At 43.2% G+C, this 130839-nt stretch overlaps 1 protein-coding gene across 1 annotated transcript; it reads right to left on the bottom strand.

The window, feature by feature from the left end:
• Positions 1-2730: 2730 nt before the first annotated feature.
• On the bottom strand, positions 2731-117581 carry LOC140202013 (pleckstrin homology domain-containing family G member 1-like). Its single transcript, XM_072266879.1, has 4 exons — positions 117500-117581; positions 75796-75870; positions 2937-3472; positions 2731-2769 (listed from the first exon to the last, which is right to left on the bottom strand). Exons 1-4 carry the CDS (start codon positions 117579-117581, stop codon positions 2731-2733), a joined length of 732 nt encoding a protein of 243 aa, XP_072122980.1.
• Between the last annotated feature and the right edge of the window lie 13258 nt (positions 117582-130839).

The raw sequence follows: 130839 nt of genomic DNA on the forward strand, positions 1-130839 counted from the left end.
TTACCTTTACGAACTGCAGCCACAATATGAAGACCAAGCAAAAACATGACAAGGTTCCTCAGAAAGACATAGCCTGACAAATTAAAATCAATAAGTTGCCGTGCTTTTAACTACCCCCCCAAAAAATATCTGTGAATCTGACCATCCTTTTACTGGGAGGCAGGGGAAGGAAAGGAGGGAGAGGAGGAGGGAGAGGAGGAGGGAGTGAACGTTGCCGCAGAAATTGAGCTCAGTTCGGTGGATCTGTGCTCGCCTTCTCAGTAATGTGATAGTCCTGCAAACAGAACTGAATCCCAAATTAGCAGTGAGGGATGCAGCATGCCCAGTATTACTATGGAGTGGGGAAAGAGCAGTGTATGGGATAGGACACCAGAAGTCACAAGATGCTCATGGAATTAGAAAACACTTTGCATCATTTGTCTTGCATCAAAGCCTCAATTACCAAGTTCCCATTTCAAAAGCATGTTCTACCAGCCCAAAGTCTGATTAATAATCAATTCAGCACCAAAATAAAAGCCCTTTGGGTTCCTGATGGGATTCTGGAAATTGTACTATGAGAATCAGGCTGGCAATTTTTCACTTCAACACTGATCACAGTTAATTCTACTTGAAGCTATCACAAGGGAGTTAAATGTACCAGGTCATGACACAATTACCGACTGCATTTCACTAGAATGGCAACTCCAGTGAATTTGATATCAGGAAACCACTTGCATTGCATATGAGATTAATTTTGTGAGTTTGTGCTGTGAATTGACCTGGTCTCACAGAGACATTCCCTCCAGAGACATGACCTAGTGTCTCAGGGACATTCCCTCCAGAGACTTGATCCAGAGTCTCAGGGACATTCCCTCCAGAGACTTGACCCAGTGTCTCAGGGACATTCCCTCCAGAGGCTTGACCCAGAGTCTCAGAGACATTCCCTCCAGAGACTTGACCCAGTGTCACAGGGACATTCCCTCCAGAGACTTGACCTAGTGTCTCAGGGACATTCCCTCCAGAGACTTGACCTAGTGCATCAGGGACATTCCCCCCAGAGACTTGATCCAGAGTCTCAAGGACATTCCCTCCAGAGACTTGACCTAGTGCATCAAGGACATTCCCCCCAGAGACTTGACCCAGTGTGTCAAGGACATTCCCTCCAGAGACATGACCTAGTGTGTCAAGGACATTCCCTCCAGAAACTTGACCTAGTGTGTCAGGAACATTCCATCCAGAGACTTGACCCAGTGTCTCAGAGACATTCCATCCAGAGAGTTAGGCACTTATCCAGGCTTAGACATGGACTGTACTGAGGAACAGCTGCATTTTTTGAGGTTTTGCATTTTGGACGGAACGTTAAGCTGATGTCTCATTTGTTCTCTAAAATAGGCACTCACTATTTCAAACTTGCAAGGAGGGCCATTCAAGATTCAAAGTGAATTTGTCATCAACAAATGTATAAATTAGACAACCTTAAGATTTGTTTGCTTAACAGGCAGTCGCAAAGCGTGGAACCCAAAAGAACCCAATTTTTTTTAAAAAGGCCAACCACGACTGCCCAAAGCCTTGGTATTCAGTTCATCATATTAGCGGGGCAAGTCGCCACATAGTTTGCAGACACAAAGCACAGCAGCTGGAGGCATTCTCACAGCTTTTACATCACAGAGAGACAAATCTCCAGGCTATCTGGGCTGGTGTATAAATTGTCCAAACCTCACACTAGGAACCAGGCCCCACCATGGTGAACTGCTTGGGGTCTAGATTTCACTACTGAAGGAGCTGTTCTCGACCTCTCCAAATCAGCTTGGCACTTAGACCAATCTAATCTTACCCTACTCTTGACACACTGCCTTTCCAGTCTATCTGGCTGGCATTTAGATTGTCCAACAGCATATTGTACCTCGTATTAGGACCCGGGCCTTGCTGCGGCTAATCACTCCAGGTCTAAAACTTGAGCCCAGCGATTCACTTTGGACCTGGATTTTGCTGCTGAAGAAGCCATTCTCAATCTCTCTAATTCAGCTCGATGCAAAGAGCAATCCACCCTTATACCCAGGTGAGCTGGGCAGGCATCTGAACTCCTCCCATCCCATCTTCTCCCCTCCGAATTGTCCACTCCAACCAGCACGGCTCCAACTCTAAGTGCATTGATTTTGTAGCACACATCACTCGACTTCGCTTTGCCCTCACTTGCCCCTTTATTGTTTGCGGTGATAGCTTACCATAATTTACTTCAAAAAAGTGTTAATAATATCCTTTTGAGTCAAATTCATTTGTTTTCAAACCACAACTAAGCTGCTGCACATCTTTGGGAGCGCCGTCTTAAACCAGATCCAAAATCCCAATCAATAGTAGACCTGAAATTAACTGATTTTCACTCAGGCCTTGCAATGCACAAATTGCTGCTGAATTACCCAACCATAACTGAACTTCAAATACTGGCACCAAAATGCTTTGGGGCAATTTGCGGATTGGACAAGGAAGAGCATGCTAGTAGGAGCATGAAACAGCAGCATCAGAACTACGTAATGGTACTGACTGTTCAGCTATTACTTCGCCTACAAGATTATCATGGGGGAGAGAAACAGAAGGTACTCTCATCAAGGCAATGGGGAAATTCAACAAATGGACAAAATTACCAATATTCTCACCACTTTACTGAAATCTCTCCCCATCTGTAAACTCCCACAGCCCAGCAACCATCAGACCAATCTTCCTCCGTTTACAGTTTATTGCTCATGCTTAAAATTAGAGAGCCAGCAGCAGCTGCATCCTCAGCTGAGTCAACTGTGTGAGTTAACAGAGGCTTAATAATGATAAGGAGAACAGCACTAATGACAGTGTATTTTGGGATACAAGTGCATGGATGACAACAACCATTGACTGCAATCAGCCAGGGAAGAACTGGAACTGTTCAACATATTTCCATTTGTATTCACCGAATAGTTAAATACCTTCACAATGCTCTGTAGATCTTGAACATAGGCCCGCTCTGTCTCCAGGATTTCCTGCACTACTCTATCTACGTAAAGGAGCTTGGAACTTCCAGATGCTGGCCCTGGCGAGGTGGCACGGATCTTGCTGGTCACCCTGGAGTCAACTCTCTTAATCCCACCAAATGCCATTCTCTTCTCTACGACCTCTCCAGAATTTGCACAACCCAGCTTGCTCCTTCCGTGCAGCTCCTCCCCAGATAATTGCCTTGTCGGAATCAACTCCAACCTGATGGCCCCAGCTTCCTTCTCCTGGCCGGCAGGACCCAAGTGGCTATTGGAGACCAGAGTCATTCCACTGCTCAAGGAACAGCGGCTATCCCTGGAGGAGGCAGAAGAGGATGTGGAACTGTAGCTGATGGGACGGTCGTGATCATAGGAATCCATGTTTCTCATTCCCCTGTAGTGTCTATTATCTCTGGATCCAGTCAAGGTTGCTCTTTGGGAGGGAGTCTCTCGAACAGACAGGAGGATATCTGGGAACACATGATACTCATCTGCAAGAGCAAAAAGAAAGGAAAGATCATAACGTTTGCTGAATAATTAAAGAAGTCAACTACTATTATTCAGAATGAAGGCAAAGCAAATTTCAGATCTGCACCACTTAATTCAAACAGTTCACCATGTGCTTAGGGCCAGCCAATAAATCATGTTTGAGACAACTTAAAATCTACATCTATTAGTAACAAAATTAAGGGCTTATGTTGCATGTGGCAGACAATTATTAGCAATCAGTGGAAAAGTTCTCACATCACATTCAGGCAGAAATGAGTCACCATGGCTTCTTCCGAGAGCGACCCATTACAGAAGTTAGTTTTCAATAACTTCTGATTAACTTTGTCTATTATCAGGTGACCGGACGCAGCAAAAGGCCAGTAGTTCATCTCCAGGTCCAGCGACAGCGCTGAAGAACCAGCTGTGCCTCTGGCTAAGCTGTCCAAACAACTGCCATGCCAACATCCACCTGACAAAACAGAAAATTGCCCAGATATGCCTCGCTCACAAAAAGCAGGACAAAACCAGTTTGGTTCATTATTACCCCATCCACTGCCAGTCCAAGTGATGAAAGTTGCCTTAATCATCACTTTCAACAAGCAGATTAGGTTTCATCAGGACTATGTTCTTCATCACAGCCTTGCTCCAAACGTGGATTTAAATCCAGGTGAGGAGGGAGTTGCTGCTCAGGGCTACAGAATTATTTGACCAAGTGTGGTATTGAGAGGTCCCCTTGTAAAACTGAGGTTCATAGGAATCTGAGGGAGAACAAGCCAGCAATCTGAATTGTACTCAACAAATAAAGCAGCCTCTGTGTGAGGCACTGAGACCTAGACAAGATCCCGGCATGGGCATGAGCTCATAAATGGCACCTAACAGTCTCTCCATGAAGTGTCAGGCTCCGACCATCACTAATTGCCACAGCAAGTCCCTGAACAAAACTACTGTCCACAAATGCTGCTACAGCAGTACACAACCATCCTAGCTGCAAAGCAGGTCATGGGCAAGGAACCCGATCAGCTAGTAACTTACCTTCTGACACCTGGAGGTCTTTCCACCATCTACTAAAACAAGTCAGGAGCAAAATTCCATAAATCTAGACTAGAGAAACTACAACTACTCACAATGACTTCAGTTGCAAGGGACCACCAGCTGTATATGGCTGCCCTCCAAAGTTGCATACCATCTAGAATTGGAAGCGTATCCCTGGTCCTTCATTACTCCTCTCCAGATCCTGTAACTCCCTACCCAATAGGACGGTGGGGGTGGGGACTTGATCAGCATCACATTGGAGGTAAGCAAGGGTAGGTAATAAATACTGCCTTGCCAGGACAACCCTGCTCCCAGTAACTGAAGTTGCACCAGAGGGGCAAAAATGTTGCTTTCCCAATTAAAATTATACTTTCAACATAATTTTACTTATACTTTAGAATACACTTTCAGAATAGCTGGAAGGCATTCACAAAGTGAAATGATAGATGCTGTACAAAAGCTATTAATCAGAGCAGTGGGGAAGTGGCAAGAGAAAAATAAATTATTATTCAGACTTAAAGTTAGCCAAAGAGCCAAACAACCTCAGCTAGCTTTGCTAAACCCTCATCTTCTGCTGGAGATCACCTGTGGGAGTTCATCACATCTGTCCTTTGGAAAACAATAACTTTCTTGGCTTGCATGGGGATAGAACAAGAGCAAGCCTTCAGGGGCATCACTTCCTCCATTTATTCTAGTGTTTAAACAAAACCTTGTTCATAAGGGCTTCGAATCCCTGTTTAAGTATCTTTGTCCTATAGTACTTTATACCATTCCCTTTATCTACTTGTGCATCTCATCAGCCAGCACCAGCTATCCACTGAACTACAACAGACTCTGCATTCAGATCCAATTCTACACACCCATCTGGAGTTCACTGATGCTTCATATCCAGACTGTTCAAAAGAAAACAAGAAACAAAAAAAGCAGACAATTTGTCCTCTCAGAAACACTGCATTCAATAAAAAAACATTCCTGTTCTTTTACCTGGGCCCACATTCCTGAAATGATCCAATATTGCTTTAATTTCTAAATGATCAATCCATTTTCACCTTAAATATACTCAATGAACAGAAAGTCCTGGAGATTGCATCCTCTGGATAAAAAGAAACCCTCGGCTCAGTCCTCTATATCTGGCTATTTATGTTTCATACTGCAAACCCTGGTTGTAAACACTCCTGCCAAGGAAAACATTATTTCTACTTGTACTATCAAGCCTTGTAAGAAAACCGAATACTTCAATGGGATCATCTCTCATTCATATAAACTCAACAGCAGAGACCTTGTCTGTGAGGGTCACAGCAAGCTTCTTGGTCCAGCTGGTTGATTTTTGTTGCACCCTCTGATCATTTCTCCTTCCTTGAGAGACCAGACCTGGATAGAATATTATAGAACAGAGAAAACCTCAAAGTTGTGCCGAACATGTCCCTATCTTAGCAGTTACTAGGCTTACCCATAGCTCATGGTGCCAGCTCAGCTGCCAAGCTTCAGTAAGTTAATTGTCAATCCAGTCACGAATGCCACAAACTGCAAACTGGGTCACAGAACACGACCAGAAAGTCCCTGGCAGTCTCTCCCACCCTCCCTTCCTCAGTGGATTGACATAGTCATTCTCAGGTCACAGAGGGCGAGGAGTATGAGGAACGAGCTGCCCAAAGACGTGGTAGAGGCAAGTACAATTACAGGGTTTAAAAACGTATGGGATAAGGAAGATCTACAGAGATATGGACCAGACAGGATTTATTTAGATCGGCACCTTAGCCAGCATGGACAAGTTGGGCTTGAAGGGTTAACTTAGACACTGTACCTCCAATTCCAGTCAATTGAATAAAGTCCACGATTTGAACCTGCTCCAACTATCTGCTACTGAAGGAAAGGTGTCCTCCCTCAACAGCTTCAGTAGCAATACCTCTACATTCACCAGTCTCCAAGTTCCTCCTGCATTTCTTACTGGATTCATTAGCAACTACCAGAGCCCTGGCAATGTGGGAGGGATGCTGACCTCTGATGCTATTCACAGGGAGCTTGCAAATTCTCACACATTCCAAAGATGTACGAGTTAGGGCTAGTGAGATGTGGGCATGCTATGCTGGTGTTGGAAGTGTGGCAACACTTCAGGCCACCAGCACATCCCTGATGCATTTCACCATATATTTCGACATACATTTGACAATAAAGATAATCTTTTTAAAAAATCTTCTATCATCTTCTGCTGTGACCTTTAATTGCCACATGTTGGTGTAGAGGAAGGGATTCATTAGAGATGGATAGGGTGCTCAAAACAAATATACCATCGTAACTATTAACCCTGGCAAGTGGAGACTATGCAAATCGTTATCGCAGATCATAGAAAGGCTTTGAATATACAAATAAAAGAAAGATCAAGTACCAACATTTTATTATTCAAGCAACATTTAAGTAAATTACACTGTTATTTTTGAGACTTGCTTTGTGCACAAAATTAATTCATCTTTGCACTATCCCAAGGACGTGAAAAATCACTGCACAAAATGCACTTGACTGAGAGTGGCTTCCCTGGGAAGTCCCATAAAATTAAGCTCTTTAGGCATCAGATTTGTACATCGTATATGGGATGATGACCCAGCACATTAAGTGTTGGGTCTCATGAGTTACAGAGAAAGGTTGAACAAGTTGGGTCTTTATTCTTTGGAGCGTAGAAGGTTGAGGGGGGACTTGATAGAGGTGTTTAAAATTATGAGGAGGATAGACAGAGTTGACGTGGATAGGCTTTTTCCATTGAGAGTGGGGGAGATTCAAACAAAAGGACATGAGTTGAGAGTTAAAGGGCAAAAGTTTAGGGCTAACATGAAGGGGAACTTCTGTACTCAGAGAGTGGTAGATGTGTGGAACGAGCTTCCAGCAAAAGTGGTTGAGGCAGGTTCGATGTTGTCATTTAAAGTCAAATTGGGTAGTTATATGGACAGGAAAGGAATGGAGGGTTATGGGCCAAGTGCAGGTCGGTGGGACTAGGTGAGAGTAAGAGTTCAGCACGGACTAGAAGGGCCGAGATGGCCTGTTTCCATGCTGTGATTGTTGTATGGTTATTACCGCACAAGTTCTACAAGGGATGCCACAGGGCCAACCATCTGCTTCTGCTTCAATAACATTCCTACCAAAGATCAGAAGTAGGAACGCTCACTGATGATTGGGCGACGTTCAATTCTATTTGCAACTCCTTAGCAAATGAAGCAGCCCATGGCTGCAAGCAGCATCGCCTAGACAGCACACAGGCCTGGTGTAGAAAGTGACCGTCAACCACACAATTGCCAGGCAGCAACCATTGACCAGAAACCCCACTGGGTCAGTCACAAAATTACAGCAGGTTAGACACATGTGACTCTGCTCCTGAGATCCCAGAACATTTTCCATCATCCATAGAACACTTCACTTATCTTGGTAGGTGAACTACCAACAGCTCAAGGATCACAATGCCCATTCAGGGCAAAACAGCCCTTGAGTGAACCCCATACACCAATATATTCACCTTCCCCTCCACAAGCCCACAGTACATACCATCTACAAAATGAACTGTGGTCACTCAGCTGGACTGCTGCTCAGTACATCACAAACCCTCAACCACAAAGGGAAAAAGCATTCATGGGGAAAGCATCAGAATCCATAGGTTTCTTTCCAAGTGGAGGATTTATAAACATACCACCTGATCTATAAACGTACCACCACATTCTCACTCTGACCTTACAAAAGGAGCTGGATACAGCCCAATCCGTCACAGGCAAAGCCCTCCCTCCCACTGAGCACATCTAACAAGGAGCTGTACCCCCTTGTTGAGGTACGTAAGAAAGCAGGATCCATCATCAAAAATCTGCCATCCAAGCCACAATCGCTTCTCACAACTGCCATCAGGAGGGAGGTACGGGACCCTTGGGACCCACACCACCAGGTTCAAGAACTGTTATAACCCTTCAACCATCAGGCTCCTGAACCAGTGTGAATAACCTCAACTCTGAACTGATTCCACAACCTATGGAATTACTTTCGAGGACTCATTTCTTAGTACTATTAATTTTTGTATTTTGAGCAGCTAAAGTCAGGTGTATCAGTATTACAGTGGAGTAAAGAAAATTCCAAAGACACGAGAGAGGAGTTGGCAAGAACTAATTGGAAAAGAACACTGGCAAGGTTGACACCAGGACAGCAAAGGCTGGAATTTCTGGAAGTAATTTGAAAGGCACAGGATATATACATCCCAAAGAGGAAGAAGTCTTAAGGCAAGATGACACAACCATGGCTAACAAAGAAGGTCAAAAACCAACATAAAAGCCAAAGAGAGGGCATATAATAGAGCAAAAATTAGTGGGAAGTTAGATAATTAGGAAGCTTTTCAATACCAAGAGAAGGCATCTAATCAAGTCATTAAAAAGGTAAAGGAATACGAAAGCAAGCTAGCCAATAATATTAAAGAGAATACCATGTTTCTTCAGATACATAAAGTACAAAAGAGATGAGATTGGATATTGGACTGCTAGAAAATGATGCTGGGGAGGTAGTAAAGGAGGACAAAGAAATAGTGGATGAACTGAACAAGTATTTTGCATCAGCCTTCACTGTGGAAGGCACTGGCAGTATGCTGGAAGTTCCAGGTGTCAGGAGTCATGAAGTGAGTGAAGTTACCATTACTAGGGAGAAAGTTCTTGGGAAACTGAAAGGTCTGAAGCTAAATACTGTGAATCACCTGGACCAAATGATGTGCACCCCAGATTCTGAAAAAGGTGGCTGAAGAGACAGTGGAGGCATTAGTAATGATCTTTCAAGAATCACTAGATTCTGGAATGGTTCTAGAAGACTGAAAAAAATTGCAAATGTCCCTCTACTCAGGGAGTTGGGAAGATGTTGGGAGTCGATTGCTAAGGATGTGATTTCGGGGTACTTGGAAGCACATGGTAAAATAGGATATAGTCAGCTTGGTTTCCTCAAGGGAAAATCTTGCCTGATAAATCTGTTGGAATTCTTTGAAGAAATAACAAGCAGGATAGGTGGACAAAGGAGAATCAGTTGATGCTGTGCACTTGGATTTTCAGAAGGCCTTTGATAAGGTGCCACACGAGGCTACTCAACAAGCTATGAGCCCATGGTTTACAGGAAAGATTCTAGCATGGATAAAGCAGTGACTCATTAGCAGAAGGCAAAGAGTGAGAATAAAGGGAGCCTTTTCTGGCTGGCTGTCAATAACTAGTGGTGTTCCACAGGTGTCTGTTTTGAGACCCACTCCTTTTACATTATATGTCAATGATTTGGATAACAGAATTGATGGTTTTTGTTGCAAAGTTTGCAGACAATATGAAAATAGGTGGAGAGGCATGTAGTTTTGAGGAAATAGAGAGGCTACAGAAGGACAGATTAGGAAAATGGGCAAAGAAATAGCAGAGAGAATACTGTGTCGGGAAGCGTATGGATATGCACTTCCGTAGAAGAAATGAAACAGTTGGCTATTTTCTAAATAGAGAAAAAAATACAAAAAAAATCTGATGTGCAAAGGCATTTGGGAGTCCTTGTGCAGGATCCCTAAAAGTTAATTTGCAGATGGAGTCTGTGGTGAGGAAGACAAATGCAATGCTATCATTCATTTCAAGAGAACTAGATTATAAAAGCAAGGATGCAATGTTGAGACTTCATAAAGCACTGGCAAGGCCTCACTTGGAGTGTTGTGAGCAGCTTTGGGCCTGTTTTCTCAGAAAGGATGTGCTAACTGGAGGGGGTTCAAAGGAAGTTCATGAAAATGATTCCAGGATTGAACGGCCTGTCATATGAAGAGCGTTTGATGGCTCTGGGCCTGAATCTAGAATTCAGAAGAATGAGAGGTGACCTAATTGAAACTTATCAAATGGTGAAAGGCCTTGATAGAGTGGATGTGGAGGGAATGCTTCCTATGGCAGGAGCATCTAAGACCAGAGGACATAGCCTCAGAATAGTGGGGCATCCTTTTAGAATGGAGATGAGGAATTTCTTTAGCCAGAGAGTGGTGAATCTGTGGAATTCTTTGCCACAGGCAGCTGTAGGAGCCAAATCTTTATGTATAGAGGCTGATAGATTGTTGAATGATCAGGGCATGAGGGATACAGGGGATGAGGCAGCAGAGGATTGGGGCTGAGAGAGAAAATGGATCAGCCATGTTGAAATGGCAGAGCAGATTTGATGGGCCAGGTGGCCTAATTTTGCTCCTATATTTTATGGTCTTATTTGCACTGTTTGTCATCTTGCGCACATTGGTTATTTGTCAGCCTTTGTGTGTAGTTTTCTGTGGATTCTATTGTATTTCTCCGTTCTACTGTGAATGCCTGCAAGAAAATGAATGATGATATATACATACTTTGTTAAGAATTTTACTTTTCATCATTGCGTCTAAACCAGAGAACTGTGTCCCCAATCATTTTCCAGAAGGATTGCAGCAGGACGTCAACAGCATAAAGGCACTTGGCATGAAAGCAATAAGCAGCAGCCTTTCCAGTGATGATTTCCGAGAAACAAAACGCATTTACAAACAAAATCCCTACATTCAAAAAAGTGTTTGATGTAAAAGACACCCTTTGCTTCTTTATTGTTATTGTTTTAACTTATTCTGGCTCAGTGTACTGTGTAATGATCTGATCTGTGTAAACAGCATGCAAGGCAGGCTTTTCACTGTATCTTGGTATATATGACAATAATATGGTACATGTGCTAATGACAAATGACTTCAAATTCCTGTCTGATAGAAGCAATGCTTATAGAGCCACAGCTGTATTGCACCAACCATCATGTCTAAACATATTGCCAGTTATTAGGAAACCCATCAACTTTTGAAATTCTTTAGGTATAGGTTATGAAAAAAAAGACCTGGACACGTTAAGACTTCACTTTTCCAATTAGACATCGGTTAACAATGGATCAGGAGGCAGACAAGTAGCAACTTTCAGGGGAATGGTTCCTTCAGCATTTTAACTTTATGTGACAGAAAGGAGCTACTACAGTTTTTTTTTATTAAGGTGCAGGTCCCACCTTATAATCAGAACAATCATCAAGGAAACGTTGGCAAATTGGGGTTTTACTTAACATGAAGCTACCAGGCGGCCAGCCTTTTCCTGGAGCAAGGAATGGAGACCCACTGTTATATTCAGAAAAATTAAACACGCAGTGATGGCTTTCCAACCCCTTCGGCATGAATGAAGCCCAGATTTTTCACAACGCAATCACACACACACACACACACACCCACCCCAAAATGCTGGTGGAAATGCTGAGGGGGAAAAAGAGTTGCTGTTTCGGTCCAAGACCTGGGTGTCGAGATCGAAATGTCATCTCTTTATTCCTCTCCATAGATGCTGCTTGACCTGCTGAGTTCCTCCAGCATTTCGTGTGTTACTTTAGATTTCCAGTATCTGCAGAATCTCATGCTTATGAATTCATACAAGCTTCCAGGATGGAGCTTCCCACATCAAAAGCCCCCAGCTCATCATTAACAGTACCACCCTAAGAATATTTACATGGCCTCCCACAGAGATCCACTTGATAAATAGCCAAGTCTTTCCTTAACCTCTTATAAATTGCTACCCTATAAAAACAGATTTCTTTGTTAGTAGAGATCAAATTTGAAGTCACAGGACATCCTTTTCTGCTGATAAAGGCTGTGCGAAGCAGCCCTGCACAACCCTGCAATGCAGACTCCCAACACAACACCTCAGCACTGTCCCAGCTCTATAGAAAGGACAGCAGTACTGTGCGGACAAACCTCAAGAGCACAGAGGTATTTTCTGTAAAATGCTAAGTCAATGGGGTGAATTGCCTGAATAATTAAATACTTAACAAGATTGAAAGGAGAAATTGATTGCCTTTCAGTTTGCCCTCGTAATCCAGAAAGTTGAACATTTACAGATTACACAACTGATCAAATCCAACTGCTAGTCCACATACCTAGTCACAGAGGCTTCTTCCACTTTTATTTCTACCCAACTTTGTTCATTTCTGGACTTTACCTTATTCCCAATGAAGAACTTTGGTGCAGTCAATGTTATATATAGGGATACAAGACAGCTAATTAGCACACCAAAGCTTCCACAAACACAACAACAGCCATGCCGTCTGAATTGGAATTGTTTTTATTATGTCACATGTACCAAGGTATAGTGAAAAGCTTATCTTGCATATTGTTCATACAGATCAAATCATTGCATTGGTGATGTTAACTAAGAGATAAATACTGAATGGGACACAGGATTACTCCTCATTTTCCTGGGAAAAAAACAATGGACAATCATTTCAGTCTGGGTCCAAAGTATAGCATCTCATCCAAAGTTAATGCACATGGCAAATCTTCAATGTATCCATATTTTTGAAGGTGAGAGATAATCTTGTTTCATCTTGGGGAAAGATAGGGCCTGGTGGCAAGCAATTGATCAGAAGAGGCCCAAGTGGGCTTTTGCGAAGTGCGACACAATTTCCTGAATTTGAACTCAATGCTGCAAGCATGCCACATGACTGTACCCTATCAACGTGTGTAGCCACTTTCAGAGAGCTATGAACCTGAACCCCAAGCTCCCCGTTCATCAATGCTGCTGAGGGTCATTCCATTCCAACAGTACATTCAGAAAGTACAAGTTAAAACAATGACACAGTGCACGTTTGTTCCAGTTACAGAGAAAATACAATGCAGGGAGACAATAAAGTTCAAGGCCATAATGCGGTAGATTGAGAGTTCAAGGGTACCAGGGAACTGCTCAGCCTTCAAACAGCAGGACAGAAACTGTCCTTGACCCTGATGATACATGCTTTCAGACTTTTGTACCTTCTGCCCGATGGGAGGTGCAGGAAGAGAGGATGTCTGAGGTGGGTGGGATCTTTAATTATGCTGACTACTTTAGCAAGGCAACGAGAAGAGTAGATCGAGCCCATGGACGGGAGGCCGGTTTCCATGATGTGTTTACTATTCTCTGCAGTTTCTTGCCGTCACAGGCAGAGCAGTTGTCAAACCAAGCAGTGATGCATCCAGATAGGACGCTTTCTACGCCGCATCGATAAAAATTAGCGAGGGCATGCCAAATTTCTAATTGGTGATGCTCACTCATAGGAAACAATCTTTCGGAAACTATCTTACCAATTTTTCCCCCAAAATAAATCATTACTGTTGTCAGCTGCTACCAGCAACAGAATTGCTCAATGCCACCAGATACATTCCTTACTTATACAATGTATAAAACTGCTCTTCAAATTAGATACATCAAACAAGAGCATTTGAAACTGAAGAGCCCCAGTTCCCACACCCTCGCCAGACTGCTGCAAGGCAACAGTCTCTGATTTCTACCCTCCAAAGAAAAACCTACAGCTCTAAAAAACCAATTCATGGCGAGATATGCTGCAGGTACGAAGCAGAGTCCCGGAGATGATGCGTGCGCGCTTGTGGGCTCCAAGATTCCCCTTGAACGCCTAATGCAGTTAAGAAGTAGATGCCAAATTTCTCGACCTCCCACCTAGCTGATCAAACCACGTTTCACTCTTGCCCTCTTCAACCCCCCTCTATTCCTGGAGCTGCAATCGGGTAGAAAGCTTGTCTGGACTCACTGTCCAACTACTAATACCCAGACAAGCATCGTTAACTTGGTTCTGGGCGAGCAAACATGTCGATTTCCTTCCTTTCCCCAACTTTCTTGCACTCAGTTAAAGGAAACGTATTTCACTAGAAGCAGAGTCGGAGGACATGAGAAACAACTGGAAACGTAATAATAAACTGGAATGCACTGCCCGTAACAATGCGTCGCAGGCGGCCACTTTTTTTTCTAAACAAAAAGAGGAGAGGCACAGAACAATAAGAAATTTTCGCAGTGCTGTGGGGAAAGTGCAGGAAGAACTGGGGTCGCTTGAAAAGCAAGCACGGAACAGCGCAACCTCCCGCCGTGCTGTCCCATACCATGATCCGCTGTTTAAGACTTGCTCCTGAGCAAAGAAATGCACCAGACCAGCAAGAACCATTCGCTCGAGATGCCTTTGCCCCAATTGGACCGTCTGTCAACGAGCACACTGACATACCTCACTCCTCAACCTCTCCAGGAAAACTTCGCCTTGTCCGAGGACACAAAGCAACTTTTAGAGATGGCAAAAACAAGAAACCCTAATCGACAAAGGCATCTGTTGACCACAGCGCTCTTCTCCCGAGCACTCACCCCACGTGGTGCTTTCATGCATCCCCGCCAATGAGCAGCAGGCGCCGATCATCTCCCAAACAAAAACACCCATCCCATTGGATACGGACGCTTTGTTCAGCGGTCTGCGGGGCTCGAACAGGAGGGCATCGGGCTGGCCCGAAGTTGCGATGCAGTCGTTGCCGTGGCGACAGGACTGCGCCGGCTATGCCGCAGTGGTCGAATGTTTTGGATGGGGCCGAAGGTCACCGAGTGAAGCCGCTCCGATATACCGCAGCTGCGGGCTCACTGGAGGAACAATCACTCCCGGCTGTAGAGCATAATAGGAAATCGGAGAGCACCTTTCCCCACTCTTTATCTCGTCCAGAGGAAAAAAAAACAAAATCAGTGACTGTCTTTGCTATCTGGAAGGTCATTTTTGGAAGGAAGTTTAGGTTTCCGGTAAGGAAGTTATGGAACAGAGAAGCAGGGTGTTGCTCTCACCCCACCCGATTGTATGTAAAGTCTAAAGGCTTCGTTATGCCATATTTCCACGTTCTCTCATTTTCAAAGATGATTTTGGGAGGGTGCAGTAGCCAATTGGAAAAATCCATTACAATTTATCTTTTGCCCTCAATGTAACTCCAGGAAAGGCAACACGCACATTTTCTCTAAGGAACCAGTAAACCGTACACGAAAGCGTTTTGGATAAAATGTTGCCAGGTTAAAAGAAAATCGCTTCCTTTTATTGCACAATTGCGTGATATAGGGACAATATAGTTTTATATCACATCAGTTCAGTCTGCAAACACAAGCAGGAAAAAAAACAGCAAATCAATATCTACTTTTTTAAAGCAATTTCGTGTTGCCAAGGTGACCATGTCCCACCATTTTATAAGATAGCAAATGAGAAAGCTGCTCACAGCTGAGAAATTAATACCCAATTGTCGGTACAAAACCAAAAGGTAAATTAGCTACATCTGAAAAGACAATCCATTGGGTCTTTTTTGTCGCAAATCCCAGAAGGGAAATGGCGTCATGAATATATTTTTAGACTATGGAAGTACAGCTATCCCAGCATCCACTGCAAACGCGAAAGCCCTCTATCAGTTTAACAGTCCAGTTTTCAATTGGGCTTCTGCTGTTCCCATGAATTTTGGAATGTCTTCCAGTCATATAAGAAACCCAAACGGAGCAACTGAATACAAATCATCGTACGGCCCTACATAGGCACAGCATTAAAAAATACTACTTCAGCAAAAGTGTTTGGATATGACCATAAGTTTGCAGTCAGGAGCTTAGGACCCAGATGGTTGTAAGGCACAAGCGGAGATGGGGGTTGTGTAAGAGACCAGATTTGGAACGCTGAGATTGTACAACATGAAGGCAGCAAGAAAAGTGATGGAGCCATAAGGTATTTGAAGTGTGTGTATATATGATTAATGGCAGATGTCTTAATGAATTTGTTGGTCAATCTCAAACCAACATATCAACTAGAAGGTTGCACTGCTTGTTCACCTAATATTTTAGGACTTCTTGTAATCATTGATGAGTGATGAATTACTGAAATACTTCTTTCAACGGGAAAGCTATTTAGATTGGATTTAAAACTCTTGGAACGCTTCAATTTTTGACAGCCAATTTGATGCATTTATTGACATTTTGGGAGCAGACTTCAATTTGGAATGTCCACAGTACTAACGAATTGGGAAGAATACAGCACCTGGCAATCATTCGGAATGAGATCATCAAATTAGAAGTGAGTTCATCCATCTGAAATATTTCAAAAATAGCTGCATATGACATTAGAAGAATTAGCACCTTCAATTTAATATAAAACATGCACTTTCAGAGACCTAACAATGAGGAAAATAGATCTTAGTTCAGCAGCTACATTTTAGCACCTGGGTTCTATCCAACTTCTTTTGGGAGCAAGCATAAACCAGGATCTCACTGTATGGAATAAGGAGAGAAATAGCCACATTTGACAGACAAGACCAAAATGACCAAATGGTGTAGTCTCCATCACCCACCACTGCTAAAACTCAAGTGCACTAAAAAACCCTCATCTTATTATGACCCACAGCTCAATTGGCCCATTGGTTTTAGGCCATCCTCAGTAGACCAATACCATCAGTTTCAACCCCCTTATTATTTCACTGTAGATTTGAAACTTTTTCTCTCGCATAACCCCTTGCCTCTGAGGGCTAAATTACAGTCACCAATTAGTTATCTGCACCTCTTTGCCACGTGGAAAGAAGCCAGCACACCCAGAGGAAACTAACATGGAGAATGTATGAACTCCACACAGACGGCACGCCCAAGGTCGTGATCAAACCCCAGCCCCTGGAGAAATGAAGCATAATACTAACTGCTGTGAGATAAAGCCACTCTTGACCACAGTCAGCAAGCAGCCTGCACAACAGAAAGACCAGAGAACAGCAACAGTTTCAACAGCACATCCTCAAACCAACAACTTCCACCACGTTTAAGTTAAAAAAAAAATCACCTCCAGTTCACAGAGCATTGGCTAGAGAGATGAACAGCACCATCTTCTATTGCTTGGTCAGTATCCTGTCTATATTCTTCTTAGTAGCACTTAGATGGGCAATCAAAATGCAAAGGCTCCAAGTTATATTGACGTGGGAGATTCACAATTTGATCATGACTTAAGAGTCAGCAGTGGTTCAATTGGTAGCACTTGCCAACCTACCACCCTCTGTCTGAAGCAGGTCCTGTTCCAGCACCTCATGCATAAAACCTAAGCTGAGTTTTCCTGTTGAATGCCAAGGCTGGTTGAAGATGCTCCCTTTTAGGTGAAACATTTGGTCAATGCTCTGCTTGCTTCTCCAACTTCCGGCCCCCAAAGAGCCTTGTATGTGATCCTACTACTTTATTTTAAGAATAGAGGTGTTATTCCTCATTCCTTGGCCACTATTCCAATGAAACTGATTAGATCATTATCACCTCACTTTGTCAGATCTTGTGATCTGGCTGCGATATTTTCTTCGACTAAATACATGCACTTAATTGGTTATGATACTTCGGAACTTCCCAGGAAAGGAAAAGTTACTTTCTTTCTTATCCTCTCCATTCCACTTGCAGTGAAAAGAGTCAGAAAGCCAACACCGAAGCATCCAGCATCATTACTAGTTTATTCTTTCTTTGATTCACAAAGAAATGGTCACACATTTACCAAAAAAAAACCTTGAGTAACAGGCAATTCTTTTTAAAAAAAATATTGCAGCAGCAGTTGGTTAAATCGGGAGCTAATTTTACTGGCGAGACCAGAGATTGCAGATGTTAGGAAATGGAGCAACAAACACTAGAGGAGCACGGCAGGTCAGGCAGCATCTGCAGAGGGAAGTTTACTTCAATTTCCACCCAAGGATTCTGGATTCCATTTGCTGAATGATTGCAATATATCAGTTTAAACTTTTAATGTTTTATTGGAAAAATCAGACTATTGATTTGCTTGTTTAGAACAATCCAAGAATGATCATTCTCAATATGGCTGGAAGAGTTACATCATTCCTTCCGCACCATGACTAGCAATAGGAATGAGACCACTGTGCAAAGCTGAACTTTCTTTTCCTGGATACCTCTCCCTTCAAAAATGAAGAAATCTGGATACTCCCTCACATTGTCGAGTACCCAAATTGGGTTGGCATTAAATGCCAAAAGAATATTTAAGCCTTGGGACTCAGGACATGAACTTCCCACCTTCAAAGCAAAGGCAGTGGTCCTGCCTACTGAACCAAGTTTGATGTCCATGTTGGGCACCTTCCTAGCTTCTTTGGGGCCCACAAAAATAAATCTAGACAAACACAAGGATGCTACAATTAACAAAATCAATGACAGCTTAATCCAAAAAAAAACCCTAGTCTGTCCTTTGAGAAGATCTTGCAGGGAGCTTCGTGTCTGTTAAGGTTCGACAAAGTTTGGTCTCCTTTTCCCCTTTCCTGCATGTTTGCAATGCACTTCACCAGCAAGTTCTTGAACTAATGGCATACTAATGTATTGCGGCAGAGTAAAGCCACTGAGGCTGATCACCAATCTGGGAATCAGCGTATGTGTAAATTCCTTCTGACAATACATCAGAAGGCAGGAGTGGTGCATTTCCTTATAGGTCAGCGGCTTCCTTTCCCACCCTCTTTGGCAAGTCTCCAGCCTGCAGCCCCTTTTCCTCCCGGTCACGAGGTTGTGACTTCTGCAGTGAGTCAACTCCTTGCCATCAATGTACCATGGACGGAACTCACATTAAATGAAACTCCAACATTTCAAGGCAAATCGAAGGACCAGACCTCTCCAAACAAAAAGGCAAGATCCCCCCCCCCACACACACACACCGTATTAAAACAATGTAGGATGCGTGGGTTGTAAAAATAGGAGAGGTTAACATCAGGTTGTAATCAAACGTGTAAACCGCTTGCAACCACCCGGGAAGGGTTCTAGAGGCAGGTGACTGGAAATAAAACAAAGTTCAGCGTTCCTTTAATGTGTCCCCATTTTCAAGTAAGCTGGAACAATCAGGATGTCTGTACTATTGTGCTTTCAGTCCGACTGCCAATGCAGTGTGCAGTAAGCGGATGAAAATTCCTCCTTCAACCTACACAAACAAAAACTCCGAAGGAAGAAAAAAAAATAGCACCCCCGTGCATCATTCCTCTTAATTATTCATCCGTATCAGGTCTCGCTGGATAATGGACCCCAAATAAGGGGCAATTATTCAGGCTGGGTGCGAGTCTAGGGCAGTTAATGCTACTTTGACAAGTATTAAAGGAATCAGATTTGAGAATACTCAACAGAACAATTAAATGCGCGAAATACAGACATAGGTCGGCTTACCCCATGAACTGGCATCCTTGTAACCAGTTTACACGTACTTAGACTTCGAGATGTGGGGTGCTGCGTTACGTTTATTTTGTCGCTTCAATTCAAAGCACATCTTCTGCGCTCGGGGATTCAAAGCGAAAGAAAAGGCGCCCTGTCCAACACCAACCAGCAGCAGGAAAGCTAAAGATGTTTTCTTAGCCGACTGTGCGAGAGAGACGGGGAGAGAGAGAGAGACTTGCGAGTGATCGCGGGCCGCGCTCGGTCCTCGCTCGCACGCACACACACACAGCCAAATGGTACCGCTAGCCGCTGGTGAACGAGGAGCCCACAACCATCGGACAGCGTTTTAGATTTGGACAAGAGGCTCCAGTTTGAGCTGATAACACAAGGTGGCAGTATGCCGCACTGCAGACAGTATTTCTATGCGGGACACATTCAATGCAAGAGTATTTAAATAGCCCCGCCCCCAGAATATTTTAGGAAGAGACTCCTAACCCCCTCCTCCTACAAAACTGTCCTAAATCCACTCTACCCAGAAACGCGGTCACCGCCAGCTCTAACTATTGGAAGCAAAGGGAACCTGCCGAACCTAGCAGTTCACCGCTCAGAGACAGGCCAGGGAAGGTCCGAAGGCAGCAGCGAGCTGTCCAGCGACTGTTCGACCAACCCAAGGTAGATACCATCCTAAAATGTGCAACGCCGTGCTGGCCCGGGACATCCTCTGTCAAATTACTTCCCGCCAGCTTCAGTTTAGATATAGGAATCCTATCCAGCACAAGAAAGTGGGCCCTGATCCCTGCCTACTGCGCTGGTAGCTTGTGTGAAGCTGATGGTGGAGCCAGCCATCGACCAAAGCCAAAGTCTTTGTACTTTACTTCTGTTGGAAAGTTCTGGTCAGACCCCGTCGTCCCCAGGAAGGCTCATTCCCAGAGACCCTTGGGTGCTCCCCGTGCACGGATGTACACTAGTGTTTGTAAATCCGGTAAAGTGTAAATTAGGTCCAGATGAAGAACCTGGAATGGATATTTTGACTATTCATTTCCCTCCACAGATGCTGCCTGACCCTCTGAGTTCCTCCACCAGTTTGGTTTATTGCTCCAGATTCAGGCATCTTCCAAGAGTAAATCTGAGCTCAGCAGACAACATTTTGGCAGTCAATAGCAAAATACTGTCAAATGCCACCCCCACCCCACCCCACCCCATCCCAGAGTGGTCTACCCAAAAGGTTTGGCATGCTTGTTAGGAAAAAGTAGGTCACCCATGCTGACCAATCTCCCACTGAAATACTGGTCATCCCATTCGATACAGGGCACCCAGCACTGGCTGTTACCTCCGAGTAATACAACCTGTGCCAGTGATCCGTGGCCACGGCCCTCCTGACTTGGTAGGTGGGGGAAGGGTGGAATGGTGGATCACTAAACAGACCACAAATGGAACTCCAAGGGCTGGAGCAGCAAATCCCCAGAGGAAACGGACAGTACGTTTCACCAGACCGAAAGAGGGGAAGGGAGAGGAATGAAATGGAGTCACAACAGATAACTTGGGAAGGTTGGACAGCCAAGGATCAGACTAGACAGGGCAACCACCACCAATATGCTAAAGGACATTACCAGTTTGAAGAAGGAAATGTTCATCAAATCTGTAGTACAGGGAATGTAATGTGGGCGGGGGGGGGGGAGAACAGAAAATATATAAAGGCTCTTTTCCCCCTTTATATTCCTACATGCTTTCCTTGTATGATGCTATGAACCAATGCAGGGGTTCAGAGACAAATTTAACTGTCTAGTCAGCCCATTACAAAAAAAACCTCTGTTGCCATAACTACACTCCAGCCAATAAGAATGGTTTGGCTATTGCACCACATTCACTGTTGTGTTTTGTACCTCAGTTCCAACATTTTATACCACCTCCAGACAATTAAGCTGCACTTTAAAATCCACCTACCACTCACCCCCTTGTTCCTCCACCACCGCCCAGCCCGCAACACCCGTGAGCTGTCATTCATTTAGTTTCCAACCTATCAGAGGTTCTATTTGTTCTCTCCAGCCCTCCCTCCCTCTTCTCTGTAACTAAAGCACCCTTTTTGATCTGTCATCTTGATTAAAAAAAAGACCATTGACCCAAAATGTCAACTGTGTTTCTCTCACCACAGATGCTGCCCAACCTGCAGATAATACCCAGCATTTTGTTTTAAACAAGATGTCATGGCTGGATCCCCAGATTGTACAAGTCTGGAGGTTCCAAACTGGGAAACTTTTTGATTATAAGAATGGCTACAAGTGAGATTCGTTCCAAAGGCACAGGCAAGGCTATTTTCCAGTTCCTTGCCCCTGGTCAAGGAAAAGCAAAGGAGGCTCCCTATTAAGAAGCCTCTGTAATTATTTCATGACAAGACTCGTGGTAAATATAATTAAATGCAAATTTGTGGTTCGTGAAGATTAACCCGCATACAAAAAAATTATACAAACATGTTCAGAAAATTATTCTACATCCGTTTCTTAGCCTTGCAATTAAATTTAGCTACACACCATCTGTTACACATTACCTGCTCACATTTCATACAATTAAATAGTGATGGCTTAGGGTGCATTCCCCTTCCAAAGGAATGCCTTAGTCCAGAGTAAAATATACTTCCAGAGTTTGAGAAGGACTATAAATAGATGCCAAAAAAACCTCAATAAAATTGCCAAGTTAAATTCAGATGGAGACTGACTGGTTGTTGAATGTAAGTGGAAGGGGAGGAAACATTAATCTAAGCAACACTCACAACGCGCTGGAGGAACTCAGCAGGTCGGGCAACATCTGTGGAAAAGATCGGTCGACGTTTCGAGTCGGAACTCTTCGTCAGGACTGTAGAGGGAAGGGGCAGAGGCCCTATAAAGAAGGTGGGAAGAGGGTGGGAAGGAAAAGGCTGGTAGGTTCCAGGTGAAAAACCAGTAAGGGGAAAGACAAAGGGGTGGGGGAAGGGGAAGCAGGGAGGTGATAGGCAGGAAAGGTGAAGAAAGAATAGGGGAAAACACAATGGGTAGTAGAAGGAGGCGGAACCATGAGGGAGGTGATAGGCAGCTGGGGGAGGGGCAGAGTGAAATAAGGATAGGGGAAGGGAGGGGGAGGGAATTACCGGAAGTTGGAGAATTCAATGTTTATACCAAGGGGCTGGAGACTACCTAGACGGTATATTCCCTCCCCCTCCCTTCCTCTATCCCTATGTCACTCTGCCCCCTCCCCCAGCTGCTATCACCTCCCTCATGGTTCTGCCTCCTTCTACTACCCATTGTGTTTTCCCCTATTCTTTCTTCACCTTTCCTGCCTATCACCTCCCTGCTTCCCCTTCCCCCACCCCTTTGTCTTTCCCCTTACTGGTTTTTCACCTGGAACCTACCAGCCTTCTCCTTCCCACCCTCCCCCCACCTTCTTTATAGGGCCTCTGCCCCTTCCCTCTTCAGTCCTGACAAAGGGTTCTGGCCCGAAATGTCGACCGATCTTTTCCACAGATGCTGCCCGACCTGCTGAGTTCCTCCAGCGTGTTGTGAGTGTTGCTTTGATCTGCAGAGTATTTTGTGTTTACGAGACATTAATCTACTACTCCAGAAACACATGCAGGTTCAACTAATTAAAATATCAAGAATTAGATTAAATAGATATTAATTTAGTAAAAATGAATATGAAGCTACTCAAATACCATTAAATGCATCTGATTCAGGCTTCCAAGGAAAAGATTCTGCCATCTTGGTCTGGCCAATCTGCAACCTGAGAGTCTTTGTAGGATCATCGACTCCTATCCACTCCCACAAACAGCCTTGTAAGCCCCGAAAGGAGACCAACCGCTTAACACCACCCTTTGAAGGCTGATCAAGTACATTTTACTCCAGAGTAAGTCCTCCCCACTGGCACCAACATCATGGAAGACGAACAAGGGTAGCACCTTGGAAGAAAGTGGTGCTGATAATGGGAAGGAGCCTAAATTTGAGCAGAGACTCAGAATGAGAGAGGGACATAAAATGGTACAAGGGATGTCATGTTTCCCAAATTCTCGGGGGAATGAACAACTGGTTGAAAGTACATTTATTATCAAAGTATGTATACATTATACAACCTTGGGATTCATCTCCTTACAGGCAACCACAGAACAAAGAAACCTAGAAGAACCTATATCAAAAAAGACTGTCAAACACCCATTGTGCAGAGGGGGAAAAAACTGAATGGAAACAATCGAAGTATGCAAGTAGCATTCAGGACAAAAGTGAGTCCACAGATATGAAGCTTGGAGCAGCCGAGCAGACCTCAGCCTCAACCTCAGTTCAGCACAGAGCCGAGTAAACACCGTGGAGTGGCGAGCAGAACTGGCCGGACACTCACCTCCGGTCCCGACACCCTGCCTTTTCAATCTGGCCTGGCGCTTAAATCATCCAAACATTGGGCCATTCCTTGCACCAGTACCCAGACCTATCACTTTGATAGACTCTGGGCCTGCACCCCGCCGCCACATTTCAGCCCATCCCCAACCTTCCCAAATCAGCATGGTGCTTATATCGATCAAACCACAGGACTTTCCTGGCTCTCGGTTTAGGCAGACGGGCCTCAACTTTTCCTCGCCTCCACTTTGCCTTGGTGGGCTTCAACAGCACCACCTTAAAACTAGGACAGACAGCAAGCTTCTCACACATTGAGCCTGAATCAAGTCTGTTTGGGTTTTGTGACTTTTATTGACTGTATCACAAATTCCATTCCAGAACATAGAGGTGGGGAGGGAGGGAAAAAAATAGTTTCAGGCCCTCATAATTGGGTCTGTTTTAAAGATGTGTGGGTGTACAAAGTAATGTCCACTGATATTCATACTGCCCTGATCAGTTAGCTCTCCCTGTCCTGGGGTGTCCACGTATGATTTCTTATCCAGAAAGAAGTTAAGAATCAAATAATTTAGAAAAATATTTTCATCTTTATTGCTGACCTAGATAAATGGACCACTGCTAAAAATAAAACCCATCACATCTCCCTCCTCACCAGGCCCCATTTTTTAGCTGTCTGACTTCAAGCAGTTTACAGAATTCGATTAAGATGACTCTTCACTGTGCAAACATGTACAATTAAACTGAGTGGATTATCAGCAGGAAATCACTAGAGTTCAATTTGGAGTGCTCAGTCGCTGGAGGAATAAAACTAAGTTCTCAAAGATGTGGATGAAAAGTTATTTGTTGTAAAAACAGGCGGGGTTTGTTTTCTCCAGAAAAATAGAAGTTGAGGGACAACCAGTCAAAACATTAAAATTACAAATGGGTTCAAAAGAGTAGGTGAATCTAAACTAGTCGCTATAAATAGAAGCGTAGAATGTAGCGTGACACTGTTACAGCCTGGGGCATTGGAGCTCAGTTCAATTCTGCTGCCGTCTGGAAGGAGTTTGTACACCTTCCCAGTGAATGTCCGGGTTTCCTCTGGGTGCTCCGGTTTCCTCCCACATTGCAAAGGCGTACCAGTTAGTTGGTCACTGTCAATTGTGCTGCGATTAGGCTGGGGTTGAATAGGTGGGTTGTTGGACCTGAAGGGCCGGTTCTGAGCCGTATTTCTGAATGCATTAAATAAACCCTCAAGGAAATTCTAGAGAAAAAGTTAGTTTTCTTCCATTTTGCTCTGACCCCATGTTGTGCTGGCAGTTACACTTGCTGATGAAGTCCAAGTAGATAGAGTAATTCCTGGCAAGTAAAGGATTGTGGGAAGTTTAGCTCCCATTTTTGACAAGTTATCTTGTAGCAGATAGGGATATATTGGCTGAGAGCTACAAAAGCTTTCTGACTGGCAGCCACACTTCATCCCCCTCTGCATTGTGATTAATTCTTACAAAGGCAATTAGAGAGGGTTAACAAATGACTCAACACTCACAACATGCTGGAGGAACTCAGAAGGTCAGGCAGCATCTGTGGAAAAGATCGGTCAACGTTTCAGGCCAGAACCCTTCGTCAGGACTGTAGAGGGAAGGGGCAGAGGCCCTATAAAGAAGGTGGGGGGAGGGTGGGAAAGAGAAAGCTGGTAGGTTCCAGGTGAAAAACCAGTAAGGGGAAAGATAAAGGGGTGGGGGAGTGGAAGCAGGGAGGTGATAGGCAGGAAAGATGAAAAAGGAATAGGGGAAAACACAATGGGTAGTAGAAGGAGGCGGAACCATGAGGGAGGTGATAGGCAGCTGGGGGAGGGGGCAGAGTGAAATGGGGATGGAGGAAGGGAGGGGGAGGGAATTACCGGAAGTTGGAGAATTCTATGTTCATACCAAGGGGCTGGAGACTACCTAGACGGTATATGAGGTGTTGCTCCTCCAATCTGAGTTTAGCCTCATCATGGCAGTAGAGGAGGCCATGTATGGACATATCTGAATGGGAATGGGAAGCAGTGTTGAAGTGGGTGGCTACCGGGAGATCCTGTCTGTTGTGGCGGACGGAGTGGAGGTGCTCGACGAAGCGGTCCCCCAATCTGCGTCGGGTTTCACCAATGTAGAGGAGGCCACACTGGGAGCACCGGATGCAATATATGACCCCAACAGACTCACATGTGAAGTGCTGCCTCACCTGGAAGGACTGTTTGGGGCCCTGAATGGTGGCAAGAGAGGAGGTGTAGGGACAGGTGTAGCACTTACGCTGTCACCTCCCTGCTTCCCCTCCCCCACCCCTTTATCTTTCCCCTTACTGTTTTTCACCTGGCACCTGCCAGCCTTCTCCTTCCCACCCTCCCCCCCACCTTCTTTATAGGGCCTCTGCCCTTTCCCTCTACAGGGTTCCGGCCCGAAACGTCGACTCATCGTTTCCACGGATGCTGCCTGACCTGCTGAGTTCCTCCAGCGTGTTGTGAGTGTTGCTTTGACCCCAGCATCTGCAGAGTATTTTGTGTAATAAATGACTCACTTCCCCAGAATTAAGTCTCCAAAGTAACACACCACTGAATGGCCAACAAACAAAAAGGGTCTTGCACCCCCTCAGTAAACAAGGGGCAGCAATGGTGGTTAAGGAATCTCCCCTGCATTAAATCTGTTTCCTTGCCATTCCCAAATTGCTGTTCTCATTTCTGCTTGAGAAACTAAATTTAACAAGGTGAAGTTGGCCAAAATTGAAAGTGAGAGAAGGGAAAAGAAACTTGAACTTGCCTTTAATGGCTTCAAACAGAACACACCCAAAAATCTCCCTCTCTTCAACTGCCCACATTAATCTACAAACCAGATGGCTTAATTTATAGATTATTCCTACAGAGGCACTGAATTCACCATCAGATATTTACTCGTTGTATTCCCTCTCCCTACTATTTAAGACTAACGTTTTCTTTCCCAATTCTGAGGAAGGTTCACTGTTCTGAAATGTTAATGGTCTTTCTTCCACAGATGCTGCCCAACCATTTTCAGCACTTTGTTTTCCCACCCAAGTGTAGACATTTCAGAACTATTTCCATGAATACAACTATTCCTCCTGCCTCTTCAAGCAGTTGCTCCTAAGGACACAGGCAAACAACTTCCAGCATTTCCCCAAATCATCAGAATCAGGTTTATTATCACCGACCATTGTCAGGAAGCTTGTTTTTAGCTAAAAACCTCTTTATAATACTATGCTATAAATTTCAATACATGGGATCTTAAAAAGCCAAATTAGATTATCCCTTTGTCAGGCACACAAGGGGATAGCCCAGGTCTGTGACCTCCTCAAAGATTTTAACTACAGCCTTCGTACCTGTAGTGAACCTGTAACACTTCCACTCCAATATTTTTACCCTGAAATACAGTGCTGTGAGAAGGGAAGGAAGTATGAAAGAAATGGAGCCATGTCAGATGCCCACTGCAGATCTTTCTAACCTTTGCCCCAGGATCAGTCAAGAGTCATCTAGAAGCATTGTCCTTTATCTACGTCTGCTAAACTAGCTTAAAACAATAGTCCCAAGTACTTATAGTTTAACTTTTCCTCCAAACAGCAATTTTACAATTATAATTTCTCAGATCAATACTAAACACCTCACAGTCTGAAAGTCAACTGTGACATTGGTGGCCGCATTCTCTACTCCAAGTCCAAACTTTGAGCATTTTAGTCCCACTCTGAAGACTATCCATTATAATCTAGGCTGAGGTTATAAACAGAGATGGCAGTGAACTGGTTTTTCCAGATAGGACATTCATCCAAATTCATGATTCAGGTGAATGTAAAATGATTGTTTGCCACCATTTTGAAGGACAAGTTAATCGGGAATTTATCCTTCGAATAACACTGTTTAAAGACCACCTCATCTCAAATTCGTGTTTGTGGGAGCTTCCCATACCCAAATTGACACTGGCATTTCCTAAATCACATTTCAAAGGTGTTCATACTTCGGGCATCTGGAAATGCACAAAAATAGAAAGGCTTGTTGTTTTTGAATCTAGAAGGAAAATAGTTCTTCAGTTGGACCTTAAAAATAGACGACTGCTTTTACAAACAGAAACAATTGTGGCAGCTGACTAATTGTTTTGCAAGTACCATTGTACTCCAAATTGTAAAGGAGGAATGTTTGATTTAGATATTACAATCAATAGAGAGCATTAAAATGAGGGAATGTTATGCAAATACAGTTAGTTGAAGAACATCTGATTAGAAATGGCAGGAAACTTAGATCTCAATATACTGTATGTGATGCTCAAAGCACAAAGTGGCTCGAGGTGTATCCATTTTGTACTTTCACATCTAACAAACTAAGTCATTAACAAACAACTGCATTCACCAAGTCTCTGTCAATAATTGAGAGATTTTGCATTCACAGTGCTCCTTCCACAACCTCCACCTGTTTCAACAGCCAATGAGGTGTTCAAGTACCAACATTGCCAAAGTTCCAGAATAACAGGTATTTAATCCTCAGAATTTCAAACTCTCCTGGAAATACAGATCTTGTAGGGAGCCAGTTACCCCTTTGGTTTGCCATGTAACTGGCCCACATGGACAAAGCGCATTGTGCTCAACAGGGCAGTGGGCACTAATGGCCAAGGTCATCCAGCCCCTCATATTTGGGCAATATTCCCATCTTGGTCACAGTGGTCTGAATAGAGATGGGAGCTCCTTTCAAAAGCACAGCTCAGTGCTGCACCTGATAACATGTTTGAGTCACTGGAACAAAGCTGTGGCAAGAGTACTGACCACCGAATCACTGCTGATGTCTAATGATGTACTTTTACACATGACCAAGTAGTCACCAAGCCTCTTGGGAAGGTCAAAGTTAATTTGCTTCCAGTTCCTTTGAAGACTGAATCTTTCAGCTCAATTCCCAGATCACACCCACTGCTGCATAAACAACCATGTGGCAAAGGGGCCACTGAGATAATCAGGAGATTTCTATCAGAGTGCTGCAATGGAAGTTATTCTTGAGGTTAGAATTTTTGACCCGACGGAGACCAAGACGCTGATATGAAGCCACTTGCAGTTGTACATTCTGAACAGACCAAAACTCGAAGTCTTGTGGTACAAGGGAAGGGGGACGTCGACTCAGACCATGAGAGGCCTGCGTCGGGCATTTTCATGCCTTACAAGGCGCAGATTGGAAGTCTGTGTGGGGCGCCACTCCTCACACAGACTAGAGCAATGTGTGGTTAAGTGCCTTGCTCAAGGGCACAAACACGCTGCCACAGCTGAGGCTCGAACTAGTGACCTTGAGATAACTAGACGAATGCCTTAACCACTTGGCCACATGCCCAACACAAGGGAAAGTGCCAACCAAGTCAAGAGGTGAAGCCAATCAGAAGGACCTAAGATGGTAGGTTTTGAGAGACGAGGTAGCTAAGGAAATTAGGAAGGTGGGTGCCAATATGACTGAAGATATAGTGGGACGAGGCCCTGCAGATCTGGAAGTGTCACCAAGACAGAGGGCCTGTGGCTTCAAGCCATTCCATGAATGTTTGAGAAGCCTAGCTGTATGATAGTCAATCATAAATAAGAGAAAATTTGCAGTTGCCAGAAATCCAAAGCAACATACACTAAATACTGGAGGAACTCAGCAGGTCAGGCAGCATCTATGGAAAAAAATAAACAGCCGATGTTTTGGGTTAAGACCCTTCTTGAGGACTGTATAGTAGCATTGTTGAAAGGTCAAAAACCTGACAGATTAATCCCTTCCCTCTCCACAGATGCTGGCAACATCAATGTTTTTGTCTTTGATACAATCCTTGGGAAGTGATGCATCCACACTAAGAAGAACTTCAAAACCTTTTTATCGTAGTGTCCGCAGCAGCAAGCTGCCAAGGTTCCTACAGTGCAACAATGCTTCTGCAAAGCTTATTACAGATGGAAAAACATTCACTCCGGGTGAAGTATCAATATTGCACGCAGACCTCAAACACCTCATAATTCATCATCATGTGCCACGTCAATTGACGTGGGCGATCCTTGTCTATCCTTGACCATGACTATTCTTGGCAAATCTTTTTCTACCGAAGTGGACTGGCATTGCCTTCTTCTGGGCAGTGTCTGGGCTGGTGATCCCAGCCATTATCAGTACTCTTCAGAGATTGTCTGCCTGGCGTCAGTGGTCACAGAACCAGGACTTGTGATACCATCCACCACCTGCTCCCACGGCTTCAAGTAATCATGACTGGGGGGTGGGAGGAGCTAAGCAGGTGCTATGCCTTGCCCATGGTTGACCTGCAGGCTAACGGAGGGAAGGAGCACCTTACACCTCCTTTGGTAGAGACGCATCTCCACTTCGCCACCCAACTTCACAGTTACTGCACAGAGAAAGAGATACTATCTGCACTTAAGCAGGTTGTTAGAGCCTACTTACAAGATTGAAGTACTGTACTGCAGCATTAGGGTTGCCAACTTTCTCACTCCCAAATAAGGGACAAAAGTAACAGTCAAATACAGGACACTTGTGTTTACCCCGAGAAAGACTACCATGACCATGAAGCCTTGCGCGGGCACCTGTGTGCGCAGGCGTGTACGTGCCGATTTTTTTTCCACAAATCGGTTTTGGCTTAATCTTCCCAATTCTGCTTTTACTATAGGTTAGTGTTATTTTAAGTTTTATGTGTTATTTGGTATGATTTGGTAGGTTATTTTTTGGGTCTGGGAATACTCAAAAATTTTTCCCATATAAATTAATGGTAATTGCTCCTTCACTTTACGTCATTTTGGCTTACAAACGGTTTCATAGGAACGCTCTACCTTAGCGGGGGAAGTAAGGGACAAGGGCGGTCCTGTATGAGACAAACCAATTTAGCCCAATATATGGGATGTCCCGGCTAATAGGGGACAGTTAGCATATAAGAGAGACTTACTCCATTGGCATAGTTGACCTAATTAACTGCACCACTTTGACACGGACATTAGTCAGGCAAAGATGCATGAGTGAAATATACCTTGGATGAACACAAGACAATGAAAGAAAACAAAAATAAGCAAACTAAACACCAAGCAGTGCTTTAAAGGCTGTAGGATAGTGGACAAGGGAAAGGACCACTGGTGTGTTGGGGGAAGGAGGTGCGGTTGATTCAAGAAATCAAGCACACGTGATCCAGCAGGTGAAATAAAAAGGGATATTGGAAGCTGAGTGCAGAATCCAGATCACACAACAGTGAGAGAGACCGGGGGCACTAAAGCAAGGCATTAGTATAGATCAGTCAGGCCTCTGGAGTAAGTGGCCAATCAGATGATGAGCTTTCTCTACTTGCACCTGCCCACAAGGGCAAGGTTTAAGAACACCCTCCCTCAACAGGGGAGGACATTGTACAAATGCTGATCCAGTGCTCAGGAGGGTCTATGTAAACACCAGTCTCCAGGATATTAGCCTCGAGTAAATCCCAGGCCCAAGGATGTAAGGGGCCCTGTTTAAACACAAGACTACTTTTTCTCTTTTATAAAAAATAAATTGCTCTAACAGCACACCCCTTGGGGAGAAGCAATTGAATCTCTTCAGAGTGAGCCATTTGCCAAGTTAAAGAATTCCACCACTTATGAAAGGGATCCAGCCCAGACATTCATGTAGTTTAGATTAAAGAGCAACTAAAAACAGGCCATATAAAAGGTTTATCCTCAGAACTCAAACACACAGTCCGATAAATATCAAACTTCCTTTCTGTGACCCTTGCATTATATATCTAATTAACTCATCTTTTTGTACTCATTCCTTTTGAACTGATTATTTCTTACTTTGGAATGTTGAAGTCCAGAGGCCCAGTATCCTTAAAACAGGAAAACATTCAGTTCAAATTATTCCTTTCCTTTCTCACAAACCACAACAGGAAACAAATGAACAAGGTTTGGAACCTGAAGCATATGAGCAATGAACATATTTTTTGAAAGGCCTCATCAAAACCCCATTGTGATAAACAAGGTTTGAGATCTGTCCCCAATATCCCAATTTAATGGAAAATCAAGACAGCGCTGACTAAAAATTTCATTCCCATTATTTTGGGATAAGTGAAAATTATAATATCTGAAAAGTATCCGAATGTAGGAAATTTGCTTTACAAATGTTCATTTGTGTGACTTCTATTTAAAACAGTAGCACAAATTCCCAAACTATAACTGACAATCTGTTGAGAGAGTAACATTCAACATAACCAGCCTGGGGAATTGCAGAAGTAACACACTTGGCAAACAACTAACCTTTCCAGAACGTTTTACACCCACTTCACCAAATTCATTATAGTCTCGTTATAGCTTTGGTTATCTCTTATTTCTCCATGAAGCAGGGCAATAATTAGAACTGGGAACTGTAACTGACTTACCTGCAAAGTTCACAGACAAGCAACAGTGACTGAAATTCTCAGCCCTTGCATGAAATGACCTGAACTCAGATCAGTGGAAAAGTGTATCTGATGATTAGAACAATGGATAAAAGGAAGGAGAGAAGAATTGAAAGGCAGAGACAGAGTGGATGTGGAGAGGATGTCTCCTATAGTGGGAGAGTCCAGGACCAGAGAGCACAGCCTCAGAGTAGACAGAAGTCCCCTTAGAACAGAGATGAAGGGGAAATTCTTTAACTGGGGTTGAATCTGTGGAATTCATTGCCACTGATGGCTGTGCAGGCCAAGTCATTGGGTATATTTAAAGTGGAAGTTGAGAAGAATAATAAGTCGGCCATGAAGGAATGGCAAAACAGACCAGATGGGCCAAGTGGCCTAATTCTGCTCCTATGTCCTGGGGTCTAAATATTATTTATACTGACGTGTGTTGCACACAGGCAGATAAAATGGAGAGATTTAGCAAGACTCATTCTGATGCTGGTTACAAGACAGAGTACCATGGAGAAAGGATACAAAAGATAACTGCCTGGTAAAGATCAAAATCCGCCCAGCTTGTTTCTGCCACTGCACGATTATCAGAGCAATCCAGTAGACCACAATAGATCCTAGCACAAGGCAAGGGAAGCCCCACAGCCAGAGATCTTTGAAAATCAAAAGGTACGTGCTCATGTTCAAGTTCAGCACCTCCCCCTTGTTGCTTCTCAAACTGCTCATCAGTGCACAAAGATACAGTACATACATTGTCAATGGAGTGTCTTCGATCTATGCATTGGGGAAATTTTACATCAGCTTCTGTGACAGCTAGAACGCGAGCATCAGTGAGGACAAAAGATTCACAGGCTTCCTTCAAAATGTTTTCTTGGAAAGGATCTTAGCTAGCTTTGTTAATGTTTCAATCCAAAGTGTCAGAGAGTTCAGCCTCAAGTAGTTTCAGTGCACACTTCTCCAATGTCCATGCCTGAGACTTCCTGAAAAATGAATGGCACCTCATCTGTCACTTGGTTCCCTCACTGAAATCCGTGGAATCCCAGTATTATATAATTCCTGGCTTAATCATAGATCAGAGGATTCAGCACAGGAGTTGGGATGTTCAAGTTGTATGAGGAATTGGTTGTGCTTAATCTCAAGTATTCTGTGGTCCCCTACCTACCTATCAATAAGATTGAAAGAGTACAGAGAACATTTACAAGGATGGTGCTGGAACTTGAGGACCCAAGTTGTGGGGAAAGGTTGACAAGGTTAAGACATCTTTCCCACTGGCATATAGGAGAATGAGGGGAGATTTGATAGAAGTATACAAAATGAGGGGTAAAGATCGGGTAAATGCAAGCAGGTGTTTGAGACTAGAACTAGAGGTTTATAGGTTAAGGGTGAAAAGTGAGGTATCGAAAGGGAACCTGAGCGGGATAATCTTCACTCAGAGGGTGGTGAGAGTGCGGAATGAGCTACCAGCAGAAGTGGTGGATGAAGGTTCGATTTCAATGTTTAAGAGAAATTTGGATAAGTACGTGGATGGGAGGAGTATGGAGGGCAATGGTCCAGGTGTGGAATTGATGGGACCAGGCAGAATAACAGTTCAGCACATCCTAGATGGGCTGAAAGGCCTGTTTCTCTTCTGTGTCTCTATGGCTATGAGTGGGCAGGAATAAAGGAAAACCAAAGAAAGGCCTCAGGGTCCTGTGCCTGTTAAATCCAAGATGCTATCAAATTCTCAGGGCACCTTGTCCTGCAGATTAGGCAAAGGACAAGGCATTTTTCATGATCTTGCCTCCATATTTTTAAATAAAGGCAGGTGGTTGAAGGTTGTTTCCTGGAATGGAGACCGCTGACACAGGGGTTGGTGTTGGGACCTGATATTTACTGTATGTAAATTACTTGTATGCAAATGTACAAGGCTTGATCAGTGAATTTGTGGGCGACACAAATATAGGTGTTGTTACTAGTGAAGAGGGTTACCATAATATACAAGCGTTCTTGAGCAATTAGGGAAGTGGGCTGAGGAGTGGCAATAAGATTTCAGTACAGATCATATTGCGAGGTGACGCATTTCGGGAAGTCAAACCAGCGTAGGGTTTGCACTACGAATAGGCGGGCGCTAGGGAGTACAATGGAACAGAGGGACCAAGGAGTACTCGTGCATAGTTCGATGAAAACAGCATCCCAGGTAGACAGTGATACAGGTTAGCAGGCTAAACACCTTCATCAGTTAGCATAGGGAGTACTAGAGTTGGGAAATGACATTGCGGTCGTACAAGTCATTGGTGAAGCTCCTCTTGGAATGCCATGTACAGCTTTGGTCGCTGTTATAGGTAAATCTTTGTTAAGCTGGAGAGAGTGCAGAAAAGATGACAATTTTGTTAGGACCAGAGGGCCAGGTTGGATCTTCATTCCTTGGAATTTAGTAGAATGAGAGACAACCTTGTGGAAGCAAGAGGAGTAGATAAGGTGGACAATAACAGTCTTTTCCCCGGGGTAGGGGAGTCCAAAACTAGGAGGTATAGGTCAAGGGCAAGAGGGGAAAGATTTCAAAGGGACCTGAGGGGTACTTCTCCAATACAGAGAGTGGTAAGTGTATAGAGCAAGTTGCCCAAAGAAATGTTTGAGGCAGGAACAAAAGTATCATTTCAGAAGCACATGAAGGAGAGGGCTGGTGGGGGGGTGGTTTTGGTCCAAACAGAGGTTATAGGGACGTGCTGATTGGGCACTGTGGTCAGCATGGACTTATTGGGCTGAAGGGCTGTGCTGTATTGCTCGATGCCTCTAGAAACACTTAAAATTTTCTAAAAATATAAATATACTTCCATTTTAGTGGTTTCTAAGACTGCTTGACTGCCAGCTTTGATCATCAATCATGCCCTTCCTGCTCCTGGGGGGACGCTGTTTAACACTTACACAGGCACTTTGCTTCATGCTGCTCTGCAACTTTCTGCACCACAATGCTCATTTCCAGGGAGCGGAGGTCCAGTGTGATCAAACTCTGCATCCAGTCCAGCACAAAATGGGTCTGATTCAGCAAAATGTACCTCAGGACCCGATGCACCATTCATTCCCTCCACAATTGCCACCACTGTGGCCACAAGAAACACATCAGATGCTTTATGTGACTTCTCTCCAACCCACACCCTGAAGAATCAGAATCAGGTTTAATATCACTGGCATATGTCGTGAAACTTGTTAACTTTACGGCAGTAGTACAATGAAATACATGATAAACAAATATGGAGAAAAAATGAGTTACATTAAGTATATTAAATCTATTAAATAGTTAAGTTAAATTAAGTAGTGCAAAAAATAGAAATAAAAAAATAGTGAGGTAGTTAGTATTCATGGGTTTAATATTCACTTAGAAATCGGATAGCAGAGGGGAAGAAGCTGTTCCTGAATCTTCAGACTGAGGGAAGGAGAATAGAAGGACTTCAGACCGAGGGAAACAGCACCACCACAAGATCCTTTCCAAGTTGTACACATTTCAGACTTGGAAATATACTGTTGGGTCTTCCTTTGCATGGGGTGAAATCCTGGCACTCTCTGCCGAGTAGCATTGTGGAAGTGTCCTAGCAGGACTCCAGCAGCTCACCAACACCACATGGCCATTATGGATGGGCAATGAACGCTGGCCTTGACAGCAATCAATTCCCACAGTCCTCCACCCATGCCCCCTAGTTTTTCCACCAACCTTCTATGTATTTGCCAGATTATAATCACATTATTTCAAAAGGTATGGTTAAAGGAGCACTGAAAAATAAAATATCAACTGGCCACCCCATGCAAGACCAATCTCAACTCATTCATGTGACGACCTACATCCTAAACATCTCTACTTCCCTCACCATACTGATGCACTCAGATCCTGCAGCCTTTTGCGCAGGTCACTATCGCACACCCCTCCCACAACGGGGCTCCACTGCTTCCTCTGTTGAGACAGTACAGGAGCTGTAGTGGTTGGACTGCAGGAACAATTAGTCTGGTACAGACAGACATTATCCACTCATCACACTCTTTATCATTTCAATGGAAAAATGGGCAAAGTGTGTGACTGGATAACATCTTCAATTCTTATCTACAGGAATGTTTACCTATGTGGGCATGATAAGACCATGTCTACCGATTCTTTATGTTCTTATCCTCCTACATCCCCTGCAACAGGAGCATGGAGGCCAAGCACAAAGAAGGAGCAAATGACACCTCAAAAGTAAACCCACCCTTTGCACCACACCCTTTCCCCCCCAACTCCCAAGTGACAAATCCTGCAGATTCCACAAAGGAACACACATCAAAGTTGCTGGTGAATGCAGCAGGCCAGGCAGCATCTCTAGGAAGAGGTACAGTTGACGTTTCAGGCCGAGACCCTTCGTCAGGACTAAGGATTCCACAAAGGATTCAGTCAGCACAGAACCCACACAACCAGAGTGGAAGGAAGTCCCTGATGAGCAAGCTGCCCGCACCCCCCCCCCACCAATAGGGGCACCAGACGGAAGTGTGTAATTATAACCTAACTAGCAGAGGATGGAAATTCCTACCAAGACAGGAACGAGGGACCCAGTGGAGATGGAGGCAAAGAAAGAGGAAAGAAGTTTACTCATTGATTAGAAAGGTGTTGCTTTTACTGCATTGTTCTTGCAGTCCCCCGCTGTAGGTGACGGTGCAGCCCCTCGAATGCCAGGGAAAGGGGTGAGGTGTTGGCGTGGCTATCTCTCCTTATACTTGGCATAGTAATTTATCAAAAGGTGTTACAGATAATGTAATCTGTGCTTGCAGAGTCTGAGTACGTGGGGCTGGAGAGCTGGGGATAAAAACAAGACCCCTGAGTGAAGTAAGCTGACGGGCAAACTTAGAGGCTTATAAAATCATGAGGGGCACAGATAAAATGGATTGTCACAGGTTTTTGTTCCATAGGGTTGGGGAGTATAAAACTAGAAGGCATAGGAAAGACTGAAAGGGGATCTAAGGTGGCAATTTTTCCACACAGGGGATGGTGTGTGTGTGGAACAAGCTGCCAGAGGAGGTGGGTACGGCAGTTACAAGTTCAAGATTTAAAAGACATTTGGACAGGTAATGGACTGGAAAGGTGCAGAAGGTTATGGGTCAATTACAGGCAGATGAAACAAGCTCAGGAAGACGCCCTACGCAAGTTGCACCAAAGAGCTGCTTCCCTACTGCACAACTCCATGACGGTCAGTTCTTTAACTGGATCTTCAGGAAGACAGGAATGTTTGTAATGTAACGTATTATGCTAGTGAACCGTCAACACCTAATTGGGTGGTCTACTGAGGTTTTCTCTTTCCTCAGTTAAACCACATCTTTGGTGTAATTTGCTGCAATGCTAACCATGGGAACGTGCTCATTACAGGATAATCTCACAGGGATTCCCAGCTGAACCTGGCAACGGATGAAGTTACTTTTGATCTCTTGAAGGGAAACTAAAGCTCCAACCTCTCTTGCAGCATTTCCAAGGTCTCATTCAAGACTGAAGGCAAACTTTTCCTGATCATCACCAGTCAAACATAAAGGGGAACACTCATTTACTATTTCAGCCTACCAGCTATCCTGTGCTGGGTGGCAGTCTGGAGTCTAATCATCCTCCAGCCCCAGAAATACATGGACAAGGGGCATCAGTGATCTGAGAAATGGGACCAATGGTCACCTTGGGTTAAAGAAAGTGCAAAAATCTGATGAATTAGTGCTATCGTTAATTGACAAAAAAATCAGAGGAGAACTTTGAAACATCCTAGAATCATTATCTTTTGTCAACACTGAACACTGGAATCAAATGGTTTCCTTTGGTATCAGGTTCCAGATGACACAGGAGCAGAATTTGGATATTTGGCCCATTTAGTCTGCTCTGCAATTCAATCATGACTAATGTTTTAAACATTTCCCCACCTTTGCCAGGTAACCCTTAACAGCAATCAAGACCCCCCCCCCCCCACCCATCCTTCTGAATTCCATTAATTGCAGGCCTGCCATCATCAATGTTCCTCTTATGTTAAATCTTTCTTTTGTGGGGTTATTCGAGTGTTATCCCTGCTGGTGCCCTCTCCAGAATCAGCACATCTTTCATCCGTGTAAGAACACAAATTGCTTGGCTCATGAAATACCGGAGAGTTTGTTCTGATCTTCAGGGGCGAGAATAATTTCTAGAAGCGCCCAAGGAGGGTGACAGCAAGGTCATTTCTGTAAACAGTGGCTCTTCACAAAACAGCAACTCCCAACTGCCTCACCACAAAACACAAAGGATTTAAAAAAAATAACATCTACTCAATAACATGTCTTTAACTTGCCATTATTTTGTCTGAAAATTCTTGCCCCAGACCTATTGCTTAATTTTTTTAAATCCTTCTGTAGATACTGTGAAAATATTTGCTTTGTACTTAATTCAGGATGATTTCAAGATGTCTTGGATTGCAAACCACAAACTGACAGAGCTACAAGGGCTTGCCTGCATAGAATCTCTCAATCATAGGCTGCCTATATTTTCCAAACCAGTTACAAGCTCTTAAATCATAAAAGTTTTGAAGAGAAGAAAATTAAGAAACTTTTTTTAAAAAAGCACAAGGCTTACCAAAAAAAGTTGTCCTTTCACTGAGACAGGCAGACAGAAAACTATTCTAGAACAGTGTGCACCAGCTTTCCATTGTGTAATGTGAAAATTGTTACACCCAAGAAATGATGCTAATACTAATACAAGCACATTGAACTTTTGAGCTACTTACATCAGCAGCTCAGAAGAATGATTTAAACGTTATAAGTTAGGACCAGGAGCAATCAATTCCAGTTTTGGCTGCTGGAGGTTACATCAAGGTCAAGGTTGGGTGAAGCTGGGGAGCAGGTTGAGCCAAACTCTGTTCCATCTTCCCACACTGCGACTGGATACACACAGGCAATTAATTAAAAACGTGAATTGTCGTTAATGCGGACCCGAATCCAAGAAAGGAGTCGATAATACTGAGTTACAAAATGTTGGAGAAAATTGCCCTTCAGCAAGAACGAGTCGTGGTGGAGTCGCATCACGAGTGTTGCTTGTTGCTTTCGGCCCAAAATCTCAGACATCTATTGGCCTTGGAGCAGGAACAACATGGTCAAATGAATTGAGGATGTTTACATCAAACGTGTACTGCAAGCCTTTGAGTAAGTAAATAGGAAAGAAAATTGAAGTATCTGAAACATTTGTTTAGTAGAAGTTCTCTTTCTCTACACAAGGAAGTTGGAACAAGAGGGAACAATCTTGGAAATATAATTTAGAATTATTCTTCTAAACAAAGGCTGAGGCAAATTAAGGGACTCTTCCCTGAAAAGGCACAAAAGCTGGGAACTATTTCGGATTCAGACATCACACCAAAGGATACAATGAAATGCGACATTTGCGTTAACAACAAACACAACCAAAGGATGTGCTGGGGCAGCCTGCAAGCATCACCACACACTCCAGCACCATCTTAGCATGCCCACTGTATCAAGCTCCAGTTGGATTTGTTTTGAGGTACACGAGATGTTAGGAGAAGGAATAGACCGTGGTAATGTGAAAGGCAGGTAAATGGGATTGAGATACAGGTCAGTTGTTATTAGTACAAAAGCAAAGCAGGTAAAACAGTTGAATTTTTTTCCACAAGGAGCAATTTTTTAAAAATAAAAATAACCTGAAGCAAAAAAAAATCATCAGCTATATATTTTAAAAATCATTTCAAGACTCAATCTTTATTTATTTCTATTCATCCAAAGAGTAAAAGCATGAATCATTTCTCACTGATTATAATCATGGATATCTATGATTTTGCTACTCAAGTCTCTATGACACATGCATTGTTATTTAAAGGAACTGACTCTGTTCATTTGGAACCAACCATGCTAAACACGTGGGATGAATGACTTTCCTTAGAACCAGACACAAATGCTCATCAAACCCACGTAAATATTGCTCCAAATCATATCTGGGTGGGGACCAATTGCCATCAGAGGGAAAAAAAAATCCTCACTATTTACCCAGTCTCATACACTAGCTTGGATTGCTCAAACTTACTGCATTTGCAACAAACAATAATCAGGAGACTGCTGTTCATTGAATGGCATCTTTAAGAATTATAGATTGCTCAGTCCCTTTCCTCCAAGCGTCGTTAACCCATTTGTCTCTCTCCACAGATGGTACCTGACCTTCTGAGTATTGTACTTCCAGAATCTGTTTTTAATTTCAGATTTCCAGCATCTGCAGTACTGTGCTTCAAAACTAGCCCCACTTGAACTCATGACATAGTCCAACTCTTTCCACTAAGTTCAAAGTAATTATCGAAGTATGTATACCATATGCAACCCTGAGATACGTTTTCTTGCAGACACCCACGGGAAAACAAAAGAAATACAACAGAATTCATGAAAAACCTCAAACAAGGACCAACAAACATCCAACATGCAAAAGAGGACAATCATGCAAATAATTAAAAAGCAAACAAATATTACAGAGAATACAGGCTGCAGAGTCTCCAAAAGAGAGTCCAGAGCCGTGGAGTCAGCTGAGCACTGAGGCGAGTGAGCCAGTCTGGGAGCCCAGTAGTTACAGGGGAACAACTGCTCCTGAACCCAAGGCTTCTGCACCTCCTGCCCAATGGTAGGAGTGAGAAGAGGGAGGCAGGTCAAACACAGGTAGATGGAATGGGCTGAGGTGGGAGATCTTGGCTGGCACCAAGTAGTAAGGTGGAAGTCCGGTTTGTTTTCCGCTCTTGGGCCTGAACACCTTAACCCGGCCTCACGTCCCGCCACCCGATGACCGACCTTTGTCTTCAAGGAACTGTACCTGCAGTCCCAAGAGTCAAGTTCACCTAATCCTTCAGGAGATTGTAAAAAAAACACTAGTTTGTTTAGGTGGCTCAAAATGCACTTCTTAAAGGGAGATTACAGGATGCAGACTGCAGCGATCGTAGTTAAGAAGTGCATCTAGTAGAAGATCTAGCAGTATCTGGAGTTGCCTTCAAAACATCACCGCATATCACCAGCACCATCTTGGCATTTGCCTTGCTAACTTGTTGCACGTATTTTTATCATCATCCTTGGAATGAAGCATCCTGACAGAGTCTGGTGTTAAATAAACTATGCTAACGGTTTGCTCAGTATATAGCCCAGCACCTTAGACATCCTAATCCAAAATAGCATAACTTACTTTTATATCCAGTAAGAACACTTTCCCAATGCCAATAGTTTTTCCGATTGTTTTCCAGTGGGAATCTAAAAAGGTTAAATTCCTGGAACCTTTAGAACAATTCCAAAGGATTGGCAATCCAAGGAAATTCCTATCAATTTGGATCTTTTGATCACCAGCCAACATCATAAAAGTTGCCTATATGTAGAGATATATTCAATGTGCAGCCCACACTTCAGAACATACAATTACTGGCAAGTGTTTTCGAGGAGAATAGATTCGATGGCACCTATTACTGACTCAGCAGATGCCTATACCTACAATATTCTCAGAATACAGGAAATGAAAGTGATTAGTTGGGAAAGCACACTGAATGTTGTCCAAGTCCTTTTCCCCGAAGTACACACCAATGTCCATCGCACAACACAGAATCACTGTTCCCCTTTGCTGTAGTTTGAAAACTGCTCTAAAAGATTAAGGAATGTGATGAGTACAACACAAGCTCCTGCAATCTTTTGCATCACATACACAACCAGTCCACACACAAAATTGGCCATGAGCCTGTGGTAAACAAATGAGCATGGAATTTTCCACTAATTGTACTCCTCTGCAGGGCTCGACAGAAGCTGCACAAACCAAGCAGCACCCTCCACGACAACTTCATGTGGTATCTATTTTAACTTTAAGAAAGTGACTTGCGTATCCTAACAGCATGTTTCAGGAATATTTTAAACACATATTTTGATCAATGGTGGGGGATTGACTGATTGAGCTGCCAAGGGCGGGGAAAAGTTTGACAAAAATGTTGCTGGAACTGGAGGGGTTGAGTTATAAGGAGTGACTGGATGGGATGGGACTGGTTTCCCTGGAGCAAAGGAGGACGAGGTATATGCAAGCATGAGGGGTATAGACAAGATGGACTATCAGACTTTACATATACCAAAGGAAGGGGAGACTAAATTGAAGGCATATATTGAAGGTGAGAAAGAAAAGATTTAAAGGAATCCTGAGAGGCAAAATTTTTTCCCTCATACAGAGGGTGGTGGTAGTACAAGTTACAAAGTTTAGGATATTTGACCAGGCACATGGATAGGAAAGATTTAGAGATATGGGCCAAATGCCAAATTGAACCAGTTCAGGAAAACACCTTGGTTGGACAGACACATTGAGCTGATGTATAATAATATAAAATGCTCTTGTGACAAATTAAGGTTCATCTTCTAGAATTTATACTTTAAAAGAATCCTTGTGCCCTACTTCATGGAAAGTGGTGGATTATGCAATATGCAATAGAAATGCAGTAAGGGAGTGGGCAAGAAAGTTGGGGGGGGGGTAAGGCACAGGTGTAACTTGTAAAGGAGGATTTGGCAATTACACCTGATACAAAGCAATAAACCAGAAAAATTGGCCCTTTTCTGTAATGGAAACCAGATCACGTCAAATTGACAATTTGTTTGATCTCCATTTCAAGAGATTTATGGAAAGTGACACTTGGCTATGTTTCACAGGGGGAGAATTAGCAGATAAAATTTGACACCAAGCCAGTTAGGGTTGCACAGGTGATCAAAAAGTATAGTCAGAAGCAGGTTGTAAAAAGTGTTGGTGGAGAGGCTGAGGAGGAGACACACCGTCTGGTGTGGAGGGGCCACAACTGCAAATGTTGTAAACTCAGCCAGCTCCATCACCAGTGCCAGTCTCCCCAGCATCCAGGACACCTTCAAAAGGCGATGCCTCAAAAAGGCAATGTCCATCATTAAAGACTCTCATCATCCAACTTCTCATTACTACTACCAAGCAGGCGGCACAGGATTATGTATCGCACTGTTCTGCTGCTGCAAAACAACAAATTTCATGACGTATGCCCGTGATATTAAACCTAGTTCTGATTCTGTCTTGAGAAACCAAAAGGTGTAGTGAAAGAATATGGGGATAGATGGCAAAAGTGCACAGGCAGGAGTGTGACAGATTAAACAAAAAACTATGAGAGAGGGATGCTATTGAGGAAGTGGAAGCAGCAGTATTTTGCCTAGGTGGGGCTGGTGAATTTGAAAAGACACTTAACAGGAGCCAGCATTGAGAAAGGATAGCTTGGTTCAAGACTATGAAGCTCTAGTCCTGGAGGGATGTGAAGGATGGAAATTCTAAAAGTATTGGGATTGGGAAGAACGAACACAAGAGTGGTAGGTAACTATGACTTAATGCACACTGAAAATTAATCTGTTTCCTTCCTGCACAAAGTCATGTAATTGGCATTTTTTGGAAAAAAAATTCGTCAGTACTTTGTTACCTGAATGGCATCCAGACAAGTGTGGTATGAGAGGGCCCCCACTGAGACTGGAGACATGTTCACATTAAAGCAACTGGCACCAAGCAGGCATTGTAAGCATTAATGAGGAGAAGAAACAGCTATGAAATTAGAAGCAAATCAAGGAAGATGGGAAACACATGCTCTCTACAGAGTCACATCAGGAAGGGAGAGGGAGACTGAAAACCAAAGCTGATGCAAATCAACCATCTCAGGAGAGTTGCACTGATGCAACACCTTGTTTTAACATCTCAGCCCAAAAGACACCAACTCTGACCAAAGCCAAGATAGCAGAGCCTTCGGTTTCCAATGGATACACAACGTGTTCTCCAGCCTTATGCAGAACTTGATCAAATGTCTTCCGGATATCCAAAATACCACAATGTTCCTTTGATCATTGTTAGTTGTTAACTTTGAAACCAAAGAAAGAATTTATTCCAAGATTTGTGGAGTAAAGCCAATCCGATTTTCTGGTTTCCCAGCACTTGCAGAGGGGATTCATTTTGGATCCATATGAATTTCGGGAAGAGTTCACAGATGTGTAACTTTTCATTCCTACTGCAACCCTCCTCCCCCCACTGACCCCACACTTTCTCCACCTAGCAACGCAGAAATAACACGTTTCCAATCCTAAAAAAAAGTATTGTAAACAGAAACTCCCGTGAAAGACAGAATTCAGATTTATCGCATGCACATTGAAAAAACACACAGTAAAATGTGTCGTCTGCATTAACAACCAGCACACCCAAAGATGTGCTGGAGCAGCCTGTGAGCATCGCCACAGTCTGGCGTCAACATAGCTTGCCCCCAACATTCAGCAGAACAACACAGGCAGCAGCAACAACGAAACAAAAACCACAAAGCAAACCCCTTTCCCACCCACCCATGACCTAATTAAAACAGAAATCTTGTTTTCAGGCAGATGTTTAATAATGGTCCAAACACAGAACTGGAAGGGGGAGACAAGGTTTCGCAACTGACGAAGACTGGCCCTCAAGAGTACTCCTCACCTCAAGGGCAAAAGTGAAACTGAATGGAAATTACCCTTTCTGGCCAATGTGAACACTCTCAGCAGTGTACCTAATGAGGTGTTACTCCACAAGGGAGATGCCCATAACTCAGCCGTTAAAACACTCAAATCTCTATTACAAGCCTATTCTGGAGAAAATAATTTCGAATCACTTGAAGACAGTCTAATCTAGCATCCACAATCCCTCCAACAACTCGTTTCATTGGTCCAGATTTCAGTATTCACATCTCATAATTAGCAGATCAGAATTTGCTTTTAAGTGCAATCTTTGTGGTTTCGTGGATGGAAAATGATGTTTGCTAAGTTTGCTAGAGTTCACCTATAGTGTTGTAAATAGAACTGACGGAAGGACCACCATCCTATTTTGTATATCCAGAAGGCACTTGATAAAATAAGGCTGGTGCAGAAGACAAGAGCATGTGGTACGAGGGTTAGACTTTACCACAGGATAAAGACAAGTTGAGCAAGTGGTTGAAAAAAAGTTGGCAAATAGTGTTTAACTTTAAGTTCAAGGTCATGCACAAAAGAAATGAAAAGGTAGACTATTAACAAAATGGATGGGGTGCTTTTGTAGAAAGAGAGAAAGTTAATATGCAGTTGCAACTTGTAGTTAGGAATATAAATGGCATACTGACTTTTAATGCCAGGTTTTTAAAAAATGAGAAATAGGGAAGTAGAATTACAATTATGAAAGGGTGATGATGAGGCCATTTAGCACAGGTTTGCTCCCTTTTAGGATATACAGCACTGGATACAGATCACCAGATGAGAGTCACTCACTTAATTCCTGTGATGTGAGGGTCATCTTACCTTGAAGACCTGAAGTTGGGTCTACATTCTTTGGTGTTTAAAAGAATGAGGAGCAATCATAAATGAAGATTCTAAGGGGTAGACACATAGGAAATGTTGAGCCCTGCTCTAATGGGAGTCTTGAATGAGGGGGGCAGAGCTATACAATTAGGGACTGGGAGTTTAAAACTGAGGTGTGCAGGAACTTCTCACAGCAGATGAAATGAATCTGTTTAATTAGTTACCCCAGATAGTCATGGAGGCCAGATCACTGGAGGGTATTCACTTGACACATTATTACCTCAAGTGCTAGGAAAAGTGCTAGAAGAAATGGATACCGTTTAGGAAGACTGATCTAAGAACAAGATAGAACTGGAATGGAAAATGACCCGAGGCCTACGCAGAACAGCCATAATTGTACTGAATGGGAGTTACCTACCCCTGCTCCTAATTCCTTGTGATTAAATTACCCTTTATGTCACAATTTTGTAACATTATAGAGACATCAATAGGGTATCTGAGTCATGAAGAAGGTTGCATTCAATATCTAAGGAAAGAGTAGATTGAGAAAAGGGGAATATAAATAACAGAGCAGTCCTTGAACAGGAATGCAATTATTGTGTAGTACTTAACCAAACTGAAAGTAGTTTCACTATTCCTGAACATATGAATGGGTAAAACAAAGCACAGTATATCACATTAACCTGGCAGCCACAGCAAACAAGAAATATGAATTGTTAAATTAGCCATAGCAATTAATTGTGGTTTTAAATAGGCACAAAAATGACAAGGAAAACCATTGTCCAATATTACCGTTCTCCAAGCACTTGAGGTAATGTGTCAAGTTATACACATACAAATCTAAAAATACTTCCCTGAAGATATACAATTTTTCCAAAATGTCAAAGCTTTAAAATGAGAAGACTTGTCAGAGGCCACCGTCCAGCCTGTGTCCACGCAGCTGAACAGCCTCATCCTACCTTCCAGCACAAGCTCCAGAGCCCAAGTCTAGTGTACTTCCACATACTTTTAGATGCAAGCTACCCTAACAAGGCGCAAACTCTGGGTGCAAAGTTTATGAACAAATTCTCCAGAATGATTCACTGAGGGTTGTGCAATATGTCAGAGTCACAATCACATTAACAGGATGCTCCTGATGACATACACTGCCCTAAAAAGTAAATGCAAAGATCAAATTTAATAGCATACAGTACCTATAAAAAGTATTCACTGCCCTTGGGAGTTTTCATGCTTTATTGTTTTACAACATTGAATCAGAGTGGATTTAATTTGTTTTTTTTTTGACACTGATCAACAGGAAAAGACTCTTTCATGTCAAAGTTAAAACAGAGCTGTACAAAGTGATTTAATTAATTACAAATGTAAAACACAAAATAATTGATTGCATAAGAATTCACCCCCTTCAAGTCAGTATTTAGTAGATGCATCTTTGGCAGGAATTATAGCCTTGAGTCAGTGTGGATAGGTCTCTATCAGCTTTGCATACCTGGACACTGCAATTTTTCCCCATTCTTCTTTACGAATCTGCTCAAGCTCTGTCAGATTGCATGGTGATCGTGAGTGAACAGCCCTTTTCAAGTCCAGCCACAAACTCTCAATTGGATTGAGGTCTGGACTCTGACTGGGCCACTCCATTACATTAACTGTTGTTTTTTAAGCCATTCCTGTGTACTTTTGGCTTTACGCTTGGGGCCATTGTCTTGCTGGAAAACAAATCTTCTCCCAAGTCTTAGTTCTCTTGCAAACTGCATCAGGTTTTCCTCCAGGATTTCCTTGTACTTTGCAGCATTCATTTTACCCTCTCCCTGCACAAGCCTTCCAGGGCCTGCTGCAGTGAAACATCCCCATAGCATGATGCAGTCACCACCATGCTTCACAGTCGGGATGGTGTATTTTTAACGATATGCAGTGTTTGGCTTATACCAAATGTAGTGTTTAGTCTGAAGGCCAAAATGCTCAGTTTTGGTTTCATCAGACCATAGAACCTTCTTCCAGCTGACTTCAGAGCCTCTCACATGCTTCTGGCAAACTCTAGCCGAGATTTCATGTGAGTTTTTTTCAACAGTGGCTTTCTCTTTGCCACTCTCACATAAAGCAACCGGGCAACAGCTTCTCCCATCTCAACCACTGAAGAATATAGTGCAGTTGTAGCTCCTCCAGAGTTGTCATAGGTCTCCTAGTGTCCTCCTTCACTAGCCCCCTTCTTACATGGTCACTCAGTTTTTGAGGACAGCTTACTCTAGACAGATTTATAGCTGTGCCATATTCTTTCCATTTCATGATGATTGACTTAACTGTACTCCGAGGGATATTCAGTGACTTGGAAATTTTCCTACATCCATCTCCTGACTTGTGCTTTTCAATAATCTTTCTGTGGGGTTGCTTGGAGTATTCTTTTATCTTCATAATGTAGCTTTTGCTAGGATACTGACTCACCAGCAGTTGGACCTTCCAGATACAGGTGCATTTTTACTACAATCAGTTGAAACCCCTTGACTGCATACAGGTCTCCAAAAATAGATCTCTATTTAACTAATTACGTGACTTCTAAAACCAACTGGCAGCACCAGTGATGATTTGGTGTGTCATATTAAAGGGGGGGTGAATATTTATGTAATTAATTATTTTATGTTTTATATTTGTAGAGATCTGTTTTCACTTTGACACGAAAGCATCTTTTTCTGTTGATCAGTGTCAAAAAAGCCAAATTCAATCCACTGTGATTCAATGCTGTAAAACAATAAAACATGAAAACTTCTGGAAGCGGCGGGGTGGTGAATACTTTTAATAAGCATGTAAATCTACAATTTCATGTGTAATGAACCAAGGAGAACCTCACTGTGGAAGGGAGCCCTTAGTTTTTGAAAATCAAAAACCAATGTTCCAAATCCAATAATCAAAACAATGAAAATCTCAGCATTCCCAATTTCCCATTCTACTTGGCTGATGAATACTACAAATCCATCTGATTTTACTAACATTGATGGTTTGCAACTAGATTTTTCTTCTAATAAAACTTAGGCCCCCACACCAAGTTGGAGAGCCTGACCTGCTCATACCCCGAACACCGAGCTTTGGAACTTATACTCTCATTTAGTTTCTTGGAAAGCCAAGTGAATGTCCAGCAGTTATGCCAGGTTTATGGTTTCAAAAATTGAAGATTAAAAGCTTTATTTGTCACATATACATGAAAACATACAGTGAAAAGTGTCATTGACATCAATGACCAGTCTGAGGATGTGCTGGATTATGTACCAGCCATCAAATGTTACCATTCTTCCAGCACCATAACTAACTTACAACTTGATAATCCTAAAATCGTTGGAATGTAGGAGGAAACCAGAGCACCCAAATGAAACTCACATGGTTACAGGGAGGTCATATAAACTCCTTACAGACAGCAGTGAGAACTGAACTCCAGTTATTGCCGACACCGTGAAGCATTGTGTAAGCTGCTATGCTACCTGTAAACAGAACACCACAACTGAACGAGATCAAGGCCCAATTCAGCTTCATAAATAGCAGTGTTGCTGTACTGTATTACAAGGGCAAACTTAAAACAAGGCATACCTTGAAATTATACTGAGGAAGAACGTTGAATAAAAGCCAGAACTGGGCAAAACATGTAAGGCAAGGAAGTGAAAGTAGAGGCTGAGAAGTCAGAAGCCCTTCTATAATACTCAATTCCAGGAATTAGAGGATTAGCAAAGGAGGTATTGATTGACAATCTCATGGTGAAGTCATACAGGAACCCAGAAGAAAGACACAATTGGATAACCTCAGTCCTGGGTAACTGGGGATAAACACAAGGAGAATTTCTTAAAACATGGTTTTCACCACAGATAACAATGCAAAGAAAAGGCTGGGAATATCAATAACTGTGGCGCTTCTCTTCCTGATGAACGTAACGTATTCTACGCAAGATTCGAACAGAAGAGGAACGCCCCGTTCCCTCCGGATGAACCGGATCTGGTGGCATCGAGATTCATCGTCAGAGGAGGACGTTAGGAGGGCCTTCCTGAAGATAAATCCAAGGAAGGCGACGGGCCCAGATGGCATCCCGGGAAGGGTTCTCCAGGCCTGTGCAAGCGAGCTAGCTGGAGTGTTTGCTGACATCTTCAACTGCTCCTTGCTTCAGTCTAAGATCCCCTCGTGTTTTAAGAAGGCAACGATAATCCCAGTGCCGAAGAAGAGCAAGGTGGCATGCCTGAATGACTATCGACCTGTGGCTCTGACATCAATTGCTATGAAGTGCTTCGAGTGATTGATCCAATGGATCGAAAATCCCTCTGGTCGGATGGCACAGTCGGGGGTGGCAGGGGAGAGCCAAGTCTCGGTGAAACAGAATACATAGCAGTTCTTCATCTCCCTGCAGTAGGTGAGTCTCCCTTTAAGATCATCCACCTTGTTCTCTATGACTTGCACATTAGCTAGTAGATGCATCTCTGATGGGCAAGCTCCCTTATGCTCAGGGTACTAGTGCACAAACGAGCAGTGGGCTTGCATGTTGCCAACTTGTCTGGATATTCCTTTCTGAATTTAAGTCTGTGGCAGCTGCATGTGTTTCTAGTTCAGAGTCAAATATGAAATTTGCTTTCACTCCCTTGCTTTACCCTACCCACTTGTTTTGACCATTTTTGGCTTTATTCAACATTCTTTCTTAGTTTTATTTCAAAGTATGCCTTCTTTTATGATTGCCCTTGTAATACAGTACAACAGCTTTGCTTCCAGTAAAATGGTGATGCATTCAGATACAGTGACCTCTCAGGGGCCAACCAAAGGTATTTTTATCTTTTCTTAAAATGTCATTTTAACGATCGCAGGACGATGCTGAACATTAAGAACTTCGGGTACTGCAGGTCTCCCCCTCAGCAAACTGCTTGTTGGTGGAGGAACTAGAGGAGCTGGACTTGGTATGGACCATGTTACTGCCCCTTACAGGAAGGCATTGGAGTCGGTGCACGAAGCTGGTGTACAGCCAAACAGTGAGTGATTGCCTTGGATGTTTCTCTTGCGATTGCTAGACCTTGTTAGACATTGGTAAAGTAAAATGCTGCAAATCTGTTTCCCTTGTTTAGTGGGGAGACAGACAGCAGGGGAGCTGCATGGCCTCCTTTGTGACAAGGACTAGGCCTCAAGCTGTGGGCTTGCCTGTTGCATCAATCCAGAAGAGGAGACACTAGAGACAGTGTAGTGCTGTGTCCATGCCGGGTTGAGGACTAGCCCTTCCCATTGGTGCTGCCCTCCAGTGTTCAGTTGGTGGAATGACAAGCTGGACTATGTGTGTGCATCTGTAGTCTTCTGAGAGCCGCTTGTTCTTGCCAATAACACCCATGCACCATCAAATTACAGGACATGTCACTCAGGGACCTGGGCTCTGAGCTTGTGTGGCTGTATGTTTACTTGCTGTCTTATATGTTCCGTGTGATGTTTAAGACCGTTGGTACTGTGTTTTGCGCCTTGTTTCTGGAGGAACAGTTTTCATTTTGCTGTATTCATGGGTATTCATATATGTTTGAATGATATCTAACCTTGATATATTAGAAATGAGCAGTCAGGCCATTTAGAAGACCATACAATAATGTGACTATTTTCCAACACATACAAAATAGAGGAGTCAGACACATCACCCCCTCAGGTTTGCTCTGAACCCAACACAATGATCTCTGATGCAATGTTGGCCTCAGCCCTGGCCTTCTATTTGTCTAACTCCAAACCACTCTGTAACAAAAACCCTGAATATTCACAATTCACGGTGCCCCGGGGTACAGAACTTTAAACACCAAGAAATGCCGTCTGTATTTCATGAGGCCAATGCCTCACTTGAAACTATTCTTCCAAGTTGTATGGGAAACCTCTTCACGGTATATAACCCCGAAAGCTCCCTTAGAACCTTGCGTGGTTCAATAAGATTCTTGAAATATGGAAGATTTTAATTGCTAATACACAAAATTGAAGAGATGGGGAAAATGTACGACTTGGAGGTACTCTGAAAATATACGCCGAATTAGAATAAAAAAAGATCTGAGCTCAGTGACCGTACTTGAGCACAAGTGGCTAGATGGTGGCATTGTGGTTAGCACTACGTTTTACAATACCAGTGAACCGGGTTCAATTCTCACCGCAGCCCGTAAGGAGTCTGTACATTCTCCCCATGACCACATGGGTTTCCTCCAAATACTCCGGTTTCCTCCCATAGTCCAAAGACCTACCAGTTGTAGGTTAATTGGTCATTGTAAATTGTCTCGTGAATAGGCTAGGTTAAATCGGGGGTTGGCTCGAAGGGCTGGAAGGACCCGTTTCACTCCATTTCTCAACAAATGAAAGCGAAGGGTTCGGTTCTTTTGCCAAACCATTCTGGCATGAGGAGACTGGAGTTTTGACTCCAAACTTGATCTAGGAGGTTACTTTGTTTTAATTTTTTTTTTTTGGGGGGGTGAAGATCTGGCATAAGCAACAAGGCCAGCCTAACTGTCCATTGGCACCTACTCCAGGACAATCTGCTTAGACCACTGTAGTCAATCCGGCAAGGGTGCTCGCACAAGGCTATGGAAAGGGAAGATAGATGAAAACCCTAAACCCCAGGACCTGGACCCAGTCATACATCTCAAAGTCAGTAATGTGAATGATTGGCGAGGAACCTTCAAGAAACGGCACTAAGTTGTGACTGCTGCCCTCGTCTTTCTTGGTACTGTAGATGAATGTTTGGAAGGTGTTGTCTGAGTAGTCTAATAAAGTGTGGAGGATCCTGCAGATCACACACTATATAACTAGTGGTGTGGAGGCTGGAGAATAGGCTACCATCACTTGGATGGTTGTTGGCACCAGTATCACCAAGAGGAGTGCATTCCATCAGACCCCCAGCCTCTGCCCAGTGTATGAGGCAAAGGCTTTGGGTGTCACAAGAAGTCACTTATAACAATAGACAGCCTCTAAACTGCTCTTGAAATCACATTTATTCCTTATTCATCCAGTTGAATTTCGGGTCAATGACAATTGCTTGAATGTTGATGATTCCTTAAGGTTGTTATAGTGGTGGGTGGGGTCAGGGGTGGGGGGGGGGGAATAAACTCCTACTATCTATTAAACACTCCTAATGGCATGCGTCTCAAAGAGCCTCTGGCAACCAAGTCTAATTCCTGGCTTTCACGTGGAGCTTTGCTGCTAAGTCCAGCGAAATCTGATAGGAGAAGAGGCAAAGGCAGGTTACTGGCATCTTAAAACCAAGCACTTCAGACAGATGGGGCTGGTCAGCTGTGTTTGACAGCTCATCAGGAAGGAAAACTCCAACCTCAAACCTCTGCTGCCTTACGGCTATACCCATTCATGGGGAAGGCTTCAGGAGTAAATCCAGAGCTGGAGTCCCTAAGGCAGTCCTACAATGAGTTCAATGGTGACTGGCAACAACAGCGACACTACTGGTGCCATACTGTATCGGTCTCTGCCGTTCCTTTGGATTCATCAGCTGCAGGAGCAACAGCTTGCTTTCCATCTCGTACTGAGATAGGACACAACATCCATGGTTGACCCCGACCAGTGGAGGCCTTGATGGTATAGTTGCAACAATGATAAAGCCCTGAATGCCAAGTGGAGGTGTTTAGATTTTCTCTTGCTGGAGACGGTCATTACCCGACTCTTCAGTGAAACAAGTAACATTTGCAACAATCTCTGATCAAATACCAAGTAACCATGCCTGCAGCCAGCAGGAGTTGTAAATGGAATTAGAACCTTGTGGAGTCAGCAAACTTCACACCTACTGATGGAAGGGCTGGCGTTGATGAAATGGCTAAAGGTGGTTGGGCTATGGGCTTTATCCCCAGAGAAACTTGCACAGCGCTGCGATGGGCTGGGGTTTTAATCACCCAGAACTACAATCTACAATTACAAGCAATCTATAAGGAGATTCTCCAAAGGAAAATGGAGCATGGAAAAGGTAGCCAAAAGTCCAAAAATCCCAAATGTATTTTGACAACTCCAACGACTGGCAACATTTCTTCCCTTGATGCCCAACTCCCTCAGTTTTCCCAGAGCTCTTTAACGCCACAGTTGATCAAATGCTGCCTTGATGTCAAGGGCACCTCATCCCAATTCTGGTATTCAACGCGTATAGCCCATGGCTGTGGTGAGGTCTGGAGCGAAGTGATTCTTGTCAACCCCACAAAGGGCCATGAACTCATTGTTGGTGCATAAACACCATCTCACTATACCCGTCATCACTCGATTGATAACAGACTGATCCGGTAGCAATGAACCAAAGTGAGTTCATCCAGCTTCATGTGAACGGGACATACCTGTTGGAACTATCACACCACATAATGAATTGCAAGAGGCAATACGTATGGATCTAAACTACACAAATCTAATTACTTGATGGAATGATAGAAAATTTCCTCCACCTACCTATTACTAGTCTTAATTTCATTTGCTTTTAACCCAAAATGAAGCAACGTAATTTTTGAAAACAGGATCTCTACGGCCAGGGTTGACAGGAATGGGTAATTTCTCTGGACCTCATGTTCTCAATCATAGCTGGACCAAAAAGAGAAAGGTGAGGAAAAAGAAATGACTGTTCCCCAACGACAAAGTCATTGTAACTTCTGCCTCTCCATCCTGACTGCTAGATAATGAACACATAATTCTGCTGATGTTGAATGATAAAGGTAGATGTTATACAAATTTATGAATAAAATTTAAAATTAGTGACCTACAGTGCTGGCTAGGAACAGAATTAGGAACTGCTATTTTATTTTCTAGAAATGCCAAGAAAACAGACTCAAAAGCCTTTTTTGTGCTAGGAATCAAATTAATAGATAACCAATTCATCTCCAACACCACAAACTTCCCAAAATGTTTCACAAGAACATAGATAGAATTGAGAGAAACACACTCAAAACGCTGGAGGAACTCAGCAGGTCAGGCAGTCAACATTTCAGACCGAGATCCTTCTTCAGGACCCACTAAATAATAGATGAAATTGGACTCATTCATAAAAGGTATTAGGACAAAACGTAGCGAAGAAACAACTTATAAACCAGAGAAACATTAGCAATTAAAAGAGGGCATTTCAGTGCTTGAAACTTGAGCAGCTTACGGCAGAGATGGACAATTGAAAATAGAATTGTCCAAGCAGGCAGAATTGCGGGAAAGCCTCAGAGGAATGTTTTAAGGCAGGAGGTAGCTATAGAGAGACAGGAAGGCCAAATGCAAAGTGAATGTGAATCAAAAGGATAAGAAAAGAAGAGGGGGTTGGGAACGAAAATGATAAACATACTTCAAGAATTTCCTGGAAGGAATATTAAATAAAAGTTACCGAGATTGACAGAATCCATAAGATGTCAGGCGACTTTTAATAACCAGTTACGCATCAGCATTCAAAAGGACACTGGAGAAGAAAACATTTATTCCAAGAATGGATAGTTCAGATTAGGTTTGGGAAATCAACATCAGAAAGCAGGAAAACAATATGTGTCAAGTTTCAGAGGGAAGTGAGCCAACCAAAATTTCAATATGTTCATTTTCCAATTTGATTTGATTTAAACTGAAGGTAAAAAAAACATTTTCCAAAAATGTAATCATTGAGGTTTAATCTTTGTACAGGAACTTTGTTGTACATATACAGATAGCAAAACTGAATACATTGGGCAAGCCCAAAATACACGTAACCGCTTTGAAGCAGCACTGGAAGAGAAATCAGTATGGGAATCTTTGCACCAGAACAATTCTTCGTCACTGACCTGCAGAGCAAGGAATGTACCTCCAAGATAGGAACTGGTCATCAAATGAGTTTCACTTAGATGATAGTTGCTTTCTTATGTGTACAGAAACAACCCTCAAATGCAGCACTTACACAGGAAAGCACGCTAACATCCACATGAACAGCAGCATTCTAATCAGTGGCACTCCTAAGTCTGTGAAAAATTCTTCACAGCCTCCTAAAGAATAGCTTCTCAGGATCCCAAACTTCCTGGTTTGACAATAGCGATTCAGACGGAAGGCGTGGTGCAGCATTATGTCACTCATTATGAAACAGGGGGAAAATACCCATTACCTCAAACACTGCCGGATGTGGTGAACACAGATGGACATAGATTACAGCCTGAAGGAGTCAGAAGTCATTTGCGTATACACCAACAATCAATCTAATCAGGACTAGTTTCCCTGGGTGCATTTCCTCATGCACTTCATTCCCACCAGTAGTACCCCTTGAAACATACCAGTCAGGGGATGGAGCAGAACATAAATACCATTTTGCCCCTTGCTGCCATGCAGATACTGGCTGATCCAAATGTTACATTAACTGTGTATCCTCATCTGCCTCCGATAGCATTGCACACCCTTGTTAGTCAAGTATCTGTCACCTCTAGGCTAAGTACACTGACATCTGTCTCCGCTACTCTTTGAGGAAGAGAAATACAAGATCACAATGCCAGTGAAATAAAATTAAGCTTTGCATAGCCAGGGGATAGGGCAGGTCACCTATCTAAGAGTACAGCCTGCCCATAGAATAAACAGTTCCCAATTTTAAACAGCACAGGGTTATAATGATCCATAGAGTGGAGGCAGCCTGGGGTGAAGTTTCAGTACCAGTTTCCATGATACTGCAGAGTAGTTCACAGTTTTGACTCAGAGCTTAAAGGTTGTGGGCAAGTCTAACCCCAGTGACTTGAGTAAATAACAAAAGACTATCTCCTGGCTCTTTGATGACAAAGCAGGACAGTGTCCTCGTGTCCAAGCTTATATCTGTCCTTTAACCAATCTGTAAAACATTGTTTCCTTTCTCTATATCTGCTGACCAATCTGCTGTGTATTTCTAGAATTTTAAAAAAAGTCTGATTTCCAGCAAATTGCAACATACTCTTTTCTAACATCCACACGAAAAAAAATTCTTACCCGAGCAATTTTGGTCTCTATCATGGGCACCTTGTTCTCTCCATCCCTGCCCCCACACCCCCCTCTACAACTTAAAAAAAACATTCTTCTCACTTTCAATTCTGATGAGTGATCATAAACTGAAATAACTCTCTCTCCACACATGCCATCTCACTGATTAGTTCAAGCATTTTCAAAATTCACTTCAGGCTTCTGGCATCTGCAGGTTGTAACTTTACGCATGGTACACATTTGTGGTGGTGGCGAGCACTATTCCACATCACCTGTGAAAGCGCTCAGCTCAAAGTACAAGTGTCCACCTAAAGGTTTGAACAAAGACACAAGTTCTTCCGACCTTTGTCATCCACGTGGTAAAGCTCATACCTTGGCTGCTCTGATCAAGAGAAACAGTCCTAATATACTCAGAGCCATCTTGATCACATCAAGCCCTTTATGCTAAACTGGCTACCATAAAAATTTAAAGCATTCTCAAATCCATCTCCTCACAGTTCCACGTATCGAAATCCATTTGGCACCCCTCAGCCCACTTCCCTAATGGATCAAGGTCACTTACAACAGCCACAATAACCACCTTCACTATTAACAACACCTAATTCAGAGTCATGCACAAACTTGCTGATCAAGCCTTTGTATCCAAGTAATGTATATAAGTAACGAATAGCAAGATTCTCAACACTAACCCGAACAGAGCACCACAAGTCAGCGGCCTCCATTCTGAAGAACCACCTTCAACCACCACCTCTGCTTTCTACCTCCAAGCCAAATTTAAATCCACATGACTAGCTCTGCCTGGATTCCATGGGACCTACCCTTTCTGACCAGCTACCATGCAGGACCTTGTTGAAGGCCTTGCCAAAATCCAGATAGGAAAATGAACTCCCCCACCGTCATCTACCCTTTTGGTTCCCTCTTCAAAAAACTCAAAGGCACGTCACGCAAGCTTTCCACACACAAAGCCATGCTGACTCTTTCAAATCAGACTGTCTTTCCGAATGCTGGCAGATCCTGTCTCTTAGATCTCCCTCCAGTAACTTCCCCACTACTGATGAAATAGTGAAAGACTCACTTCAGTCTGCCCAAAATCTGTTGGTTTTCCAGTGTCAACAAGTTGCCCATGGAAAAACTAATCTGCTGACTGGTACATTCCAATCTTCTCCGTGGATTGTCACCTTGTCGTGGTGGAGAAGCTTGTGTGGCCCTATGATCCCAAGAGCGATGCCATCTGGAGCTATGCTCCTGGTAGGGTCACCCATGGCGGTAAGGTTGGGGATAAGGTCCCTGACAAAGAACAATCCAACCAAGACCTCAACAGTGGAACAGGCGGACAAAGTTACTTCGAACTCAACGGCTGTGACGGCGGATGAAGGCTGCAGCAAATCCATCAGCTCCAATCGTCGCGGTTTCCATGCCATTGGAATCAGTTGGTTGATTTGTGAAGTATTGTGTGCTTCTTGGAGTGCAACATCAAGTACACGTTAAACAAATACACGCACAGGCGTCTTCACTCTGTGGGCCACTTCTTCAGAATGAAGACCATCATCCTTGACCTTGAGGGATAGCCACAATGATGATGACATTCCAGTGTGTAGGACTATGAGCTTGGTGTAGCCATCACAGTGGGCCTGTAGGTGAGGGCCCTGTCCCCACAGGGTGAAAGTGAATCTTTCACCATTTCATTCGCACCTGTTCATTACTTTATGAACATCTTGGCTGGCTATTTCCTTGATATCCGGCCCCCCCCCCCCCCAAAATGCCACCTATCCTCTTAAATGTCCCACATTTCCAAGTTAGGGCAGCTCATGGTACATTTTGTCAATGAAATTGAAGCCAAAAAGACTCAATTGCCACATCTCTCCCTCCTTGCCTAAGGAGTAACCAATCATCCCCACCTTTCCAGGACACATCTTCCCCTTAATGAATCAAGATCCACCTCCTGGTCCCCAGTCTCACCAAACACATAAACCAAGCACCAACTTCCTTCCTCATGTCTTGCAGGAAGTGCACCCACTCCTTCCTTCTGCTCTTCCACTTCAACATCTACTGAGGGCGTTACTCTAATTCTACCAGTGACAGGAACTTCTCAGTTGTACACAACCCCTAGACAAAACAGAGCAATAAACAACAGTGTGAGAAATCTCCCGACAAGAAAAGATGGAAAGATAGATAGATACTTTATTGATCCCAAAGGAAATTACAGTGCCACAGTAGCATTTCATGTGCACAGATATAAATATTAGAAGAGTAGAAACAATAAAAACAGTTTAACAGGTGGCAGTCGTCACTTCCCCAGCTATAGGTTGACTCATTATAGAGCCTAATGGCTGAGGGTAAGAATGACCTCATATACCACTCTTTAGAGCAGCGCAGTTGTCTTAGTCTATTACTAAAGGTGCTCCTCTGTTCAGCCAAGATGGCATGCAGAGGGTGGGAGACATTGTCCAGAATTGCTTAGATTTTCCATAGGGTCCCTTCTTCTACCACAGCCTCCAGTGTGCCCAGTTCGACTCCAATAACAGAGCCAGCCTTTCTAAACAGTTTATTGACCCTGTTGGCATCACCCCTGTTGATGCCATTGCCCCAACACACCACCGCATAGAAGATTGTACTGGTGACAACAAGTTGGTAGAACATGTGAAGGAGAGGCCTGCATACTCCAAAGGACCTCAGTCTCCTCAGGAAGTAGAGGCAACTCTGGCCTTTCTTGTACACAGCATCAGAAATGGGCATTTGCTGAACACAGTAGCCATGTTTTCCAGGTCTGCTAAAATGCTCTCAGTTGCTTTCACTTCACTGGTTTCCAGCTGCCTTCACAAATGGTGACATCAATTGTGTAGCAACAAGGAATCCTCCCCCTGTGACTTGAAGCACTGTAACAAAACTAAGGTCACTGTCGTTTGGAGATCAAGGTCCTTGTGAGATTTGTTAGCTCTAAACGATTATTTCACTTGTAAATTCTATTAGCAATCAAAAGCAAATGATTTAAATTAACACACTGTACAAAGCAGCAATGAGCAGATCCTAGACTGTCAGAGGGAACAGCTCCCATTGACATCCAAGTGCAGAGAGGACCATGACATAACGTGTTCTTTTTTGAGCCAGTTTTCAAAGGGAGAATAGGGAACTTGCTCTCTCTCCAGTGCTCTCGATGGAGATTTGAATGGGTACATGAGTAGAAAAGCCTGGAGAGAAATGGGGCACTCAGGTGGATATTTTGATCAGCTTGGGCAAGCTGGGCTGACTTGTTTCCAGGGCGTGTAACCCTATAACAATTCTTCTTCTACTCTCACTGTGCTGATGGGTTGCTGCGATTCCTCTCTGGGGCAATGACACTTCAAAACATTGCAGAAGGTTCGAAGAGCTTTGGACACCTCGGGAATTGCAATTGGAATATTATTGTCACATACTGAGGTACCATCAAAGGCTTGCCCTGTAGAATGTTCATACAGATCAATTCATTACACAGTCATTGAGGTAGAACAAGGTAAAACAATAACTTAATAAAGTGCAACAGCTGCAGAGAAAGTGCAGTGCAGGTAGATGGCAAAGTTACAAGGTCTTAACAAGTGAGATGGTGAGGTCAAGAGTCCATCATTCCAGGGAACTTTTCAATAATCTTCTGACAGTGAAGTTGATACTGTCCTTGAGCCAGCTGGTATGAGCTTTCAGACTGATAGCAAGGGGGGAGCGAGGTGGTTTGGGAAAAAGAAAGACCAATAGGATCAGTGGGGTCTTTGATTGTGCTGGCTTCTTCACTGAGGCAGAGAAGTGAGATGTTGACAGTGCCCATGGGGGGAGGGCTGGTTTTCATGATGTGCTGAGCCGTGTCCGCAGTTTCTTGCAGCTGTGAGCAGAGAAGTTGCCATACCAAGCTGTTAAACATCCAGATAGGGTTCTTTCTATGGTGCATCAATAAAAATTGGTAAGGGTCGATCAAATCTCTTCAGCCTCCTGAGAAAGTGGAGGTGTTGGTGAACTTCCTTGGCTGTGGCATCAATATGGTTGGACCAGGACAGACTATTGGTGAACATGAAGCTCTCAACCCTTAATCTTAGTGCCATTGATGTGTACAGGAGCACATGCATCATCCCCCTTCCAGCAGTCCAGCAGTCCCAGATGACCAGCAGTCTACTAGTCAGGAAGTCGACAATTCTGTTGAAGAGGGAGCTGTTGGCTCCCAGGTCTGAGCTTGGAGAGGAGTTTGCTGAATTATGGTACCAAAGGCTGAGTTGTAGTCTATAAATGATAGTCTAACATTGGTGTCTCTACTGCCCAGATGCTCCAAACATGAGTGTTGGGCTAGGGAGATGGCATTCGGTGGGAGTTTCAATGGCAAACAAAATGCAGTGGATCAAGGTTATCTGGGAGGCTGGAGTTAATGTTTGACATGACCAGCTTCTCAAAGTACTTCATGATGAAAAATATCAGAGCCACTGGGTGGTAGTCATTAACACATTTTACCTTACAATCCTTTAAGTACCAAGATGATAATGGTTTTTTTAAGCAGATGGGAACCTCAGATTGAAGCAGGGAGAGGTCAAAGATATCCGTTTCTATTTCTTCAGCTGACTTGCACGGGATCTAAGGACATGGCCAGGAACACCATCTGGGCCAAATGCTTTCCATGTGTAGCATTACTTGAAAATAAACCAAAGCCACAGAGAGGGACTGAGTACAGGAGTTGATGCTATACGACATGCTTCCAGAATAACTAAATTCCAAGTCAAAAAAAGTATGCTCAATCCTTTATTATGAAACCACTAAAGATGAATGATCTTGTAGTAATAAAAAAAACAACAAAACTAAAAGTAACGATTTAGGAAACTAAGTGAAATAATAATTCCAATTAGCGATAATTGAAACAAGCAAATTAACGGTCATGGAAAAAAAACTCGTGGCCCAACTAGACTAAACTGACGATGACAAAGCAAGAACAGAATATGTAACTATACTGATTTGCTTTTACCACACCCCAACCCACATGACAAATTACTCTTAATAAACGCTTAACACAAAAAAGAATACAGACAGACAGAAAACAGATTCATGGCTTCCACACCACGGGTTCAGCCAGAAGACTGATCTTAACTCTGCAGGAGGGAGAACTTGCATAGAATGTTTTATTTCATTCATTCTGATGCCTTGGAAGCAAAATAACCAAAGAGGGTTCAGGTGGAATGGACATGCAATCCCCATGCCAAGTACAAATGGATAGGACTCTACTCTGAAAGATGTCTGGATTTTAAAATGGAATCACAAAAATGGAAGCACAAAAACATGGAAACAAACAAGGAAAGTGAAAGTGTTTTCCAAAAATAGAGTCAAGACCATGAGGAACAGTAAGCATTGAGAACATTTGAAGGGAAATTGCCTGGGACATCTTTCTTCTGGTCTGGCAATCTGAACATAAAGTTTGAGGATCACAGACCTTTATCAATGCTCCAACCTTCATCTGGGTAGATGTGCCAGCAATGATGGATGCACTAGACCAGATTTCCAGAAAGGAGGGGATGCAGCCTGGCATTTATAGTGGTGACCCTCTATTCAACACTTAGTTCACAGGTGACCTGCACTCCTGCAGATCACGCACCATCTGCAGAGAGAGAAGCAGTAAATGTTTCAGGTGAATGACCTTTCATCAGAACCATTCTGAAGGATCACTGATCTGAACCATTAACATTCTCTCTCAAAACATGCTACCTAACCAACATCCTTCATTTTATTTCAGAATTCCAGTCACTTTGACTTCTTCTTGTCTCATTTACTAAAGCCATTTATAATTCTGAAACTTCTATTAAATCTCACTTTAAGCTACAACCACCTTAGGTTTTTTTGAACATCCACGTTCTACGACAATTCCAAAAAGTCCCACCTCTTCCTTCTCCCATGTCATTGTCCTGAACTGAACACGATAATCCCATTTGAAAGCCAGCCAGTGCACTGGAGATTTAACACATCTGCCAGCTATGTACATGTTGCTCTTCCATGTACATGAAATTTGTAGGCTTCAGCTTGTCCTACTACCTTCAAAGATTTGCATGGAGGTGTACAAACCTCTCCCCATTCCTGTTGTATCCTTTAAACTCTTCTTTTTGGTTTGAACTTGTTCTCATACATTAACCAAAGGGACACATAATTGTGTGTTTCACTTCCATCTGGTAAATAACTACTGACCACTACCACAAAACCAATTTTATATTCCTGCAGCATTTAATGCTCTGGCATTAATAAATCCACACTGGCCATTATTTATTAAAACCTATTTTTATATTGGATTAGCCTCTAAAATATTTGCATTAAGCTGACAGAAGATTTACACCAACCCCTTTTCTTGGCTGGGATTTGTAATGGAGAAATTGGTTTACACCAGAGAATTGACAAGGAAAAATTGAGATTGTACTGAAGAATTTTCATACCAGGAAGTCAGAGTCTGAGTCAGTCAAGCAATGCAATTTAATTCTGAAAAAAACAAAGGCAACAAGACATAAATCAATGTAGGTGATTGAGGTAATAGTGCATTCACCGGTCATCTATCAAAGTCCTAGCATTTCTAGAATGATTTCTATGACCAGATGATAACAAATGCTTGGGCTTGGAAAAGAATACACAGCCTTAGAAAAGAGTTAGATAACGTAATTAAAAAACAGGAATAGAACATAGAACCGTACAACACACAACAGGCCATTTGGCACATCATGTTGTGCTGAACTAATTTAACTGGTGAGTAAAAGCTTACTAAACTAGTCCATTCAGCCTACATGCATCAATATAACCAACTAACTCCACTCACATGCCTAAGAGCCTCCGATGCCCCTCTCTTATGCTTGCCTCAACTAAGACTCCAAGCAGTGTATGCCAAGCACAAACCACTCTAAAAGACTTGCCTTGCACATCTACTTTGAATTTATCCCTCTTACCCCAAAAGCATGTCCTCTGGTACTAGACATCTTACCCTGGGGGAAAAATACTGCCCCTCAATCGTATCAACTTCTGACTCAGGTCTGCCCTCAGCATTTGCCATTCCAGAGAAAACAACCCAAGTTTGTCCAACTTCTCAGAACGCAAAACTCTAATCCAGGCAGCATCATGGTAAACAACTTCTACACCCACACCAAGGCTTCAACATCTGTCCTGTAATGGGGCCACCATAATACTCCAGATACAGCCTAACCAAGTGGACCGTTTACAGAGTGGGCAGCTTTGCCAAATGGAGCACCACAGGAGTACTTTCTGGGAACTCAGCCAATCACCGTCCGCATCAACGATTTGGGTAAGACGACCCAAATGTCATATTATCCAAGTTTAGCAACGACACAAAGTCGGGCAGTGGTGTACATTGTGACGATGGGAAGAGCCTATAGAAAAGATGCTTGGCTAACTGAATTGCAAAGGATGTGACAGGAAAAAAAAAAGGGGAATAACGAGGTCATCATGGTCAGAAAAACCCGGAAAACCATATATTTTCTGCAAATGGACAAATTTGAAAGACAGTGGTGTTTCAGGGAACTTGGTCTTGTACAGAAGTCTCTGAAAAAAGTTACAAAGTAATGGGCAATTATGAAGCAAATGATATTTTGCCTTTACTTCAAGAGAATGTGTCTACAAAAGTAATGGTACATTGAAACTTGGTGAGAACAGATCTGGAATACTGTGTAACATGCATCAAAGTTGCTGGTGAACACAGCAGGCCAGGCAGCATCTCTAGGAAGAGGTACAGTCGACGTTTCAGGCCGAGACCCTTTGTCAGGTCTAACTGAAGGAAGAGTTAGTAAGAGATTTGAAAGTGGGAGGGAGAGGGGGAGATCCAAAATGATAGGAGAAGACAGGAGGGGGAGGGATGGAGCCAAGAGCTGGACAGGTGATTGGCAAAGGGGATATGAGAGGATCATGGGACAGGAGGCCCGGGGAGAAAGACGAGGGATGGGGGAACCCAGAGGATGGGCAAGGGGTATAGTCAGAGGGACAGAGGGAGATAAAGGAGAGTGAGAGAAAGAATGTGTGTGTAAAAATAAATAACGGATGGGGTACGAGGGGGAGGTGGGGCATTAGCGGAAGTTAGAGAAGTCAATATTCATGCCATCAGGTTGGAGGCTACCCAGACGGAATATAAGGTGTTGTTCCTCCAACCTGAGTGTGGCTTCATCTTTACAGTAGAGGAGGCAGTGGATAGACATGTCAGAATGGGAATGGGATATGGAATTAAAATGTGTGGCCACTAGGAGATCCTGCTTTCTCTGGCGGACAGAGCGTAGGTGTTCAGCAAAGTGGTCTCCCAGTCTGCGTCGGGTCTCGCCAATATATAGAAGGCCACATCGGGAGCACCGGACGCAGTATATCACCCCAGCCGACTCACAGGTGAAGTGTCGCCTCACCTGGAAGGACTGTCTGGGGCCCTGAATGGTGGTAAGGGAGGAAATGTAAGGGCATGCGTAGCACTTGTTCCACTTACAAGGATAAGTGCCAGGAGGGAGATCAGTGGGGAGGGATGGGGGGGATGAATGGACAAAGGAGTCGCGTAGGGAGTGATCCCTGTGGAAAGCCCTTCCAGGTGAGGCGACACTTCACCTGTGAGTCGGCTGGGGTGATATACTGCATCCGGTGCTCCCGATGTGGCCTTCTATACATTGGCGAGACCCGATGCAGACTGGGAGACCGCTTTGCTGAACACCTACGCTCTGTCCGCCAGAGAGAGCAGGATCTCCCAGTGGCCACACATTTTAATTCCACATCCCTTTCCCATTCTGACATATCTATCCACGGCCTCCTTTACTGTGAAGATGAAGCCACACTCAGGTTGGAGGAACAACACCTTATATTCCGTCTGGGTAGCCTCCAACCTGATGGCATGAACATTGACTTCTCTAACTTCTGCTAATGCCCCACCTCCCCGTCGTACCCCATCCGTTATTTATTTTTACACACACATTCTTTCTCTCACTCTCCTTTTTCTCCCTCTGTCCCTCTGACTATACCCCTTGCCCATCCTCTAGGTCCCCCCCACTTGTCTTTCTCCCCGGGCCTGCTGTCCCATGATCTTCTCGTATCCCCTTTTGCCTATCACCTGTCCATCTCTTGGCTCCATCCCTCCCCCTCCTGTCTTCTCCTATCATTTTGGATCTCCCCCTCCCCCTCCCCCTCCCACTTCCAAATCTCTTACTACCTCTTCCTTCAGTTAGTCCTGACGACGGGTCTCGGCCTGAAACGTCGACTATACCTCTTCCTAGAGATGCTGCCTGGCCTGCTGTGTTCACCAGCAACTTTGATGTGTGTTGCTTGAATTTCCAGCATCTGCAGAATTCCTGTTGTCTGGAATACTGTGTACAAGTTTGGGCTCTCTCTCTGTGAAAAAGAACACTTACAAAAAGGGAGTGAAGAATGAGAAATGATCTCATTAAACCATACAAAAATTCTGTTTAACAATGTTGAAATTGCACAATGTTTCCCTGGTCCCTAGAACCAGAGCTCAGTCTCAAAGCAGTCGGCTACCCATTCAGAATAGAGGAGTGAAGACAGTTCTTCACCCATGAGGTGCTGAATCTTTGAAATTCTAAACTCAACAGAGTAGTGGAGGCTCAGTAGTCAAGTATATCAAGAGAGATAAATTTTCAATATTAGGAAAATTTAGGGTCATGCAGGAAAGTTGCACTAGAGACAAAAAAAATCAACCATTACTCTTGCTGAATGACAGTAACAGCACAAAGAGTCAAATGGCTTACTCTTGCTTTATCAGATGCATTTTTTAAAATCACATCAAAACATAGTGAAATGTATCATTTGCAACAGCAAACACAACCCAACCCAAGGTTGTGACGGGGCAGCCCTAAGTGTTGCCACATTCCGGTAACACTATCAGAGTTACGAAACAGAACACTGCAACCCATAGTGAAGTTGGGATTCACTCAAAAGCAGTAAGTCATATCCACCCATTCCAATGGAATTCCTTCGGAGATTGCTACTTGCATTCAGATGTTAGAATGGCAATCTTTAATGAGTGACCATCAACCTCACCATTGTTTTCATTGCTGGTTACAAATTAGGTTACAATGCTGTCTTGTCCTTGAACACAGATATCGCCAAGTGTGTGAGTGCAGACGGCAGTCAGTTTTATCTTGAGCAAGTTATCCACTGGGATCTGTAAATGAAGCTTTGAACTGGTTCAAAATGTTCTGTTGTAATTGTTTTAAAAATCCTGCAGGAAAATAGACCCCTGCTGCAGTCAACTGTGCTAATAAATAGGTTACCATTTAACACAGTCAGCAATTCAGATGTCATAGTTAAGCGAAAGCCCGAGCCTCTCTGCTGGAATATCATGGTTCAGGTTTCACTGGCAGGCCTTCGGCATTAACCCAGGCGGGCAACGGAGTCCAGTAGCAAGGAAGGGACTCCTCTGAGGCAAATCCCTGCAGAACATTACCTGTGTCTGTTCTTCAGCTCAAGAGCAGCTCATTATCACAGAGCTCTTTATCTCGTGGTTTGAGGGGCCTAATATACCTCAAAGGATAAAGAAAAAAAAATTTCCATTCGACTGTCATTGAAGTCAAGTTTTGACTTTAACAACAATCAAAGAGCCAAAAAGGCACTTTGCACGTGAGTAATTGGCCAAAATAATATTAACATAGGATCAAACATGGCAGCATCAGAAGTGACCGAAGCCTTGGTCAGAGAATCAGTTTTTATCCTTCACAAGACTTTAAAGAGATATGTAAGCAAGTTCAAGAATTAGGATCAAGATAGACAATTACATAGACCTTAAAGGCAGGAGAAGCTAAGATCTTAAGCACACGAGTTGCAGAACAGGTCTGGATAAGGCCATGGGAAAGAAGGAGTTCTTTTTGTTGGACACGAGCTTTATACAAGTCAGCAAAAGGGGTGATCTAGCAGAAATCTGCATAGTATAATCCTTGAAGGATCAACATAGACAGATAGGACATTTCAGAAACATGGCAAGTGGCAAACAGTAAGGGGAGAGTTAATGGACAGATAGCAAGTGCACTTTAGTGATGAATGTGATTGTAGGTAGAAAAAGATTGATTGAGGTTCAGTTACAGATTGAAGACACCAGGAATAAGGATTTAAAGTGGGATTGAAGAATGAATCTCAACAGAGCAGGAAAAAAGAGATTTTATCCACTGCAAGCAACCAGTCAATGTCAAGTCATTACTAAATTGAGTCCAATCAACCTAGGATGCATCTCAAGGGCATTAATTATAAAATCAGATTGCAATTTGACCCAGAATAATGCTTTTGCAAGGCCACATATGGAACATTGTGTGCCATTTTGACTCCCTTATCTTCATAATTATTTTAATACCATCATGCAATTGGGAAGGGGGAGGGTTGAAAATTACAGAGCAAGGGTGTGGGAACACAAAATTAGCAGGTAAAGAAAAACTCTTTAGAAGGAAAACTCCAAATCCAACCAACACACCCCACACATCCTCTCACCCCAAGCAAGCCATCGAATTCTGAACATGCTGAAGTTTGGAAAGTGTACATAATTTTGAAATCATGGACGGCATTGGCAGCATAGAATGTTTACTCCATGTAACTCCTGAATTCATCTTAACAAGTTAGAATAAAGAACACTACAGCACAGGAACAAGCCCTTCAGCCAATTATAGTGTGCTGAAATAATTAAATTATTAATAGTAATCAAATGCTCAACTAAACCAAAATCGGCATGTGATGTGAAATGTGTTCATTTAGCAACAGTAGTTCAATGTAATACATAATATAGAAGAAAAAACCGAAAATAAAATAATAAGTAAATCAATTACAGTATACTTACAGTGAATAGATTAAAAATTGTGCAAAAACAGAAATACTATATAATAAAAAAAGTGAGGTAATGTCCAAGGGTTCAATGTCCATTTAGGAATTGGATGGCAGAGGGGGAGCTGTTCCTGAATCGCTGAGTGTGTGCCTTCAGGCTGCTGTATCTCCTACCTGATGGTAACAGTGAGAAAAGGGCATGCCCTGGGTGCTGGAGGTCCTTAATAATGGACACTGCCTTTCTGAGACACCACTCCCTAAAGATGTCCTGGGTACTTTGTAGGCTAGTGCCCAAGATGGAGCCAACTAAATTTATGACCCTCTGCAGCTTCATTCAGTCCTGTCCAGTAGCCCCTCCTCCCCATACCAGATAGTGATGCAGCCTGTCAGAATGCTCTCCACAGTGTGTGTGTATATATATAGATAGAGAGAGAGAGAGAGAGAGAGAGAAGTTTTTGAGTATATTTGTTGACTTACCAAATCTCTTCAAACTCCTAATGAAGTAAAGCTGCAATCTTGCCTTCTTAATAACTGTATTGATATGTGGGGACCAGGTTAGATCCTCAGAGATCTTGACACCAAGGAACTAAAAACTGTTCACTCTCTCCACTTCTGATCCTTCAATGAGGATTGGTATGTGTTCCTTTATCTTACCCTTCTGGAAGTCCACAATCAGCTCTTTCGTCTTATTGACGTTGAGTGCCAGGCTGTTGTTGTGACACCACTCCACAACTTATCCCTCTGCCTACACAATGACCATATCCTTCTGTTCCTTGCACACTCACTGCCCATCCAAGAGCCTCCTGAACACCCCATCGTATCTGCATTCACCACCATCCCAGCTGGAATGTTGCAGGTACTCACACTCTAAAGAAAAACTTGCCCTATATATCTCCTTTGAACTTACCCCCTCTCAATTAGACATTTCACCTTTGGTAAAAAGATACTGCGCTGTCTACCCTCTCTATGCCCCTCAATCGTATAAACCCATATCAGATCTCCCTCAACTTCTGCTGCTCCAGAGAAAACAACTCAGGTTTGATCAACCTCTCCTTATAACACATATCCTCTACTCCAGGCACCATCTGCACCCCTCGCCAAATCCTCAACATCCTTCCTGTAATGGGGCAACCAGAATTGAATCCAACACTCCAGCTGCAGCCTAATTAGAGTTTAGAGCTGCAATACAACTTCCCGACTTTTGATCTCAATTCCTCGACCGATAAAGCCAAATGTGCCACCCTATCAACCTGTGCAACCACTTTCAGGGAACTATGGACTTCAACTGAAATATCTCTCTGTTCATCAACACTGTTAATGGTCTTGCAATTAACAGTGTACTGTCTCTTTACATTTGCACATTGGGTTGGATTAAAAGCCATCTGTCATTTCTCTGCCCATAATCAGCAACTGATCTATATAACACTGTATGCTTCCCTGGTCTTCTACACCCTTCCACAACAACAATCTTCATACCATCTGCAAACTTACCAAGTCATTTGTCTGTGTTGTCATCCAGAAGTCCCAGTACAGATTACAGAACACCACTAGTCAAGACCTCCAACCAGACTAAGTCCCATCAATCACTACCCTGCAAGCCAGTTCTGAATCCAAATATCCAATTCACCCTGGATCTCATGCTTATTAAACTTCTGAATGAATCTCCCATTAGGGACCTCAGCAAATGTCATGCTAAAATCTATGCAGACAACAGCCACAATTCTACCTTGAATCACCTTCGTCACTTCCTCAAAGCTCAATCAAGTTAGCACACACCTTGACCTTCACAAAGCCATGCTGACTGTCATTAATTCTGCCATGGTTTTGTAATTACTCATAAATCCTATTCCCAAGAATCCTCTAAAGTAACCTTTCTAGCATGGACATGAGACTCACTGGTCTAGAACTTCCAGGAGTACCCATGTTTCTGTCCTTGAATAATGGAATATTAGCTACTTTCCAGGACCTTGCCTGTGGCTAGAGAGGACATGAAAGTATTGGTCAAGCTCCTAGAATTGCTCAATAGCCTAGTGTATATCCCATTAACCTCAGAGACTTTTCCACCTTAATATTCTTAAGAGACCCAATTCTCTCTCTCAAAATACCCTAGCAAATTAGCACATTTCACACTGATCTCCATATCCTTCTCCATGGTAAATGCTACTGAAAAGTATTCATTTTAGACCTGACCCACATCCTCTGCCTGCAAGCACATGTTCTTCCCCTATCCTTGAGCAGTCTTACTCACTCCCTAGTTATCTGCTCGCTCTTGATGTACAGAATGCCTTGCTGTTCTCTAATCTCACTCGCCAAGGACTGTCCCTGGCCCCTCCTGTCTTCCTAATTGCCTTCTTGAGTTCCTTTTGGACTCCTCTATTGCGCTGTTTGACTACAGCTTCCTAAACCTTACATATGCTTTATTTTTGTGTGACTATCTTCACCACCTCTTAACGTCCACGGTTCCCTTACCTTGCCCTTTTTATCTTACTGGTACATACCTGTCCTGTACCTCATGCAGTCAGTCTTTCAACACTCCTCACATGTCAGACGTTCACTTGCCAAAATCAGCTGTTCCTAACTAACTCTCCCAAACTTATTCCTAATTCATACCCTCTTAAATGTGCTGCTCCAGTTTAATACTCTCTCCAATGGTCCATACCTATCAGTATCTACATCCATCTTAAAACTTAAGGGGCTCAAGGACTACTTCAAGATCCAAAAGGGAAAGAAACTTCAACATGAAACGACAAAGGTGACAAGGCAGCACTTTGTAGCAAGGTTGTGACCCGCCAGAGTGGAAATGTTGGTGCTTCTCCTATCAACACAAACAACACCTAGAGGGCATTGGTTTAGGGAGGTGGGACCTTTGTTATCAGCCAGAAAGTAGCAAGTACTTAGAATGTACTACCTAGGAGAGTAGTTGAAACTGAGTCATAAACAGCTTTTAAGTGTTCGGATAACCACTTGAATCACTTGGACATAAGAAACAGGGTAAAGAGATTAATGTAGAAAGATGACTTATAGTCAACATGGATAAATTGGGCCAAATGGACGGTTCTATGCTGTAATATTCTACCATACTTCTGTAAGTGACCAAGATTGATTATACAATGCAACTGTCCTCCACTCACTGCATTTTTCTGCAGAAATAATGCTGCTTCAACCAGGGCAAGATGCTGTAGTCTGTTTGCTCTCCAAACAGACTATTTGAGTGAATTGTTTCCTAAGAAAAACAGACAGCTTGCTGTCAGTCATGTGTCTTGCCCTTCACACCTAGACCTTAGAAAAGATTATGTTAGTGAATAAAAATGTAGGCCAGATCTCTCTCATCAGTGACACAGAGGAGGAGTAAGTCAAGAGCTTAAACTCCAGGTGGATCGCAATATCAATTATATTTTGGGACAAAGATGAGTGGATTATAAGGTTGTTAAGGGATATAGAACTTAGATATGTAAATACCACTGTGGGACAGGCCAAGTGCAAGGAAATTAAAGTGTTTTAATTTTCCCAAGGTCTGTAGTGAGGAAATTATTCTGCTTTGCCTCAATGGAATTAGAACACAAAAAGAACATAGAACAGTACAGCTCAAGCCCTGCAGCCCATGATGTTTGTGCCAAATTAAACCAATACCCCACCCTTCCAATACCCGCACCTTCATGCATCAGCTTAAAGCCTCTTGTATTTCACCGTTGGATCTGCTTCCATCTCTGCCTGTGGCAACCCATTTCAGGAACCTACCACTGAAAATTTACCCCTCTGACCCCACAAGCTAGACCAGTATTCAGCATTTCTGCCCAATTGCCCTAGCTACAGCTCCATTTAGAAATAAGTAAGTTCCCACCAGGTCTCCCCCTCAACCTCCAAGGAAACAGAGAAAGTTTGGTTTTCCTACCTGACTGCTTTGAGATATTATAGTCAGTGTTGGCACACAGCTTAAGAAAAGGAAAAAAAAAGATCATTGGTTCCTGTCTGAACGTTGCCCTGCCTAAGAGGCTCTAGGCTAGGGTGATTAATAACCCAATAACCCAAGGCCCCACCCATCTACTCAGATAGATTTCAAGTTGCAATGATACAACTTCAGAGAGGAGTGAGGAGTTCACCTGTGCCCGGGCCACAACAGTCCATCGCAGGCCGTTTGTTTGTGAGAGCTTGCCATGAAAAATCAGCAGCTTCTCTCTGGCATTGATTTTACAATGATGCATGCACTTCCATGGGTAAGATGAGAGTGTCCTGAAGCTGTGAAGGATTTTTTTTACGTCTCACCCATAGAAAGCTGGTGTCTCTACGGCTCAGGACTTGCAGAGCCCAGAGGAGTAGCTCTCAAAATGGAAGCTCGAAAGCTGAGAGACATTGAAACCCAACACCATTGATCAGAAAATAACTTCAGTTACTTTGGTAGAAATTGACTCTGCCCTCCCTCCTACAAATTGGTTTTAGATTACATTTGTGCACATTCTCGGTTCTACAAAGCTGCTCACCTGCAGAAACAAGAAACACAGCAAACAAAAACAGATCCTCCTCCTGTGCAAACAACCCAAGAATTTGAATGGAATGCAAATCAAACAACTCCCAGAGTCGCCAAATTTCATGGGAACGACCGCAGAGGAATATTAACTGTATTTGCTTGGTGACAGTGATGGACTAATTGGAATGAAGTCAATGTGGTTAATTTGTCCTGAAGTTCAAGTTGAATATCTAGTGTTAGGATGGGAAGAAGTTCATCACTGACTAGGCCAATTTGACCAATAAAAAGGAAAACGTCATGGATTTACAACAGCATGTGAAAATAGAGTGCTAAAGAGATTCTCTGCGATGCTGACTGACCTGCTGAGTATGACAGTTAACGTTTCAAGCCAATGACTAATCATTAGAACTCATTTTCATGAAGTGTCAGCTCAGTCTGTTTCTCTACACATGCACCAAAGTAGATTATCGAATTGTTGAGTAGTTTATGGGATTTCATGGCATTCAATTGGGCTACGTGGGATTCCAACTGTATGTTGGGTTTGGGTTAGGCATGCTTTACCCAGGTCAAAGCGTACTGCTGAAAATTAGTACTTCTTTCCAGCACTTTATATTACAAACAATATTTGGACTTTCCATCTTCACATAGGTCTATAGAGTTTGGTGTTGTTATGCAGCGTCACACAACATGGGAACAGACCCTGTGCCCCAGATGGTTCATGCCCACCAAAATGTCCCATGACTTAAACCTTTCCTATCCATGCACTTGTCCAACTGACTGGCTTTTGTATCTGCCTCAATCCACATACAGTACATACCACCACCTGTGCTGCCCCTCAAGTTTAGCCCAATAGTTTTTGACTTCCATAAACCTGGAAAAAGAGAGTGAATTCACCCTAAGCCCCTCAGGACTCTGTGCACCTCTAAAGGTCATTTCAGTCTCCTACACTCCACAAAATAAAGTCCAAGGCTGGCCAACCCCTCCCTCTAACTTGGCCCTTATTTATGGTGATGTTCAAGTCAGACATGAAAACGTGTTCCAAGTCCCTGGTATCAGGTCAGGTTTTGATTTTACACCAGGGCATGGCACCTTGCCATTGTGAGAAAGACACCACCGTCGATTTTCCACATAGCGCTGCAGTTAATTCTTAAATATAGATATGACCTGCATATCCTTAGTTACCCTGTGAACATGACACTTGGGAACATTCTGTGGCTCCCAAAAGCTGAAATATAATCCCTTAAAATGTAGGGGATACCATTCAGTCCCTCAAATCTATGTCAGCTCTCACAGCAAGATATACCCAAGCGACTTGTCTGATAACACGAAGTGGCTTAGTATGTCTGGGCTATGAACAACATTCCAGCTTGAATGCTGAGACTCTCACTATACAACAGCCTGCACCTTTGGCTGCCTGAGGTGTACTTAGGCTTTGTCGAAGTTAAAAAGGGATAGAGTGTAGGCAAAGTCACCATGCCCCACGAGGAAGGATTCTGCTGAGTCAGCCAGTGGCAAGATTCAATTAAACAGGGTCAGCAGCCAACCACCTTTGCTCAGAACCAGTCACCGAACCCCTGGGACAGGACCAGATCTGGTGAGGTAAGGAACAGCAGCGGTTCACCAATTACATGACTGGACAGCGAGTCAAAGGTCTAGTTGACACAGCCTCTCCTCAGCAACAGGGACTGGCTTCCTGACTGAATCTGAAAAAGCTGACATCACAACTTCTGGACCATTTGGTTCAACGTTCCCTTGAGGGAAAAGAAGATTGCACCCATAACTGTCCGCCCGCTAAGTTTGTTTTAGCAACAGTAGGGGTAGGGCTGGTAATGCTTATGGAATTAGAAACGGGCATACTTTTATTGCATCAATTGTCATTAACGAAGATCAAACTTGATGGTAGCCCAGCCACTAGGTTACGATCTCTTTCTTTGTTCTTGGCACCATTTCCCAGTTCAAAAGGAACAGACTTCGTATTCATCCCCATGATTTGCTTTCAATGCCTTTGGCCTTTATTTTATTCAGAAGTGTGGCATGAGGAGCTTAGCCCAAAGTTTGAAGTCTAACATACATTAGAGACCCACCATTTTAACAACTCCAGAAAAGGGCTGTTCTAGCCAAGGAGTATCCTTTAGAACCTATGTTGGCCATTTATTAAACTACCATACAAATATTCTTGTTCTGCAGCTCAGATCAAATTCCATCACCACATTTGTATCAAAATATCACTTACAATTAGGAAAAATAAATTTGCAGAGAAAGTTTTTAAGATTCTTACTACAGTGCCACGTGCTGAATGGCAGTGTGATAAACACACTGTGATCTGCCCAGCATAACTGTGCTGACCCCTTGCTGGACCAGACAAACCAGTCCCACTACCACACCATTTCACAATGCATCCTTCATCTTTGCTTTAAAAATATCATCTACCTGCAGGAATTATCCCCCACTCAAATTGTCCAAAATAGTCTTGCCTGGGCCCATTATCTTAAGCTGAAAACAAGATCAGATCAAGTGCATTGCAGTTCGGTTGCTAGGAGCCAATATTGTACCATCTCCACTGCTACAAACAAGGGCCCTTTGATTCAAAGAGTTTAAAGCCAGGAATCCTTGCAATCAAACTTTACCGTACAAGCAACAATTTTGCAAGGAAACACCATAAACACCAAAAAGAATGAATTGATTTAAAACACATTAAACATCAGATCATCTCAATGGTCAATCAAAGAAAGAACAAACTTTGACAACAGTTCCACAGATAAAAATAAAGAATTATTAAACAGTGTAGCTGGAAGCAGTAACTAAACAATTCAACTTGTCATGCCACGGGAAACGACGTTTCACAACAAATTACTCAGCACAAAGCAGTTCCCCCACAAATTGATCAAATGCCCAGTTATCAGTAAGACTGAGGCACCCTCCAATTGAAAGAAAAACAGCTTTTGCAAAAGAAAACTAAAAATCTGTATTTCATTGTAAGTGCACAGTTCATTTTATTTCTCAGTTACAGAGAGAACTCTAAAATTAAAAGACCTATTCTGTCAACTGCATTGCTTAACTCCACTTTTTTTTATAAACTCTAAGAGGGATTGTGCACAATGTGACACACTGCTTCAGAGACTCTGCCTTTCATCTATTAAAGGTGAAGACATACTGCTACTTGCAAACATAGGACGACAGACACAAAAAAAAACAAGTACAAACCTTCACTTCTGGAAATGGCCTCTATCTCCTCCAGAGCCTTATCTGGCATCTCAGCGCACAACAAACTACTGGAACCTGAAGGAGAGAAAGGACAGAGTTCATGAACACTGCATAATGGACCCATGAGAAAAAAGCCTTCATCATCACACACAGATGCAGTTTTCCATCAGTCTCTGATCTTAGGAGATGGAAAAACATGAACATTCTAAAGTCTCAAGCACGATCTCAGTAAATGTTTCCAATGTCCTAAGAGTGCCAAGTTTCAGATGAGCTGTCAAGGATGGCAAAGAGCATGGCAGCTCTCGCACATCTATTGGATGATGCCGTTATTCGAGAGAGGAGACAAGCAGAAAGCAGGAGACTATTGGATAGTTAGCCTAACTTCTGTCAGTGGTGAAATGTGGAAATTACAACACAGAATGAGCTGGAGTTGAAGTTGCAGGTAAAGTATGAATGTTTATAACATAAAACAAGTGGGATAAATGGGCACTTTTAGATTGGCAATCAGTAGATAGGGTGCACAGAAGTTGACCTTTAGCCAGAGGGTGGTCAGTCTGTGTTAATTATTGGCTGTGGGAGCCAAGTCATTGGGTATATTTAAAGTGGAGGTTGATAGCTTCTTGATTAGTAAGAGACTCAAAGGTTATGGGGAGAAGACAGGAGACGGATAATAAATCAGCCATGATAGAATGGCAGAGCAAACTGGATGGGCCGACTGGCCTAATTCTGCTCTTACGGATCCTATCCTTATCACTGCATATGGGCATACTTCCATGAATTGATTGCAATGTTTCCTGTGCCAGTAGAATGTATACTGGCATGATAAGATTTCATTTACTCCCTATGATGTGAAGGAAGGTCACTCAGCCAATCAAGTCCATGTTGCTTCTCAGAGTAAGCCCAACAATCTCAATCCCCAATTCACCTCCTCTCCTCCTCTACCACCCCCACATGCCCACCAATTCTCATACCACCCTATGCCCAGTAACCAATCTACTCAACAACCAGCGTGTCTTGTGGAGGTGGGGGAAAAAACCACAACAGGCAGTGGAAAAGAACAGGAAAACAACCCCGACTGCAGAGAACAACATCGCATCTGGGTCAGCGGTGCTGTGTGGTTGTAAAAAGATGCTTCACAAGTTAAAGTCTGCCTCCAAAATCTAAATGAAAATAAAGCTCCCTTGTCTAGCCAACTATGCTGTTGACAATGTTCCTTCAGCTTGTGACCATGACTTACAGAAGGATGTTAAAAAAACATAGAAACCATTCGTAACCATGTGGGGAATGGAAATGGCCGTGGTATAAATGCAGGGCTTCCTAACCTGAGGTCCATGGGACTCACGGTTAATGATAGGGGCCCAAGGCATAACAAAAAAGGTTGGGAATCCCCAGTGTAAATGGGTGTTGATGGATCTAATGCACTGAAGGTCCTGGTTCTCCCCTGTAAAATCTTTGATTTTAGATTTTTTTTTCACCCTTGAGATTACAATGAATTGGTTTCAGTTATAGTTATTGGAAAACTTCCATTCAGTTGTTTACAATATATATTAATGACTTGGATGAGGGAATTAAATGCAGCATCTCCAAGTTTGCGGATGACACGAAGCTGGGCGGCAGTGTTAGCTGTGAGGAGGATGCTAAGAGGGTGCAGGGTGACTTGGATAGGTTGGGTGAGTGGGCAAATTCATGGCAGATGCAATGTAATGTGGATAAATGTGAAGTTATCCACTTTGGTGGCAAAAATAGGAAAACAGATTATTATCTGAATGGTGGCTGATTAGGAAAATGGGAGGTGCAACGAGACCTGGGTGTCATTATACACCAGTCATTGAAAATGGGCATGCAGGTACAGCAGGCGGTGAAAAAGGCGAATGGTATGCTGGCATTTATAGCGAGAGGATTCGAGTACAGGAGCAGGGAGGTACTACTGCAGTTGTACAAGGCCTTGGTGAGACCACACCTGGAGTATTGTGTGCAGTTTTGGTCCCCTAATCTGAGGAAAGACATCCTTGCCATAGAGGGAGTACAAAGAAGGTTCACCAGATTTATTCCTGGGAATGGCAGGACTTTCATATGAAGAAAGACTGGATGAACTAGGCTTGTACTCGTTGGAATTTAGAAGATTGAGGGGGGATCTGATTGAAACGTATAAAATCCTAAAGGGATTGGACAGGCTAGATGCAGGAAGATTGTTCCTGATGTTGGAGAAGTCCAGAACGAGGGGTCACAGTTTGAGGATAAAGGGGAAGCCTTTTAGGACTGAGATTAGGAAAAACTTCTTCACACAGAGAGTGGTGAATCTGTGGAATTCTCTGCCACAGGAAACAGTTGAGGCCAGTTCATTGGCTATATTTAAGAGGGAGTTAGATATGGCCCTTGTGGCTAAAGGGATCAGGGGGTATGGAGGGAAGGCTGGTGCAGGGTTCTGAGTTGGATGATCAGCCATGATCATAATAAATGGCGGTGCAGGCTCGAAGGGCCGAATGGCCTACTCCTGCACCTATTTTCTATGTTTCTATGTGCAAATGTTATCTTATTCTTGTAACACATCCTCAAATGAATAGGTTACACAGTTGATTGAGCTAATTACCTTACAATCACTACACTAGGACATTGCAATACAGTCAGTATCTGTACAACTTGATTAGTCCAAGTGCAAACGTTGTTACCAGCAGCATGAATGCAAGTATTCTGGGCCGAATGCACTCCTTCATTTCTCTACTAATACCACTGTCAGAAAAGAGAGTTTAGGTCAGAAAGGTTTCCGCTACCTCACCTTAGCTGGGTACAAAGAAGCCCATGACACTAGCTTAAAGAACTAGTAAACACACAACCTAGAAGCAACTGCCACAGGAAAGAACACTTCACTGCTGTACAATCTCCACAAATACTTACTGCCCACACCTCAACCCCACTGATGTCCTGCCCAAGACAGATTTGCCATTTGCCTTCATCAGGTTGATAACATAGTGGAGGCTCCTGTTAAAAACGGCCAAGTTTCTCTACACAAGGACAACATTGAAAAGACACTCAGGGCAGATTGGAAAGGTATAACACAAAATTCCTATTAAAAAGGAAGGATTTTCACTTGTCTGCACTGTATCGGGAGGGGAGGAGAAGATGGCAGCGCGACACAGCATGCGCGGCCACTCCGAATTGATATCGTATTTGTTAAATAGGGGCCATGCACAATCCTGATTTGATGGAGACAGACGTGAGAAGCACAGAGGAACATCTGGGGAAACTCCTGAAATGACTTTTTCGCTGCCGCTGCTACTGTGCGATCGAGAATCTCCGGAGGGGAAGGCCCCGAGTCCTCGGCTTTGCTTATTGCCGGGGATGGGGTCGAAGTGCTCGGCAGAGATGGTGCTTGCTGCTCAGTGTCGCAGGGCTGGTCGGAGGCTCGAAGTTCGGACGGACTCAGAGTCGGACTGTGGTCGGGTGCTTCCAGGATGCTGCATCGGCAAGTTTGCGGCACTGGAAGCTCATGGCAGGGAGGGTTTCTCCCTTCAACCATCTGCGTGAGATGATGGGACTTTCGAGAGACTTTGAGACTTTTTTTTTACCGTGCCCATGGTCTATTCTTCATCAAATTACGGTATTCCTTTGCACTGTTGTAACTATATGTCATAATTATGTGGTTTTTGTCAGTTTTTTTTTGTCTTGGTTTGTCTTGTGTTTCTGTGATATCATTCTGGAGGAACAAATTGTATCATTTCTTAATGCATGCATTACTAAATGACAATAAAAGAGGACTGCGTGTCCTCATAATCTAATCTAATCTAATTAGCAACGTGGGTGACAAATCAATAGAGCTGCTGTCAGAAGGTGGCCTGGGTTTAGATTCAGATTTATTTAACACATGTACATCAAAATGTAAGTGAAATGCGTCATTTGTGTCAACAACCAACACAACCTAAGGATGGGCTGGCCCCGCAAGTGTCGCCTCACATTGTGGTGCCAACGTGGCATGCCTACCATATTCACAGAACAATGCAGAGAAGAAGCCCAGCTTCCAGCTTGACCTCACTCCACATCGCTGTCCCTAAGCCCTATTCTGACCCCTATCTCCCCTCTGTCCCCAAATCCATCCCCCTACAAAGCTCAAGATACAACTCGGTCTGAACCACAACCTTGGCGGGGAGCACAGCTCGGTGCCCTCTTGACCGGAAATCATTCCCGACTCTCGGTGTTATCTGTGTGGAGTCTGACATTCTCCCTGTGACTGTGTGGTATTCCAGCACCCAGCCCCCACCCACTCCATCCCCAGGTCCTCTGCTTTCCTCTCACAGTTGTGGGGGCTGGTAGGTTATTCAGAAACACTATACGGCCCCCTAGCCTGTAGCTGAGCAGAATTGGAGGTGGGAGGGGTAATTGACAACAATATGGGAAGAGTAACATGGGATTAGCACAAATGGATGGTTGATTCAGTGGTCTTGAAGACCCTATTTCTGTGATGTGTCTCTCTGTGCCTCTAAAAAGCCACCGATGCATAACTGAAAATCTGACCTGCAGGAGAAACATTTCATTGCCAGCAAAAGGAACGCACGCCCTCATGATACCTTCAGAACCATGAAGCTGAGCAAAATCAAACTGGCTGCTAATCTGGCTGCAATTCAGTCCAAATTTTGCAAACTGAAGCAAAAAACGTGGGTACCATCCAATCAAAAGCTTTAATCTGGCTGCAGTGCATGATAGGTGTTACAGACATCCGCAGTGTCAGAACACCTAGTCAGCAGGGCAGTGCAGTTTGCCTGCTCCTGTTTAATGCAAAAATGCAGAAAGCATTCAGAAATGCAGTCATAAGAAAATAACGTTATTCCATCTTGTTGTAGAATACAAACCACCCCTTACTTTTCAATATTAAGTCACTAACATGAGACACAATGCTCTCTGCACTTTTGGACGAGAACCCTGTAAGTTATGCAAATATTTTGCCTTCTCACCATGAAGTGCAAGTCCTTTTATATTTAAAAAAACCTCTGGATATTTGACCTCATCTAAATCTGCCAACACCTCAATATGAGAAAGCCTTGATCCCTCCAACTTCATTGCATGCTGCATTTCCAGCTTCTCTTTCATCTCTAACGGTCTATAAACATGCTGCTGCCATTAGGTCCAAGCTCAACTCTCCCCCGCCACCCCCCCAAAAAGTACTAGCTTCAATGACAAAACACCGATTGAAACTTAATAGGCTAGAGATCAGCATTGTTGCAGCAAAAGAAGATCAGACATTCATGTATTGGGAATTTTGTTACGTAGGGAATCTATCTTAACTCTTTTGTGGACCTTAACGTGGCTCACTATATCATCCTTCCCTAGTCGATCTCCCAATGACCCTGCAAGAATGAACTCAAACTGCCTGGCTTCATCAGACATCCCACCTCTCCCGGAAGTTCCGGGAGTCTCCCGCATATTAATAGTGGCTCCCTGATGTCCGCAAATTATATATAATATCACAGAAATCAATTTTTTTGAGAGCGAGCGCACGAGCAAGAGAGAAAGCGTGAGCGAGAAAGCAAGCGAGAGAGCACGAGAGCGAGCACGAGAGAGAGAGAGAGCACGAGAGAAAGGGTGAGAGAAAGCAAGCAAGAGAGAGCACAAGAGAGAGTGAGAGCACGCCATGGCAGAGTGTTCCAAAAAAAAAAAGAAAATATAAAACGTACGTCACCCCAGACTACACTAAAGTGTACCCCTGCCTAATAGGGGTCAAAATAATGACCGTGTTGCTCACTGCACTGTTTGCAACAGTGACTTTTCTATTGCCCATGGTGGGTTAAGACTGTAAAAGACATGTTGAGGTGAGTTTAACAGGTGTCACTTGTTCATTAGCATAGCTAACATTATTTAAACTAGCTGGCCAGCTGCTAAGGAGCTACTCTATTGCAGACATCCCACCTCTCCCGGAAGTTCTGGGAGTCTCCCGCAAATTGATGGTGCTACCTCCCTGAAATGAGTTTTTGCAGGGTGGGATACCTGCTTCATTATCCTTCCTGTCACAAAATCACTTGCAATGTTTTTGTCCTTTGCACTGTTAGCGGTACCTCCTTCCAATGGCCATCTTATTTCCCAATGTTACCCCAAAACATTGCAGTTTCCACATATACTGACTTTACCCAACTGGGAAATATGATTGATTATGTACTTGGACTTCTCATTCCTGAGCTCTGCATTTCTCACAGGCAATAATTTAACGCTCTGCAACATACTTCAGCAGTTAGGAACTCAGCTACTCCGCAACCACCATACCTCTCAACACCTATCATCTCCAACTTGTCTTGTTAAGCAGCTTAATGTGCCAAACCTTCCTCCAACCAAGTACTGCAGAAAAAGCCTATCACTCTTGTCTGTGCCAAACATTCCCAGGCTGAGGCAATTTGTACGTAAACCACAAATAACAGCAAAATTTGGACAAAGTTGCTGCATCACCCAACAACTCCTGTACCTCAGTTCATCTGCTGCCCAACTTGGCACTACTACTGGACTGAAGCATCCCAATGCACAGGACTCCTGAGCTGGTCTTTCAGTCCTTGATAGACAAAGTCATCTGAAACTCTGTCCAACCTCTGACAAAGTACTGCTCACCCATTGCTATATTCCAGTTTGTTCCTTGACTTTAAAATTCTCAACCTTGCGTTCAAACCCTGTTTTGGTCCTACCTCTGCCATGTGCAATTTGGAAGCTGTGATATTCTTAATCTGGAGCATCCAATTGTTTTTATTTTAAAAACAATTACCACCCTATGCAAGGTCCTGCCTTCAGTTGCCAAGATCGACAGTTTGGCAATTCATTCTCCAAACCTTTCTCCCTGTGCCCTCAAAATCACTGGCCTTCAGGGAGGCTCAGTTGCAAAACTTGTTGATTCAACTTCCTGTGAAATTACTTGCGATATTCTACTTTAAGGGCTTATACAAATCAAAGTTGTTTCAGTAATACAAGATCAGACATTCATGAACTGGGACTAATTTTAAACATGATAGGCTACTGCAGAGTAATTAATATTACCCAGGAGTATAATACAATATTCAAAGTTAGTGAGACAGCATCAGGGTCTACTACCACACGGTGCCAGTGACCGAGTCCTGATCCTGACCTGGGTTAATGTCTTCGTGAAGTTTGCACACTAACCAGGTGAACACTGGGTGCCCCAGGATGTTCCAGCTTCATTCCATATCCCAAAGATGACCTGCTCAGAAGGAGCAAGATAAATTTATTATCAAAGTACACCCTATATGTCACCATGAGATTCATTTTCTTGTGGGCATACTCAATAAATACAGTAACCAGAACAGAATCAGTGAAAGACTGCATCAATTTGGACTTTCAACCAGTGTGCAAAAGACAGCAATCTGTGCAAATACAAAAAGAAAGATAGATAGATATAGGAACATGCGATAAAGAGTCCTTGAAAGTGAGTCTATTGGTTGAGGGAGCAGTTCAGTTATGAGGCAAGTGAAGTTTAATGAAGTTATCGCCTCTGGTCAAAGAACCTGATGGTTGAGAGGTAGTAACTGCTCCTGAACCTGTTGGTGTGAGCCCTGAGACTCTTGTACCTTCTTTCTGATGGCAGCAGCGAGAAGAGAGCATGTCCTGGATGTTAAGGGTCCCTGATGATAAATGCTGTTTTCTGCAACACTATTTTGTGCAGATGTCCTCAATGGTGGGGAAGGCTTTACCCGTGACAGACTGGGCTATATTCACTACTTTATGTAGGATTTTCCACTCAAGGACATTGGTGTTTCCATACCCAGCTGTGATGCAGCCAGTAATACACAGTATTTTCCATCACACTTCTATAGAAGTTCGTCGATGGATGCTATTCCAAACCTTCGCAAACTTCTGCAGCACTTCCTTCGTAATTGCACTTACATGCTGGTCCCAGGACAGGTCTTCTGAGGTAGTAACACTGAGGAATTTAAAACTGCTGACTCCTCCACCTCTGATCCCCTGATGAGGATTATCTCATGGAATTCCGGTTCCTTCCTCTTGAAGTCAGTAATCATCCCTTTGGTTTTCCTGACATTGCTGTTGTGGCACTACTCAGCAGATATTCACTCTCCCTCTGATATGCTGATTCGTCACCCCCTTTGATTCGATCTACAGTAGTGGTGTCGTCAGTCAGCACTGGAGCTGTGCTTGGCCACACGGTCATTAGTATAGAGTGGGACCTTGTGGTGCGCCTGTGCTGATGGAGATTGTAGAGACGTTGGTGCCAATCCAAACTGACTGGGGTCTGCAAGTCAGGAGATTGAGAATCCAATTGCACAAGGAGGTATTGAAGCCAGGGTCTTGAAGCTTATTGATTAGTTTTGAGGGGATGACAGTATTGAATGCTGAGATGTGATCGATAAGGAGCATCCTGTTGTATGCATTTTCAATGTCCAGATGTTTCAGTTTTGAGTGACGAGGCAATGAAATGGCATCCGCTGTGGACCTATTGTGCTGGTAGGCAAATTGGAGCAGATACGGATCCAAATCCAAGTCAACTGGCAGATGGAATACAGTGTTGGGAAATGTATGATCATGCATTTTGGTAAAAGGAACAATAGTGCAGACTATCACCTGAATGGGCGGAAGGTTCAAACATCAGAGGTGCAGAGAGACTTAGGAATCCTCATGCAAGACTCCCAGAAGGTTAATTTACAGGTTGAGTCTGTGGTAGAGAAGACAAATGCAATGTTAGCATTTATTTCAAGGGGAATAAAATATAAAAGCAAGGAGATGATGCTAAACACAAAATAATCTGCAGATGCTGGGATCAAAGCAACACTCACAATACGCTGGAGGAACTCAGCAGGTCGGGCAGCATCCGTGGAAACAATCAGTCAACGTTTCCGGCTGGAACCCTTTGTCAGGACTGTGGAGGGAAGGGGCAGAGGCCCTATAAAGAAGGTGGCAGGAGGGTGGGAAGGAGAAGGCTGGTAAGTTCCAGGTGAAAAACCCACTGATCGTTTCCATGGATGCTGCCCGACCTACTGAGGTCCTCCAGCATGTTGTGAGTGAAGGAGATAATGCTGAGGCTTTATAAGACACTAGTCAGGCTGCGCTTGGAGCATTGTCAACAGCTTTGGGCCCCATATCTCAGAAAGGACACATTGTCATTGGAGAGAGTCCAGAAGAGATTCACGAGGATGATTCAGAGAATGAAGGGATTAACATACAGGGAACATCTGGCAGCTTTGGGCCTATAATCATTGGAATTTAGAAGACTGCATGGGGATCTCATTGAAACCTACTGAATGTTGAAAAAACTAGATAGGGTGGATGTGGAGAGGATGTGTCCTCTGGTGGGCCTATCCAGACCTAGAGGGGACAGCCTCAACATTGAGGGGCAACCTTTTAGAACAGAGGTAAGGAGAGATTTTTTTTCTTAGCCAGGGAGTAGTGAATCTGTGGAATGCTCTGCAACAGACTGCAGTGGAGGCCAAGTCAGTGGGTAGATTTAAGGCTGAAGTTGATAGTTTCTGATTGGTGGGAAGATCAAAGGATATGGCGAGAAGGCAGATGTCTGGAGTTGAGTGGGATCTGAGATCAGCTATGATAGAATGGCGGAGCAAACTCGATGGGCTGAATGACCTAATTCTGTCCCTATGTCTTATGGACTACTGTAAATTACCTCTAGGTGTGCCAGTGCTTTGGATACAGAAGCAAACTGATGGATTCAAATGGGAAAACAGGATTGTTCTGAGAGCTGGCACAGGCTCAAATGGGCTGAATGGTCACGTACTGCATCATAACAGTGTTTTATTTTGTAAATAGGTTCAGTGTATTGAAAGTGTACATCAAGTATTTATTTCCACACACAAAAAAACTTGAAGGTCAAAGTATTAACTGTACCAAGTAAGCAGATAATATTCAACCTAGGATGGTCTTTTCTGCTTACCTCCTCTGTTCAGGCTATCAGCAAGAGGCCGTATCGAGTACTGCCTCGACCTAAAAGATGGTAGTGATTACATTATAGGGCCTGGAGCAGTCTTCCAGGAAGCCATGTTTAAGATGGTATGACAGAAACTTAATTCTGTTGAAGTAATTGACAGTAAGTACTTGCAAAGGCAGTAATGACTATAGAGAAGTATCAAATGCTTGCCTAGTTAAGCTTTTCTAGTCCAAACAACTGATCCCTCACCAACATGGGCAAACTGCAACTGCAGTCCTCTGCAGAGGGCATAACAGGTCACCAGATATTCCAAATGAGTACTTTAAGGGGCCGCAAGCAAGAGAAAATCTGCAGATTCTGAAAATCAAAGCAACTCACACAAAACGCTGGAGCAGCTCAGCAGACCAGGCAGCATTTATGGAAAAGAGTTAACAGCTGATGCTTTGGGCTGAGACCCTTCAGTAGGACAAGGGGGCAGCCCATCACTACAGGGAAGCTGCGAGTAAGTAATACACGATGGCCTCGGCAATGAACCCGGAGACAGGAATAATTGTTATTTGAAAACCGTGGCAGGATGCTTTGAAATACTCTAAGCAACCAGCTCTATAACAGCACAGTGGGAGAACTGCACTTTCTAAATAAACAGAAAATGAGAATGCCAATGAAAAACAATGGAACATTAACTCCTGTATGCCATGAACCTAACTTTGTTAACTCTGGTTGGTCAGGATACTTGAATCCATATCCCTATATGTGTGTGCCACTCTCTGTACTCTGCCATACTGTCCAGCTGATATCTCCATTACAGACCAAAGTCCCTGCCAGTTTTAATCAAACGCAGCTTGAAGGGTTTAATGATCAACTATCACAATGCCACACAATCCACCCCAATGACCAAAAGCCATGTCCATCCACTGCACCACCTCTAAAAGAGCAAAACTAAAATGGGATTGAAAGCAAAGCCATATAACATGATAAGACCACAAGATATAGGAGAAGAATTAGGCCATTTGATCCTTTGAGCCTGTTCCACCATTTCATCATGGCTGATCCAATTTTCCTCTCACCCCAGTCTCCTGCCTTCTCCATGTATCCCTTCATGCCCTGACCAATCAAGAATCTATCAAGCTCTGCCTTAAACATACATTAAGAATTAGCTTCCACAGTTGCCTGTGGCAAAGAATTCCACAGATTCATCACTCTCTGACTAAAGAAATTCCTCCTTGCCTCCATTCTAAAAGTACTCCCCTCTATTCTGAGGCTGTGTCCTCTGGTCTTAGACTCGTCCACCATAGGAAACATCCTCTCCACATAAGGTAAATGACAAGAAAATTCTTTAAACTGCAGATTTAACAAGCATTTCATTGGGAGGGAAAAGTGCCGTAAAGTTGCACAGCTATGTGCTTATTAACAAATAGCAATCAATAATATCATTTAAATTCAAGGAATGTGCAAGAGGGTAAAGTTAGAGGCATGCACTAGGAAAGTTGGAATAGACTGGATTTCAGAGATGGAGAAGAGGTGACCCTGGAGAGGTGTAAAAACAAGGATGAGCATTAAATAGATATTGCTTAACCTGGAACCAATCAGTAAAACTTTAAAGACATTTACTGAAAAATAGCCCCATGACTCCACTGGTAGCTAGGAGATTTATCTTCAATTCCTGGAGATGTGTGCACAATCCTAGAGAGTTGGCATCCTTAATTGGAACGGAAACTGTTTTCCACTGCAAAATAAATGGAAGTTGTTTTGGAGAAGCTTGCATGTTAAAAGACCATTGTTCCAATAGCACAAATCATTCTAGGAACTCAGCCAACTGGACATATCAAAGGGGATTTCCATTTACTAATGTCTCAATAACGTTCACAAAGTAGTACCAAGGATGCTTGACCAGTCTCTCGAATCAATTATTTTTAACTATTCGTTTAGTCATTGGCATCATGAGGTTACACTTGTTCAGCACAAAGTGTACTGCCTTTAAATCAAACACTGAATGGCAGTGCACATATACAAAAAGGGCTTTCCATCACTCTGAAGTACCACCCTAGCAAAATTTATTATGATGGCATGCAACCTTCAAGCAGCCTGGTTTAATTGGGTGAGACAATATTCAGAGATACTCTAGCGTGTGTACTCGAATAAAGGAATAATTCACAGCTCAAGTTACAGAGCAGTTTTATAGTCATACCAGCATAATTATAACCTTTTCTCATATAACTAAGCAGCTGTTTTAAACAGCAAATTTTAGATGACAATCTTTACAAGATGTCTTTACCTATGGTTTTAAACTCACCCCACCTTGTAAATTTCAGTGCTCTGGTTAATGAAGGAATTTTTTTTAAAAATTGGGACCACACTAATCCTGATACAGCTTCATAGCCTCCAATACAAAAGAAACCTGTAACAACAGTAGAACTTTCTCCTGCCACAAATCCAGACATCCTCTTCCATTGACACAACGATTAAACAACCCACCATCAGCAGATATCTCCACTTAACAAAATTAAATACATCCACTACAACCTGAAATAACCCTACCCTTGACAATCACTGAGGCTTTTTAAGACCAAGGTAAATACTAACACATTCAACAAATACACCTTTTAAATGTTTTCCCCCTCTCAACTTGCAAATAATAACTGTCAAATAAAAAGAGAGGAGAAAAATCACCTCAGGCACATCCCTGATATAACTAGTCCTTTAAAAGACCAGTTTATCTTTTAAAACAGATGCATTTCAGCTTGAATCCAGCTCTGTTTTGTAGCCTCAATCTCCACACAGCTGCATTAATCCTCTTTTGTCCTAACCCAGGACAATCTGCATGGCTTTTAGGAGTCAGATGGTACGGGCAAGGAGCCAATAATTACCGATGAATTACCTTTTAGTCATCTGCAGTTGAAGAAAATCAAAGTCTCTACCATCATAAACTCTTGTACTGAGAACCAATGGCAAACATCAATTAAGAGATAATTGATGCCTCCTTCTTAAAGAGTAAAGAGACAGTACAATAAACTAAACTGAAAAGGTTTCAAATGAAACTTAACAAATCAAAGTAAGAACATTGTCTGGGAGCATTGGAGGGACATCGAATCAAATTTCCTACAGACGTTAAATATAAATAAATTATTATTACTGTGGGCTTATTGCTCTCCTTCTGACAATCTACTGTACAGGTTAGATGAAAATCACTGCAATATCTTTCTTTTAGACTTCATAAACTGGGAATTGAGATCATGGCAACCCAGGGTATTTTTTAAAAATTCTCACAAACAGTTTACTACAACTTCATTTATATAGCATATTTTAACATAATCAAGTGTCTAAAACACCTCACCGAGAAAAAGTAGAAACCATCTGATGTTAAGCGAAACAGAAAGCAAATGTGACTAGAAATTTAGTCGTAGAGCTTTCAGACAGAAGTCCAGAGGGCGAGGTTCTGACAGCTTAAGGCCCAGCTGGAAGGTGAAGTGGGGTTATTACGAGATTCGTAGTGCAGTTTTTTAAGAATTGAGAACTTGGAAGGTTCTGCAGCTGGACAAGTTTACAGAAGATGTTAATTCATGCATAAGGTGAGGATGCTGCTGACTAATCAATATTTATTGCCGTTGAGAAGGTGAAATGCTATGAAGGTACCCTGACGGTGGTGTCAGGGGGGGATTTGAGTGAAGATGAAAGAATGGGGTAGTCCCTGGATGATGTACGACATGGAGAGGAACTTGCACAAGGTGACGCTTTCAAAAGTCTTCTGCACCCATCATGGGTATTAGAACCCCTTAGCACAAAAACAGGTCCTTTGACCATCAAGCAGCCATTTACAGTAATCCTACATTAATCTCATTAATAACCCTCTGCAGACTCTACCACTTGCCTACATCCTAAGGTCAATTTAGAGCCCAACTCACCTACCAACCTGCAGGACACCAGAAGCTCATGCAGTCACAGGGAGAACAGGCTGTCTCCACATGGACAGCACCAGAGGTCAGGATCTCTTGTACTGTGAGGCAGTGGCTCCACCGTGTCACCCCAGAGAAACGCCAAGTGGTTAAGGCGTTGGACTAGTGATCTGAAGGTCGCGAGTTCGAGCCTCAGCCGAGTCAGCGTGTGGTGTCCTTGAGCAAGGCACTTAACCACACATTGCTCCTGCACGTTTATAGCCCAGCGGCAGCGGTTGGTACAATATGGACAAGACAAGACAAGACGTCAAAGAAGTCCTGGCAAGTAGGTGCAGTAGATCTTGCAGATGCTACATGCTGATCTTGTGACGAGAGGATTGAGTGTTCAAAGTGGGAGTTGGAAATAATCTGAGAAAGCATATTTATTCTGGATGGTCAAGCAACACACATGAAAGTTGCTGGTGAACGCAGCAGGTCAGGGTTTGCATTTGCGTTGTTCTGGATGGTGTTGATCTTTGTGTGCCATTTGAACTGGAAGCAAGTGGAGAGTACTCCTTCACACTGCACATTATAGAGGCTTTTGAGACAAGGGTGACTTGCTCCCTGCAGGATATATAATCTTCAACCAACTTTTATAACCACGATCCATTTCAGTTTGTGGTAACCAGAGCCACTGAATGACAAATTGTGATGGTAGGGCCCTCACTGGTTGAAGCTGATCACTGCAAGGCACTTGTGAGAGAAGAGTCCAGAACAGCAGCAAGTTGTGCTTGTACTTGATTGAAATACCAGTGGAGCATAAAGAGAAGGGTTCTGATTGCTGGGGCATCGTGAGACCCTCGCCACTGGGTTGGTGTACACTCTAACTGAGCACACAGACGGCCATGTCACTGGCTGTTGCTAAGGTGGTACAAATGGTTGGGAAGTAGCCAATGCAAAAGGAGAAAATAAACTCAGGCTCGGTAAGAAGCCTTTCAGTCTGCCTTTGCAAAAGTTAAAAAGCAGAGATTAGTGAAGCAACAGAACAAAACAATGGTCCAACTGATTTTTGTTTATGGGAACCAAGGCCATTAAACTAATTAAGTTTAACAAAATAAGATATGATGGAAGGAGACAGAGAGCTCACCAAGCCCTGAAATTAAGTAGATAAGGTGCACGTGAAGAACTACCAGAAAGGAAAATAACCAGTCAAGCAAGGACGAATAAGGTGAAAATCAAAAAGACTGAGGCATAGAGAAGAAAAGGATGTGGGAACTGTGAAATGCAGAGCAGGACGACAAGCCCAGCAGGTCATGTTGGGCATGTCCTCTACTCCCAGAGAGGGAAAGTGGGAAACTAAGACAAGCGGAGCCTGTGTAACAGATGGACAACGGATGCAGACTGAGGAGTCAAGTTACCAGCACTGAGCCCAGGAGGCTGCAGTGTTGTCAGGAGGAAGGTGAGGTGCTGTTCCTCAAGCTTTGTACTGGGTCTTGTTATGTTATTTTAGCTAAAAAGATTTCCCAATTTCATATATCCTCTGATTCCTTCTGTCTCACACTATGGTGGTCACAGGTATATAAACTTAAGGCTGAAATCATTTATGGACTGATTATGGCCTATACCACAACAGTCATCATAAGCAAATTTACTTTAAATGGGACTCACCTTTCACTTTTGTGGTAAAGGTTTTATTTGCCACTTAATATTTCACGATTGCGTGCTGTCTAGTTCTTGCTAAGGATTCCTGCTTTACTATCTGAAGAGCTACAACTAGAAGTGCATGCAATCAGCAGCAAAGCATTCTCCTGATGGAGGAAAGGTCATTGATGAAGCAGTTTAAGATGGTTAAGCATATAACTGAGCTAGTTTGATTGAAGTAAATTACCACCAGCATGCAAGTTACAATTATGAAGAAAGTACGGCAGTGCATCGACTTCCTTAGGAGCTTGTGAAGATTCTGCATGATAGCTAAAACTTTGTCAAACTTCTACAGATGTGTGGTGGAGGGTATATTGACTGGCTGCATCACAGCCTGGTATGGAAACATCAATGCCTTTGAATGGAAAATCCTACAAAAAAATAGTGGACACAGCCTAGTCCATCACGGGTAAAGCCCTCCCCACCAGTGAGCACATCGACATGGAGCATTGTCGCAGGAAAGCAGCAGCCATCGTCAGGGACCCCCACCACCCAGGACACACTCTCTTCTCGCTGCTGCCATCAGGAAGAAGGTACAGAAACCTCAGGACTCACACCACCAGGTTCAGGAACAGTTATCATCCCTCAACCATCCGGCTCCTGAACCAAAGGGGATAACTTCATTCAACTTCGATCAACTTCAATTGCCACTGAACTGCTCCCACAACCTATGGATTCTTTCAAGGGCTCTTCATCTTATGTTCTCGATATTTATTGCTTATTTATTTATTATTGTTCTTTCTTTCTTTTTGTATTTACAAAGTTTGTTGTTTTTTTGCACACTGGTTGAATGGTCTTTCATTGATTCTATTATGGTTATTATTCTATTATGGATTTATTGAGTATCCCACATGAAAATGAATCTCAGGGTTGTATATAGTGACACACTGTATCTGTACTTTGATAATAAATTTACTTTGAAAAACCCCAAACATCTTCCTTTGTACAAATTGTAACTCTTGCCGCTGGTGTAATTTCCCTTTGATGTCTGCTGCCATCAGTATTACCAGAGCTCACACCAGTCAAATGCTGCCTTGATGTCAAGGACAATAACTCTCACCTCTCTCTGGAAGTGTAGTCTAGTCTTCGTGTGTGAAGCTGAGTGGGCGTGAAGACCCAAGCTGCACACATTTTTGTTGCCCTTATACTTCTATCAACCATTTTTGTCATTCTCTTAAAGAAAACCAGTCAATTAGACTTGGCAAAGCCATGAGTCATGTTGAATCTCGTCTACAATTGCATCCAACGTTGCGTTTATCGCTAAGGAGGAATTTTGAACGTTTGCTCAATGGATAACAAATTCACAGGCTCACCACTGCCCAAGTAACTTCTGTCTAATTTTCTGAGAAGAGGACTAATATCACCAGTTCCCAGGCACCTCTCCAGTGTTCAGTGACATCCGGAAGATTTGCACCAAAGTTCCTGCAATTTCCTCCCAAGCTTCCTGGAGAATAATCAGAAGATCCTTATCCGGTTTGTGAGGTCTGTTTACTTAACATTTGTAAGACTGTTCAACCACCTTGCTGGTAATAATCTGCCTTCTTTTCAGGTTGTAAATTACCTAATTTCTCCTTGGCAAAAGGAACACCAAAACATCTTACTTGGCACTTCTGCAACCTTCTCTGGTCCCAATCTGTCCTTGTTCTTTAATGAACCCCATATATCCCAATGAAATCTTTTCTTGCTCACACTCCTGACATGTCTGTTATGAAACATGGGTTATGACCAAAGAAAAAAAAGGTTGGAGTCGCTTAGCACTTTCATGCAAGGGTGTTTATTCAGTGTGTCAAAAATCCAACTTACAAAGATTAGAGAAAATAACAAAAAGATTTACAATATTTGCAAAAAGATAACTAGCAGAAAACACAATTATAGCTACGTACTATATCCAGAGTAAACTCTTGGCAATCTCGATTTCTGTCTCTATAAAAGACAGGTACCAGGACACACCATCTTTAATTACTCACAAAGTTAACATGAATCAGAATATGATGCACCCCACAATGTCATTACAAATATACAAACAAAAGTATCTATCTTAAAAACAGAATACAAACAATACATATACACATCCCCACTACTAAAGAAATGGAATATTTCACTGCGTATGACAGGAAAGGCACCTTAAAGCCAACCCATTATACAAATACACCAGAGAAAGACATTGAAATGCATGCACTCAGTGCAACAACAGCAGAATGACAAGGTAGTGTGTGTGTGTGTGTGTAAATGCACATGTGTACCGAGTGTGTTTACCGAGCCCTCTCTGGCATGAGGTCTACACCTTTCCATTACACCCTTAGACCTTTGATTGCCTCTGACTCAGTCGTTGCGGACACATGAGTTCTTAGGCTTGCCCTTTGAGACGTTTACATTGGTCCAAATTATCTTCTACAGTTCGTTGATTTGAATGGCCATTGTAAATGGCCATTCCAACGTAAGAAATTGGAGTCGGAGGAGGCCATTCAGCCCTTCATGACTGTTCCGCCATTCAATATGATCATGGCTGATCGCGTATCTCAGTGCCACTTTCCCGAAACAACCCCATACGCTTTGATTGTGCATGTTTTTAAAGTCCTATCGATCTCCTTTGCCTCTAGGGGTAGGAATTAGGAGTTGGAGGGTATTATGGAATTCCTTTTTACTGTATACTTCAAATGTGATAAATACAGTACTGTGTAAAAGTCTTAGGCACATGTAGGGTGCCTAAAACATTTGTACAGTACTGTACTTGTCAACGTGGAGCGGACAGTGAGTTTATAGATCTGGTGGGAGCAAAGGATCTCAGAACTGCTATGGGTGGGGCATGGGACAGGTGGCAGAGGAGAGTCGGGGCGGAAGGGGTGTGGGGGACACGACTGCAGACACACCCAGCCCTGAGACACCAGGTAAGGTCATTTGATTCCAAACATTTGGTTTACAGATCATTGCAGAATGTCTCTCTCTGGTACTTCCAATCCCTCCTCTCTCCCCAACCATGATTTCCCTCTCCCTGCCCCTTTCCCACTCTCAGTCCACAATAGAATAGTCCATATCAGAATCAGATTTATCATCACTCACATATATCCTGAGTTTTTTTTGGTAGTGCAATACATACAATTACTATAGTACTGTAAATCTGAATTTGAAGTGAAGTGCAACTTCTCCTATGAGTTCTTTCAGTACTCTTTAAGAGGGTATTGTTCAGGTTTAGAGACCCCTTCATTTGCTGGAATAATCACAGGCACCTAGTTCAGTGCCTTCGTTACTCACAGTCACATGCAGGATAGGTTCTTTAGTTTAGCCTTTTGCAAAATGAGTCATAAAGCAATCCTTAAAGAACACGAGAACATCTTTGCCTATTTAACAGAAACAACATTGGGAAAGCAATATAGACATTATGAAATAATTACTTGATCAAATAAATCTTTCTTGTGGTTCAAACTGTCGAGTAGGGGTATGAAGTGAAGGAAGGATAAAGTCAGACAGTGCACGAGTCCTGTTGCAATATAAACAACAGCTGCCTCAGAACACGTTCTGTGAGCATTTTATAACACAATGGCTGACCACAGGCTGCTTGTTCACAGTGACCTGCTAACATCTACCAAGGTAGACCACCACCACTACAGAGTTCTTTCTATCATGTGAGCTAACCTATGGGATGTATTCCAAAAGATGTTTCTATCTGATATCTGTCCCGATGCACAGCTGTTTAGTTGCAAGCAGAAGTTGAGTAGCACACTATCAGCTGTTGCGTCTATCATTCTTTCGCCGTCTCCATTCACTCTTCAGTCTGACCCAGTGCCCCGTTAATTATCATCGACAATGAAGAATGTTAAACACTTTCCCAACTGCAGCACAAATACTGCTTTGTAAACATCCGTCACCAAGACTGCCCCTGCCCTGCCTCAGCCGCGTGCTAGTTTCCTTATGTAACCCAAGGTGGCAACTGTGAGACAGAAGGACTTAATCAATCCAGGCCGATTTCCTTGAACAGTAATAAAGCAAGAGAGGTAGTCTGAAAATGACATTAACGTTCTCAGCTCGTGGCATTAAATCCCAATGCACTCAATGAACAGAGAGCTTTCCCTGGCCCTCTGATTAATTCCTCAATTACCATCATTACAAAAGCAATCATCAGCCCACTGTTATCAAAAGGGCTTTTTTTGTGCACATATACAGCATAAAGTTTCTCACTTCACAACAAAACTATTGTACCTCAACATCAATGACATCAATGGATCTGAGGTTGAGAGGGTAAACAGGTTTAAGTTCCTCAGCATCCACATCACCGAGGACCTCACGTGGTCTGTACCCATCAGCTGTGTGGTGAAAAAGACACAACTGCGCCTCTTTCACCTCAGACGGTTGAGGGAGTTTGGTATGGGCCCCCAAATCCTAAGAACTTTCTACAGGGGCACAATTGAGAGCATCCTGACTGGCTGCATCACTGCCTGGTATGGAAACTGTACTTCCCTCAATCACAGGACTCTGCAGAGAGTGGTGCGGACAGCCCAGCGCATCTGTAGATGTGAACTTCCCATGATTCAGGACATTTACAAGGACAGGTGTGTAAAAAGGGCCCATAGGATCATTGGGGACCCGAGTCACCCCAGCCACGATCTATTCCAGCTGCTACCATCCGGGAAGCGGTACTGCAGCATAAAGGCCAGGACCAACAGGCTCTGGGACAGCTTCTTCCACCAGGCCATCAGACTGATGAATTCACGCTGATTTGAGTGTACTCTATATTACATTGACTGTTCTATTTATTATAAATTATTATAAATTACTATGATTACACAGGGCACATTTAGATGGAGACATAACATAAAGATTTTTACTCCTCATGCATGTGAAGGATGTAAGAAATAGAGTCAATTCAATTCAACGCACCTCATTGGCTGTAAAGCATTTTATGTCCTGAGATAGTGAATGACACTACATAAATGCAAATTCCACCTATTATTTAATGACATATCTATGATTACGCTTTATTAGTGCAGCTGCTTGGCTAAAGGCAAAGAAAATGATCTTGTGTGATTACTTTGCAAACACCATACACCAACATTCTACATTTTAACCTACAGAGTGCTAGAAAATCTCAGTGGGTCAGGCAGCATCTGTAGTGGGAAATGGAAAGTCGATGTATCTGCCTGAGACCCTTCATCAAGGCTGTCTATTTCTCTCCATAGATGCTGCCCAACCCATTGAGTTCTTCCCGTATTTTGTGGGTTACTCCACATTCCAGCATCTGCAGTCTCTAGTGTCTCCATTCTACAACTGCAACTTAAAATGAATTACCAGATCAGCCCTGTAGTCAAACCTCCATTGTTATTTTCCAAAGGAATAAAGTAGAAATAAAATTTCTGCAATTTATCTCTGTAGTATCAATCAGAATCAGATTTAATATCACTGGCATATGTTGTGAAACTTGTCAACTTTACGGCAGCAGTACAACGAAATACATGATAAATAAATATAGATTAAAAAGTTACATAAGTGTATATATATATCTATTAAAAAGTTAAGTTAACATAAATAGTGCAAAAATAACAGAAATAAAAAAGTAGTGAGCTAGTGGTCATGGGTTCAATGTCCATTTAGAAATCAGATGGCAGAGGGGAGATCAAAAAGTTTCCCCGTAATCATAAGGGAATTAAACTCGCCTTGGTTTGGGTTCAGCTACAAAGACAGACAGATTAGCTTTATTTCAAAACATACAGCGAAATGCATTGTTTGCATCCATGACCAACACAGTCCGAAGATGTACAAGTGTCACCGTAATTCTGGCACCAATATAGCATATCCACAACATACTAACCCTAGCCCTACGATTCTGGAATGTGGGAGAAAACCACACGTGGGGTGACACGGTAGCGCAGTGGATAGAAAAATGCTTTACAGCACCAGCAGTAAGATCAGGGTTCAATTCCCGCTGCTGGTTGTAAGAAGTTTGTACGTTCTCCCTGTGACCACGGGGGTTTCCTCCGGGTGCTCCAGTTTCCTTTCACATTCCAAGGACGTACGAGTAAGTTGTAGGCACGCTATGTTGGCGCTGGAAGCATGGCAACATCTGCAGGCTGCTGCCAAGCATATCTTGGACTGTACTGGTTGTTGATGTAACTGCATGTTTCGATGTCCATGTGACAAATAAAGGAAATCTTTTAAAAGAAACCGGAGCACTTGGAGGAAATCCACAAGGTCATGGGGAGAACATACAAAGTTCTTATAGACAAAGAGAAGTGAGATATATGTGGCAAAAACCTTGTTCTCTCATTCCACCGAGGTGGATTGGAATGCATACCAGTGAAATGAAACATGGTGTCCTAAAATTGGTAACAGGGCTGCACTGTTACCAATCAGATTTCTAGAGCACTAATAGAACCCATAAGACAGTAAGATAAAGGAGCAGAATTAGGCCATATGGCCCATCGAGTCTGCTCCCCCATTTCATCATGACTGATCCATTTCCCTCTCGGCCCCAGTCTGCTGCCTTCTCCCCAGATCTCTTCGTGCCCCGATTAACTGAAGATCTATCAACCCCTGACTTAAATATACATAATGACTTTGCCTCTACAGCTAACTGCGGCAACAAATTCCACAGGTTCATCACTCTTTGGCTAGTTTTTTGACGGGAATAGTTGATTGGAGTACTGCGCAGATGCAACAGGAGCATTCCCGCACAGGTCTGACGAAGAGCTTTTAAAAACCCAGTCTCTATAAAAGAAAGGTACCGCCCAGTGCAGCAGTCATCATGGGAGTGGTCGTCGTCAGAGTAGTAAGGCTTTTGGCTCAACAGGGCTTCGGCGAGAACAGGCAGAGGCAAGGGAAGTTCATTCCTTATTTCTTACTTAACTCTGGAGAAAATAAGGAGGTATGTCTACTGAGCCAGTGTTCTGCTCTGGCTGTCAGATGTGGGATTTCCAGGAGAATCCCAGTCTCCACGATGGCCACATCCATGCCAGGTGCATCAAGATGCAGCTCCTTAGAGACCATGTTAGGGAACGGGAGCTGCACTGGACCTTCAGCTTGTTAGGGAAAGTGAAGCAGTGATAGATAGGAGCTACAGGGAGGTAGTCACCCCAAGGCTACAGGAGACAGATAAATGGGCGACTGTCAGGAGAGGGAAGGAAGAATGTCAGATAGTGGAGCGCATCCATCAACAATAAGTATTCCATTTTGAGTACTGCTGGGGGGACAATCTAATTGGGGGAGCAAAAGCGGCCGTGCCTCTGGCACTGAGTCCGGCCCTGTGGCTCAGAAGGGTAGGGCACTGAACAGGATGGTAGCAGTAATAGAGGACTCTATAGTCAGGGGAACAGATAGGCGATTCTGTGGACATGAAAAGGAAACGCGGATGGTAGTTTGTCTCCCAGGTGCCAGTCCGAGAAGGTTCTGGAGCCGTCCACTATATCCTGAAAAGGGAGGGTGAGCAGCCAGAAGTTGTGGTACATATCAATACCAATGACATAGGAAGAAAAAGGGAGGAGATCCTGAAAAAAGAATCCAGGGAGTTAGGAAGGAAGCTGAAAAGCAGGATCTCAAAGGTAGTAATCTCCGGATTGCTGCCTGTGCCATGCAACAGTGATGATAGGAATAGAATGAGGTGGCAGATAAATGCGTGGCTGTAGAATTGGAGCAGAGGGCAGGGATTCAGGTTTCTGGATAATTGGGACCTCTTCCGGGGCAGGTGGAACCTGTTCAAAAGGGATGGGTTGCACTTGAATCCAAGGGGGACCAATATCCTTGCGGGCAGATTTACTAGAGCTGTTAGGAGTGGTTTAAATCAATATGGCAGGGCGACGGGTACCAGTATGATAGAGTGGAGAATGAGCCAGCACGTTAACAAGTAAATGATGGATGTAGGGTTGCCAACTTTCTCACTCCCAATAAGGGACAAAAGTAGCAGTCAAATATGGAACACTTGTGTTTATCCCGAGAAAGACTGCTATGACCATGAAGCCTTGCGCAGGCACCTGTGTGCGCATGAGTGACGTGTGCATGTGTGTACGTGCTGATTTTTTTCTACAAATCAGTTTTGTCTTAATCTTCCCGATTCTGTTAAGTGAAACTACTGTACATACATTATTTCTACTTTATATAGGCTGTGTATTTATCATATCATTCCTGCTTTTACTATATGTTAGTGTTATTTTAAGTTTTATGTGTTATTTGGTATGATTTGGTAGGTTATTTTTTAGGTCTGGGAACGCTCAAAAATTTTTCCCATATTAATTAATGGTAATTGCTTCTTCGCTTTACACCATTTCAGCTTACGAATGGTTTCATAGGAACGCTCTACATTAGCAGGGGAAATATGGGACAAGGATGGTCCCATATAGGACAAGCCAATTTAGCCCAATATACGGGATGTCCTGGCTAATACGGGACAGTTGGCAACCCCGGGTGTAACACAAATATAAGTAAGGACAAGCCAATGATTGGGTACAAATGCAAACAAAGCAAAGAAAGTTAAATTATACCAAAGAAGCAAAATTCAAAAGGGTGAAGGTGCTGGACTGATGGTGCTGTATATAGCGTTCGGAATAAGATGGACGAACTCATGGCACAAATACTGATCGGTCGGTATGACGTTGTGGCCATCACTGAGTCATGGCTGAAAGAAGGCCATAGCTGGGAGCTTAACATCAAAGGATATACTTTGTATCAAAAGGACAGGCAGGAAGGCAGCAACAGCGGTGTGGCTCTGTTGGTAAGAGATGGAATCACATCTTTAGGAAGAGGTGACACAGGGTCAGAGAATGTCAAATTGTTGTGGGCGGTGTTAAGAAACTGCAAGAGTAAAAAACCATTATGAGAATCATACATAGGCCTCCAAATAGTAGCCAAGATGTAGGGTTGATATTGCAAAGGGAGCTAGAAGAGGCATGTAATAAGGATAATGACACAATTGTAATGGGGGACTTCAATATGCAAGAGGATTGGGAAAATCAGGTCAGTGTCGGATCACAAGAGGGAATTTGTTGAATGCCTACAAGATGGCTTTTTACAGCAGCTTGTCCTTAACCTACTCAGGGAAAGAATGTGTTAGATTGGGTGTTGTGTAATAACCCAGATCTTATTAGGGAGCTTAACGTAAAGGAACCCTTAGGAGGCAGTGACCATAATATGACTGAATTCATACTGCAATTTCAGAGGGAGAAGGCAAAAGAAGATAAATTATAGGCCAGTTAGCCTAACCTCAGTGGTTGGAAAAGTGTTGGAGTCTATTATTAAGGATGAGGTTTCAAGGTACTTGGAGACTAATAAAGTAAGTCAAAGTCAGCATATTTTCTGTAAAGAGAAATCTTGCCTGACAAATCTGTTAGAATTCTTCGAGGAAGTAACAAGCAGGGTGGACAATGGAGAGAGAGTGGATGTCATTTACTTGGATTTTCAGAAGGCATTTGATAAGGTGCCACACATGAGGCTGCTAAACAAGATAAAATCCTGTGGCGTTACAGGAAAGATACTGGAATGGCTGACAGCCTGGGGGCAGCGAGTGGGAATAAAGGGTTTCTTTTCTGGTTGGCTGCCAGTGTCGAGTGGTGCTCCACAGGGGTCAGTATTGGGATTGCTACTTTTCACATTGTTTGTCAATGATTTGAATAATGGAATTGATGGCTCTGTGGCAAAGTTTGCGGATGATACGAAGATAGATGGAGGGGTAGGTAATGCTGAGGAAGCAAAGCGATTGCAGCAGGACTTAGACAAATTGGAAGAATGGCCAAAAAAGTGGCAGAAGGAATACAGTGCTGGGAAATGTATGATAATGTATTTTGGTAAAAGGAACAATAGTGCGTACTATTATCTAAATAGGGAGAAGGTTCAAACATTAGAGGTGCAGAGGGACTTAGGAGTCCTCATGCAAGACTCCCAGAAGGTTAATTTACAGATTGAGGCTGTGATAAAGAAGGCAAATGCAATGTTGGCATTTATTTTAAGGGGAACAATATTAAAACAAGGAGATAATGCCGAGCCTTTATAAGACACTAATCAGACCGCACTTGGTGTACTGTCAACAGTTTTGGGCCCCATATATCAGAAAGGATGTGTTGTCATTGGAGTCCAGAGGAGGTTCATGAGGATGATTCTGGAAACAAAGGGGTTAACATACGAGGAGTATTTGGTAGCTTTGGGCCTGTACTCATTGGAATTTAGAAGAATGCAAGGGGATCTCATTGAAACCAACCAAATGTTGAAAGGACTAGAAAGGATGGATGTTTCCTATGGTGGGGTATCCAAAATTTGAGGGCGCGGCCTCAGAATTGAGGGGTGACCCTTTAGAACAGAGGCAAGGGGTAATTTTTTTAGCCAGTGAGTTGTGAATCTGTGGAATGCTCGGCCACAGACTGCAGTGGAGGCCAAGTCGGTGAGTATATTTAAGGCAGAAGTTGATAGTTTCCTGACGGCGGAGCAGATTTGATGGACTGAATGGCCTAATTCTGCTCCTGTGTCTAATGGTGTTATGGTCTTATAAAGAAATTCCTCCTCATCTCCATTCTAAATAGATGTCTTTCTGTTCTGAGGTTGTGTCCTCTGGTTTTAGATCCCCCACCATAAGAAAGATCCTCTCCACATCCACTCTATTGAGGCCTTGCAACATTTTATAGAATTCAATGAGACACCCCTCATTCTTCTGAATTCTAGTGAATACAGGAGCAGAGCCATCAAAAGCTCCCCATATGATAATCCTTTCAATCCTGATATCATTTTCATTAACCTCCTCTGAATCCTCTCTAATGTCAGCACATCTTTTCTTAGATAAGGGGCCCAGAACTGCTCACAATACTCCAAGTGAGTCTTTACCAGAGCCTTTTAAAGCCTCAACACTACATCCTTGCTTTTATATTCTAGTCCTTTCGAAATTAATGCTAACATTGCATTTGCCTTCCTTACCATCAATCTTCAGGGAATCCTGCATGAGGATTTCTAAGTCCTTTTGCACTTCAGATTTTTAAATTATCTCTCCATTTAAAAAAGTCTACACTTTTATTTCTTCTCCCAAAGTGCATAATCATACACTTCCAGACACTGTATTCCATCTGCCATTTCTTTGCCCATTCTGCTAATCTGTCTAAGTCCTTCTGCAGCCTTTCTGCTTCCTCCAAACTACCTGCCCCTCCACGTATCTTTGTATCATCTGCAAACTTGGCCATAAAACTATCAACTTCATCATCCAAGTCATTGACATATAATGGAAGAAGAATCGGTCCCAACACAGACCCCTGTGGAACACCACTAGTCACCAGGAGCCAATCAGAAAAGGCTCCATTTATTCCCACTCTTTGCCTACTGCCAATCAGCCACTGCTTTATCCATGATCGAATCCTGTAATACCATGGGCTCGTAGTTTGTTAAGTAGTTTCACGTGTGGCACCTCGTCAAAGGCCTTTGGAAAATCCATGTACATAACATCCACTGATTCTTCTTTGTCTATGCTGCTTATTCTTTCTTCAAAGGATTCCAACAGATTTGTCAGGCAAAATTTCCCCTTAAGGAAACAATGCTGACTTCAGCCTACTCTATCACGTGCCTCCAAGTACCTCGAAACCACATCATTATCAATCAACTCCAACATCTTCCCAAACACTGATGTCAGACTAAATGGCCTATAATTTTCTTTCTTCTACCTCTCTCCCTTCTTGAAGAGTGAAGTGACATTTGCAATTTTCCAGAACTCTTCAGCCATGCCAGAATCAATTGATTTTTGAAAGATCATTACTAATGCCTCCAAAATCTCTTTAGCCACCTCTTTCAGAACCATCTTTTCCTTATTCATGGCTTTTTAGTTGCTTTCTGTTGATTTTTAAAAGCTTCCCAATCCTCTAATTTCCACTAATTTTTTGCTCTGTTATATGCTCTCTGACTTTTATGTTGGCTTTGAATTCTCTGTCAGCCACGGTCACCTATGAGTGATTCAGACAGAAGGATGTTACTGCTGAGTCAAGTCTGATGACAGGTCAGTGACTGCAACAAGCATCCATTTGTGTTTAACATCTTTTGTTTCACTCTTAGGCCAACTTTACACCAAAACTGTTGCCGCTGACTGGCAGAAACCAAAGGAATTTCCCACGGTCATTATCCTAAGGATGGAATTTTATCTTTTCTTTACGATCTAAGTAACTAATTTAATTGGAGTTTGGAAGATAATGCACTTTCCCTGCAGATACCAAATTATAAATTAAAATGCTACTAGTATCAAAGTATGTAATTATAGCACACCCTGTGTCCATTTTTACACAGGAATTTACAGGAGGAACAGTTGGAACAGAAGAGTGACGCAAGATGTGTTATTATAGCATATACAGTACAATCTTCAAAAGAAAACACCACCTACTGTGCTCAAAGCAGACATTGCGGGCCAGAGCTCCTCTTCCTGTGCTCCACTTTTCCATGTTTTACGTTTGTTCTCCACTGAACCGTCAGTCTAAATGTGTCCTCTAATTCTGCAAGTTATTATTGAATCTCTGAATAATTCCACAGAGAGTACAGTCACTGATGGACATCAAACCATCTTAACCCCACGAATCAAAATAGGTGCAGAAGGTGATCCCATAATTCCCAATATTTCTATCTTTCGAGAAATCAACAATCCAGATGCACTGTGGAACCGTACAACAGCCAGACTTCCAGGAGACATCCAGTCAAACTTCTGGATGCGGGAAGATCACATGCTGAGAATTCGGGAAACTCCACGTAATAGCCAGAGGAAGTGATCGCTCAACAGATAGCAATGAGAACTCCTTTGAGAGGTTATGCCAGTGCTTTGGGAATGTGAGCAAGTGCAGTGAGGGAGGGGAGCAGATTTAGTGTAATCATCGCAAGAATGTGAGCTGATGAAATGTATCCTTGTCCACTGTACATTGAAGCAACATGAACCACGCACCCCATTAATGGGGATTAGAGAAACTAAAGCCTTACCAGACTCAACACTCAGATTGTCCACAGAATGCAGAGCAGCAACCAACAGAAAGGAATCTCATCTGAACTGTACACTGAGAGTGGTAGAATGTCAACACGAGGAGGTTACAGTCAAATTGTAAAGAAGTGGACCTGCAGCAGTCTGTTACCCAGATAGCCAGGAGAAATTAGTTTGAAGTAAAAACCAAGGAAATGGGTTCTGAATGAGAGATTGAGATATTAAACAGTATGGACAATGTTCTTCAACTATATTCAGCGTGAAGGCAGAGGCAATTCAGCCCACTGTGACTGAGCTACTTCTTTGACAGACGGAGGTCTCCAGTTATTCCCATTGCCCCCCCCCAACAGTCTTTTTCAATAGACTTGCATTTTGTATTTTTTCGACCATGTATCAATTTCCTCTTTGAAAACAACTACTGGCAGTACTTACATCACTGGCCAAGCATTTCATAACATAGAAACTTGACTGTGTAAAAATAAATTCTCCTCTTCATCCCCCTTCGTTCTGTTGCCAAGAACTTTAAATCTGTGGTCTGATGTCAACCACAGTCCATCCAGTGGAAACAATTGCGCCCCCTCTACCCTATCACAATCCTCTCGTAATTCAGAACACGTCTATTTCTCCCCTTTTCTCTTGAAATAAAAATCAGAGTTTCTCTAGTGTCTCAGTTCTACTCATCTTACTCTCCCTTAACACTAAAACCATTCTAATAAATCTCACCCTCATTCCTTTGACATCTTTCTTAACATTCCTTTTCATATTAGGGTCCATTTTCATGTTTTCTTGGCAGAGATGAACCTCAAAGTATGATATAATTATGCCTGTGTACAGTTGCACTGGTCATTAACTGTCCTATGACCCCATGCCTTCCGCTGAAACCATTTCTTTGAGCAAACTTACACAGAAACACTTGTGCTCCACAGAAGATAGTCACACAGCCCAGACGTTCCACTGCAGTGCAGTTTATGTCACACCCCTCCTCATCCAACCCTATCACTATATCCTTCTGCATTTCCCACCCTCAATTTGTTCACCAACTTTCCCGTGGATCCAAATATGCTATTTACCTCATCCTTTCACAAATTCCACATCCTCAAAGTTCAAAGTAAGTCTATTATCGAAATACGTATATCCCGACTCTGCCATGGACAGTCCCAAGTCTGGATAGAAAGGAGGAGGGTGGGGCATGGGGAAAGCAGCCCATCCTCTTACCGAAGTGCCAACAAAAGCTCCAAAGACCTCATCCCCGGGAGAGGAAGGACCCACCTGGGAAAACTTCAATGACTGGCGCAGGACAGAAGTCTCTGGCAAGCTGTTAAGTGTGGCATTTGAACCAGTAGGGATGAAGGGCTTAAGAAGAAGATATTAATGTCACCCATATATTACCCTGTGATCCATTTCGACTCTGAACTCTCTGTGTAAATAAGTTTTTTTCTGTATTCTTAATCAGGTCTTAATCTTAATCAACTCCAATTCCTCATTGGGTTTGAAGGTGGCTACCAATACCCCTTTGGGTTTACTGGTGACTCCAATTCCCCATTGGGTTTTACGGTGATTCCAATTCCCTATTGGGTTTGACGGTGGTTCCAATTCCTCCTTGGGTTTGATGGTGACTACCAATTCCTCATTGGACTTGATGGTAACTATCAGTTCCTCATTGGGTTTGACGGTGACTCCAATTCCCCATTGGGTTTAATGATGACTACCAATTCCCCACTGGGTTTAATGGTGACAAACAATTCCTCATTGGGCTTGATGGTAACTACTAATTCCTCATTGGGTTGGGCAGCCCTACCATTTCTCTGTTGCATTTAGTATTTCTGATGAAATGGACAGTAGGATGTGGGTGCCTTGCTTCAGAACTCTCCCAAAAGTTGTGGCCACTCAGTCAAACCTCTTGTTCTTTTTAAAGGCCTCTATCAGGGTCTAGAGTCATAGAAGCTCTATAGCACAGAATCAGGCCCTTTGGCCCATGCCAAACTGCTTTACTGTCTAGTCCCATTGACCCACACCTGGACCACAGCCCTCCATACCCCTCCCATCCATGTACCTATCCAAACGTCGTCAACGTTGCATTCAAACCCACATCCACCACTTCCGCTGGCAGTTCATTCCACACTCTCACCACCCTCTGAGTGAAGAAGTTCCCCCTCATATTTCACTTTGCACCCTTAACCTATAACCTTCAGATCTAGTCTCACCCAGACGCAGTAGAAAATGCTGCCCACATTTACCCTATTTTTATCCGTCATCATTTTGTATACAGTACCTCTATCAAATCGCCCCTTATTCTCCAGGCAATAAAGTCCAAACCTATTCAACCTTTCCCTGTAACTCAGGTCCCAGGTCCTGCTAACGTCCTTCTCTTTCTTAAAAAGGTTCCAGTGTATTCAGTCATTATTGATAATTAAAACCTCTCTAGCCCTGTATTATCCTCAGAAACATTTATAAATAGCTATAATGAGTTCTTGCACTCAAATCACTTTAAAGCTTGGGTACACACTAGCTCACCCTACCCCGTACACCCAAACCTTTCCCTCCCATAAGCACGTACAACTGACGCACAACCAAGTTAAACAGACACCAGAGTAATTATGCAAAAATACTCCATAATTGTTTTCATACTGACACAACCTAGGGACTCACTGCAGAACTGAAATGGGAAAATGTCTGGGGGCGGGGAAGAAACAGTTGGTGGTGGTTTCAATTTATTCCCTTTAAATTAGTAACAGGATGTAGGAGACTGCGGTTGATTTTCTCTCAGACGTTTTCACTACAGTGAGTAATTGGTGCTGTGTGAGATATAATCATGAAGTTGGTTCAGGACAGCTACTTTCCTGCATTCACCAGGTTCTTGAAATGACCTGCACAATCTGAACACTACCTTTGCAATGGACCCAACAAACTGCTTCTTGCACTACCATGGACTTGCTTCTTATTGTGGTTTTGCACCAATGTCCCATAATGTTTTGCATTATTCTGTGAAATTTATGTTCTGTGTGGTCTGAATCTGTATGCCTGTGAAGCTGCTGCAATCAAGTTTTGCACTGGACCTGTGCCTCACCGTACTAGTGCACATGACAATAAACTTCGCTTGGAATAAAATGTGCTGCAGAAATCAGAAACAGAAGAGATTCTGCAGATGCTGGAAATCCAGAGCAACACATACAAACTGCTGGAGGAACTCGGTGGGTCAGGCAGCACCTATGGAGGGAAATGAATGGCCGATGAGACCTTTCATTAGGACTGGAAAGAAAGGTAGCAGAAGCCAGAATAAAAGAGAGGAGGGGTGGGGGGAGTACGAGCTGGTGGGCGATGGATGAACCCAGGTGAATGGGGAAGCTAGGCAGGTGATGGAGGGGAAAAAGGATGCGAGGTGAGAGGTGGAAGAAGCAGAGGGCTGAAGTAGATGGAAGTTGATAGGTGAGGATCATATACCATGGAATAAAGGGAAGGGGTGGGGAATCAAAGAAAGGAAGACGAAGGTGATGGGCAAGTTGTGAAGTGAAAGGTGGAGAAGAGAAGGGGTAACTGGGCCACAGGAATCAGGAAAAACAACACCAGAGGTTCAGCAGATGCTGGAAATCCAGAGCAACACACACAAAATGCTAAAGGATCTCAGCAGGGCAGGTATTATCTACGGAAAGGAATAATCTGTTAACATTTCCCTTCCCCTCCCTGAACCTTCTTATTCTGGCTTCTTCCCCCTTCCTTTCCAGTCCAGATGAAGGATCTGGGCCCGAAACATTGACTGTTGCCTGACCTGCTGAATGCAACCAAGATCTTGTGTGTTGCTAAGGAAAAACAGGGCATGTGCGCAGAAATCGGTCTTCATGCCATAAGATTGGAGAATACCAAGATGAAATATGAGGTCTTGTTCCTCCTATCTGTGTCTGGCTTCAACATGGTAATTGAGAAGTCTGTGGACAGGGACGTCAGTGTGGGAATGGGAAGTGGAATTGAAGGGGGTGACCATTGGGAGATCCTGGCTACTGCGATGGACAGAGCAAAGGTGCTCAACCTGCGGTAGATCTTACCAATGTAGTGAAGGTTGTAATGGGAGCACTGAATGTATTAAATGATACCAATAGATTCACATGTGAAGTGCTGCCTCACCTGGAAGGATTCAGAATAGTAGTGAGGGAGGGGGAGGAGGTGTAGGGATAGGTGTAGCACTTGTCATGCAGGGGTAAGTTCATGGAGGGTGATTGCTAGAGAGGGATGAACAGACTAGGGAGTCACGGAGAGAGCAATCCCTGTGGAAAACAGAGAGGGGTAGGGAGGGGAAGATGTGCCTAGTTGTAGATGCTGGAAGTTGGGGAGAATGGTATACTGAATGCAGAGGCTCTTGGGGTAGTTGGTGAGGACAAGGGGAACCCTATTCCAGTTCTGTTGGAGCAGGGAATGGGGTGAGGACAGACATGTGGGTAATGGAGAAGATGCAGGTGAGGGCTGCAATGAAAGCAGTGGAGGGGAAAACCTGTTTTCTGAAAAAAGAGGACATCTTGGATGTCCTAGAATAGAAATACTCATCATGAGAACAGATGTGGCAGAGAGAGATTTGAGACAAGGAAATGAGAGAATGGGAAGAGGTGTAGTCAAGGTAAATGTGGGAGTCTGGTTTCCACTTGTTTTCTTTCCAGCCCTGAGGAAGGACCTGAAGCATCACAGACGCTAACAAACCTGCTGAGTTCTTCCAACATTTTGTGTGTGTTGCTGACGAAATTTGAATGTAGGGTTTAGGGAACATCAGAGATACTCTTAACTAAATGGGGGTTGAGAGGCAGGAATAGGGAGACTGACAGCAATTTGTGTAGCAAACTTCCAAAGGTAAGAGAATAAACAGAGGTAGCTTTTTTTTCAAAACAACAAATGCACAAGGTTTGTGCCTTTACAAACAACGGCATTCCACCAAGCAGCAGCAGAACCATGGTTAGCTGAAGTATTGGGTCCAATCGTGACCACCATACCTTGGAATAAGGAGAAGGCCTTAAAGAAGCTGCACTCACATCTAGGGTTTAGGTCCTGAAAGAGCTCTGCCTACCTGTGCTGCTGCTGGAGGTCCAGCAATGAAGAATTCTCCAGGCACTTATTCCTTCTCAGGTGAGCTTGTGTTGTATTTGTTCCCTGGGACCTGATCCTCATCTTCCATTTCAACATTTAAGAGAAGTTTGGATAAGTATATAAATGCTGGTCCAGGTGCAGGTCGATGGGACTAGACAGAATAATAGCTTGGCATGGACTAGATGGGCTGAAGAGCCTGTTTGTGCTGAAGTGCTCTATGGTCCTATTGCCTTGCCTCCCATAACACTAGAGATTCTACAGACGCTGGAAATCACGAGCAATACACACACACAAAATGCTGGAGGAACTCAGCAAATTAGGCAGCATCTATGGAGGGGAATGAACAGTCAACGTTTCATGTTGAGACCTTCAACAGGACTGGAAAAGAAGGGTGCAGAAGGCAGAATAAGAAAGTCAGGGTATGGGGAGGCATATAAGCTGGCAGGTGATATGTGAGACCAGGTGAGTGGGAAAGTGGGTGTGTGGGTGGGTTGAAGAGGGTATAGGTGGAAGAGGTAAAGGGCTAATGAAGAAGGAATCTAATAGGAAGAGAGAGTGGACTATGGAGTAAAGTGAAGGATCTCCCAGTGGCCACCCAGTTCAATTCAACTCTGAATTCCCATACCGACATGTTGGTCCACGATGAGGTCCCTCGAATGCCATGATGAGGCAAACTCAGGTTGAAGGAGCAACACCTCATATTCCATCTGGGTAGCCTCCAACCAGATGGCATAATCATCCAGTGCTCCAAGTTCCAGTAATTAACCCTCTCTCTTTTTCCATTTCCCATTCTTGCTCCTGTCTCACCCTTCTCCTCACCTCCCTATCATCTTTCTCTGGTACTTTTCCTCCTTTCTTTACTCTGAATGTTCCCTTTCCTCTCCTGTCGGATTCCTCCTTCTTCTGCCCTCTACCTCTGCCGCCTAACCCCTCCCAGCTTCTCACTTCATCTCCCCTCCCCTACATACCCACCCACCTTCCCCCTCTCCCGGTCTCCCCTATCTCCTGCCAGCTTATTCTGGCTTCTATCCGCTTACTTTCCAGTCCTGATGAACTGTCTCAGCTGGAGATGTTGACTGTTTATTCCCCTCCATAGACGCTGCCTGACTTGCTGAGTATTTTGTGTGTTTGACCTTGCCCCATGTACCCGTTTCTGAAGGCTGGTACTCCCTCATTTCCAACACATCTGTGTCCATGCCCTACCCCACACCTTGTCACAGGCTTCCCACTGGAGCCACCACCTTAGAAAGCACCACCTTGGGAAAACGATCATTAAACCAGCACAACTGTTGCCCACCCTTTGGCGTGTGTGTATGTGCCCCATGATTCACTGACTGAAGGGCACATGACAATATACATATCTTGCCTATTTTTATATCACTCCAATCAATATTGTGTATGCAAATATTATGTAAAAACATCTGCAGTTCTATGGTTTTCTGTGTGTGAAGCCATTTTGTCTCTAGGTTGCAACACACTGGCTCCTAAAGGAACCTCCCTCACCACTCATTACCAAAACTCCCTTGAGGCCGAACACCAAGTTAACCATGCATGGTTGATTCAATGTGTATTTCACACTCAGAAGTTTCCCGGCGGTTACCTTTACTCATCTGAAAAGCCCCACAGAAGTTAACAGTTACATGAACAGACATCCCACCTCTCCCGGAAGTTCCGGGAGTCTCCCGCCTATCGATAGTGGCTTCCTGATGCCCGGAAATTATATACATTATCCCAGAAATAGATTTTTTTGAGAGAGAGAGGGAGAGGGAGAGCGAGCATCCTGATTGGTCTCTCTTCGTGCTAAGCATGGTCCCCAACCACCGGGCCCCGAGGAAACAACATGATTTGGCGATATGAAACGATATGAGTCAGCTGCATCTTTCCTCATTCCCTGTCATGCCCACTGTTGAATTTTAATGCACACGAGGTCATCAGTGACCCAAGACGTGCAAAGGAATGGGTCCTTGACCCATTTGTGAATGTTTCCGGTGAATCTTCCATGTCAGTGCGGGAAAAAGATCAACTCCTCGAGCTTGCAAGTGACGGTGGGCTGAAAAGTATGTTTGATATAACATCTCTGCCAGCATCCTGGATCAAAGTCAAGGCTGAATATCCTGAGATAGCCACGGAAGCACTGAAAACGTTGCTTCCATTTCCAACATATTTCTGTGAAGTGGAGTTCTCTGCGATGAATGCAACGAAACCTAAATTGCGGAATAGACTGGACATAAGGGACCCCCTTCGAGTATCGCTGTCTCTCATCACCCCTCGATGGCACCGTGTTGTTGCAGGAAAACAAGCCCAGGGCTCCCACTGATTCAGCGATATTGGTATGTTGCAATGATTTTATATGTTCATACGAGGAAAATATGCGCTGTGTGTTTAATATCCAAACATTACTTAAAATGTTATGATGCTATTGACTTATAAGTGACTTATAATCATTGGTCCCCAACTTCCGGGCGGCGAAGAATACAGCGGTGTCCGGGACACACCCAGCACATCTTTAAGAAAAAAGCCGAAGTAAGCAAGCTAATTGATTAGGTGCCACCCGGCACGTAAATGTCGGCCCAGATCAGAGGCAATAGGCAATAGGCGATAGACGATTGCCGATTGCGTTGCCTCTGATCTGGGCCGACATTTACATGTCGGGCAGCACCTAATCAATTAGCTTGTTTATTTCGGCTTTTTTCTTAAAGATGTGCTGGGTGTGTTCTGGCTACTGCTGTATTGTCCGCAGATCGGTATCGGTTCGCTGCCCGGAGGTTGGGGACCACTGTTATAATTGACTTATCACTACATTCATGTGAGGAAAATATGCGCTGTGTGCTTAATATTAAATCCATTAGATAAACCCTTTTAGAAACGAAATTGAGTGTATTAGCCACTTACAAGTGACTTATACTTATCACCTATAGTCCGGTCGCATTTAACAAACCCCCCCCCCGCACCGACCCGGTTGGTCCACAAGAATATTGTTAATATTAAACCGGTCCACTTTGCAAAAAACGTTGGGGACCCCTGATTTAAACTAGCTGGCTGGCTACCAAGGAGCTACGCTATTGATGTCCTACGTGATGAGGCCAAACTCCCTGTAGACTTGCTTATAGTTATAATAGAATAAACATGATAATATGATATAAGTACATATTTCAATGTCACATTTGCTGCATATACCCAACCTGGTTTACAGATTAGACAAAATCACTAAACAAAGTATTACATACACCCTTGGAGGTTGACCGGGGGGGGGGGGGGGGTGGTGCTACCCCCCAACATGAGTTTTTGCAGGGTGGGATGTCTGCATGAAATGCTCAAGGAGATCGCCCAATGGTGACAACAAATAGCAATGCTGCCATTGTAGAGGCCTCCAGACAGCAAGGTTTAGTGGCTAGCACAATGCTTTACAGTACCAGTAACCCAGGTTCAATTCCTGCCACTGTCTGTAAGGAGTTTGTATGTTCTCCACGTGACTGTGTGGGATTTCTCCCACAGTTCAAAGTCCAAACCCTCCGGTTGGAAGGTTAATTGGTCAGTGTAAATTGTCCCGTGATTAGGCTAGGATGAAATTAGGGATTGCTGGGTGGCGTGGCTCAAAGGGTCAGAAGGGCCTATTCTGCACTATGGCTCAAGAAATAAATAAATAAACATTCTCTGTTAAACTAAGGAACTTTAACAAGCATTGCCATGGTCAGCTCTGAGCATAAATTCACTCCTCCGACACAGTCCATCGTAAAAGAAAGGAAGGATTTGCATTTAGATATCATCTTTTCCAGCCTCAGGAAAGGTACCACAGCACCTGCCCAGTTGAGCCTCAATCAGCAATGTGTCCAAGTAACCTGTTCTTAGTGATCTTTGCTGAGGGGCAAATACTGGCTGGGATAATGGGAAGATTCCATGCACATCATCAAATGATTCCATGGGAATAATTACATCCATGTGCAAGTCCACCTTGCAGTCCAGTCTCCCAACTGTACAATACTGAGTCACATCTTCAAGACTTTTCCACTGACTAGGACATCATAATTGTTGTAATGTGAGCATTATTAAAAGTTAATACTAAGATCCATTTTGCTGAATTGGAAAGAGATTAACCCTCCTACTATATTTCATTGGTTTTCACAAACTATGGTGTGTCTGAATTTGGAAAAAATTAGAAGTGCGGTTTATGACCCTTCCATTAAATTTGAAAAAACTTGGAGGCCATTCATTCAGCATTTTCATTTGATGTAATTTGACCATTTCCAAACTTGTTTTATTTCTCTGTACTGCTGGTTGAGAGGAGTGGAGTTGTCGACACTAAGGTTTTCTTCTTCCCATTTTTAAGTTGTTAGTATTGCCCAAGTCTTTTAGTTTAGTTGACTAATTCTGTTTAGTTTTTTTTGGGATGGGGTTTGTTTTTTTTTCTATTTTTTTTCATGATTTTTCTTCAGTTTTTTTTTGCTTTGTATTATTCATTGTTATTCTACACGATTGGGAGCTTTGTCAATTTATACTATTTGGTTTTACAATTACTCATTTTAAGTGTAACAATGTCTCTCCTACTATTTGTATTATTGCTATGTTATGTTTTCATTCTATGAAATTAATAAAAAGATTGAAAAAGAAAGAAAGAAAAGTTAATACTAATTAGGATAATGGGGGGTTTTACTTCCGTTCTTTTTTACTTCCCGTGGACTCTGTATATAGTGTGTCCGCCATGCTGTACGGGTTGTGAAAGCCTCTGTATATACATAACGGTTTTGAAGTTCGACATAAAGTTGTTTCTTTGGCATGAAGTTGTCGAGTGCTCCTTTTTCAAAGTAGAAGTTACCACAATAATCATTAAAAGTTTTAGCTATGAGGACAAACTGACACTGACTAAAATTAAGATGATTAGTAGATATAGGTGGTTTAGAGGGCAGACCACCACAGAATTACAGAATTAGACTGCACAGAAGTGAGCTCTTCATCCTGGCATACCTATGCCAAACAGTCTGCATATATATATATTTGCCTGCATTAGGACCGTATCCCTGTAAGCCTTCTGCAGAAGGAACTTACAATTGCAAACTAAATACACTTGATTGGCACTGATGTCAGAGGTTCTTCACTGCGCAATGATTAATGGAAGTCAGCAATGTGCCCCACTAAAAAGCTGCAGAGGAAAGTTCAATCAAGACTTTCTGTAACAAGACAAACAGACTTTTGTTACTGAGATGTGCTCAGGGATAAAGGAACACACAGAGCAGGTAAGTGGAGTTGAAAAGCAGTTCAGCCAGAATGGGAATGTGTAGTGAACAGTCTCAAGGGGCCGAATGCGCTCTCGCTGCTGCAGGACATGGTTTCAATGGCTCTTTCTTTACTCATGGAGCAAAGTCAATTAATCCATCATGTTGCAGTTTATTTCAGTTTTGTAACTAGGCTTTCTTGTAGCCTTTTCAGCAACCTTGTCTGGAATTGGCTTGATTAAGCGCCTTGTTTCTGCCGGTCACAAATTAGACTGCTTTCATACTCCCAAAGTGACTCAAAACAAAACCTATTTTTACCAGCAGTAGTAGGGTGGGCTGTGAATGAATCCATCTGTGAAAGGCAGGCAGACGCAGGACGCCCTTTCTTCAACACTTAGCAGCCTCTGCACCTCATCACTCCAGCTTGTTTTAGCAGCGCACAATCAGACGTGTACCCACCCTCTCTCTGTGTTCTCTTCCCCTCCTTGTGCAAAACATTTTAATAATCAACTGGAGCAGTTTAACAAGCTCCTCTCCTCTCGCCACCACCCCCGCCGCAGCCTTTTCTGGGCAGCAGAAGGAAGCCAGATGTTCAGTTCTGTTTTACATGATTACAAAAAATCTTGTTGATCTCCCCCACTCCAGTTGAAGCTACTAGCAGGTCCGGCTGCTGTTATTGGCACTCCTTCTAACGAGCAAATAAGCACCTAAAGTTGCCCATAACTTGTCGCATCCTTCTCAAAAGCGAACACCTATCCTAGTGGATCCTTGGTAATGACGCGTCAAATTCTACAGAGGTTATATTATTGATTGTGTACTAATTTCTCCTAATTACAACCACCACCATCCAGTTCTTTCATTAAGTCCCAAACTTTGGAAGATACGTAGGAAAAAAATACCTTTACTTAATTGGAGCTGGACCTAAAGGTAATTTTATGCACTTTAGGTTTGGCGTACAGATGAGTTGCCAAGGTGACAAGGCGCCAGATGTAAATAGGCATAAGAACTTTTAGCCGGGAGAAGAACTCCAATTAGAAAGGACATGAAATAAAGCTCCTGGTTCATGAAAAATGAGAAATCACTTGGAGAGTTGACAACATTAATGGATGCGGACAAACAAGTATGCAAATTATCTAGGCGAACTTGCAAAAGGATTGGCATCTTGAGAAATATTTCAGCCATGGCCAAGCAAGCGCCAAGGACTTTTGTGCTAAGTAAATAGTAAAACATCGATAAATAACAAAATGAATAACCCAACTGACAGGCCAGTATTTGCTATCAACTGGTTCACTGCTTACTTTCAACCAGCAGACTCCTGCCTTATTGAGGCCTTCTGACAGGGAAGGGTCAAAACCAGCGACACTGTCACCCCAAATGCTTTATGGCGAGATCCCAACACAGCAACTTGCTGTTGATTATTTTATTTAAAGCAATGGACACAAGCCCTTCAGCCCACTGAGTCTACACCAACCACACGTACCCTAGTCCTCCACCCATCCCATTTCACTCTTCTCCACATTCCTATCAACTGCCCCTAGGTCCTTTATTAATCTTTGAGGAAACGGAAACACCTGGGAAAAACATTGTCATAGGAATAACATGCCAACTCCACAAAGAGAGCACTGGAGGTCAGGATCGAACCTGGGTCACTGGAGCTGAGAGGCAGTGGGCTTACTGATGGTGCTGCTGTGCTCTTCAGATAGTTCACTTTGATGCTCCAAGTACAGTACCGGAGTACCACACTGTCAGAGATGCTGTTTTACAGAGGCAAAGTTCAACCTGATCGCCCCGTCCAAGCAAAACACGATGAAGCTGGTCTGATCAAGGGCTGGTGAGTTTTCTCTCAGTGTTCCAGCCAACCTTTGTCCCTCAACCACAAGTGCAGAAGAAATTGGAGCAGGAGTAGGCCAACTGCCCCTTGAACCTGCTCCATCAATCATCATGGCTGATCTTTTGCACCATTCTCCATCACCCCATCACTATCCCTACATTCCCTCATTCCCTTCATGACCACAGATCTATTTTCACAACATCTGAACCTCCAGAGCAGATCACGGTAGGGCATTTGAAAGGTTGGCTGCTTTTGAGACTAGTTTAGCTTGGAAATTTGGTCAGTATGGACCTGTTGTACACGCTGCATAAATCTATAACTCTAAACGCACCAAAGTGGATCATCTCCACTGATCCACATCATATTTCATCTGCCATGCTCAGGACTCCTCACTCAACTTAACCATATCTCCTTGAAGCCTCTTCACATCTTTTCCAAACTCACAATCTAACATTAGTTCAAAGTTAAAAGTAAAAAGTATATATATGTCACCATATACTACATTGAGATTCATTTTCTTGCAGGCATTCACAGTAGAAAGAAGAAATACCATAGAATCAATGAAAAACCTACAAACACTGACAAGGAAGCAATGTACAAAGGAAGTCAATCTGTGCAAATACATAAAAACACAAATAATAATAAATAGATAAACAAACAAACAAACGGAGAACATGAGTGCTAGAGTCCTGGAAAGAAAGTTCATAGGTTGTGTTCAATGATCAGTTGAGGGTTCAGGTGAGTGAAGTTGTCCACACTAATTCAGGAGCCTGATGGTTGAAGGGACTAACTGTTCCTAAGCCTGGTGGTGTGGGACCTGAAGTTCTTGTAGCTCTTTCCCGATGGCAGCACTGAGAAGACAGCATGGCCTGGATGGTGGGGGTCCTTGATGATGGATGCTGCTCTCTTGTGGCAGCACTCTTTATAGCTGTGCTCAGTAGTGGGGAGGGCTCTACTGTGATGAACGGGGCTGTATCCACCACTTTTTGTAGGCTTTTCAATTCTTGGGCATTGGTGTTTCCAGGCTGTGATGTTAACCACTCCTGAGCAAACCTGGAAATGTACCACTTGGTCTCTTCAGCCGAACATTGAAATGGATTGTGAGTAGCTGAAGCCCAGGCAGCAAACCTTGTGCAACCTCACCTGTCACAGCCTGTTAACCTGAGAACAATCCGTTTATTCCCACTCTGCTTTCTGCCCAATAGCCAATATAACAAAGCCAGATATCTTGAATATTATTACCTGCTGTCTGGGGCATACGCCAGACGCAGATTAGCTGATTTGTTTCCGACATGACATTAGCAGCTAAACTGCAGAAGCACATTGTTAGTTCTAAAGGTAGTTGTTCCAAGCCATGGAAACCTCTTTCATACTGTGCAAGAGTAGACCTCGAAAAGGAATCCACTTGAAAATGTTACAGGCAATTACTCCAGGCATTGACTTGTACAGATTCTGTTTCATCCTGCATCACAGAGGCATAAAATAATATTGTTTAGAAACAGGCCCTTCAGGCTAACTGGTCCATGCCGACCACAGCATCCTCCCTGTTAGTCCCAGTTACCATGTTTGACCCATAATCCTCCAAGCTCCTTCCCTCCATGTGCCTATCCCAATGCTTCTTAAACATTGCTATTGCACCCACCTCGACTACTTCCTCTGGCAACTCATTCCAGATACTCACTACTTGCTGTGTAAAGAAGTTACCTCTGAGATCCCTGTTAAATCTCTTCCCTCTTGTCTTGTATCTCTGCCTTCTTATTTTGGATTCCCCAGCCCCGGGGAAAAGACTATACCGTCCACCTTATCCATGCTACTCATGATTTTATAAACTTCCATCAGTTCACCGCTCAAGCTCCTGCACTCTAAGGAATGAAGATCCAGTGTGTCCAACCTCTCCCTATACCTCAAGCCCCCCCGTCCAGGCACCATCCTTGTAGATCTCTTCTGCATCCTCTCCAGCTTGCTAATGTCTTTCCTATAACAGAGTGACTAAAACTGTACACAATACTCCAGGTGTAGACTCACCAATGACTTATGTAACTGCAACATAATGTCCCTGTTCCTAAACTCAATGCCCTGACTGATGAAGGCCAACATATTAAACATCTTCTTCATCAGCCTGTTCAATTTCAATGAACTGTGCCCTGCTGTTCACTGTACAAGTCCTACACTAATTTGACCATCCAAAATCCATTTGCCATTCCTCACCTTATCAAGAACTCTATGCAATTCATTGTAACTTGCCTTATTACCAACAAGGCCCCCTAAATTTAGTATCTTCAACAAATTTGCTAATCATAACATGTACGGTCTATTCACATCCAAGGCATTTATATATACAATGGATAACAGAGGTCTCAACACTGATGTCTGGAGAACCCCACCAGTCACATGCCTCCAGTCAAAGAATCTACCCTCAGCCTTTATCCTCTGCTTCCTATCATCAGGTCAATTCTGAATCCCCCTGAATCCCATGCAACCTAATCCTCAAGATCAGATTGCCACGTGGGTTCTTGTTAAAGGTAAAGTCCATACAGACAAAATTAACTGCCCTACTTTCATCTGTTCCCTTCCCTCAGTCATCTCTTCGAAAAACGCCAAAATATTCTTCAGATATGACCTACCTACTATTCAAAAAACCATGCTAACTATTCCTGATCAGGCCTCGACTATCCAAGTGGTGGTAGATCTTCAAAGCTCAAAGGAGATTTATTATCAAAGTATGTATATGTCACCATATGCTACCCTAAGATTCTTGTCGGCAATCACAGTAGAACAAAAAAATACAGGAGAATTGTCGGAGATCTTGATGATGGGTGATGCTTTCCTGTGACAGCGCTCTTTGTAGATGTGCTCAAAGGTGTGAAAGGCTTTTCCTGTGATGGACTTTTTGGGCTTTTCCATTTTTGGGCATTGGCGTTTCAACAGCAGGCCGTGACGCAACCAGTCAGGATATTCTCCGCTGTACATCTGTAGAAGTTGGTCAAAGTTTTAGATAACATTCCGGACCTAAGAAAGTAGTGGCACTACTGTGCCTTCTTTATGGTGGTACCTGTCAGCTGGTCCCAGGGGAGATCCTCTAAATGGTAATGCCAAGGGACTTAAAGTTACTGACTCTCTTCACCTCCGATCCCCTAAGATTTATGGACTTCTGGTTTCCTCCTCTTGTAATCAACTCTTCAATTTTGCTTACATTAAGAGAGATCTTGTCCCTCAGAATTCCCTCTCGTAATTTGCCTACAATTGAAGTCAGCCTTGCTTGGCCTGTCCTTTCTACTCTTCTTGAACAATGGAATATTAGCCAACCTCCAGTCTTCTGGAACTTCTTCAGTGGCTAATAATGAACTACTATGTCTACAAGGGCCTCCAAGATTTCTTCCCTAGACTCCCATAAAGCTTATGGGTGCACCTGGTCAAGCCCCGGGACTTGCCCATCTTTAATGCACTTCAAGGCTGCAAGTTCCATCTTTTTTGTAATATGTATATGATCCAAGATGTGTCTGCCAACACAACAAAACTACCGTTCTATTGCTTCCTTAACAGAACAGAGTACTCATATAATCATCACAGGAATGCTATCAAGGAGCATGGAGCACACACCAAAGTGAGTGGCAAGGAGGTTGGTCTGAGGTGGTTTTGAAGAGCATCTTAAATTAGTAGAGAAAGGCAGAGAACAAGAGAGGTTCAGAGTTGAGGACTCTGGGGGAACAATTAAATTTTGGGATCTTGCAAGGTCAGAATTGGAGGCTGTCACTGACTCAAGAGAGATGGTAATTACAGAGGGGGATTCTTCAAAACAGGGTTTAAATTATTCAAAATCGATGCATTTCTTAAACAGAAACCAATGCAGGTGAGTGAGCACAGGGTCAAAGGGCAAACAGGAATTGGTGCTCATTTTCAACTGTTCTGAATATTGATTTACAACCTCACCCTGTTACTGCAATCTTTGGGTTACCAATGATAGAATCAGGTCATTTAACCTCTTCAGCTTGTCAGATGATTGCATTTCTTACACTAATTGCCAGAAGATCCATTTTGCTGAATTGGAAAGAAATTAATCCTCCCACCACATTTCATTGGTTCCCTCAAACTATGTTGTGCTTAAACTTAGAAAAAATTAGAAGTGTTATTTTTGATCCCTCTATTAAATTTAAAAAGACTTGGAGGCCATTTATTCAACATTTTCATTATGATGTAATTTGACCTTTTCCAAACTTATTCTATTCCTTTTTAATATACGTTGAGAGGAGTGGAGTCGACAACACTAATGGTTCCTTTTTTTTTTGATGTTATATAACAGCCCTTTTTTTTCTTAGTTTAGTTGATTAACACTGTTTAGGTTAGTTTTTCTTTTGGGGTATATATTTTTTTTCTATATATTTTTTGTATATTACATTTGTATCCTGTATGTTTGGGAGGTTTAATACTCATGTGTCAACTGGGTTAATCATAACAATGTAATCCCAACAACTTTGTATCAATACAATGGTATGTTTATTATTATGAAATTAACAAAAAGATTGAAAAAGAAAGGAATTGGTGCTCATTCGGGCAAAGGAAGCAGAATTTTGTGGTGGCCACAAGTTCAAAGGGAACAGGGAAAGTTGGCCAAAAACTTGCTGCATTGGAATAGGGAGATTGTATACAGAGTTAAACAATACAAATTGTTTAAAATATATGTAAAAGAATCAGGTTGCATGGAGCAAGATAATATCAGCAAAAATTAGTTAAACAAATTACTTTAGTGCATGGTGTAACAACTCCACTTCCCTGTCAAAGATTTTACAGTGGACTACAATGGACTCCAGAGGAACTGCAGATTGAACTGGATAGATACATGGACAAGTAAGCATATCATGCTGAGCCAAGTGGCTGCCTTCTTTGCTGTAAGGTCATAGCAAAGTTATAAGTGAATTATCGTTTGAGACAAAAGCCAGGACTTTACCATGAAAGACAGGTAGTGTGGCAATGTCCAACTAAATGGGACAACTGCACGGTAATGAGGACAAGTCCATTCTTCAAGATACCAGGAATAGACAGAAGCTGAGCACTATGTGAGATTTGGACTCTGCGCCCTTCAGTTCTACACACAGCCTGATGCACACACAGGTGGCCAGCAGGACAAGAGCAATGTCAGATACAGTCCTCATTTCCACCACTACCCTCCTTCTGCTCTCTGGGGACCTCTGCATCGTGACCCATCAAACCTGCTCCATCCCGCATCCCCAGCTGAAATGGAAAACGACTCGGCTGACTGCCTCGGTGGAGGAGAGGGCCATCAAGCAGCAGTCAATAATTTCACTGGTCTCACACTCGAATCCGAAGGGATCTGCCAGGGTTAGGGACTAAGAAGTACTTCCTCTTTGACTGGAGGGTCAGGAACTTGTTGTCATGATCTCAGGACAAGGGGTTCCAAAGATAGGGGCCAGGAGGAATTTCATCATTCAGATATTTGTGAACATCTCACCCTCAGTGGGACAGGATTGCTGAGGAGCAGGATCTGTTCAAGAGTAACATTTTGAGAATCCAAGGAAACCACAGCAGAGGAGGATAGGGCAGAAGTAGCAGCAGAACAGACATGTGTGGACCATACTTGGGAAAAGGAGCAGGCTTGGTGAGTAGAGACCGATTTCTGCTCCTGTTCCAGATGTTCCCATGACCCTTGAATGGGTGGACAAGAGTAAAAGAAAGGATTCATGGACTATAAGACACAAGAGATTCTGCAGATACTGGAGTAACACACACAAAATCCTGGAGGAACTCGGCAGGTCAGGCAGAATCTATGGAGGAAAATGAACAGTCGACCTTCATTCAGACCTGATCCTGGCAAAGAGTCTTAGCCTGAAACATCAACTGTTTACTTAGTCTCCATAGATGCTGACTGACCTACTGAGTTCCTCCAGCATTTTTGTGAGAATTCATGAAATCTTGTACACCAGATAAAGGATCCAACAACAACACACTTTAGTCTAGTGATAGGTCAGAATTTACTTGAATGTTCGCCAGAGACATTTTGTAAATGCACTGAAAGCTCTAGAGACAGATGCAGAATCCTCAGTCACTCAGAAGGGAGGACCTGAACGTAATCAGACAAAGACGGCCAAACAGACTCTGCTCAGTTACATAGAGTTTCACCTAATCATGTCAATGTAAGGAGGAACAGGGGCCCTTCGCCACTCCTTACATCTCCATTATAGCACATCTACACTACCTGAGCCCTCTCCCTTACCGGACCCCGATCCTTCACCACTCCACACCTCTCCTTTATAAGATCTACACACTACCTATAGCCTAGAGGCAGTTTACAAGATAAATCCCATGGTGTTACAGGAAAGGTACTGGCATGGATCGAGGAATAGCTGGCAGGCAGGTGGTAACAAGTGGGAATAAAAGGGGCCTTTTCTGGATGGCTGCCAGTGACCAGTGGTGCTCCTCAGGGTAATGGAATTGATGGCTTTGTGGCAAAGTTTGAACTTGATAGGAAGATAGGTGGAGTGGTAGGTAGTGCTGAGGAAGCAATGCAATTGCAGCAGAACAAATTGGAAAAATGGGCAAAAAAGAGGCAGATGGAATACAGTTGGGAAATGTATGATAATGCACTTTGGTAAAAGGAACAATACTGCAGACTGTTATCTAAATGGAGAAAAGGTTCAAATATCACAGGTGCAGAGTGACTTAGGAGTCCTCGTGCAAGACTCCCAGAAGGTTAATTTACGGGTTGAGTCTGTGGTAAAGAAGGCAAATGCAATGTTGGCATTTACTTCAACCGGAATAGAATATAAAAGCAAGGAGATAATGCTGAGGCTTTATAAGACATTAGTCAGGCCATAATTGCAGTATTGACAACAGTTTTGTGCCCCATATCTCAGAAAGCATGTGTTGTCATTGGAGAGAGTTCAGAGAAGGTTCATGGATGATTCCGGGAATGAAGGGGTTAACATATGAGGAGCATTTGGCAGCTTTCGGCAGCACTCACTGGAACTTAGAAGAATGTGGGGGGATCTCATTGAAACTGACCAAATGTTGGAAAGACTAGATAGGGTGGATGTGGAGATGATGTTTCTTATGGTGTGGGTATCCAGAACTGGAAAGTACAACCTCAAAACTGAGGAGTGACCTTGTAGAACAGAGGTAAGGAGGAATTTTTTTTAGCCAGAGGGGAGTGAATCTGTGGAATGCTCTGCCATAGGCTGCGGTGGAGGCCAAGTCAATAGGTATACTTAAGGCAGAAGTTGATAGCTTCCTGATTGGTCAGGGTATCAAAGGATATGACGAGAATGCAGATGTATGGGGTTGAGTGGGAACCGGGATCAGCCATGATGGAATGTCAGAGAAGACTCGATGGGCTGAATGGCCCAATCTGCCCCTATGACTACAGTACAAACCTCTATTACAGGATCCCTACACCACCCCAGACCACTTCATTACAGGACCTGTACACAATCCAGACCTCCAACACTGGACCCATGTTGCAGAACGCTGGGAATTAATGTTCTCATGAGAAATCAGAGGTTTATTTTCTGAGGTTCATGGGACAGGTTCCTTGCAATATTCACTTTCTCATCATATCTTATGTATAAGGTGTCAGTGACGGGTCATAGGAACAACTGCTGCCAGTGGGGGTTGGAAGATTGTGGCTTCAAGCTCCTTTCCAGAGGTTTGAGTAAGTCCTGGATATTGTCATGTTCCAAGTCCTTCTATGACCTCAGATGGGTGCAAAGGATCCCGTGGCAGCTTTGCAAATCAAAAGATCAGTGATGACCTGACCAATGTTTTTCTCTCTTGACTAATATCTGCTTACCCAACTGAATTTCAATTTCAAAGGGATACCAAGATCCAACTGGATGATAAAAAAAGATAATGGAGTACATCTGATGTAATGACTCCACAGTCTCACTTCCAATCCCTGTAAACTGTAACCTTTCTCCAAGGCAAGACTTCTTCAGACTCGCGTCTCTTTCAATCAGTAGCCAAGCTTTCAGCTGCTCAGCCCCTCCAAGTTCCATCCGTTATTATCCTATAAGATGCTCCTAAGAACTCTTCTCTCCTTGGTTCAAGTTCAATTGTTTCTCTGAAAATGTCTGGAACCTGGGTCAAATAGGAACTACTCGTGCTCAATTTACCAGAGCCTTACACCTGCCTCACCAACTCTAAGCCAGTGTCGCTGGGCAACATTTATTCCAAATACTTGTGATCTCAGTCACAGGTCAGGTGATCAGAGGACTGGGGAGGATCCACAGGATGAGCCAAGTTCCTTGTCTAACTGGATGAGAGTGCCACAGACTGATAACTACATTCAGATTTACAGCCACTGACACCACTGGCATCCATGGAGATCTGTGCAACTCTCTAAGTACTACGGAACAGCAGGTAACCTCCGGCCTTTAAGGTAGAGAAGAAATTGCTTTTGTTTATAAACAATGGAAAAGAAATATAGGCTACTTAGCCCTTTGAGCCTGCTCCACCATTCTATAACTTTATGACTGATCACCTCTTGATCCCTCTGGCCTTCCTGAATATGTTTAATGGCTTGACTTTGCCTGCTTTCCACAGGTCCACCATCTCTGGGAGGAAATACTTGTTCCCATCTCAGCCTCATATTGACTGCCCCTCATCCTTCGACTGCGACTCCAGGTCCAGAGCACTGCAGTCATTGGTAACATCCTTTCTGCACGAACTTGTCCAGTCCTGTCACAGTTTTCTACATTTCTATGTGATTCTGACTGATTATTTTAAACTCTTGTGAAAATAAGATTAATTGACCCCCATTATTACTAATATGACTAGAAGCACACTGAGAATCAAAAAACAAAAATCATCGAGAATATCCTAACCGGCTGCATCATGGCCTGGTCAGGAAACATCAATGCCTAAGAATGGAAATGCCTACAAAAAGTAGTGGATGCAGCCCATCCCAGCCCAGTCCATCACAGGAAAAGTCCTCTCCACCATTGAGCATACTTACAAGGAGCCACAAGAAAGTAGCATCTATCATTAAGGACTCCCACCATCTGGGATATGCCCTCTTCTCACTACTACCATCAGGCAGGAGGTACAGGAGCCTTGGGTCTCACACCATCGGGTTCAGGAAAAGTTACTACCCCTCAACCATCAGGCTCCTGCTGGTGTGGATAACTTCACTCATGTCAACACCAAAGTGACTGCACGACCTAAGGACCCACTTTCAAGGACTCGACACCTCATGCTCTATTTATTTATTTGTATTTGCACAGACTGACTATATTTGCACGTTGGTTGCTCATCAGTCTTTGTGTGTAGTTTTTCATTAATTCTATTGCATTTCTCTGTTCCAGTGTGATTGCTGGCAAGAAAATGAATATCATGGTAATATATGGTAACATATACGCATTTTAAAAATAAGCTTACTTTGACTTTGAAACCACATGCATGTCCAGAAACAGTGGTATTTATTTCAATGCCTGGCTTCAATTTCCAAAGAGGGAAATCAGTTCTACAGCTTCCTTTACTTCACAATGGTGCTCCCTCACTCTTTCCCCCTTAATCCCTCTCCCTCATCTCAACCAGGCTGTCCAGGTGGCTTGACTTTCAAATGATACACAATTCTGATAAATAAAAAGCACTTGGATTAAATTCTACTGTGAAGCAAAAGAACTTACAGGACTTCGTGGCAAGGGACAGAGGCTTGAGTCAAATATTTGGGAACTTATCTTTAGAACCCCTATGGGGATCAGAGGCTGGGATCTTTGGTAACTTCTTACATAGCTATTTAGGAATTTGCAGGCTGAATCTGTAGACACCACTAGAAAACAAAAGACTCCCGACCTGGGAATCATTTCAACACTGTTCAGACAGATTGCCCTCAGACTTTGCCTACCATTTGTGTAACTCGATACCAAAAAAAAAGAAAAATCAAATCTTGATGTGTAGTTTCTTACTGCAAACATGAAAGAGAGAAACAAAAGGTTGGACTTACATGAGCCATTTATGTGAAGTGCAGGCTCTGATTGTCTTGGCACTGCACAGTCCCAAAAACATCATTAAATGGTAACTTGTTCAGTAATTTCAGGTGAGTGTTCAACACTGACTTTAAGATAAAGAAAAATACCCCTCCCTATGCCACTACATCCAACACCCCCACACAAGCAAGCATGTGGCAACTACATTGCACTTTGTTTTTTTGTTCTCCAATTATGTTTCTATAATCGTATTCTTTCTTGTAAAAATTAGAATAATTTACGCTTAATTTGTTTTCCTTGTGAATGCTGCCTTCATGACTCCATGTGCCTGTGATGTTGCTGCAAGTCAGCTTTTCATTGCACCTGTGCATACACGGACAGGATCAAGTTCAACCCTAATTGTCGTTCCACCATACATGAATACTCAGGAGTGCAGTTAAACGCAATGGCGTTATTCTGGGGCCAAGATGCAAAATTACCTCATTACCAACAGTCACACACAGCACAAGGCACATGAAGCATGCAGTGTACAAAATAGTAAGCCTATATAAGATATCAGTAAAATACAGTCACACAAAAAATATAGTCTAAAATGAGGCTATGAATGTTGCAGTTATTTGCGGTTGACCACAATACATCTTATGCATGTGGCAAGGAACTTTGGCAAAAATGCTTCTTTCCCAAGGAGCAGCACCCCTCAGTGTAGCGGCTGGAGATGACGTCTGAATTTGATGTTCCAGTGGGATGGCAGTTGTGGAGAGAAACAACATGGAAATAGGTTTTTCCACCCATTGGGGCTGCACGAACCACCTTCCCATTTTATTCTCCCCACATTCCCATCACTCCCCCCCCCCCCAAGTTTCTCCCACTCACCCATACACTGGAGACCATTTACAGTAGTCTGTTAACCTAGCAACCCACACACCTTTGGGACGTTCTTTCCTATGTTCTAGTCAATCCTCAGCAAGATTGTTAAACTAAATGAGTGGGTCTCTCCTCTCACCCACTAACTATGAAACCGTGCCGGATGTTATTCCTACAGTACAACAATGACCTTTAAGTGACAAGTGCACCACTAGCTGTGAAATTTGCTGGGATATTGTGATGGCACCATTACAGTGTCTGGACACAAGTTCTGCTCTGCCTTTCCTTTCAAAACTATGTAGGATGTGCCGAATGTGATGCAATTTTAACTCCTGTGTCATTTGGCAATGAATGAGAACCGTTCTCACATTCCTTCTTTTGGCCAATTGTTCAACCAGGAAAACCTGGGAGGGGTCAGTGGGTGATATCTAGAAGGCACAAAGCTTTGGCATCGTATTGCAGGCTACCTGAATGGGAATCAGTCCATCACAGAGAGAAGAAAAAAAAGAGATCATAGTTGGTGAAATAATTTTCTTAAAATGTCAATTATAAAAATATTCCCAAGGGGTAAGTTGGCATTTTTCCCAATGAGCCCAAAAATGGGTAATGGAAAGTCCATTCTCTTTGTGGTGGAGTGGAAGGTGGTGTGGGGAGGGAGAAACATGTAATGCTCTGACACTCCACTGCTTTCAAGACTTATCTGAACCCATTCTCTCCAACCAAGCCTTAAGTCACCTGCTGTAGTTCCTTATCACACAATTTGATGTCAACCTTTGTTGATGTTCTGTGATGTGCTGTGGGCCTTTTTGCCCCGAAACTCTCTATATAAATGCAATTTGTTGTTCCTGTGTGTACTACAAGAGTAGACTGCCCTAATCAAGACAACATCTTTGAATATTGTGTCCCAGAAGACACAGTACCAACATTGTGATACAAGCATCAATTACGTATATCAATTATGAAAATGAGATTAAAAGCCCCATCCAGTCCAACGTGTAAAGTTGTCTCATTTGTTAATATAAACTGAAACAGAGTCACGCACTGTTCCAGCTCAGGAACAAACATATTAAGTTGCACTTTTATTTCCCATGCAAACAATGCTGACTAACTTCATTTATAAGAAAAGAAATGCATCTATATAGTGCTGTGCTTTGAACTTCACAAAGCACTTGGCAGCTAATGAAACTTTTTTTTAAAAAGTGAAGTCATTCCTGAAAATGTAGCTGGCACAGGGATGTCCGCGAAAAAAAAAGCAAAGTAATACTGTGCTGGTCAACAGGTCTCGGTGGGGATCAGGTCCTTATCATTCTACTCTTCATTGGAGCGTCCGAAGAAGATAGAATTTTGGTGGTGTTAAATTATTATTAGTACTTTGGCAATAACTCAGCTCAACTGTCTGAGAGAGGGAAAAAGAACAGCATTAACCCTTGGTTTAACATTTGACCCAGATTAATATTGCAGCAATGGAGGACCATTAGGTGTTAATGCTCAATGCTCATGTGTGAATTAAAGCTGGACAGAAGAGGTACCAGTGAGCAATGTTGACATCGTTTTATATATAAGTTCCACTTTTAATTTTGGAAAACATTTCAATAGGTTTTACCTTAGACAAAAAAAGACAACGACCAAAGAATTAGATATTAGGAGGTGTTAATATACGATTGCCAAAGGCAGGCCAAAAGAGAGGGGATGTACAAGGGGTCAAAGTAGGCATAATGGAGATCTCACTGGGGGATTGTAGGGTTGGAAATGTTACATGTTGGGATGACGGGGAGACTGAAATGTGTTGGTGTTTAGTGGAGTTAGGAAAGCAAACAATACTGGTCTGCGTTTCAGGAGACATTGACGACCACAGATGGCTTGCTTCAAACATATAGAACCACAAACAGATTGCATCACGGTTATTCTGCAAAGGTCTGCTACTATTCCCCACCCTCCCCCATCCCTCCAAGGAAGGATCTTCTTACAATTCAGCAAGTGCAGATTCCAAGAGTATTTGTCATATGGGGAGCGATTAAGGGTACTGGGTCAAGGCTCTTTAGAATAAGGAAAGATGCTGTTGTTGAAACAAACAAAATTCTAATGGAGCTTGACAGAGGTGAAAGAGGGCTAATGTTTACCTGTCTGGGCTGTATAGAAACAATGATCATGGTCTCAAAACAAAGGGTCAGTCATCAGGCACAGAAAAGAGAACATTTTTCACCCTGAGAGCAGTGAATTCTTGGAATGCTTGATCCATTGATGCTCAGTTGCTGAGTATATTCGACACAGAAAGTAATGGACATTATGTGAACTGGTGGTTGCAGGGTTGGTGCAGCAAAGGTTAGCAAGAGTGACGATTTGAGTATAGAATAAATAGGTGATGGTCCTCATGTGGAAGAGGTACCAGAACCCGCTGAAGTATAGGCTGCATGGTGTTGGAACTGCCAGGGATACCCTGGAAGGTCATGTCTCAAGATACAGAAACAAAGACCAGTGGTTAAACAGGAACTGAGCAGTGTGACAGAGGTAGTAGGAGACAATAATCATGACTAAAGGCAAAATAAGACTTGAAGGTGGGGTAAAGGTTGGTTCATCCAGAGTTGAGTAGTCAGGGAAGGGGAAGAAATCCTTGATAAAAGTCCAGAGATGAAAAGGTAGTGTTGCTATTGCTGATGGTTTTAATATTTCCAAAGTCTAATTGGAGGGAGGTGCAGTTTAACCAAGCAACACATAGAAAATGCTGGAGGAACTCAGCAGGCCAGGCATCTATTGAAAACAGTAAATAGTCAATGTTTTAGGCTGAGACCCTTCATCAGAACTGGAAAAAAGATGAGAAGGTGGGGGTGGGAGGACAGGAAGAAACACAGGGTAGTAGGTGATAGGTGAAACCAGGAGAGGGGGAGGGGTGAAGTAAAGAGGTGGGAAGTTGATTGGTAAAAGAAATTAGAGGGAATCTGATAGGAGAGGACAGAAAGCCCTGGAAGAAAGGGAAGGGGGAGGTGAACTAGAGGGAGGTGATGGGCAGGAAAGGAAATAAGGTGTGAGAGAGAGAAAATGGGCCCTGAATAGTAGTGAGGGAGGTGGTGTAGGAGCAGGTGTAGTACTTGTTCTGCCTGCAAGGGTAAGTGCCAGGAAGGAGATTAGTGGTGAGGGATGAATGGAATAGAGAGTCACATAGGGAGCAATTCCCGTGGTAAACAGAAAGTGGGAGGAGGGGAAGATGTGCTTGGTGGTGGAATCTCGTTGGAGATGGCAGAAGTTACGGAGAATTATGTGCTGGACGTGGAGGTTGGTGAGGTGGTAGGTGAGGACAAGGAAAACCCTATCCCTGGTGGCGTGCAAGAAATGGAAGAAATGCAGGTTAATGGTGGAGGAAGAAAAGCCCCTTTCTTTGAAGAAGGCGGACATCTCCTTCGTTCTGGAATGAAATGCCTCATCCTGAGAACAGATGCAGTGGAGTCAGAGGAATTGAGAGAAGGGTATCTGTAGATTTTCTCTTGTTTGCAGTATATCCAAACCTGCTGAAATTGTATTTGGGAAATTACGTATCATTCTGGTCTCTCTACTCAAGGAAGGGCATGCTTGTGATTCAGCAAGTGCAAATTCCAAGAGGCCAACTGGTCTGACAACACAGTGGCAATGGGGTGTCAAGACAGAAACTGTGGAGGTGGAGCTGAGAGTTCTAGGTGTGTATGTGGATTGGGCCACCATATCTATTAATGACATCTCCAAAGATCAACATGATGATGATGCAAAGTGAGTAGACAAGACATCTGCAGAGAAGTCCAGAGATAATGG

This window comes from Mobula birostris, chromosome 8 (genome assembly GCF_030028105.1).
Source record: "Mobula birostris isolate sMobBir1 chromosome 8, sMobBir1.hap1, whole genome shotgun sequence".
Classification (NCBI taxonomy): Eukaryota; Metazoa; Chordata; class Chondrichthyes; order Myliobatiformes; family Myliobatidae; genus Mobula; species Mobula birostris.

Bases quoted from the DNA above. Each gene is read 5' to 3' on its own strand.
- LOC140202013 (XM_072266879.1), bottom strand. From the start codon at position 117,581: ATGTGCTTCTGCAGTTTAGCTGCTAATGTCATGTCGGAAACAAATCAG. The intron at 75,871-117,499 runs GTAATAATATTC...TCTCTCCTTCAG, and splicing joins GCGTATGCCCCAGACAGCAG to GTTCCAGTAGTTTGTTGTGC. The intron at 3,473-75,795 runs GTTTGTACTTGT...TTGCTCTTGCAG, and splicing joins GGCCATTTCCAGAAGTGAAG to ATGAGTATCATGTGTTCCCA.